This window comes from Loxodonta africana, chromosome Y (genome assembly GCF_030014295.1).
Source record: "Loxodonta africana isolate mLoxAfr1 chromosome Y, mLoxAfr1.hap2, whole genome shotgun sequence".
NCBI classification, from domain to species: domain Eukaryota; kingdom Metazoa; phylum Chordata; class Mammalia; order Proboscidea; family Elephantidae; genus Loxodonta; species Loxodonta africana.
The window spans coordinates 12,804,330-12,948,508 of NC_087370.1; the positions used below are offsets into that span (position 1 = coordinate 12,804,330).

General features: G+C 38.3%; 1 pseudogene; it reads right to left on the reverse strand.

Annotated features, from left to right (window-relative positions):
• Positions 1-33,508: 33,508 nt before the first annotated feature.
• On the reverse strand, positions 33,509-102,926 carry LOC135229044 (TGF-beta-activated kinase 1 and MAP3K7-binding protein 3-like; annotated as a pseudogene).
• Between the last annotated feature and the right edge of the window lie 41,253 nt (positions 102,927-144,179).

Consider the following 144,179-nt stretch of genomic DNA (forward strand, 5'->3'; position numbering starts at 1 on the left):
AACATGCCAGTTCCAATACTAGAGAGGACATCCAGAAAGATTAGTAAGGAAAGAGAGGACTTGATAACACCATAACTGATACGAGCTAATGCACCTAAATAGAAATTCTATCTAGCATGAGAATAATGCTCATTTTTCTTCAGTGCACATGGATCATTCTACAAGATACACCACAAACAAGTCATAAAACAAGTCTCAATATGTTTAGGAATATTGAACTTATACAAAGTATCTTCTCTGGCCAAAAGGAAATACCATTAGAAATAAATAGCAGATTAAAAACCAGAAAACAAACAAATCTGTGGAAATTAAACGTCACATCTTCAACAGCCAATGGGTCAAGAAAAAATCAAATGAGAAATCAAAATATATCTGGAGTTGAACAAAAATGAAAACACAACATACCAAATTTGGAGATGCAGTGAATGCTGCCCTGAAGGGAAAAATTAGAATAAATGCCTATATTGAAGAAAAAGATCTCAAATCAATAATCTAACTCTACAACCTGAAGAACTAGAAAAAGAGTAAACTAAGCCTAAAGCTATCAGAAAGAAACACCTGAGCAGAAATAAAATAGAAAAACAACACAATCAATAGAACCAGAAGTTGGTTCTTTGAAAAGATTGATAAAATTGACAAATCTTTAGCTAGACTGACAAAGAAAATTAGAGAATGATGTAAATAGCCAAAATAAGATATGAAAATGGAGATAAATCACAACTGATCCAAAAGAATGAAAAGAATTATAACAGAATACGTTACACTCACAAACTTGCTAACTTAGATGAAACGGACAAGTTCTTAGAAGCATATGACTTACCTAAACTGACTCAAAAGGAAGCAGAAAATCTCAACAGACCTGTAACAAGTCAAATGATTGAATCAATAATCAAAAACCTGCAACAACAACAAAAGTCCTGGACCACATGGCTTTACTGGGGAATTCTACCAAACATGTGCAGAACTGACATCAATCCTGTTCAAATCTCCAAAATGTTGAAGAGGTAAGAATGCTCCCTAATTCATTCTATGAAACCAGAATTACCCAGACAGAAATCACAAGAAAACTACAGACCAATATTCCTCATGAACATAAATGAAAAAATTCTCATCAAAATACTAGTGAACAGAATCCATGAGCATATTTAAAATTATCACACATCATGATCAAGTGGGATTTATTCCAGGAATGCAATTACATTAGAAAATCTATGTAATACTATATTAATAGAACAATGAATAAGTCACATCTAAATTAACACAGAAAAGCCATTTATAAAATCCAACACAATTTTCTAATAAAAACTCACAGGCTAGGAATAGAAAGGAAGTACCTCAAAATGACTAAAGTATTTGTGAGAAACCAACAGTCAACACTGTAGTCAATGGAGAAAGACTGGGAGCTCAATATTGTAGTAAATATTGTATTGGAAACCCTAGTCACAAGGCAATAAGAATAAAAGTTATCTAAATCAGAAAAGAAGAAGTAAAATTATTTCTATGCACAGAAAATATACTACTACATATAGAAAATGATATAATCCTATATATAGAAACTGACAACTATAAGAAAGCTTCTAAAGTTAAAAGAGGAAGCTTAGCAAGGTTGCTGAGTACAAGGTCAACAATCAGTGGGGTTTCTACCCATGAGCAACAGGAAATCTAAAGAAGAAATTATGAAAAAAACAACTTAAAATACCATCTAAGAGAATAAAACACATCGGAAAAAATTTAATAAGGAATATGGAAGACTTACCAAATAAAATTGTAACACATTACCAAAACAGATTAGTAAATGAATAGACCTTCCATGTTCATGGACTGGAAGACTTAATATCATTAAGATACCGGCACTTCCAAAAGTGCTCTATAGATTCGATGCAACTCCAGTAAAAATTTTAACCTTCTTTGTTGTTGTTATTAGGTGCCACTGAGTCAGTCCTGACTTATACTGACCCTATGTACAGTAGAACAAAACACTGCCACATCCTGTGGCATCCTCACAATTGTTATTATGTTTCAGCCCATTGCTGCAGTCACTGTGTGAATTGATCTTATGGAGGGTCTTCCTCTTTTTCACTGACCCTCTACTTCACCAAGCATGATGTCCTTTTCCAGGGACTGATTCCTTCATGATAACATTTCCAAAGTACGTGAGATGAAGTCTCGCCACCTTTGCTTCTAAGGAGCATTCTGGCTATACTTCTTCCTAGGCAGATTTGTTCATTCTTCCGGCAGTCCATGGTATACTCAGTATTCTTCGCTAACACCGTAATTCAAAGGAATCATTCTCCAGCTTTCACACGCATATGAGGCAACTAAAAATACCATGGCTTTGTTCAGGTACTCCTTAGTCATTAAAGTGGCATCTTTGCTTTTGTCATGACATTGCTTATTAGTCCTGTTGTGAGGATTTTTGTTGGATGTTAAGGTGTAATTCATATTTGATCTTTGATCTTCACCAATAAGTGCTTCAAGTTCTCTTTGCTTTCAGCAAGCAACGTTGTGTCATTTGCATAATGCAGGTTGATAATGAGTCTTCTACCAATCCTGATGCCACGTTCTTCTTCACATAGTCCAGTTTCTCAGATTATTTACTCAGCATACATACTAAAATTACTATAGTAAAAGGATACAACCCTGATGCACACTTTTGCTGATTTTAAATGATGCAGTATCCCCGTGTCCTGTTAGAACAACTTCCTCTTGGTCTGTGTACAGTTTCCATATGAGCACCATTACCTGTTCTAGAATTCCCATTCTTTGCAAGGGTATTCATAATTTGTTATCACCCATACACTCAATTGCCTTAGCATAGTCAATAAAACACCGTAAAAATTTTTCTGGTATTTTCTGCTTTCAGCCAAGGTCCATCTGATATCAGCAATGATATCCCTGGTTCCATGTCCTCTTCTGAATCTGGCTTGAATTTCTGGCAGTTCCCTGTTGATGTACTGCTGCAACTGCTTTTGAATTATCTTCAGCAAAACTTTGTGTGTGATATTAATGATATTGTTTGATAATGTCTGCATTCTGTTGGATCACCTTTCCTTGGAATGGGCGCAAATATGTACCTTCTCCAGTCAGTTGTCCAGGTAGATATCTTTTAAATTTCTTGGCATAGAAGGGTGAGCACTTCCAGTGCTGCATCCATTTGTTGAAACATCTCAGTTGGTATTCTGTCAATTCCTAGAACCTTGTTTTTCAGTGTGACTTGGATTTCTTTCTTCACTACCGTTGGTTCTAGATCATATGCTACCTTCTTTACAAATGGAAAAATCAATTCTCAATTTGTACGGAATGGAAGGAGGCCCACAGCTAAATTAATTTTGAAAGACAAAGAAGGGTCATTCACATTTCCTCATTTCAAAACATACTATACAGCCACAGTAATCAAAACAGTCTGATACTGGTATAATAATAGACACAAAGAACAAAAGAACAGAATTTAGACCCCAGAAATACAAGTATCCCTCATTTTTTGAAAGTTTGCTTTACATCACTTTGCTTTTACAAAAGACCTACTTTAGTACTTGTTTTCTCTAATTGAAAGAAATTCGAAGAGGAATTTCCCTTTTACAAAAAAAGCCAAAAAGTGGAAACAGCATTCAGCATTTGTTTTGCAGTGAGGTGCTGAAGAAGCAGTGGGGATGCAAAGCAGTGAGAGTGGGATGACCAAGCTCCTCCTCCGAGAACTCAGCATCACAGCGTCAGGCTGGTATACCTTTTAACTGTGTCTGTGGAGACACACTGTACATACATTATTCTACTTTATGTAGGCTGCATACTTATTATATCATCCCTGCTTTTACTACACAATATTTTAGGTTTTATGTTATTTGCTTTGAGTTGATAGGTTATTTTTTGGGTCTGGGAATGCTCAAAAAATTTTTTCCCACATAAGTTAATGCTAATTTTGTCTTTACTTTATGCAATTTTAGCTCATGAAAGATTTCGTAGCAATGCTCTACTTTTAGATAGAGAAGAAAACCTGTAAAACCACATATCTATGATCAATTGATTTTTGACAAGGGCACTAAGACTATTCATGGGGAAGGAAGACTTTCTTCAATAAATGGTGCTAAAAGAATTGGATTTCCACATGCAGAATGGATTGTTCCATGCCTCACACTATACACAAAAATCAATTTAAAATGGTTCAAGGACCTAAACATAAAATTAAAACCATAAAATTACTTAAAAAAAAAAAAGGTGCATGGCTTTGGGCCTAGTATTTTTTAATTTTTATTGTGCTTTAAGTGAAAGCTTACAAATTGTCAGTCTCTCAATTTCTATATACCTTGCTGTATACTCCTAGATGTTTCCCCCCTAATGAAACAGCACACTCCTTCTTTCCACCCTGTATTTCTGTGTCCATTCAGCCAGCTTCTGTCCCCCTCTGCCTTCTTATCTCCCCTCCAGACAGGAGCTGCCCACATAGTCTCATGTGTCTACTTGACCGAACAGGCTCACTCCTCTCCAGTATCACTTTCTATCTTATAGTTCAGTCCAGTCCCTATCTGAAGAGTTGGCTTTGGGGATGGTTTCTGTCTTGGGCTAACAGAAGGTCTGGGGACCATGACTTCAGGGTCCATCTAGTCTCAGTCAGGCCATTAAGTCTGGTCTTTTTACGAGAATTTGAAGTATGCATCTCACTGCTCTCCTGCTCCCTCAGGGATTCTCTGTTGTGTTCCCTGTCAGGAGAGTCATCAGTTGTAGCCAGGCACCATCTAGTTCTTCTGCTCTCAGGGTGATGTATTTTCTGATTTATGTGGCCCTTTCCGTCTCTTGGGCTCATGATTACCTTGTGTCTTTGGTGTTCTTCATTCTCCTTTGCTCCAGGTGGGTTGAGACCAATTGATGCATTTTAGGTGGCTGTTTACTAGCATTTAAGACCCCACCCACCACTCCCCAAAGTGTGATGCAGAATGTTTTCTTAATAGATTTTATTATGCCAATTGATCTAGGTGTCCCCTGAAACCATGGTCCCCAAACCTCTGTCCCTGCTATGCTGGCCTTCCAAGCGTTCAGTTTATTCAGGAAACTTTTTTGCTTTTGCTTTAGTCCAGTTGTACTGATCTCTACTGTATTGTCTGTTGTCTTTCCCTTCACCTAAAATAGTTCTTGTCTACTATCTTGTGAATACTCCTCCCTCCCTCCCCACTCTCATAACCATCAAAGAATATTACTTAAAAAAAAATTCAGTAACTGAAAAAATGTAATATACTGGCAAAGATGCATTATTTCCCTGGGGTTTGGCAAACTTAAAACCGTTGGAGAGAGATGCTGACGAAGAGTGAGCTACTTGTATCGGGTGGACACTTGAGACTGTATTGGCATCTCCTGTCTGGAGGGGAGATAGGAGGGTAGAGAGGGTTAGAAACTGACAAAACGGTCACAAAAGGAGAGACTGGAAGAAGGGAGCGGGCTGACTCATCAGGAGGAGAGTGAGAGTATGTAATAAGGTGTATATAAGTTTATATGTGAGAGACTGACTTGATCTGTAAACTTTCACTTACAGCACAATAAAAATTATAAATACATATATATACACACACACAGCAAAGCATACACCAATTCAACAGTTTCTACATGTACAGTTCAGTGGTGTTGTTACACCTTTTCAGCTGTGCCAGCATTCTCACCTTCCTTTTCTGCATCCCACCTTGGAGAGTGGCGTCTGGGGTCTTAAACGCTAGCAAGTAGCCATCTAAGATGCATCAATTGTTCTCAACCCACCCGGGTCAAAGGAGAATGAAGAACACCAAGGTCACACGATAACTATGAGCCCAAGAAACAGAAAGGGCCACATGAACCAGAGACTTACATCATCCTGAGACCAGAAGAACTAGATGGTGCCCGGCCACAACCGATGACTGCCCTGACAGGGAGCACAACAGAGAATCCCTGAGAGAGCAGGAGAATAGTGGGATGCAGACCCCAAATTCTCATAAAAAGACCATACTTAATGGTCTGACTGAGACTAGAGGAATCCTCGCAGTCATGGTCCCCAAACCTTCTTTTGGCCCAGGATAGGAACCATTCCCGAAGACAACTCATCAGACATGGAAGGGACTGGACAATGGGTTGGAGAGAGATGCTGATGAAGAGTGAGCTACTTGTTTCAGGTGGTCACTTGAGACTGTGTTGGCATCTCCTGTCTGGAGGGGAGATGGGAGGGTAGAGAAGGTTAGAAACTGTCAAAATAGTCACGAAAGGAGAGACTGGAAGGAGGGAGCGGGCTGACTCATTAGGGGGAGAGTAAATGGGAGTATGTAGTAAGGTGTGTATAAGCTTATATGTGACAGACTGACTTGATTTGTAAACTTTCACTTAAAGCACAATAACAATTATTTAAAAAAAAAAAGAAATGTGAAATGTGTTGTTCATTTTTTTTTTTCATTCCAGGACTTTGCATGTTTTGGAGCCCTGGCAGCTCCATGGTTAAGACTCTGCTGCTAACCCAAAGGGTGCCATTTTGAATCCACCAGCCACTCCCTGGAAACCATATGGAGCAGTTCTCGTCTATCCTATATGAGTCAGAATTTACTCGATGGCAACAGGCTTGCACGTTTCATTACACAGGAAAACCTGCAAAAGACAGAACCTGGGAAAGACAGAAACTGTCAGAGAAGGAACACTCAAATATTTTCCACTAAGATGAGCAAGAGAAAAGTGCTAAGTCTGCACCTCATTGTTAGGGTAGTCATAGCAGTCATCTTGTTCTTACTCCTGTTCTCAAGTGGGAGACTCTCCGTCGTCTCCATTCAGTGTTATGCTAGCTCTTGGTTTTTAATAAAAGTACCTTATTCATTCTCAAAAATTTCCCTTCTACGCATATACTGTGACAATTTTTATTAGGAAAGGGTGTTGAATCTTGTCAAATACCTTTTCTCCATCTATTGAGACGATCATGTAGCTCCGATACTTTGCTCTGTCATTGTGGTGTATTACAATGAAAAATTATACAATGTTGAATCATCACGTGTACCTGCAATAAATCCAAACTGTTCACGGTATGTAATTCTTTTAATATGTTTCTGTCTTCTGCTCACCAGTATTTTAATCAGAATTTTTTTTTTTTTTGTATATTCATGAGGGATACTGGTCTTTTTTTGTGTGTTGTTTTGTTGTTTCCTTGTCTGGCTTTGAAATCTGGGAAAGGTTTCCTTTATAGAATGACTTATGGAGTATTGCTATCTGTTCTATAGTTTAGAAGAGTTTGAGGAAGAAGGTGTTGCTTTTTTCTCTGAATATTTGGCAAAGTCCCCCAGTTAATTAATTTGGTCCCATGATTTCTTGTTGCTGGAAGGTTTTAGATTCAATCTCTTCTGAGTTTGTTGAGATTTTCTACCTCTTTTGTGTTACCTTATGTAGGTTATGTGTTTCTAGTAATCAACCCATTTTATTCATGTTTTAAATTTGTTGGAATACAGCTTTTTATGGTACTCTGTTGTCCTTTTTTATTTCTCTTATATCTGTTGTAATGTCTTCTGTTTCATTTCTTATTTTTGTTATTTGCATCCTCTGACTTTTGTCAGTTTAGCTAAAGATTTGCAACTTTACTGACCTTTTCAAAGAACCAACTTTTGGCTTTGTTGATTTTCTTTGTTGTTCCTCTGTTCTTCATTTATCTAATTTGATCTCTATTTACCTCAGTTGAAATGCTTTTTCATCTCTGTCAAAAATTATTAGTCTTGGGCGGAACCAAGGTGGCAGAATAGACAGACGCTTCTTATGAGCCCCCTTTACAACAAAGACCCCAAAAAAACAGTAAAACGAGTATATTTGTGACAAGCTGGGAGCCCTGAGCTTCAAAGGCAAGCTTAGAACACGAACCGAGGGGCAAGGGGAGGAAGAGACTGTTCAGAAGCGGAGAGAAGTTACCAGATCTGAATCGCGGGCAGCCCTCAGGCACCATTCCCAGAGCTGCAGCGGTGGCAGGCTGATACTTGGCGGTCGGCTGCAATTTCCTCAGGGAGAAGCAGCCAGCCACACAGCCTACTCATGGCTCCAGAACCTGAGGAGAACAGCACTCTCAGTAAAAGGTAAGTACTTATGTGTATTTTAATGCGCATCCCCCCAACCGCAAACCACCTTCAGTGGCCAAATTCCCTGGGCCTGAAACAGACACTGTTGAGCACCTACAGCCATCCTCCTGGGCTTGGGGAGGAAAAAATTTGCATTTGGGAGAAAAGATAATTTGCTAGCTCCACTAACCAGAAGAGCTCAGGATAGAAGTGGCTCCTGTCCAGGCATAAACCATCCTTGGACTTTGAGCACCTTTCCCTTCTGCATGGACCTGTGTGGGCCTATTTCAGGAGAATAGGCCCTTGTTGGCAGACTCCAACCATTTCAGCTATGCAGTGGAGAGGTGGGTGTTTGATGTTTGACATTGCTTTGCCTATTAAACAAGGTCCTCATGTACCCGCATCACAGGCCTAAGGACTGGTAGCTCCACTGAGGATACCCAGGCAACCAATGACAGGGGTCCAAAGAAAACTGGTACCTCCGAGTCCTTACAAACAAAAATTTGGGTACCCATGGTTCACCTGCAGAATCCACCCACCTGCACACTCTAGGAAACAGGGATGTGGTTTCCTCAGAGATACTCAGGGTAGGTTCTCAGCCCCTCCTGCCTTGTTCAGAGTGTGACCCTATGCTGCAATCAGACACCAGTATGTATGCCAATCACCCCTGCCCCTCTAAGATTGTAGGACAGAGTCTGTACCACATGCTTGATGATCAGCTACCTGGAAACCTGAGCTGAATTCATACACGAAAACTGAATGGACTCCTAGACTGATTTACCTGATAACAGCTCTAGCCAGCGGGGGACCAGACGTCAGAGCTCCAAAGGTGAAAATAATCAAGCTAGCTCACTCAAGTAACACATAGGGGTACACCAAAACAAAACAAAGCAAGAAGCTATGACACAGTAAGCAAGCATAAACTAATACAATGACTATAGATGGCTCAGAGACAACAGTCAATATCAAGTCACATAAAGAAACAGACCATGATCAACTCAACAGGCTCTCAAAACAAAGAATCCAGCAATCTTCTAGATAAAAGTGCATTCCTGGAATTCCCAGATGCAGAATACAAAAATTTAATATACAGAACCCTTCAAGACATCAGGAAGGAAATGAGGCAATACACAGAACAAGCCAAGGAACACACAGATAAAGCAACTGAAGAAATTAGAAAGATTAATCAGGAACATAATGAAAAATTTAATAAACTGGCAAAATCCTTAGACAGTCAGCAATCAGAAATTCAGAAGATTAACAATAAAATTACAGAAGTAGACAACTCGATACATAGTCAGGGGAGCAGAATTTAGCAAGTAGAAGCTAGAATTTTTGAACTCAAAGGTAAATCACTTGGCACTAATGTATTTAATGAAAAATCATATAAAAGGACTTTAAAAAATGAAGAAACCTTAAGAATCATGTGGGTCTCAATCAAGAGAATTAACCTACGAGTGACTGGAGTACCAGAACAGGGAGGGATAACAGAAAATACAGAGAGAACTGTTGAAGATTTCTTGTCAGAAAACTTCCCTGATATCGTGAAAGATGAGAAGATATCTATCCAAGAAGCTCATCGAACTCCACATAAGGTAGATCTGAAAAGAAAGTCATCAAGACATAATCAAACTTGCCAAAACCAAAGATAAGAGAGAATTATAAGAGCAGTGAGGGGTAAATGAAAAGTCACCTGCAAAGGAAAGTCAATAAGAATAAGCTTGGACTACTTGGCAGAAACCATGCAGGCAAGAAGGGAATGGGAAGACATATTTAAAAAACTGAAGGAAAAAAATTGACTTCCAAGAATCATATATCCAGCAAAACTGTCTCTTAAATATGAAGGTGAAATTAAGACGTTTCCAGATAAACACAAGTTGAGGGAATTTGTAAAAACCAAACACAAACTACAAGAAACACTAAAGGGAGTTCTTTGGTTAGAAAATCAATAATGTATCAACCCAAGACTAGAACACTGGGCAGAGCAACCAGAAGTTAACTCAGACAGGGAAATCCAAAAAAAAAAAAGAAACAAAGCAAGATTATTTTAAAAAAAAAAAGCTCAAAAGAGGGTAACAGCGATGTGATTATATAAAAGAAGAACATTACAATAATAAAGAGGGACTAAGAAATGTAATCATCATACCTTCCACGTGGAGACAAATATGGTGATACAATGAAATAAAAATTGGTTTTAAATTTAGAAAAATAGGGGTAAATAATAAGGTAACCAAAAAGGAGACAACTATTCTACTTGTCAAGATGAAATACAAGGAAAAAAATAGAGCCTCAGCAGAAACAAAATCGACAACAACAGTTTGGCAAACTGTAAAACCAAAAAACTCAGAACTCATCCTGTATTTCTTTCAAGTCTTCATACTCTATATACTTGTGCTCAAAAGGCTCTTTTCTTCTGAAGTTAAATTCTACCTTTTCAGGCTTACTGAAGGATAAACTCCAGAACAAATTCACTCTGAGCTGGAGATGAGACTGAGATTTATAGAAGGGAGCCTTTTAAATAGGTAATACAAAAAAAAAAAAAAACTTGTTGCCATCAAGTCGATTCTGACTCACAGTGGTCATATGAAGAAAAATCTGCTGAAGCTTTATGACTATTTTAGGTTAAGCAAATCTTAAACTTGAAATTAATAAACTGATTTCTGCATTATAATTTTTTTTTCATGACTATGACCTTTGTGAATCATTTGCCAAGAGGAAAACAAAACTGAGTTACTACAAGGTACGATAAGGCTCAGCTTGAATCAAGAGGATGTCCTTCTCTTACAATATGACTAAGAGCACCCCAAATTAACATAGGACCCCCGACATGTGATGGTGGCTCTTCTAAGGTCTGAGGCTAAAACGCCATTTTTGAATCAAAAGTAACTTCTGCATCAAAAATGCAGCTGTGATTTCTATAACTCTGCATAGCACCCTGATAAAGTTATGTGGTAAACAATTTTAGAGAACAATGTGATTTTGCTTAAAAGTTCTGCTTGCTTAAGAACACTGCCTTTTCAGGAAACTGAGTCCAAAACAATTATCAGAATAGAGTTTACTCAAGGTAAACCTTAGAATTACCCATGTCCTCCTGGTAGTCACATAAGGTGGATCTCGTCATTGTTTCAAGGCCAGATGTACCAACGTAATGATTACGTTGTAAGTTAAAAAAAATTAAAAATGTATGTAATCTACCAATCAGATGTACTCTAACCCAATTTGGTAACAATTATCTAAATGTCAGCCAATCACTGGATTTTTAAAATATTTTTATTCTAGAACAGTTTTAGACTCACAGAAAATTTTCCAACATAGTTCAGAATTCCCATACACCCCACAATGGCTTCCCTTATTAATAACATGTATGTATTATATATTTGTCAAAAGTAATGAACTGATATTGATACATTATGATTAACTAAAGTCCATACTTTATTCATATTTCTTTAGTTTTTACTTAATGTTCAGGAAGGGACAGGAAAACTGTAGGAATGGAAACAGAGAACCTGAGGTAGAGAAAGAGAGTGTTGACACATCACAGGTGTTGCCAACCAATGTCACAAAAAAATTTATGTATCAACTGTTTAATCAGAAACTAATTTGCCATGTAAACTTTCACCTAAATCACACACAAAAAACTACCCTCAAATCAAGAAAGACAAAAAGATATCCAAGAAGCTCAACAAACCCCACATAGAATAGAACCCAAAAGAAAATCACCAAGACATATCATAATCAAACTGTCCAAAGCCAAAGACGAAATAGAATTCAGAAGACAGCTTGGGAAAAAGAAAATGTTACCTACAAAGGGGAAACAATAAGACTAATTGCTGGTTTCTTGGCAAAAACCATATAGGCAAGAAAGCAATGGGATGAAGCACATAAAAGCCTGAAAGAAAAAAGACTGCCAACCAAGAACTATATATCCAGCAAAATAGTCTCTCAAATATAACAGTGAAACTGGGACATTTCCAGACAAACGGAAATTAAGGGAAATTTGTAAAAACCACACCAGACTTACAAGAAATGCCAAAAGGAGTCCTTCAGGTGGAGAACCAACAATGTCACACCACAACCTGAGATTAAGACACATAACAAGAGTACCAAGGTACCAACCCAGATAAAGAATTTTCAAAAATAAAGCTACTAGACTGAAAACAGAGCACCAGAGAGATCAACCCGTAAAAGATGATAACTGCAAAATAAAACCTAAAAAACAAACCTATTGTTGCTGAATCAATTATAACTCATAGTGGCCTCGTTGGACAGAAAAGAACTGTCGTACTGGATATCCAAGAACCGGCTGGTGGATTCGAACTGCCAACATCTTTGTTAGCAGCCAAGCTCTTAATCAGTGTGTCACCAGGGCTCTGCACAAAATAAAAGGGGAATAAATGGTGCAGTTTCAGAACTTCGTATGGAGAGGAAGTCAAAGCAATGTCAAGACACAAAAGGCTATTTTAAACTTAAGAAGATAAAAGTAAATTTCAGGGTAACCACAAAGAAAATTAATCAACCTAGTCATTAAAAAAAGAAGAAAATAATAAAGACTCAGTAAACACAAAATCAACAGCAGCGAAGGAAATTAAAGAAAATCTACAAATAAAACCTCAGCACACAAGAATACCCAAAAGAAATCACTAACACCATAAAAAAGCACTGAAAAATAACAGCAGTATATTCATTCCTATCAATAATTACACTGAACACAAATAGATTAAATGCACCAATCAAGAGACAAAGAGTAGCAAAATGGATTAAAAAAAAAGACCCACCAATATTCTGCATACAAGAGACAGGCACAAAGATAAAAGAGCTAAAGAACAAAGGATACAAAAATATATGAAGCAAACAGTAACCATAAAAGAACAGGAATAGCAATAAGAATCTCAGATAAAATAGATTTTAAGTCAAAAAGCACCATAAGAGACAAGAAGAGCATTAAATAATAATTAAAGGGTCAATTCACCATGAGCATATAACCATAATAAACCTTTATACATCCAATGACAGACCTCCAAAATACGTAAAACAAACTCTAACAGAACTGAAAAGAGAAATAGACAACTCCACAATAATAGTAGAATTTAACGCACCACTTTTGATGAAGGAAAGTACAACTGGAAAGAAACTCAGCAAAGATACAGAAGATCTAAGAAACACAATCAACTAACTTGATCTCACAGACATATACAGAATGCTCCACCCAACATCAGCACATGGATCATTCTCTGGAATAGATCATATGCTAGGCCACAAAGAAAGCCGTAATAAATTCAAGAACACTGAAATAATACAAAGCATCTTCTCTGATCACAGCACTTTAAAATTAGAAATCAGTAACAGGAAGAACAAGGAAAAAATCAAATACATGGAAATTGAAAAACACTGCGTTTAAAAACCATTGGGTAGTAAAAGAAATAAAAAATTAACTAAAAAAATTCCTAGAATCAAACGAGAATAAAACACAACATACCAAAATGTTTTGGACACAGCACAAGCAGTACTCTGAGGTTAATTTATAGCAATGAATACACAAAAAAGAGAACCACAACCAATACCTTAATCCTACAACTCCGATAAATAGAAAAAGAGTAGTAGAAGAAGCTCACAGTCACCAGAAGAAAAAGAACAATAAAGACTAGAGCAGAAATAAATGAAACTGAAAACAGAAACACAACAGAAAGAATCAACACGACTAGAAGTTAACTGTCTGAAAGGATCAATAACATTCAGAAACAACTAGCCAAACTGACAAAGGGAAAGAAGAAGATGCAAATAACCAAAAAGAAAAAAAAAAAAGAGAGAGAAATGAGATGGATAATTTACAACAGAACAAACAGAAGTCAAAAGGATCATAACAGAATACCATGAAGAACTGTACTCCAACAAATTTGAGTGGACAGAAACATACTACCTACCCAGACTCACACAAACTGACATAGAAAATCTGAACAGACCCAAAACAAAAGAAGAAATTAAAGAAGTCATAAGAAAACTCTCAACAAAATAAAGCCATGGCACAGATGGTTTCCCTGGGGAATTGTACCAAACATTCAGATGAAAGCAGACACAAGTTCTACTCAAACTCTTCCAGAACATAGAAGAAGATGGACAAATCCTGAATTCATTCTAGGAAGACAGCAGTACACTGGTACCAAAACCAGACAAAGACACTGCTAAAAAAGAAATTTATAGAACCATATCCCTTATGCATTTCACAAAAATTGTCAACAAAATCCTTGCCAATAGAATCCAACAGCATAGCAAAAACTCAATACATCATGACCAAGTGGAATTCATATCAGATATGCAAGGATGGATGCCAGAGGAGACTCTGAAACTTGAGGAACCTTTATACAGATTAAAGGCAGTTGTTCAGACAGAACTAGGGGATACTGGTTGATTTAAAGTCAGGAAAGGTGTGTGTCAGGGTTGTATTCTTTCATCATACCTATTCAATCTGTATGTTGAGCAAATAATCCGAGAAGCTGGACTATATGAAGAAGAACAGGGCACCAGGATTGGAGGAAGATTCATTAACAACCTGCTTTATGAAGATGACACAACCTTGCTTGCTGAAAGTGAAGAGGACTTGAAGCACTTACTAATGAAGATCAAAGACCACAGTCTTCAGTATGGATTGCACCTCAACATAAAGAAAACAAAAATCCTTACAACTGGAACATTGAGCAACATCATGATAAACTGGGAAAGACTGAAGTGGTCAAGGATTTCATTTTACTTGGATCCACAATCAACACCATGGAAGCCGCAGTCAAGAAATCAAAAGACGCATTGCACTGGGTAAATCTGCTGTAAAAGACCTCTTTAAAGTGTTGAAGAGCAAAGATGTCACCCTGAAGACTAAGGGGTGCCTGACCCAAGCCATGGTATTTTCAATTGCATCATATGCACGTTAAAGGTGGACAATGAATAAGGAAGACTGAAGAACTGACGCCTTTGAATTGTGGTGTTGGTGAAGAACATTGAATATACCACGGGGTGCGAAAAGAATGAACAAACCTGTCTTAGAAGAAGTACAACCAGAATGCTCCTTAGAAGCAAGGATGGTGAGACTGCGTCTTACATACTTTGGACATGTTGTCAGGAGGGATCTGTCCCTGGAGAAGGACATCATACCTGGCAAAGCACAGGGGGAGCGGAAAAGAGGAAGACCCTCAACGAGGTGGATTGACACAGTGGCTGCAACAATGAGCTCAAGCATAACAACGGTTGTAAGGATGGCTCAGGACCAGGCAGTGTTTCGTTCTGTTGTGCATAGGGTCACTGTGAGTTGGAACTGACTCGACGGCACCTACCAACAACAATGACATGCAAGTATGGTTCAAAGCAAGAAAATTTACCAGAGTAATCCACCACATAAATAAAACAAAGAACCAGAACTAGACGATTATACAGATTGATGCAGAAAAGACATTTGATAAAATTCAACACACATTCCTTTAAAAAATTTTCAGCAAAACAGGAATTGAAGGGAAACTCCTCAAATAATTAAAGGCATATATACAAAACAAACATCCAACATTCTCAACAGAGAGACTGAAATCATTCCCTATGAGAACAGGAACCAGACAAGAATGTCCTTTATCACCACTCTTATTCAGTATTGTACTGGAAGCTAGAGCAATAAAGCAAGAAAGGGAAAGATACAACACACAAATTGGTAAGGAAAAGTAAAACCATCCCTATTTGCAGACAGTATGGTCACACACATAAAATGCAGTCCTGATCCAAATACCAACAACATTCTTTAACAAGAGGGAAAAACTAATTACCAGATTTATATGGAAAGGAAGGAGGACTCAGAGAAGCAAAACATTACTGAAGGAGAACAAAGTAGGAGGCCTCACAATTCCCAACTACTATAAAGACACAGTTATCAAAACAGCCTGTGACAGGCATATGGATCAATGGAAAAGAATTGAGAACCCAGAAGTAAATACATGTATCTATTGACAGCTGACCTTTGGCAAAGGGTTGAAATCCACTATGTTCATGGAAGAGATACTCTAACAAATGGTGATTGCAAAGCTGGATATCCATTTGCGGAAAAAGGAAACAGGATCCTTACCTTACACCAGATGAAAAAGCTAACTCAGGATGTGCCGGGGGCCAGCCTCAGCAACGAACAGGGTCACCAGAGGTGGGGTAGAGTTCGGCGAAAAAGAATGAGAGGTAGTGTGTCTTATATTTTCATTCTGCAGAAAAAGAAGCCTCTGCTCTTTATTTTTTACATGGTCTTTTATATCATAAGCTTACAAGAGCATAACATCGCATGATCAACAAAGGGGCAGTATAACATCATTTCCCAGAGACATAATTTTCCAAGTGACACATAGTACAGTTCTGCATGCGCACACAAATACAATGAGTTTTTGTTTAGTTGATTTAAAGTAACAATTGACTTCATACTGCTTTACACTTATGCTTAATCTTGCAATACCTTCCACAGTTTTTATAACAATTAATCTTTTTGCAAAACCATTGCCACATAGGCTTTGTCCATCTTGCCCAGGGTGGCCAAGTTCTTGAAGTCCAGCCACTTTGGGTTACGTCATATTGTCCACGATTATGCCAAGGACAATTAGCCCAATCTCTATACCCAAAGACCAGTCAAGCGCAGCAGTGAGCGGGGTAGACGAGAAGGTTGACCTGTAATTGGCTGAGAAATTGGCTGAGAGAACTCACTGCCTTTTGTTTTTCCACTTTTATGGGATCATGTGTGGGTGGTGGTTTAATCACAAAAGGGCCTCGGTAAATATCAGGATTCCGCCATCCTGTTTTTGTTTTCCATAGTTGAGCTATTCGTTCTCCCCCTAAGACAACTTCATGTTGATCCTCAGGTAATACACGGGCTGTCCCTACCCGGGATTTTACCAGGGGATTATGAGTAGGACGCCCCCCCTTCCAAAGGTCCCTAAATCTATAATGGAATTTTATGCTTATACATTCTGCTACACACAGGCTGAAAATGAAACAGAAACAGAACACAGATGACAGAGATATTCCTGACTTTTCAGGAATTCTTCGATGTTTATACTAGGGGCAGTGGGTGCAGAGGGGCCGCCCTTGCAGCCTGGCTCCTCCTGACTTTTCAGGGATTCTTTGATGTTTATGCTGGGGGCAGTGGGTACAGAGGGGCCGCCCTTGCAGCCTGGCTCCCAGCATCTCCCCCTTTTTTATTTTTTAATTTCGCCAGATGAAGATCTGAAGCCACCTTTTGGATAGCTTGATTTAAGATTCGGAAGATGACTGGAAGAAAGAACAAAATCAAGAATAAACATAAAGAAATACCCGTGTTTAACAGAATGTTTTTAAGACTATGTTTTTGAATAAAGGAATTTAAGGAATCAATAAATTGTTTGGCTGTTTGAGAAGAGGAAAAATCTTTTTCTGCATTTGTAATATCTTGTATTTCCATATGTAATTTATCAATATTAAAACTCAAATTGGAATGATTCCATATGCCCTGGATATGATTTTTGATTTTTTCCCAATTATGTATGGTAGTATTTACAGGCATTGGAGTAACACAAATCCATTTGAAACTTACATGGCATCTCAAAGTAAGTCGCACTTTGAGATTAGTGATTTCTTGTCCTATATATAGAATTGCTTCTTCAAGGGCATTAACTTCTTGTTGTAATTTTCTATCAATGGCTTCTTGTGTGGCTAAGGCTAAAGTAATATTTTTACTTAAATTATTTACATAGTTTGCAGTATGAATCTGTTGTGTTAACGCCATAGCAGAAAGTGAAAGAGAAGTTGCTAAAGCTATGAGAGCGGAAATCCCCAGTATTAAAGCTGCTACAAACCGTTTGGCTCGAGATACAATAGCAGAAGCCTGTTTTAAGGCTTCTAGGCCTGAATCATCATACCAATCTTCTTGTAAATGTACAGGAATCATAATATATTTTGGTTGTTGTAAAATCATCATACTTTCGACAGGAATTGCACGGTTTATACAACTGGTCAGTATACAATTTTCACAAGAACTAACAATGTGTTTTCTTGTTTTCTATAACAATACTAGAGTGATTACTGCAGCTAATTAATAACACATATGAAGCAGGTACACAAGCTTGAATATCAAAACTCTCAATATTAAAAGGACGGGACAAAGTGACATTGCCGGCAGCAGTTGCCAGTCTCCACAAAGATGGATGTATGTTACCCGTGAAGGTAGAAAGAATAGGGGGAACCCATCCATTTATATGCCAACGATTAACTTTTTGTGGGAGAGGGACTAAGGCATCTTGCCAATTAAAACGATATCGAGCTGATTGTAAATATTGACGATAATCATCTTCAGGATTTAAAATACTACAATCAATAAGACGTGCAGACATTTCAGGCAGAGCATATACAAGTTGTGAATTATACATACAATTTCTCCAAATAGGAAATCCTTTTGAAGGGTCAATCATAGCCCAATCTTGATTGCTCTTAGAATCCTCAGGAGGCGACTTATCACAGGTAGGAAAAAGAGGAGTGTGTACTTTTGGGATACCTTTAAGAAAGTCAGTTTTTTCTGGAAGGATGAGGCGTAGAGCCCATAATAATCTGTAAGGCTGTTGGTTTTGATTTCCATTAGGTGAGTCAGTAATCATTGATTTGAAGCCAAAAGGAATACAGCCAGGGATAGTTTTTCGCAAATTTCTTAATTGAATACAAATAGGAGGATTATCTGACATACCAGAATAGGAATAATTAGAATTAAAGCCCTGAGGGTTCCAAAATATGGTTTCGCCCCCCAGTAATGCAGAATTATTAGTAAATACAGAGGGGGAAGGATCTTCCCAGGTGACGAGGTGAAATATAGGAGGTTTTGGGACATAAGCCCAATGTATATCAGCCGTAACAATGCATACCTGGCAGGAAATAATAGCGAGCATAGCCACAAAAAGAGTACCCGCATTTACAGGAATATGTTGATCCACGGTTAAGGTGTGAGCCAGATGAGTAAGTTTTTTGAGTTGGCCCCAAGTTGGGGGCTCAGCCGCAATGGTTCGATGGGTTCTTGAATAAGGAGTATATCTCCGGCTTCTCCACCGCACTTTGTCTCGAGATGAAGAGTTGTTGAGGTTTGTAGAGGGTTGCATAAAGTCAGTGAGAGGGGGTGGAGTAGAAGATGAAGAGGAGGAAGAACTAGAGACAGGCGAAGGAGGGGGTGTAGATGGAGCATTTTCAAGAGACAGATTTCTCAGAAGAGTCGTGAGAGGTGTTAGGTTTGTAAGCAGTGAGGGAGGAAGTATTGGAGGATTTTTAGTGGTTTTTGGGTCTTGCATGTCTGATGAGTCTGTCGGGTATCCACAAAGGGGAAGTTTTGTCCTGTGGGAAAACACAAGCATAGCCTCTTCCACAAGAGATTAATGGGTCAGTTCTTTTCCATTTTCCATAACAAGAAACTACCCCCGGTAAGCAGGTTTTTGCCAGCTGATACCAATCATAAGGAGTCATCCAGCTGGTTGACAGAATATCTATTAACGACAATGTGTATGGAGACAGGGGTCCATATTCTTTGCAGGCACTTTTAACCTCCTTGAGGAATTTATAAGAAAGAGGAGTCCATTTTGCATCCTCATCAAATTCCCCGCTATAATGTACTGGAAAGCACAAAGGGAGGGTAACGTCCCCCTCAGACAAGCCTTGTTTTAAGGCTGCTTTGATTTTTGATTTTCCTGCCAGAGAAGGAGGTGGGGGAGGTAAAGGTACTCTATTTCGAGGAGTAAAGGTCAATGATTTAACCTCATACTTTGGAGGCTGTGACTCAATTTGCAACTTTCGTAAAGGAAGAACAATATCCTCATCTTGATGATATCTAGCAGCCTCCTCCTCTAGATCGACTTGCTCCTCCGGGCTCAGAGTGTCATTCGTGATTGGATTAGATAGACCAACAAAGTGGGGGGCTGAAGGGGTAGACACTACAGAAGGATGTTTCTGAAGCAGAGGTGTTTCTTCCTCCTCTAAAGTGGGGTCAGAGTCAGGATTGTCTAGTACTTGGAATGCTTTAACAGAATCGGGAGTTGGGTCAAGAGTATCTCTGATAAGCATCCATAGTGCAAAAGCATCAACAGGCACCCCCTCAGGACCACATCTAGTATAATGTTTTTGTAGCTGTTCTCCCACAGCTTTCCATATGTCCAAATTAACCAAGCCTCCCTCTGGGAACCAGGGGCATTGTTCCTGAACAAAATGTAAAAACCGAGCTACTTGGCTTCTAGTCACTGCGGTTCCCCTTTTTTTGAGCATACACGTGATGATATAAATAAACAGTTTTCTTTCTGCAGAGGATGTTTGTCCCATAGTGTTTTTCTAGTATTCTCCTGCTTATACAGGGGTCTAACAACTTCTCATATGTTTTGCCTATCTTTCCTTTCCTATCCCCGTCCTCTCTAACGACGGGGTGGCTAAAGGGAGCTTTTCTCCTTTCTTATCTAGCTCTAGGCAACAGCCCTATCTACCCCGCGACGACAATGCTTACCTTCAGGTCCCTGTTCGGGCGCCAGTTGCCGGGGGCCAGCCTCAGCAATGAACAGGGTCACCAGAGGAGGGGTAGAGTTCGGCGAAAAAGAATGAGAGGTAGTGTGTCTTATATTTTCATTCTGCAGAAAAAGAAGCCTCTGCTCTTTATTTTTTACGTGGTCTTTTATATCATAAGCTTACAAAAGCATAACATCGCATGATCAACAAAGGGGCAGTATAACATCATTTCCCAGAGACATAATTTTCCAAGTGACACATAGTACAGTTCTGCATGCGCACACAAATACAATGAGTTTTTGTTTAGTTGATTTAGAGTAACAATTGACTTCATACTGCTTTACACTTATGCTTAATCTTGCAATACCTTCCACAGTTTTTATAACAATTAATCTTTTTGCAAAACCATTGCCACATAGGCTTTGTCCATCTTGCCCAGGGTGGCCAAGTTCTTGAAGTCCAGCCACTTTGGGTTACATTATATTGTCCACGATTATGCCAAGGACAATTAACCCAATCTCTATACCCAAAGACCAGTCAAGCGCAGCAGTGAGCGGGGTAGACGAGAAGGTTGACCTGTAATTGGCTGAGAAATTGGCTGAGAGAACTCACTGCCTTTTGTTTTTCCACTTTTATGGGATCATGTGTGGGTGGTGGTTTAATCACAAAAGGGCCTCGGTAAATATCAGGATTCCACCATCCTGTTTTTGTTTTCCATAGTTGAGCTATTCGTTCTCCCCCTAAGACAACTTCATGTTGATCCTCAGGTAATACACGGGCTGTCCCTACCCGGGATTTTACCAGGGGATTATGAGTAGGACGCCCCCCTTCCAAAGGTCCCTAAATCTATAATGGAATTTTATGCTTATACATTCTGCTACACACAGGCTGAAAATGAAACAGAAACAGAACACAGATGACAGAGATATTCCTGACTTTTCAGGAATTCTTCGATGTTTATACTAGGGGCAGTGGGTGCAGAGGGGCCGCCCTTGCAGCCTGGCTCCCAGCAAGGATGGACTAAAGATCTACATGTAAAACCAAAAACTATAAAGTTCATGGAAGAAAATATAGAGGCAAATCTAGGGGCCCTAATTTGTGGCATAAATAGACTATCAAGCATAACAAATCAAGCACAAACAGAAGATAGACAACTGGTGCCTCCTAAAATTTAAATACTTATGCACATCAAAAGACTTTACACCAAAAGAGTAAAAAGAATTTAAAGCCTGGGGGGGAAGAAAATTGGCAACAACATACCCAACAAAGGACTAATCTCTGAAATTTACAGAAAAATGTCAACACCTTAACAGCAAAAAGACAAACAATTCAATTAAAATGAGCAAAGGACATGAACAGACACTTTACCAGAGAAGACATGAGAGGGGCCAATGAATACATGGAGATGGTCATTACCATTAGCCATTAAATCCAAAAGCCAACCCTGCTGCGGCGATCGATCCTGACTCACAGCAACCCTAAAGGACAGAGTAGAACTGCCCCATAGGGTTTCCAAGGAGCTCCTGGTGGATTCAAACCCCTGACCTTTTGCTTAGCAGCCCTAAAACTTACCACTATACCACCAGGGCTTCCTTCATTAGCCATTAGCAAGATATAAATCAAACCTGCAATGATGTACCACCTGGCACTAATCATAAAAGCCTAAAACAACAAATCTTGGTGAGGGTGTGGGGAGATTGGAACTTTGTACACTACTGGTGGAAGTATAAAATGGTAAAACCATTTTGGAAAACATTACGGCACTTCCTTAAAAAGCTGGAAATAGAAATAGCATATGATCTAGCAATCCCACTCCTAGGAATATATCCTAGAGAAATAAGAGGCGTCGCATGAACAGACATATGCACACCCATGTTCACTGCAGCATTTTTCACAATAGCAAAAAGACGTAAACAACCTAAATGTTCCTCAGTGAATGAACGGATAAACAAACTGTGGTACACACACAGAGTGTTAAAGAATAACGATGAATCTGAGAAACATCTAACACAGATGAATCTGGAGGGCATTATGCTGAGTGAAATAAGTCAGTTACAAAAGGACGAATGTTGTATGAGACTACTATTATAAAAAGTCAAGAAAACTTTACACGCTGAAAGAAACGTTCTTTGATGGTTAAAAGGGTGGAAGGAGAAGAGAGGGAAAATCACTAGCTAGATAATAGAAACACATTAACTTTGGTGAAAGTCAATACACAATATGGGGGAAGTCAGCACAACATGACCAAGGCGAACGAAGACACAGAGAAGTACACAACAGTAATAGGCAAAAATAGTAAACACAATTACATTTACATCCTCAATAGCAGTAATAACAAGCAATAATTCATGAGTAGATATATAGGCAGATATGTAAGCTGAATAGGTATGGGAGCATGCTTATATAGGTTTGGGGGCAGAGGAATTTCTATATATATTTTACATTTTAACAAACTGATACAATGCTAGAGGCACTCACTTATCTATGCCAAAAATTTTGGAAGATATCTACCGGCAAACTAACAGGAAGAGACCCATATTTGTATCCATTCCAAAGAACCCAAAAAAAAAACCAAACCAAACCCACTGCCGTCAAGTCAATTCCAACTCATAGTGACCCTATAGGACACAGTAGAACTGAACCATAGTTTCCAAGGAGTGCCTGGTGGATTTGAACTGCCTACCTCTTGCTTAGCAGCCGTAGCACTTAACCACTACACCACCAGGGTTTCCATTCCAAAGAAAGGTGATCCAAAAACATGTGGAAATTATTGAACAATATCATCAGTATTACCCACCAAACCCAAACCCACCACCGTCGAGTCGATTCCGACTCATAGCGACCCCATAAGACAGAGTAGAACTGCCCCATAGAGTTTCCAAGGAGCGCCTGGAGGATGTGAACTGCCGACCTTTTGGTCAGCAGACGTAGCACTTAACCACTACACCACCAAGGTTTCCATTAGTATTACACACAAGTAAAATTTTGCTGATGATCATTGAAAAGCATTTGCAGCAGTACATCCACAGGGAGCTGCCAGAAATTCAAAGCAGATTCGGAAGAGGACGTGGAACAAGGGACATCACTGCCGATATCAGATGGATATTGCCTGAAAGCAGAGAATACCAGAAAGATGTTTACCTGTGTTTTACTGACTATGCAAAGGCATTCAGCTGTGTGGATCATAACAAATTATGGATAACGTTGCAGAGAATAGGGATTCCGGAACACTTAACTGTGCTCATGTTGAACTAGCAGATAGACCAAAAGGCAATTGTTCAAACAGAGCAAGAGGCTACTGCATGGTTTAAAATCAAGAAAGGTGTGTGTCAGGGTTGCCTCCTTCACCATGCTTATTCAATCTGTATGCTGAGAAAATAATCTGAGAAGCTGAGAAGAATGTGGCATCATTATTACTGTTAAGACTCATTTATAACCTGTGAAAAGCAGATGACACAAACTTCCTTGCTGAAAGCAAAGAGGAATTGAAGCACTTACTGATGAAAATCAGAAACCACAGTCTTCAGTATAGATTGTACCTCAACATAAAGGAAATAAAAATCCTCTCAACTGGACCAATAAGGAGCATCTTGATAAAAGGAGAAAAGAACGACATTGTCAAGGATTCATTTAACAATTAACCCCATGGAAGTAGCAAGATGTATTACATTGGGCATACTGGCTGCAAAAGACCTCTTAAAATGCTAAAAAGAAAAAGATGTCACTTTAACAACTAAGGTGCACCTGATCCAAGCCAAGTTTTAAATCACTTCACATGCATGGGAAAACTGAGCAATGAATAAGGAAGACTGGAGAATTGTTGCCTTTGAGCTATGGTGTTGGCACAGAACATTGACTGTACCACAGATGGCCAGAACAAGCAAATTTGTCTTGGAAGAAATTCAGCCAGACTACTCCTTGTAGGTGATGATGGCAAGGCTTTGTCTCACGTACTTTGGACATGTTATCAGGAGGGACCAGTCCCTGGACAAGGACATCAAGCTTGGTGAAATAGAGGTCAGCAAAAAAGAGGAAGACCCTCAACGAGATGGACCACCTCCGTGGCTGCAACAATGGGTTCAAGGATAAAAAATAGACTGAGGATGACACAGGCCTGGTAAGTGTTCTGTTCTGCTGTACATAGATAGGGTCACTATGAGTTGGAACCGGCTTGACAGCACCTAAAATCAACAGCATTTTTATATTCTGTAAATATATCCATGTATATAATAGAGTACACAATGAGGCAGTCATGAAAACTTCTAAGCCAACACCTCATGGACTGAAGCACTGGACTTGAGGGCTTAGGACCATAGCCAGGGGATATCTAGGTCAACTGGCATAACATGATCCTTAAAGACAATGTTCTACATCCTACGTTGGTGAGTAGTGACTGAGGTCCTACAAGCTTGTGAGCAGCCGTCTTCCCTTCTGGACCAAAGAAGAATGAAGAAAACCAAAAACTCAAGGAAACAATTAGTCCGAAGTGTTAATGGGCCACATGAACCACAACCTACTCTAGCCTGAGACCAGAAGAATTAGATGGTGCCTAGCTACCACAGCCCATTGATCTGATCAGGATTAGGAAAAAAAGTCCTGGATAGAGTCAGATAAAAATGTAGAACAAAATTCAAATTCATAAAAAATACCAGATTTACTGTTCTTTTAGAGACTGGTGGAACCCCTGAGACTATGGCCCTATGAACTCACTCTCAGCCAAAAAACAGACAGGCATAAAAAGGGGAAGTAACATCTGTGTACCTCAAAACAGTCAAGCAACAAGACCAAAAGGGCAGCATTTAACCAAAAGCATAGTTCAGAAGGTAGGAGGGACCAGAAAGCTGAGTTAATGGAAACAGAGAACCCAGAGAGGAAGGGGGAGAGTGCTGGCACGTTGAAGCGATTGCAATCAATGTCACAATACAAGCTCTGTATAAACTGTTGAATGAGAAACTAATTTGCTCTGCAAACTTTCATCTAAACCACAGTAAAATGTTCAAAGACAAAAAAAAAAAGAATTAACTCAATTGCTAATTCAAGACCTTGCTTAGAAATCTCTTTAGCCAAACTTCCAGTTCATTACTTATAAACTCTTTTTTCCATAAAATACTCAAATGCATTTAGCCAAGTTCTTTCTATTTTTTAACAATGACTTGCATTTCTGTCACTGCTCAACAAACATGTTCATCGTTTCTTTTCACACAAATTCATACATTTTCTAGCAGTATTCTGCTCGTGACAATATATAAAAGCTTTACCCACTTCTTTCTGAAGTACCACTGGAATTGCTTTTAATGACCATAATTTCCCAACAGTGTCTTCAAGACAATCTAGGCTTTTACTATCATGTTCCTGAAAAGTCATTCATCGGCCAATTCCAAAATTACTCACACTTATCTTAACATTTGTAAGACGAACAGTACATTCAAGTGCTGTTCTTAGTTTCCTAAGATTGCCATAAAAGAATACCACAAAAAGGGTGGCCTTAAAGAACAGAAATTTATTGTTTCACAGTTTGGGAAGCTAAAAGTCCAAATTCAGGAAATCAGCAAAGCTATGCTTTCTCTCTACAAGCTCCAGAACAAGATTTTTTCTTGTCTTTTTCAACTTCTATAGCCTAAGCATTTTTATGCATTGCTTAACTTTGAGACGTATCTTTATAGGACATCTTCCCCCTGACCAAGACTCTCCCTACCTCTATGTCTATTTTCTTTTCTTTTTATTAAACACCATTCAGAAGGGATTAGGATTAGGATCCACATTTCTCTTTGTTATGGGTTGAATTGTATCCCCCAAAGTGTGTGTTGTAAATCCTAAATACCTCTACCTGCAGATATAATCCCATTTGGTAATAGGATTTTGTTATATTAATGAAGGCAGTGTCCTAAGCCTATCACCTCTGAGATATAAAAGGAGCAGATTAGGTGGAGAAGCAATCCAAACCAAACTAAACTTGCTGCTGTTGAGTTAATTCTGACTCACAGGGACCCTACAAGGCAGACTAAAACTGCCCTATAGGGCTTCCCAGGGGCAGCTGGTGGATTTGAACTGGCAACCACTTGGTTAGCAGCCGTCTTTTTAACCACTGTGCAACCAGGGTCCTCAGCACAGAAGCAAGGAAGCACAAATAGGGGAAGACAGACGCCATGCCACGTGAAGATCACCAAGTAACTCGGGAAGAGAAGCCGAAACAAAAAGGATATTCCACCAGAGCTGACAGAAAGCCTTTCCCTAGAGCTAGTGCTTTGAACTTGTACTTCTAGCCACCTAAACTGAAAAAATAAACTTGTTTGTTAGAGCCACACACTTGTCATACTTCTGTTATAGCAGCAGTAAGAAACTAAGACACTGTGGCATGACCTAACTGATAATATTTTTTAAAAGAACCTCTATTTACAAACACATGGTTTAGGTTTTCATCATCTTTTGGGAAGGTGTAATTCAATCAATAACAGTCTTTTAAACACATAAATATTTGAAAAACCTTTTTCTGACTATTAATCTCTCCAAAATAAGCTACTGAAGATATTTTTAAAATATATGTAATTTATAACTATTCTTGATTCTAAAACAAAAATGCATATTTCATCAGAGAGAATTAGAGGTCTCTTTGCTTGATTTACATGTGTGCCATAATCTTCTCACACAAAATTAAAATATTTATGCCTCACGGAAAATAGAATATAAAGTCTCAAGAAAATATTCCTTTCATAATAAACAAGACTAGAAACAAATATTTACCCCTAAGACTAATTGGAGCCCTGGTGGCACAGTGGTTAAAAAGTTCAGCTGCTAACCAAAAGCTGGGCAGTTCGAATCCACCAACTGCTCCTTGGAAACCCTATGGGGCAGTTCTACTTCGTCCTATAGGATTACTATGAGTCAGAATAGACTCAATGGCAACAGGTTTGGTTTTGGGTTTTTAAGATTAATAACGTTCTAATGAATTTACCTTAATAGGCTAAATTTCCAAAAATATTAAAACTCCACAAATATTACAAAGTGGTAATTGATATTATCTATAATATTTCAGAATATAAGAGGTAATTGCTCAAATAAAAGATTAAGAACACAATTAGACATTTTTAAAATTCTAAATGTCTTTTCTACAAAATGTTTCAAAGACAAACAGAATGGTGGTTATTTTCCAAAAGAGAAAGACATGCCAAAGGCAAGGAAGAAAGTGTTTGTTTTTTTTTACGTTTTTAACTGTTTGAAGTCTAAAGTGTGTGAGGGTAGCTTTCATGATTCTTGGTTTGTTCTTAGGAAGGAATTCTTCTACTGATTATACTCTGCGCATGTGAAGTGCAATTTAAGATGCATCGAGTATTTTTTCTAACTATGGACAAAAATGCACTAACTAAAAAAAAAAAGAAAAAGAAGTTTTACAAGATATTGTATATATATATTTCTGTACTCCAGGAAAAGTTCAAGGAGTGTGGGGAAATATTGCTGAGAAGTGACAGAATCCAATGTTTTCTACTCCTTTTGTTATCATTTACTTAGATAGTTTTATCTTAAAACTAAGGGCCCTAGGTGGCACAGTTTGTGTGTGGCTGCTAACTTAAAGGTTGGTGGTTTGAGCCCCCTAGCAGTGCCATGGAAGAAAAGCCTGGCAATCTGCCTTCATTAAGATTGTGGCGAAGAAGACCCTTTGGAAGAGTTCCTTTCTATAACACAAGTGTTTGCTATAAGCCAGAATTAATTCAAAGGCTACTAGCAACAACAACCTAATATTATGCTCTCCAATATGGCAGTCATTAGGCATATGGCTCTGAGCACTGAAATGTGGCAACTTTGAACTGAGGTGTAATCTAAGAGTGAAATACACTGAATTTCTAAAACAATATAAAAAATGTAAAATATCTCAGTAGTGATTTCATGTTGAAAGTGTATTTTGAATATAGCTGATCGAATGAAATGTAGTGTTAAAATTAATTTTACCTGTTTCTTTTTGTTTTGTTTTTAATATGGCTACCAGAAAATTTAAAATAGCAATATGTGGTTCACATTATATTTCTGTTGGACAGTGCAGCCTTAGAATCTTGGTGCTGAGAGTAATTTCTGAAAGGAAAAAATAAAAATCTGCCTTTAGTTATAACTTTACAATGGTTGACAAAGGTTTGGGACATTCTGCATCAATTCCAGATGTACAAGTACAAACTAACTGCAGCTACTGCCTGGGTGTCATGGTATCCACCCTGTACTTGGGAGATCACACTAATTCATCAGGCTTTTCTTTCAATTGTACAGAAGTCCCAGGAGTCTGCATAAGAAGAAACGAACCCTATAAGAAGGTCTCAAAGTCACATAAGAGTGAACAGGCTCACAATGATTTCTCCTAGGGCCCATTTAGATTGTAAACTTTCCATTATTTCATGTAACCTTTGATTCCACTGTGAGGATAAATGTATTTTATGTTTGTGTCTAAGTTCATGAGGGATATAATAGATATGTTATTACTGTAATACAATTTATAATATAGATAATAGTAATTAGAAAAAAATGAGATAATGCAGCTTAACAACTTATTTTAGAGACAAAAAGTGACCAAAAAGAAAACACACACACATACAACATACACAAAACCACTTCTCAGTATCTTTTACTGGTATAGAGATTAGGGCAATAACAAAGAAAGCACAGGCTTGGATCCCTAAAAACACTTACTAAAAACCACTACAGCTGGGATCTATCTTTTCCTAGCAGCTATAGAAATCATAACTCCAAATTCATTTTCAATCATCCATAAAATACATATGAGCTCTTACTGTGTATTGAGCACGGAAATGTGCTCATGCTGAACCTGTACATAGACCAAGAGGCAGTCGTTTGAACAGAACAAGGAGATACTGCATGATTTGAAATCAGGACAGGTGTGCATCAGGGTATATTCTTTTATCATAATTATTCAATCTGTATGCTGAGCAAACAACCAGAAAACCTGGACAGAAAGACTTATTAACACCCTGTGATATGCAGATGACACAACCTTGCTTGGTGAAAGTGAAGAGGACTTGAAGCACTTACTGAAGATTCAAGATCACAACCTTTAATATGGATTATACCTCAACATAAAGAAAACAAACGTCCTCACAACTGGACCAGTAAGCAAACATCATTATAAAGGGAGAAAAGACTGAAGTTGTCAAGGATTTCATTTTACTTGAATCCACAATCAATACCCATAGAAGCAGCAAAAACACCATATTACACTGGGCAAAGCTGCTGGAAAAGACCAACAATACAACATAATAACAGCCGTGATATCAGATCATATTCACAGGTTCTGGGATTAGAGGAGAAAATCTTTGGGTTTCCATTATAGGAATAATGCCTATCATACCCTTCCTTCCTTCTTGCTAAAGAGATGGCACTAGAATGTACATAAGGGGAAAAAAAATCAATTACAGTGGGCAAAAAAAGGGAATGGAAAAATTAGAATATTAAGCAACCTACAAATTAGTTCAGAAATTATAAGGAATTAAAATTTGTAATCCACAGTCATTTAATACAGATATAAAGGAATTGTTTTTTCCCCAAATATTGTTAACTATTTCTGACCAATTAGTCCTCTGATCCCAGTTACAAATTTTTGATTCATTCCCTTAAAGTGGTATTACTACTTTTGACTCTCTCAACTAAAAATCAAAACAAGGGGATACTGATTGGTTTCAAGTCAGGAGAGGTGTGTGTCAGGGTTGTACCCTTTCACCATACCTATTCAATCTCTATGCTGAGCAAATAATCTGAGAAACTGGATTATATGAAAAATGGGGCATCAGGATTAGACGAAGACTCATTAACAACCTGTGTTATGCAGATGATACAACCTTGCTTGGACTTGAAGCACTTACTGATGAAGAGCAAAGACCACAGCTTTCAGTATGGATTGCACCTTAACATAAAGAAAACAAAAACCATCACAACTGGACCAATGAGCAACATCATGATAAACGGAGAAAAGATTGAAGTTGTCAAGAATTTCACTTTACTTGGACCCCCAGTCAATAGCCATGGAAGCAGCAGTCAAAAAGTCAAAATACACATTGCAATGGGAAATTCTGCTGCAAAGGACCTCTTTAAAGTGTTGAAAAGCAAAGATATCACCTTGAAGACTGACATGTGCCCGACCCAAGCCATACTATTTTCAAATTACATCCTATGTATGTGAAAGCTGGACAATGAATAAGGAAGAACAATGAAGAATTGATGCCTTTGAATTGTGGTGTTGACAAAGAATATGGACTATACCATGGACTGCCAGAAGACTGAACGAGTCTGTCTTGGAAGAAGTACAACCAGAATGCTCCTTAGAAGCCAGGATGGTGAGACTGCATCTTACATACATTGGACATGTTGTCAGGAGGGATCTGTCCCTGGAGAAGGACATCATGCTTGGTAAAGTTCAGGGTCAGTGGAAAAAAGGAAGACCCTCAATGAGATGGACTGACACAGTGGCTGCAACAATGGGCTCAAGCATAACAACTATCGTAAGGATGGCACAGGACAGGGCAGTGTTTCATTCTGTTGTGCACAGGGTTGCTATGAGTCAGAACTGACCCAATACTACCTAACAATAGAATGTTTCCATGACTGTGCTCCCTGTGTGCTCTATTATATATATGAATATACATGCACACATACAAATATGTAGAAATAGCCACAACCAAACCTATATACGCATTGGGTGTACCCTATAAATCTCTAACACCTGTTCAGCACACACATGAATCCACTTAGAAATTATTGTGTGTTATTACTGTTGCAGGATTGTATGAGCTATAGTCTTTACAGTTGTTGTCTTACATTCTTGCACAACTCTCAGCGTCTTCCTTCGCCTTGGTCATGTGCTGCTTTTCTCTTCTAAGCCATGTCTACTCTCTAGCTACTGATTTTCCTCTCTTCTTCCTCCACAACCCTGGTTACCATCAAAAAATGTTTCTGTGTGCAAACGTTTTCTTGACTGTTTATAATACTGGGCTCATATAATTGTCCTTTTGTGGTTGATTTATTTCAGTGACTATAGTGCCCTCCAAATTCATCCATGTTGTGAGATGTTTCATGGCTTCATCTTTATTCTTTAATGTTGCATAGCATTCCATCACATGTAGGTACCACAGTTTGTTTACCCATTTATCTGTTCCTAGGCACTTAGGTTGTTTCTATCTTTTTACTACTGTGAACAGTGCTGCATTTAACATGGGTGTGAATATGTGTATTCTTATCTAAGCTCTTATTTCTCTAGGATATATAACTAGGAGTGGGATTGCTAGATCATATGGTATTTCTATTTCTAGCTTTTTAATGAAGTGCCATAATGTTTTCCATAGTGGTTGTACCATTTTATATTCCCACAGTGTATAAGAGTTCCAATCTCCTCATAACCTTGCCAGTATTTCCTGTTTTCTGTTTTTTTGATCAAGTGCCAGTATCACCCAGAGGAGATGGTATTTCACTGAAGGTTTGATTTGCATCTCTCTAATGGCTACTGATCATGAGCATCTCTTCATGGGTTTTTTTAGCCACCTGACTGTCTTATTTAGTGGTCTGTTCATGTTCTTCACTCATTTTTTAATTGTGTTGTCTTTCTGTTATTGAGGTGTTTAAGTTTTCTATAAAGATTAGGCCCTTGTGGGCTATGTCATAGCCCAAAGTTTTTTCGCAGTGTAGGTTCTCCTTCTACTCTTTTGGTGAGCCTAAGTGTTAATATTTAGGAGGTCCCAGTTACCAAGTTTATCTTTGGCTGTTTGTGTATTTTAACACCTGGTATTTAGAAGACAGGAAAAGAAGGACAGCATAGGGAGTAAAGAAATGAGAAATAAAGAAAGAAAGGGAAAAAGAGAGAAAAGGAAGAATGGAAAGAAAGAAAGAAAAAGAGAAATGGCCCCAGGGATCCCACCTATGTGGCTGTGCAGATTGGGGAAGTGGCTCCAAAGCCCTGAAGTGCAGCACCGCTAGAAGGGGCTCCCAAGCCATGTAAGGAACAAGAAAATAAACAAACAAAACAAGCAAAATAAATAAATAAATAAAAGCCCCAGGGATCTCACCAGCATGCTGTCACCAGCTGTGGGAATCCTTCCCCAGTCGAGCAAGGCTTCACAGACTTTCAAGAAGCAAAGATGGGGCACGGAGCCAGGTGTTTGAGAGAAAGGGTGTCGAGGTGGCGAGCCGGACGGAAGAAACCAAAAAAAGAGGAAGAAGTGACAACAGCTCGGGGGGGCCTGCCGGTGCGAGCAGGGGCGAATTCAACTGGCCTGAGGCCAAAGCATTTGCCTTCTGCCAAGAGGCCGTGCCCGGTGGGAAGCAGAGGAGGCTGAAGGGGCAGCGGCAGATGACTGGACGTCATGAAAGCGTACATTGCTAGTTACCAGGAGCTCTGTCTCCTGCTGGGAACTTCATGAAACTGCTTTCCTGTACTCCCTGTTCACTGATCTCCGTGTGGATATTGCATTTCCTGGCCAGCTGAGCCCTGCAGCCAGCCAGGAAACTCAGAAGCTCGGAGGTAGAGCTGTGGAAGAGCATGGGGGTGGGAAAACGTGTATTGCTGGCTCCCGAGTGCTCTATGTCCTGCTAGGAGCTCCGTGAAGCTGTTTTCTCTTGCTTCTTGTCCACCAGTCGCCGACAGGAGTCCATGATGGTGGATCCATGTTGCGTTAGCTAATACGGGCTCCCCACATGTCTCTTCACTGTCTGTAGTCTGTCAGTTTTTTATTATATTTGATGCTTGGCTGAGTTCTTTCTCTCTTCATTTGACACTTCAGGTTCCAGGAATGACGTCTGCCTGTTTTAGTTTTTCAGGTCTTTTCTGTGGAGGAACAATGTGGTGCTTCTGTCTATGGTGCCATGTTGGCCTGAAGTGTGTATGATAAAGCTTTGTTTTGTTTTGTTTTAATGAACAAGTTAATGAAAGTCTCTAGGAAATATTTCCAAAGAATTTTCATACTTGTTACAGTTTACTACCATCTTTTTTAGATGATATGGCCAGGCTCTATGTTGTGGTAAAAACTGTTGACAGCTTCAGGATCAAAGTTGCATTAAAAAAAAAGGTGTATTGAATTTGGAATTCTTTGAAGTATATTAAATCTCTGAACTTGTAAACTTAATGTGTATTTCACATTCCACACCAGCTGAAGCTTTCCTAGCCAAAACCAACAATAAAAATGCTTTTCATCAAGTATGTATTGATAATTTAGGTAGTCTAAATATAAAGAAATGCCTGTATTCCTTCTCTTAATAGAAAATTATATTTTGGAAGCTCACTTTAAAAAGTTTGCCAGAGAGTGAGAAGTTAGTAGAATAAGCTATATGGGGAAATCTCATATAAACTCTTAACAGGAATTTAGAAATATGAAAGTAGCAAAAAGAACTCAGTGTACGGTTATGGCTCAATGCAGACCCAAACGTCAGCTCTTAGCTTATAAAACTTGAACAGCTGTTTCCTTTGTAGAGCATTTGGATAAGCTGTTATACCTCCAGATGATTTTCTGAAAACAGTGCATATATAGCTCTTGAAAGCCACAGCAGTATTTATTTGGAATTTTTCATTCTCTAAATGTTACATATGTATTTAAGTACTTAATTTATAGTTGGTGTTTTAATTTCTAGAGCTGATAAGGCTTACCACAAATATTTCAGTCAAACAATCTGGTTAGTTTGTTGTTTTGCAACAAACAAAACAAGAAATACATATATAACATGACATATAGATATATATAAAACCCATTGCCATCAAGTGAATTCCGACTCATAGCAACCCTGTAGGACAGAGCAGAACTGCCCCATAGGGTTTCTAAACAGCAGCTGGGGGATTTCAACTGCTGACCTTCTTGGTTAGTAGGCTGAGTTCTTAAATCCTACACCATCAGGGCTCAATTAAAAAAAAAAAAAAAAATGTATACATATAGAAACCCTGGTGGCGTAGTGGTAAGTGCTATGGCTGCTAACAAAAGGGTTGGCAGTTTGAAACTGCCAGGCACTCCTTGGGAACTCTATGGGGCGGTTCTACCCTGTCCTATAGGGTTGCTATGAATTAGAATCGACTCGACGGTACTGGCTTTGGTTTTGGTTTGTATACACACACGCACAAACACACATATATTCCCAATCATTTATATGTTGTTGTTAGGTGCCTTTGAGTCGGTTCTGACTTATAGCGACTCTATGCCCTACAGAATGAAACACTGCCTGGTCCTGAGCCATCCTTACAAAAGTTGCTATGCTTGAGCTTACTGTTGCAAGCACTGTGTCAATCAAAGGTGTTCGACTGTGTGGATCAAAACAAATTATGGATAACACTGCGAAGAATGGGAATTCCAGAAGACTTAATTGTGCTCATGAGGAACCTTTACATAGATCAAGAGGCAGTTGTTTGGACAGAACAAGGGGATACTGATTGGTTTAAAGTCGGGAAAGGTGTGCGTCAGGGTTGTTTTCTTTCACCATACCTATTCAGTCTGTATGCTGAGCAGATAATATGAGAAGCTGGACTATATGAAGAAGAACAGGGCATCAGGATTAGAGGAACACTCATTAAGCACCTGTGTTATGCAGATGACACAACCTTGCTTGCTGAAAGTGAAGAGGACTTGAAGCACTTACTAATGAAGATCAAAGACCACAGTCTTCAGTATGGATTCCACCTCAACATAATGAAAACAAAAATCCTCACAACTGGACCTTTGAGCAACATCGTGGTAAGTGGAGAAAAGATTGAAGTTGTCAAGGATTTCATTTTACTTGGATCCACAATCAACAGCCATGGAAGCTGCAGTCGAGAAATCAAAAGATGCAGTGCATTGGGTAAATCTGCTGCAAAGGACCTCTTCAAAGTGTTGAAGAGCAAAGATGTCACTTTGAAGACTAAGGTATGCCTGATCCAAGCCATGGTATTTTCAATCTCATCATATGCATATGGAACCTGGACAATGAATAAGGAAGAATGAAGAATTGACACCTTTGAATTGCGGTGTTGGCGGAGAATATTGAATATACCATGGACTGCCAAAAGGACGAACAAATCTGTCTTAGAAGAAGCACAGCCAGAAGGCTCCTTAAAGGCAAGGATGGCGAGACTGCGTCTTACATACTTTGGACATGTTGTCAGGAGGGATCAGTCCCTGGAGAAGGACATCATGCTTGGCAGAGTACAGGGTCAGCGGAAAAGAGGAAGACCCTGAACGAGGTTTGTATAAATTTCTGTATTAATTACCATAGTAATTGTTTGAACATTTAAAGTTCATAGACTAGACTTTTGAAAAAAGTGTAATTCTAGAAATAATGTGAGATAGTCTTGACTGTTTAATCTTAACTAAAAAATGGTAACTGAGTATATTACTACTTTAAAATACAGTAGAAGCTCTTTCAGATGCCATACTAGGCATAGTAATTGGTAGGCTAATAGAAAAAAAATGATTAAAACAAGAAATTATGAATTAATATATGACTTTTTAATGTATCAAAACATAAAATTATATCAATCTTTTAATGTTGAGCCAATACCTTTTCTTTGAGTATGTCTCTGCTACCTAGAAGAAACTTTGATTAAACCATGCCAGTGATCGTGCAATTTCCTGCTTTGATTCTTTACAGTGGGGGAAGGAAGAAACTAAAGACACTTATAAAGCAATCTTAGGGCAGAATATTTTCAGATTTTTTTTTTACTTTTAACTTTTCTCAGTTTTTTTCATCTGTACTAATTTATAGCACTTATATTCTGTTAATTTGCCTTTAAGTCTTTCCAAAGTATCGCAAGTCTTCTAAAGCATTCATCTTTAGTTTTCATGGAAACAGTACCTGCTTTGCATTCTAGAAAGTTTGTATAACATAACATTGAATTACTTAGTAATAACTGGTATGAAAAAGTTTGAGAACAAACACAACTGAAAATTCAACTATAAAAGAAATGTACGTAGACATGCCTAAATACAGAATAGTCTAAAAGACAAGAACTTAATATTAAAATTACCGAAATAAAACTTCATTGTGATCTCCCCATCTATCATCATGGGATAAAGGTCTCTTTACCAGAACTATGACTTTATGAAATAGCTCTCTTAAATTTGTAAAACCAAAATTACAACTTAAATACCACACTATTACTTATGATTTAGCAATCAAGGCTGTACCTCTAGACTGAAGGAGGTCAACTTCTTTTAGCTTACAGTTAACATTTATCTGGAGTTGTCTGTTTATGCTTCTCAATCTTGTCCTTTCCTCTGGCTAGTAAGAAAGGACCCAAAATAGCAATTGTGGGGAAGTCATTATCAAGCCCAAAATTTAAGAAATGTGTTTCATGTAAACATTCTGATTGGGTATTACCAAGAATGCTGTGTCAGTCCATAGGAGAGGATTTTTAAGAAGTCCTACAAATACAATTTTAAAGAAGAAATCAGGTAAACTGGGATCATCAAAATGGACACATATAAAGCTGTGGACTACAATGGTAGACTGTGTTCTGTCACAGAAAATGCTATTTCTTTAATCACACAGAACTGAGAATATTTTATTTTTTGTGTACTTATGGTAAGGGAAACAATAAAAACCAACCTTTAAACAGGCAATGCTTAGTTTTATCCAACTTGATGGAAACAATTACAACAGTGCAAATTTTAATGTCTGCTTACTATATGGCAGGCATGCTATATTTACCAAAAATTTTTTTGTTCTTTTCTCACTGCAATCATACAAGGTAGTTACCAATATGACCCCAAATTTATAGATGAGAAAACTGAGGCAAAAAAAGATTATTTTCCAAGGTCATAAAACTAGTAATTGGTAGAGCCAGAATTTATACAGAGATCTTCTATATATATTCTTTTCCGGTCTACTTTCTCTGGATAAAAAAAAGCAATTAATATAGCACATGTATTTGTTGTCCAACTTTGTTTTCTTCTGTCTTGATTTTTAGTCCGGCCTACCCAACAGAACTTTTAAGTGGACGGACAAGACACTGAAATTTGAGGTAACTTCTAAAATTCTCTCAAAAAATGTTTTTTATTTCCCTTGACAGTTGTAATTTCTTTCCTGTTTACATAAACAGTAAAAACTGAAGCCAAGGATTACAACCTACAGATATGAGTTTTGAAGCTTTCACTAGAGACCACTTTCATAAGACTGCTAGGGTTTAATGCAATTGGAAAGGAATATCAACTGTAAAATTTTTTTTAAAAAGTAAATACCTTTCATTATAATCCAAGTGCCAAAGCAAATATTTCAGTAAAAACTTAATATGCTTAGTAATAGTGAAAAAAAAAAAAAAGTATACCTTAGGTCACAATAATACAGAATTGTATTCTTCTAAGAGAGAATAGCAGAATAGCTGGGAACGCCCATTGAATTAGCAGATAAAAACTTTAAAATACTTGATATAATAGCAAAATGTAACAGTAGTTACAATACCATAAAATGCTACCAAAAAAAGTCAGTTATAAATCACTAGTAGCAATTACTCTTTTCTCATTCCTATGGGCAAACCATATTGACGTGTAAAAGGCAAGTCCCTCCTGTGTTATTGTTGGCTGTATAGACCTGTCTAATCTTTGGCTGAACGTAAAGCTCAAGAGTTGCTTCAGTACCAAGTTAAAAAGGTACCCAGGGGTTTCTCCGATCTCTGTCAGACCAGCAACCTGGCCTTTTTGTGTGTGTATGCGTGAATTTGAATTTCATTCTTCATTTTTTTCCTGCTCTGTCCAGGACCCTATATGGAGACTCCTGCCAGAGCAGTGATTGCATCTAGTTGTTCTGGGCTCAGTCTTGTAGAAATTGTGGTAGTTTTGGTCCATTAGTCCTTTGGACTAATCTTTCTTTTTCTTGTGTCTTTAGTTTTCTACATTATTCTTTGCTCCAGCTGGGGTGGGACCAGTAGAAGTATCTTAGATGTCTGCTTGCAGGCTTTTAAGACCCCAGTCACTACTCACAACAGTCAAATGTAGAATATTTTCTTTATAAACTATGTTATGCCAGTTCAGCTGGGTGATTCAAACTGTAATACTGTGTAAAAAGAAACCATACTTTTCCTTGTAGGATCATTTTAGGAAAGTCAAATATCTGAAGGAGTTGTTCAGTTCTACATAAGTTTGGGAGGGGGAAGAGGGGAAAGATGTTTCACTCATAATGAATAATGAAACTGAATAATGAAGTTCGGAACTAAGAAACTATTATAATACATTTTATACCTAGAAAGTATTGCATGTATACTTATGACTAAAAAAAAAGCTCTTGCCTACAGAGTAATTTCAAAACAGTGTGAACCACTAGAACTCATTAAGTTAAGAATTCATCTATAAAATTTCTATAACCCTTTTCTGATTAAACTGAGAAAAAAACTGTCTTTCAAAACCCAACCAAACCAAACCTGTTCCCTTGAGTTGATTCCTACTCATAATGACCCTACAGGACTGACTCACAGAGTTTCCAAGTAGTGTCTGGTGGATTCGAAGTGGCTACCCTTTAGTTATCAGCCACAGCTCTTAAGTATGCCACAGGGTTTCCTGTCTTTCAAAAGTCACTATCAATTATCAAAAGTATACTGTGCTTTCATGGAGAAGGAATTTCAAAGTTCACTGTGTATAATTTATAGTTCCTTGGATTTCTGTCTCTAGACTGAGAGTATTTCATATTGCTGCCAATCGGCTAAATAGCACTTTCGATTTGCTGTCTTACATTACATGCTTCTCTTTTCATGCATACATAACTTCATGTAGATCCATGTACAAACATACATATAAATTTTGACACAGAGGTCTCTAAGACACAGCATATTCTACAGCACTTAATATAATGCTTTGCAAATAGAATATCAAGATGAATGGTGATTAATATACATCTTGAATGATTATTTCACAGCTGCTCTGCAAGTGTTCGCAACCACAGATACAGCTGGTTACAAATAGTAATGCTGTAATTAGTTATATACTAATTATATAAATACATACTGCAGGATAAGAAATAAATGTTTGAAAACTTGAAGGCTGCACTATACATTTTGTAGAAAAAATCAATTCACCATTGGATAAAAAAGGGCACAGTAAAGACTACACAAGAGCAAGATAAAGCTAAGGATATCTACCATTTACTGACTACACAGCATTTACTTTATGTCAAGCACATAAATTATATTTTTATTTTGACACAAATATTATAACATGCTTGTTAAAATTCCATCCTATGCATAAGAAAACTCAAATGCAGAGAAGTTAGCGATAGCTAGTTAATGCCAGAGCTATTCTGACTCCAAAGCCTATGTGGGTGCTCTTTCTCCTCTGACATGCTGACTCAAACAAGACTCTATGAACTAATAAATTTGGGGGCTTTATTTCTTGATTAATTTTCTATATAAGTATACCTTTATGTGTGCTCCTATGGTTAAGTGCTCAACTACTAACCAAAAGTTGGTGTTTGAACCCATTCTAAGGTACCTCATTTATTCATAATTTATTATGATCCACACATTTGAATGCCTTTGTATAGTTAATAAAACAAGTAAACAAGATGGTGGTGTAAGCACCTGAATGCTCCTACCTTCCCACAACAATTACAGAAAACAAAACAAAATAGAATAAACAATGTTGTGGAACCAGTTAACTCAGACCTCTGGAAGCCAATGAAAGAGAAATAACATCTAACTGAATGCCAAAAAAAGAACAAGTTGAAAAGGCAGGAAAGTTTATCATATATGTGGTTCACCTCCCAACTTTTGTGGCAGTTAGGGCAGCTGCCATTGCTGGCTGCAAACTGCAAGCTATGAACTACATGGCCCTCTGGCTGAGGAATGTGGGGAATGAACTTAGCTTTTGTGGGCAGGTCGTTGTGTTTGAGTCTTCACATCTGTCGATGGGTGGCCAGAAGAACTGAGGAGACACAAGGTACTCACCGAATAGCCAATACCTACTCCCAGTGGATCTGAAGAAAAGTAGTTTGTATTATCTCCTGGTTTCCTGAATCAAATGGGAGCAATTTACCCTTAATGTCCCAAAAAATAGGCTTTCAGAGCTTAAAACCTGAGAAAGAGCTTTCAAAGGCTGAAATCTGAGAACAGTCTGCACTGGGAAAGTTCAAGAGTTATGATTTTAGAACTAATAAAACGAATTAAGATTTCATAAAGGTCTGGCTTTCCACCAGATTAACTACTATTTGGGAAAGAGCTCTTAGAATTATTTTGGGGCTGTGGAAGCAGATCAGACACTTAAACCAATCAATTTAGTCAATCCCTTACTGAAGGGATAAGCTGATGATCTCTCCTAGGTGGAACATGTGTACCAACCAGCTAGCATCTCCCATTCATCAACCCCACCAAGGAAGTGGGGAAACTGTCATATGTTCCAGAATATCTGGCTTGTGCCAGGCCAGTCAGTGGGAACTTATCCTCCAAGGTTCTGATTTTGCGAAGTTTGCAGAGAAGGCTTGGCCCAATAGTGCCCTGAAAGGTCCAAAAAAGTGTAAAAAGTATGATTTTAGCCTTTTGCGAATGCAGTGTCATTTGCTAGCAGAATTAAAGGGCCAGACTACAGCCAAAATCAAGTAATAACAGCAATATCTGCAGAGTGGGAAAATCAGATACTGTCTGTATTTTGCTCTTTGTTTTTCTCCCTGAGGTACAAGGATATATATCTTTTGAAACACTAGGAGGATAAGGGCTCTGAATAACAGTTCTTAATATTCATACACATTCATATCACAGCAGTGGCTGTGATAATGGGCTTACACATACCTACTATTCTGAGGATGGTACAGGACAGTCTCTTAAACAATAGTTAGAGAAGGATACTGAGCAGACAAACTATTATAGTCTTCAACAGTTAGGGAGACTATTAGAAAAATAATAAGGCACACAATTATAATTCATTAGGTAGGAGAGGATTATGAGTTCCATTGTTACCACAGTATAATACACAAATGTGACAGAAAATTACAAGGCATACAAAGAAGCAGAAAAGGAAGAGCCAACAGAAAGACCAATGTGAAGAGACAGAATTCAGCTCTATGGAAGCCCAGATAGGACAGAGGACTTTAAAACAACAACATTAAATATACTTAAATAATTGAAAGAATTCACAGGCAGAGAACTAAAGGAAATCAGGAAAGAAAGTAAGAATTTCAGTGAGGAGATAGAAGCTATAAAAAGAACCACACAGATACTGGAATTGAAGTTGACACCAACTGAATTAAAAAAAAAATACCTGGGAGGGATTTAAAAATAGATCAGGCCAGGCAGAATAAAAAATAAATGAGGTATAGGATGAGGCCATCAAAATTATTGTGTCAATAGAGAAAAGTGAAAAGGATAAAGGAAAATAAAGAAAGCCAAATGGAAGTGTGGGACACTGCCAAGAAAATCAACATATGTGTTACAGAAACCCCAGAAAGAGAAGACGGAAAGAATATTTGAAGAAATAATGGCAGAAAATTTTCCAAACCTTATGAAGGAGTTAAATCCACAAATCCAGAAAGATCAAGAACTCCAAACAGAATAAACTCAAAGAAATTTACAACATATAATCAAATTCTTGAAAACAAAAGATAAAGAGGCAATCCTAAAAACAGCAAAAAATGAGAGATTCAAGATATAAGGGATCCTCAATCAGACTAAGTGCTGCATTCTCCTCTGAAACTCTGGAAACTAGAAGGTAACTGAACCACATATAAAAAATAATGAGACCAAAAGAAAAAAGAACTGTCAACCAAGAATTTTCTATCAAGCAAAACAGTCCTTCAAAAATTAGGATAAAATTAAGACTTTTCTAGGTAAGCAAAAGCTGAGGAATTTACCACCAGACCTGCCTTGCAAGCAATGCTGAAAGGAGTTCTTCAGATGTAAAGGAAATGACACAAGACAACTTCTCAATGTTGGGGGGCAGGGAGAGACCTCCAAAAAAAATTATATCATGGGCAAATAAAAGGGCCACTCTTATGGTATTTTCAGTTAGTAACTTTAGTTAAACAATACTGAATATATCATCAACTGCCCGAAGACCAAACAAGTAAGTCTTAAAAGTATGGCTATAATGCTTCTTAGAAGTGAGGATGGTAAGGCTTCATCTTGCTTATACTGGGCGTATTATCAGAGGGATCAATCATTGGAGAAGGATATCATACATGGTAAAGTAGTGGGTAAGTGAAAAGAAAGGAAGATTCTTAATAAGATGGACTGACGCAGTGGCTGTGATAATGGGCTTACACATACCTACTATTCTGAGGATGGTACAGGACCAAGCAGCATTTTGATCTGTTATAAATAGAATTGTTATGAGTCAGAACTAACTAGATGACTCTTAAAAACTTTAGCTGTTACGTTCCTCAAGCTTTATAATGACAAGTGAACCAGAAATAAGCATAAATTTACAGACACATGATGTATAAAGATGTGATTGATAACAACAAAGAGATGGCAGGGAATAGAGAAGCAGTATAAGAATATATTACCAAAGTTAAATTGGTATCAAGTTAAACCACATTGCTGTAAGTTTAATGAGTTAAATGTAATTTTCATGTTAACAACAAAAAACATATCTAGAAAATATACACAGGAGGTAAGGAAATCAAAAGGGCTCAATAGAAAATAACAACTAAATATAAATCATAACAAAGTACAGGAAAAGAGGGACAAAGATGGTATGACCCACAAAAAACAATCAGCAAAATGACAGAAATAAATCCTTATTTACTGGTAATTATTGTAAATGTAAATATACTAAATGTCCCAAACACAAGACAAAGAACTGTAGAATGAATAGAAAAACACATTCAACAAGATGCAGCCTCTAAGAGACTCATCTTAGAAGCAGCATGTGAATAGATCCTGTTTTTCTAGAAACAGACTAAAAGTGAAAGAATGGAAAAGAAAAAAACCCATGCAAAGAGTAACCAAAACAGAGTAATCAAACCAACACATTGCTGTCAGACAAAATAGACTTTCAGTCAAAAGTCTCTTAGAAAAGACTAAGAAGTGGGCTTCTAAGAAGATGGCAGAATGAGAGGAGTAAGCATCCAACCTCCCCTACAAGAACACAGACCATCCAATAAAAATTCTTTACCAGACCCAGAAAAACCTGTGAAGATGAGCAGACGATGGCTAGAGATACTGGCAGAGGGTCCTAGTCAGGAAAAAGAATAATAAAAGGTATGAAAAAACTTCCTATGTGGTCTCTGCACGTTCCCATAGGGTACCACAAATCCATGGACCACACTGGCACTACTCCCCTTAGGACCTACAGATCCAGAGGGATTTGTACTCCAGTTCTGGTTATCCACTAGCCCCCAGAGACCACACAGTCTATTTGTGCACAGGATTACATTCTCTGGCAAGGACTGACAAAACAGATCTCCTTTCTGAACGATTTGAGGTCTTTCATCCGCTAGTCCCCCAACACCTCTTACACATTATGGCTGCAACTCCAGTCAGCCGGTGCCTTGACTTGAGGTGGGAGAAGGAACCAACTTGTGGAGGGAGACAAGAGGGCTCTCACACAGCAGGACAGGAGACTTTCAACTGGGAAGGCAGAACTCTTTAGAGCACCTTGTTTATAATTTGAGTGGACTGGACTCCATAAAAGGTCATAAAGGACAGCAAAGCAGTGATTTGCTTGATGTTGTCCCACAGTTCCATTAATTTGTGTTCAGTGTTCTTGAGCCGTCTACCTTGTTCTTCAGCCATTAAAATTTTGATTACATTATGTTCTAATTTGCTGATTCTTTCTTCTACTTGTTCAACTCTGTTACTCAAACCTTTCGTTGACTTTCTCATTTCAGTTATTGTCTCTTTCAGTTGCAGTATTTCTGTCTGTTTTCTTTTATGGAATCTGTCTCTTTATATTTTTAGTTTGTTTATTCATTGTTTTATTTCCTTTAGTTTTTTGTATATATTTTCCTTTAGTTCTTTGAGCTTGTTTAATACTGTTTTATTGTTTTCCCCTATTTTGTTAATTACTTGGGATTCCATAGATATATCTCTCCTTTCATCTTGTTCATTTGGGTGAGCCCTTTTCTCAGTATTCTTATTCTGTTTTGTTGAGCTCAGGACATTTGATTTTTGCTTGATGATAGCTTTTGCATTTTCCCTGTTATTGACAGCACTGTTATCTTGAAGAAACACTTAGGTGGTCAAAATCATCTAATTCCCACTCCCTCTACTCTAGATCAGGTTTTCAGAAATGAGAACTGTATGAAATTTTGTGTCCACTAAAGGTCACAGCTTACATTCCTTAGTGCTCACTCAAGTTCAACAAAAATTACAAGGGACAGGAGAAAATCATTCATTTAAGATAACATATGGAAGATGTTTTTGGAGGCCAGGTTAAGGAGAAAAAAGAGGACTTGCAAAGAACAATATTAAATATATTGAAAGAATCCAAAGAACACACAGAAAATGAACTAAGATAAGGAAACAAAATAAAATCCTAAATAAGGAGACAAAGATAAGAAAAATAACCAAATACAAGCAATGGCATTTGGGAATAAAAAAAATTTAATTAGAAAATGCAAGAGAGGGTTTCAACAATAGATTTGAGCAGACAGAGGACAGAATAAGTGGACTAGAGGACATTGTAACTGAACTTATTAAAGCTCAGTAGAAACAAGAGAAAAGAACAAAGCCTAATGAAACTATGGTACACAATCAAGAAATCCAACATTAGGATGATTGAAGTCCCAGAAGAAGAAGACAGAAAGAAAGCAATTGAAAGAATATTCCAAGATACGACAAAAATTTCCAGATCTAAATAGGGACTTGAATCTGCAAATACAAGAAGCTAGATGTATACTCCATGTGTAATGAATGTAAAGAGGTCTGCACAAAGACAAATTGAAATCAAATTCTTGAAAACCAAAGACAAGGAGAGACTTCTGAAAACAGCAAGAAAACAAAACAATAACAAAAAACCCCAACAGATTATAACATATAAAGGGTCTTCAATAAGATTAATTGCAAATTTATCATTAGAGACCCTGGAGGCTGGGAGTTAACAGAAAGATATATCTAAAGTACTGGAAGAAAAGAACTGTCGACCAAGAATTCTTTACCTAGCAAAATCTTCCTTCAAAGATGAGGGTAAAATCAAGATATTCCCAGATAAAAACTACTGAAATCTGTTACCAGATAGGCTTTGTAAGCATTACTGGTAGGAGGCTTTCAGATAGAAAGAAACTCTTACTAGGCAAATACTCAAAGCTGCATATTGCTATGGATAAATTAAGTGGTTAAAATCTATAAGCGCTGTAACAAAAACTGCATAAAAAATAAATACAAAATGGACCTAACAAACATAGGACCTAAAATGACACCTAGAGTCATAACAACAGAGATAGGAGAGGGAGGAGTAAAACAGTAATAATTTTTGTAAGTTAATGTTGTATGTTACTTGTTTGTGTGCTAAATGTTGGTATGAGGCTAAAATAAGATGCTGGAAATATAACTTGTTAAATGGAATTTTTATGGTAACGACTAAGAAAGTATACAGCGAAGGGAAGAAGGAACAATAAAAAAGACTCAACATAAAAAAAGCAACTAGGAGACTTCCAGCCAACATGGCACCATAGACAGAAGCACCACGCTGTCCCTCTACAGCAAAGACCCAAAAAAACGAAGTAAAACAGAGACAAATGTCATTCCTGGAACCTGAAGTGTCAAATGAAGAGACAAAGAACTCAGCCAAGCACTGAATGGAATAAGAAACTGATAGAGGACAGAGAGTAGAGATAACCTGTGAAGGGTCCCATACTAATGCAGCATGGATCCACCACCTTGGACTCCTGCTTGGAATTGGCAGAAAAGGAGCATGGGAAAGTAGCTTCACAAAACTCCCAGCAGGAGACGGAGTATCCAGTAGCCTGCAATACACGCTTTCCCACCCCCCATTCTCTCCATGCTACTCTACCTCTGAGCTTGCTGGCTGGCTCTGGTGGCTTGGCCAGCCAAGAAGTGCAACATCAGCGCTGCTAGGATTCACCCTACCCACATCGGAGATCGGTGGAGAGGGAGTATGGGAAAGCAGCTTCCCGAAGTTCCTGGCAGGAGACAGAGCACCTGATCACAAGCAATATACGCTTTCCTAACGCCTGCACTACTTCCTCCCCCCTTTTGCCTCCTCTGCTCCCTGCCAGCCACAGTCTTTTGGCTGGGAGGTAACTGCTTTAGCCTCAGGCTGCTTGGATTCACCCTGGCCACACTGGCTGGGCTTCTGAGCTGGTGTTGGTTCTTTTCATCTCTTTTGGTTTCTTCTGTGCCTCCTACCACCTCTCCTTCCTTTCTCTGGAACATCTGGCTCTGTGTGCCATGTTTGATTCTTCTTGAAAGGCTGTGAAGCCATGCTCTACTGGGGAACCATGTCCCCGGCCCGCAACATCATGCTGATGGGATCTCTGGGGCTTTTTTTTTCCTTGTTCTGTTTTGTTTGTTTTCTTTTTCTTTTCACAGCTTGGGAGCCCATTCTAGCTGCTGAACTGCATGGCTTAGGAGCCACTCCCCCAATCTGTGCAGCTGGTGAAGGTGGGATCCTTGGGGGCATTCTTTCTTTCTTTTCCTTTTTTGTCTCTTTTCCCCTTTCTGTCTTTCCTCGCTTCTCAGTTCTCATACTTATCTTCTTTTCCTGTCTCCTGAATACCTGGTGCTGTGTGACATCTATACCCCCTCTAGCCAGGCTATACCGTGCAGCCTGGGAGCCACTTCCGCGGTGTTAGCAGCCCCATTGGTGGGATTCCGGAACTCCTGGGGGCTTTTCTTTTCCAAAATGTTATCTAGTTTTTTTTTCTTTCTATTTACCTTTTTCTTTTCTTTTTGCTTTTCTCCATTTCTCAGTTTCTTTTCTCTTCACTCCAATGACAGTCTCCCTCAGCACTCTTTTTTTCTTTCTTTCTTTGCGTGTTTGTTTTTAGCTCCTGTTTCTCTTTCCTTTCTCTTTTCTTTCCCATACCCCTATTAGCTTCACACATCACAACCTACCCCCTATTTCCTGCCTATCTGCACCAGTGCTGAACATCACATACCCAAGCAGCACAGGCTCAGCCTACTGGAACCTGCCCAGCACTGATTTCTGGCCCACCCTGTCAGTCCTAGTACATGCCACAAACAACCCATCTCAGCCCCTCCCTTTCACCTGGACCTGCCCTGCTGCACCATAGCTCATTAATTGGCCCTGCCCATTGGACAAGAAGGTGAAAAGTGTTGTGGCTACAGATGAGGAAACAACAAAGAATGCACAGCCCGTCTGCTCAGACATAACCAAAGAAAACAACAAAGCAGGACAAAACAAACAAATCTACAATCAAGAATTGAAGACAATAACTACTGAATGTCCCAGAAGACAGCAGACTATATCAAAACATATATAAAAAAAATAGGACAGGATGGTTCCAGTAAGGGTCCAAAATAAAACACCAGGTGACTTTTCAGTAGAAGAAAAGGCACTGGAACTACCTGACAGGGAATCCAAATCTCTAATATTCAGAGCAATCCAGGAGTTGAAGCAAACAGCAGACAAAAATGAGGAAAAAATAGACAAATTTATTGAAAAGGCAGACAAATTCATGGAAAATACAGACAAAAAAATGGAACAATTCAGGAAAGTGATACAGGAACAAAATGCCAAAATAAACTCACAACTAGAAATCATGCAAAAACAACAATTAGAAATCCAAAAGATAAAGAACAAGATTTCAGAAATGGGCAGTGTCATAGAAGGGCTGAGGAGCAGGTTCGAAATGATGGAAGACAGAATCTGTGAAATTGAAGACAAACACTTAGATACAACTCTACTTGAGGAAAAATCAGAAAAAAGAACAAAGAAAAATGAAGAAACTAAGAATTATGTGGGGTACAATCAAAAGCAAAAATTTGCGAGTGATCGGAACTCCAGAAAAGGGAGAGAAATGGAAAACATAGAGAAGATCATTCAAGAATTGCTTACAGAGAACTTCCCTAATATCATGAATAATGAAAAGCTGACCATCCAAGAAGTTCAACAAACCCCATATAGGGTAGACCTCAAAAGAAAAACACCAAGGCATATCATAATCACACTTGCTAAAACCAAAGATAAAGAAAAAATCCTGTGAGCCGCTCAAGAAAAACCAAAAGTCACATACAGGGGAGGAACAATAAGACTAAGCTCTGATTATCAGGCAAAAACCATGCAGGCAAGAATGCAATGGGATGACATACATAAAACCTTGAAAGAAAAGAATTGCCAACCAAGAATAATATATTCTGCAAAACTTTCGTTCAGACATGATGGTGAAATTAGGACATTTCTAGATAAACAGAAACCAAGGGAATATGTAAAAACCAAACCAAACGTACAAGAATTATTAAAGACAGTCCTTCAGTCTGAGAACAAACAATATCAGACCACAGCCTGAATATAGGAGGCAAGATTGTACCAGCCAGATACCAACATAGGAAATGAACTCTCAAGGACTATCTAAAACCAAAACAATTGCAACAGGAACCAGAGAGGTTAATCTATAAATGACCACAATGTCAGAACAATAAAAGACAGAATACATGGTATAGGTCTAGAACTTTCTAGTGGAGAGAAACGCAAGGCGATACCAAGTAATAGTAGACTGGTTCAAACCTAGGAAGACAAGGGTGAATTTCAAGGTAACCACAAAGAAAGTTAACAACGGTACTAATCAAAATAAAGAAGGAAAACATAAAGTCTCGTTAAAACAAAATCTGCAAAAAGCAACTAAACGCAGTAAATAACGAAAGTATGGGAATTATAGGACAAAGAAGATACAAGACAAACCAAACACAATTAGTAGAATGAATGAAGTAGGTACTTAGTTTTTAATAATTACCTTGAATATAAATGATTTAAATTCTCCACTCAAAAGGCTGAGAATGCACCCACACACATCAGGGGCCTGAAAACTTGTGACTTACCCCATTCTACCTAGCCACCCATGACAGGGGTCTAAGAATAGGTGGTGCCTCCTAGTCCCTATAGCCAAGACATCGGCTGCCCAAAATCTGGCTGCAAAACCCAACCATCTATGTGCACTAGGGGACAAGGACACACCGTCCAACTAGGCACTCATGTACAGGCATCAGCCCCCAACCTTGCTCAGCACGTAATCCCCTACTGCAGCCAAATACCTGTGTCTGTTCCAATCATGCCTATGTAGTCTGCCCATCTAGGACTTTAGGTGAGAGCCTGCACCGCACACTCAATGACTGATGACCTGGACGCCTGAGCTGAATACCTGTAAAAAAGTAAAAGGACTCCTGGGTTCACACAACTAGTAGCAACTCCAGCCACCTGGTGACAGGATGTGAGAGCTTCAAAGGCACCAAAAACCAAAGTAGCTTACACCCCAACCTATCTGGGTGTATCAAAACAAGAAGCCAGGACATGGTAAGCAAACATTCAATAAATAAATGTAACAATTTATTGATGGCTCAGAGATAACAGCCAGTATCAAATCACATCAAGAGGCAGACAATGATGGCTCCAGCAAGTGACCAAAACGAAGGACCAGGAAACCTCCTGGAGGGAAATAAGATCTTGGAATTACTGGAGGTAGAAGTCAAAAGATTAATATACAGAACTCTTCAAGACATCAGGAAGGCCAAAACTCAACCAACCAAGGATCATACAAAGCAATAGAGGAATTTAGGAAAGTTATACAAAAGCAGAATGACAAATTTAACAGGCTGGTAGAAATCATAGAGACAGAAAATGGAAATCCAAAATATTAACAATAAAATTTTAGAATTAGGCAAATCAGTAGAAAGTTGCAGAATCAGAATTGAGGAAATGAAAATCAATATTAGTGAGACTGAAGATAAAACAGGAAAAATCTGATAGAAGAATTAAAAAAACAAACTCTAAGGATTATGTGGGATGCTATCAAGAGGAATACCTCACGAGAGACTGGAGTACCTGAACGGGGGGATAACAAGAAATATAGAGGGAATTGTTAAAGATTTGCTAGCAGAAAACTTCTCTGGTATCGTGAAAGATGAGAAGATAATCTGTCCAAGAAGCTCATCAAACCCCACACAGGGTAGATTCCAAAAGAAAGTTACAAAGACACATTATAATCAAACTTGCCAAAACCAAAGACAAAGAGAGAATTTTAAGAGCAGCTAGGGATAAACGAAAAGTCATCTACAAAAGGAAGTCAATAAGGCTAAGCTCTGACTACTCAGCAGAAACCTTGCAGGCAAGAAGGCCATAGGATGACATATATAAAACCTTGAAAGAAAAGAATCTCTAGCCAAGAATTATATATTTAGAAAAACTGTATCTCAAATATGAACACAAAATTAGGGCATATCCATAAAACAGAAGTTAAGGGAATTTGTAAAAACCAAACCAAAATTACAAGAAATACTAAAGGTAGTCCTCTGGCCAGAGAACTGATAAAATCAGAACTAACAATGCAAGACTAGAACACAGGACAGAACAATCAGATTCCAATCCAGATAGGGAAGTCACAAAAATAAGTCAATGCTAAAACACTGAAAATAAGGAAACAGATGTCAATATGTAAAAGGTGACAACATTAAAACAAAAAAGAGGGACTAAATAGTGCAGTCATAGGACTTTCTCATGGAGAGGAAGATAAGGTGATATCAAGAAATTAAAGATTGGTTTAAACTTAGAAAAATAGAAGTAAAGTTTAAAGTAAGCACAAAGGAAACTAAAAAAAGCACATCAAAAAAAAAAAACTCAGCAAATACAAAATCAGCAACAATGACAAAGGTGAAATTACATAAAGAAAAATGACTAAGCAAAGAAAATAGTGGAACAAAGAAACTGTGAACACACACAAAAAAGAAATAAATGAAAATGACAGCAGTAAACTTATACCTATCAATAATTAAACTAAATGTAAATGAACTAAATGTACCAATAAAGAGAGAGTGGCAGAATGGATCAAAAAAAAAAAAAAAAAGATCTGTCGATATGTTGCCTGCAAGAGACACACCTTAGACTCAAAGGCACAAACTAAAACTCAAAGCCTGGAAAAAAAAATATATCAAGCGAACAACAATCAAAAAAGAACAGCACTGGCAATATCAATCCCTGACAAGATAGACTTTAAACAAAATCCACCACAAAGGGTAAGGAAGGACACTATACAATGACTAAAGGATCAATATAGCAGGAGGACATAACAGTAATAAATGTTTATGAACCCAATGACAGGATATCAAAATATATAAAACAAACTCTAAGAGTATTGAATAGAGAAACACATACCTCCACAACAGTAGCATGAGACTTCAACACACCACTTTTTTTTTTTTAGTTTTTTTTTTTTTTATAATAACTTTTATTAAGCTTCAAGTGAACGTTTACAAATCCAATCAGTCTGTCACATATAAGTTTACATACATCTCACTCCCTACTCCCACTTACTCTCCCCGTCTTGAGTCAGCCCTTTCAGTCTCTCCTTTCTTGACAATTTTGCTGGCTTCCCTCTCTCTCTATCCTCCCATCCCCCCTCCAGACAAGAGTTGCCAACACAATCTCAAGTGTCCACCTGATATAATTAGCTCACTCTTCATCAGCATCTCTCTCCCACCTGCTAACCAGTCCCTTTCATTTCTGATGAGTTGTCTTCGGGGATGGTTCCTGTCCTGTGTCAACTGAAGGTCTGGGGAGCATGGCCGCCGGGATTCCTCCAGTCTCAGTCAGACCATTAAGTTTGGTCTTCTTATGAGAATTTGGGGTCTGCATCCCACTGATCTCCTGCTCCCTCAGGGGTCCTCTGCTGAGCTCCCTGTCAGGGCAGTCATCAATTGTGGCCAGGCACCAACTAGTTCTTCTGGTCTCAGGATGATGTAGGTCTCTGGTTCATGTGGCCCTTTCTGTCTCTTGGGCTCTTAGTTGTCATGTGGGCTTGGTGTTCTTCATTTTCCTTTGCTCCAGGTGGGTTGAGACCAATTGCTGCATCTTAGATGGCTGCTTGTTAGCATTTAAGACCCCAGACGCCACATTTCAAAGTGGGATGCAGAATGATTTCATAATAGAATTATTTTGCCAATTGACTTAGAAGTCCCCGCAAACCATGCTCCCCAGACCCCCGCGCTTGCTCCGCTGACCTTTGAAGCATTCATTTTATCCCGGAAACTTCTTTGCTTTTGGTCCAGTCCAATTGAGCTGACCTTCCATGTATTGAGTGTTGTCCTTCCCTTCACCTAAAGCAGTTCTTATCTACTAATTAATCGGTAAAAAACCCTCTCCCACCCTCCCCCCCTCCCCCCGTCGTAACCACAAAAGTATGTGTTCTTCTCAGTTTATACTATTTCTCAAGATCTTATAATAGTGGTCTTATACAATATTTGTCCTTTTGCCTCTGACTAATTTCGCTCAGCATAATGCCTTCCAGGTTCCTCCATGTTATAAAATGTTTCAGAGATTCGTCACTGTTCTTTATCGATGCGTAGTATTCCATTGTGTGAATATACCACAATTTATTTAACCATTCATCCGTTGATGGACACCTTGGTTGCTTCCAACTTTTTGCTATTGTAAACAGAGCTGCAATAAACATGGGTGTGCATATATCTGTTTGTATGAAGGCTCTTGTATCTCTAGGGTATATTCCTAGGAGTGGGATTTCTGGCTTGTATGGTAGTTCTATTTCTAACTGTTTAAGATAACGCCAGATAGATTTCCAAAGTGGTTGTACCATTTTACATTCCCACCAGCAGTGTATGAGAGTTCCAATCTCTCCGCAGCCTCTCCAACATTTATTATTTTGTGTTTTTTGGATTAATGCCAGCCTTGCTGGTGTGAGATGGAATCTCATCGTAGTTTTAATTTGCATTTCTCTAATGGCTAATGATCGAGAGCATTTTCTCATGTATCTGTTGGCTGCCTGAATATCTTCTTTAGAGAAATGTGTGTTCATATCCTTTGCCCACTTCTTGATTGGGTTGTTTGTCTTTTTGTGGTTGAGTTTTGACAGAATCATGTAGATTTTAGAGATCAGGCGCTGGTCGGAGATGTCATAGCTGAAAATTCTTTCCCAATCTGTAGGTGGTCTTTTTACTCTTTTGGTGAAGTCTTTAGATGAGCATAGGTGTTTGATTTTTAGGAGCTCCCAGTTATCGGGTTTCTCTTCATCATTTTTGGTAATGTTTTGTATTCTGTTTATACCTTGTATTAGGGCTCCTAGGGTTGTCCCTATTTTTTCTTCCATGATCTTTATCGTTTTAGTCTTTATGTTTAGGTCTTTGATCCACTTGGAGTTAGTTTTTGTGCATGGTGTGAGGTATGGGTCCTGTTTCATTTTTTTGCAAATGGATATCCAGTTATGCCAGCACCATTTGTTAAAAAGGCTGTCTTTTCCCCAGTTAATTGACACTGGTCCTTTGTCAAATATCAGCTGCTCATACGTGGATGGATCTATGTCTGGGTTCTCAATTCTGTTCCATTGATCTATGTGTCTGTTGTTGTACCAATACCAGGCTGTTTTGACTACTGTGGCTGTATAATAGGTTCTGAAGTCAGGTAAGGTGAGGCCTCCCACTTTCTTCTTCTTTTTCAGTAGTGCTTTGCTTATCCGGGGCTTCTTTCCCTTCCATATGAAATTGGTGATTTGTTTCTCTATCCCCTTAAAATATGACATTGGAATTTGGATCGGAAGTGCATTAAATGTATAGATGGCTTTTGGTAGAATAGACATTTTTACTATGTTAAGTCTTCCTATCCATGAGCAAGGTATGTTTTTCCACTTAAGTATGTCCTTTTGAATTTCTTGTAGTAGAGCTTTGTAGTTTTCTTTGTATAGGTCTTTTACATCCTTGGTAAGATTTATTCCTAAGCATCTTATCTTCTTGGGGGCTACTGTGAATGGTATTGATTTGGTTATTTCCTCTTAGGTGTTCTTTTTGTTGATGTAGAGGAATCCAAGTGATTTTTGTATGTTTATTTTATAACCTGAGACTCTGCCAAACTCTTCTATTCAGTTTCAGTAGTTTTCTGGAGGATTCCTTAGGGTTTTCTGTGTATATAATCATGTCATCTGCAAATAGTGATAACTTTACTTCTTCCTTGCCAATCCGGATACCTTTTATTTCTTTGTCTAGCCTGATTGCCCTGGCTAAGACTTCCAACACGATGTTGAATAAGAGTGGTGATAAAGGGCATCCTTGTCTGGTTCCCGTTCTCAAGGGAAATGCTTTCAGGTTCTCTCCATTTAGAGTGATATTGGCTGTTGGCTTTGCATAGATGCCCTTTATTATGTTGAGGAATTTTCCTTCAATTCCTATTTTGGTAAGAGTTTTTATCATGAATGGGTGTTGGACTTTGTCAAATGCCTTTTCTGCATCAATTGATAAGATCATGTGGTTTTTGTCTTTTGTTTTATTTATGTGATGGATTACATTAATGGTTTTTCTGATATTAAACCAGCCTTGCATACCTGGTATAAATCCCACTTGATCAGGGTGAATTATTTTTTTGATGTGTCGTTGGATTCTATTGGCTAGAATTTTGTTGAGGATTTTTGCATCAATGTTCATGAGGGATATAGGTCTATAATTTTCTTTTTTTGTAATGTCTTTACCTGGTTTTGGTATCAGGGAGATGGTGGCTTCATAGAATGAGTTGGGTAGTATTCCGTCATTTTCTATGCTTTGGAATACCTTTAGTAGTAGTGGTGTTAACTCTTCTCTGAAAATTTGGTAGAACTCTGCAGTGAAGCCGTCCGGGCCAGGACTTTTTTTTGTTGGGAGTTTTTTGATTACCGTTTCAATCTCTTTTTTTGTTATGGGTCTATTTAGTTGTTCTACTTCTGAATGTGTTAGTTTAGGTAGGTAGTGTTTTTCCAGGAATTCATCCATTTCTTCTAGGTTTTCAAATTTGTTAGAGTACAATTTTTCATAATAATCTGAAATGATTCTTTTAATTTCATTTGGTTCTGTTGTGATGTGGTCCTTCTCATTTCTTATTCGTGTTATTTGTTTCCTTTCCTGTATTTCTTTAGTCAGTCTAGCCAATGGTTTATCAATTTTGTTAATTTTTTCAAAGAACCAGCTTTTGGCTTTGTTAAGTCTTTCGATTGTTTTTCTGTTCTCTAATTCATTTAGTTCAGCTCTAATTTTTATTATTTGTTTTCTTCTGGTGCCTGATGGATTCTTTTGTTGCTCACTTTCTATTTGTTCAAGTTGTAGGGACAGTTCTCTGATTTTGGCTCTTTCTTCTTTTTGTATGTGTGCATTTATTGATATAAATTGGCCTCTGAGCACTGCTTTTGCTGTGTCCCAGAGGTTTTGATAGGAAGTATTTTCATTCTCGTTGCTTTCTATGAATTTCCTTATTCCCTCCTTAATGTCTTCTATAACCCAGTCTTTTTTCGGGAGGGTATTGTTCATTTTCCAAGTATTTGATTTCTTTTCCCTCGTTTTTCTGTTATTGATCTCTAGTTTTATTGCCTTGTGGTCTGAGAAGATTCTTTGTAATATTTCGATGTTTTGGACTCTGCAAAGGTTTGTTTTATGACCTAATATGTGGTCTATTCTAGAGAATGTTCCATGTGCGCTGGAAAAAAAAGTATATTTTGCAGCAGTTGGGTGGAGAGTTCTGTATAAGTCAATGAGGTCAAGTTGGTTGATTGTTGTAATTAGATCTTCCGTGTCTCTGTTGAGCTTCTTACTGGATGTTCTGTCCTTCTCCGAAAGTGGTGTGTTGAAGTCTCCTACTATAATTGTGGAGGTATCTATCTCGCTTTTCAGTTCTGTTAAAATTTGATTTATGTATCTTGCAGCCCTGTCATTGGGTGCGTAAATATTTAATATGGTTATGTCTTCCTGATCAATTGTCCCTTTTATCATTATATAGTGTCCTTCTTTATCCTTTGTGGTGGATTTAAGTCTAAAGTCTATTTTGTCAGAAATTAATATTGCTACTCCTCTTCTTTTTTGCTTATTGTTTGCTTGATATACTTTTTTCCATCCTTTGAGTTTTAGTTTGTTTGTGTCTCTAAGAACACACCACTTTTGATGAAGGACAGAACATCCAGAAAGAAGCTCAATAAAGACATGGAAGATCTAAATGACATAATAAACCAACTCGACCTCATAGACATATACAGAACACTTCACCCAACAGCAGCCAAATATACACTCTTTTCCAATGCACACGGAAGACTCTCCAGAAGAGACCACCTATTAGGCCATAAATAAAGCCTTTAACAGAATCCAAAACAGCAAAATATTACAAAACATCTTCACTGACCATAAAGCCATAAAAGTAGAAATCAATATAACAGAAACAGCAAGGAAAAAAAATCAAATACATGGAAGCTGAACAACACCTTGCTCAAAAACTGCTGGGTTATAGAAGAAATCAAGGAGGAATAAAGAAATTCCTAGAATCATAAATAATAAAAACCCATCCTAGCAGAACCGTTGGGACAAAGCAAAAGCAGTGCTCAGAAGTGATTTTTTAGCAATAAATGTACACATTCAAGAATAAAAAGCAGCCAATATCAAAACAACCCTAGTACTTGAAGAAATACAAAGAGATCAGCAAAAGAAGCCCTTGGGCACCAGAAGAAAGGAAATAATAAAAATTAGAGCAGAAATAAATTAAATAGAAAAAGAAAAAAAACTGAGTCAACAAGACTAAAAGCTGATTCTCTGAAAGGATCTATAAAAATGAATAAGCCATTGGCCAAATAGACAAAAGGAAAACAGGAGAGGAAACAAATAACCCAAATACAAAATGAGGTGGAAAATATTACAAGAGATGCAACTGAAATAAAAAGGATCATAACAGAATACTATGAAAAATCATATTCTAAGAAATTTGAAAACCTAGAGGAAATGGATGAATTTCAAGAAACACACTACCTACCTAAACGAACACAAAGTAGGAAAACTAAATAAACCTATATAAAAAAGAAGAGATTGAAAAGGTAACAAAACAAAACAAAATCCCCCCCCCCCCACCCAAAATGCTCTGGACTGATCGCGTCACTGAAGAGTTCTACCAAACTTTCAAAGAAGAGTTAACACCACTACTACTAAACGTATTTCAGAGCATAGAAAAGGATGGAACATTCCCGAACTCATTCTCAAAATGCCAGCATAACCCTGATACTAACGCCAGGTAAAGACACCATAAAAAAAGAAAATTACAGACCAATATCCCTCATGAACATTGACACAAAAATCTTCAACAAAATTCTGTTCATAGAATTCAACAACATATCCAAAAAAAAAAATTTACCATGACCAAATGGGATTCATACCAGGTATGCAGGGATGGTTCAACATTAGAAAAATAATCAATGTAATCCATCACATAAGTAAAACAAAAGAATCGCATGATCTTATCAATTGATGCAGAAAAGGCATTTGACAAAGTCAACACCCATTCGTGACAACAACTCTCAGCAAAATAGGAATTGAAGGGAAGTTCCTTGACATAAAAAAGGGCATTTACTCAAAACCAGCAGTCAACATCATACTAAATGGAAAGTCTGAAAGCATTCTCCTTGAGAATGGAAACCAGACATGGATGCCCTAATCACCACTCTTATTCAACCTTGTGCTGGAGGTCCTAGCCAGAGCAATAAGGCAAGGAAAAGGTCATCTAAATTGGTAAACAAGAAGTAAAAGAGTTAAAGTGTCCCTATTTGCAGGCAATATGATATTATATGCAGAAATCCCCCCAAAATCCACAAGAAAACTGCTGGAACTAATAAAGAATTTCAGCAAAGTATCAGAATACAAAATAAACATACAAAAATCATTTGGATTCCTCTACATCAACAAAGAACTTCAAAATGGAAATCTGCAAATCAATACATTTAAAATAGCCCCCAAGAAGATAAAATACATAGGAATGAACCTAACTAGAGATGTAAAAGATCTATACAAAGAAAACTACAAGACACTATTGCAAGAGGGCAAAAGAGACTGTCTTAGTCATGTAGTGCTGCTGTAACAGAAATAACACGTGGATGGCTGTAATAAATAGAAATCAACATAACAGAAACAGCAAGGAAAAAAATCAAATTTGTAGAAGCTAAACAACACCTTGTTCAAAAACTACTAGTTTATAGAATAAATTAAAGAGGAATAAAGAAATTTATAGAATCATACGAAAATGAAAACACATCCTGCCAGAGCCATTCAGACAAACCTGGTTTCCTCACAATAAAGTAGGCTAAAAGTCCAAATGCAGGGAATCAACTCCAGGGGAAGACTTTCCTGTCTGTCAGCTTTCTCACTGGTCTTCCCCCAGTCTAGGAGCTTCTCTGTGCAGAGACCCCGAGTCCAAAGGATGAGCTCTGCTCCCGGCACTGCTTTCTTGGTGGCATGAGGTCCCCCACTCTCTGCTTGCTTCCCTTTCCTTTTATCTCAATCACAAAATGGAGGACGACCATACAATACTGGGAATCATGGCCCAGCCAAACTGATACACACATGTTTTGGGGACATAATTCAATCCATGACAGAGACCTACATATGTGCTCGTGGACAGGAAGATTCAACATTATGAAAATGTTGATTCTACCCAAAGTGAATTACAGATAAAATGCAATCCTGATTAAAATTCCAATGACATTTTTTTAATGAGATGGAGACCAAATCACCAACTTCATATGAAAATGGAAGAGGTCCCGGACAAGTAAAGCATTACTGAAGAAGGAAAACAAAGTGGTAGGCCTCATATTAGTTGATTTTAGAAAATATAATATTGCCACGGCAATCAAAACAGACTCCTATTTGTGCAACAGATACATAAGACTGATGGAACACAATTGAGAATCCAGCCATAAATTCATCCACCTATGAGCAGCTGGTGGGATATACTCAAGGTCATATGAGTATGACCTTGAGTATATCCCACCTGAATTTAGAGAATACCTGAAGAAAAATTTGATGCATTGAACACTAGTGACTGAAGACCAGATGAGTTGTGGAATGACATCAAGGACATTATACATGAAGAAAGCAAGAGGTCATTGAAAAGACAAGAAAGAAAGAAAAGACCAAGATGGATGTCAGAGGAGACTCTGAAACTTGCTCTCGAACGTTGAGAAGCTAAAGCAAAAGGAAGAATTGATGAAGTAAAAGAACTGAATGGAGATTTCAAAGAGTGGCTTGAGGAGACAAACTAAAGTATTATAATGACATGTGCAAAGAGGTGGAGATGGAAAACCAAAATGGAGGAACATGCTTGGTTCTCAAGCTGAAAGAACTGAAGAAAAAAATCAAGCCTCGATTTGCAATAGTGAAGGATTCTATGGGGAAAATATTAAATGACGCAGGAAGCCTCAAAAGAAGATGGAAGGAATACACAGAGTCATTATACCAAAAAGAATTAGTGGATGTTGAACCATTTCAAGAGGCAGCATATGATCAGAAACTGAGGGTACTGAAGAAGAAGTCCAAGCTGCTCTGAAGGCATTGGTGAAAAACAAGGCTCCAGGAACTGATGGAATATCAATTGAGATGTTTCACCAAACAGATGCAGCACTGGAGGTGCTCACTCGTCTATGCCAAGAAATATGGAAGACTGCTTCCGAAGAGATCCATATTTATGCCTATTCCCAAGAAAGGTGATCCAACCGAATGTGGAAATTATAGAACAATATCATTAATATCACACGCAAGCTAAATTTTGCTAAAGATCATTCAAAAATGGCTGCAGCAGTATATCGACAGGGAACTGCCAGAAATTCTGGCCAGTTTCAGAAGAGGACATGGAACCAGGGATATCATTGCTGATGTCAGATGGATCCTGGCTGAAAGCAGAGAATACCAGAAGGATGTTTACCTGTGTTTTATTCACTATGGAAAGGCATTCAACTTTGTGGATCAAAACAAATTATGGATAACATTGCGAAGAATTGGAATTCCAGAACACTTAAGTGTGCCCATGAGGAACCTTTACATAGATCAAGAGGCAGTTGTTCAGACAGAACAAGGGGATACTGAGTGGTTTAAAGTCAGGAAAGGTGTGTGTTAGGGTTGTATTCTTTCAACATACCTATTCAATCTGTATGCTGAGCAAATAATCTGAGAAGCTGGACTAGATGAAGAAGAACAGCGCATTAGGATTGGAGGAAGACTTATTAACAACCTGCGTTATGCAGATGACACAACTTTGCTTGCTGAAAGTGAAGAGGACTTGAAGCACTTACTAATGAAGATCAAAGACCACAGCTTTCAGTATGGACTGCACCTCAACATAAAGAAAACAAAAACTATCACAACTGGACCAATGAGCAACATCATGATAAATGGAGAAAAGACTGAAGCTGTCAAAGATTTCATTTTACTTGGATCCACAATCAACAGCCATGGAAGCAGCAGTCAAGAAATAAAAAAATGTATTGCATTGGGTACATCTGCTGCAAAGGACTTCTTTAAAGTGTTGAGGAGCAAAGACGTCACCTTGAAGACTAAGGTGCGCCTGACCCAAGCCATGATATTTTCAATCACATCATATGCATATGAAAGCTGGACAATGAATAAGGAAGACCGAAGAGGAATTGACCCCTTTGAATTGTGGTGTTGGCAAAAAATATTGAATATACCATGGACTGCCAAAAGAATGAACAAGTCTGTCTTAGAAGAGGTACAGCCAGGATGCTCCTTAGAAGCAAGGATGGTGAGACTGAGTTTTTACATACTTTGGACATGTTGTCAGGAGGGATCAGTCCCTGGAGAAGAACATGATGCTTGGGAAAAGTACAGGGTCAGTGGAAAAGAGGAAGACCCTCAACGAGTTGGATTGACACAGTGGCTTCAAGAATGAGCTCAAGCATAACAACGATTGTAAGGATGGCTCAGGACCAGGCAGTGTTTTGTTCTGTTGGGCATAGGGTCGCTATGAGTCAGAACTGACTTGATGGCACCTAATAGCAACAACAACATGAGCAGCTGATATTTGACAAAGGCCCAAAGTCTTTTAAATGGGGAAAAGACAGTCTCTTTAATGAATGGTGCTCTTTAACTTATATACATCTGCAAAAAAATGAAACAAGACCCATACCTCACACCACATACAAAAACTAACCCAAAATGGATCAAAGGTCTAAATATAAGATCTGAGACAATAAACGTCATGGAAGAAAAAATAGGGACAATACTAGGAGCCCTAATACGTGGCATAAATAGAATACAAATCATAACTAACAATGCACAAACACCAGAAGAGAAACTAGATAATTGGGAGCTCCTAAAAATCAAAACACTTATGCTCATGAAAAGACTTCAACAAAAGAGGAAAAAGAGAATCTACACACAGGAAAACAATTTTTGGCTAAGATCAATCCAAGGACTCTAATCTCTAAAATCTACAAGATACCGCAACACCTCAACAACAAAAAGACAACTAACTCAATTAAAAAATGGGTAGATGATAGGAACAAATATTTCACCAATGAAGACATTCAGGCAGCTAAGAGATATAAGAGGAAGTATGATTACTAACCATTAGAAAAATGCAAATCAAAACTACAATGAGATACCATCTAACTCCGACAAGGCTGGCGCTAATGCAAAAACACAAAATAATTAATGTTGGAGAGACTAGAGAGACACTGGAACACCTATGCACTGCTGGTGGAATGTAAAGTGGTACAACCACTTTGGAAAGGGATTTGGTGCTTCCTTAAAAATCTATAAATAAAAGTTCCATACGATTCAGCAATCCCACTCCTAGGTTTGTATCCTAGAGGAATAACAGCCCTTACATGAACAGATACATGCACACCTGTGTTCACCGTAGCACTGTTCACAATAGGAAAAAGATGGAAAAAACCTAATTACCCATGAACAGACAAATGGATGACCAAATAACGGTACAAACACACAATGGACTACTACACAACCATAAAAAACAATGATGAATCTGGGAAACATCTTACAACACAGATGGATCTAGAAGGCATTATGCTGAGTGAAATTAGTTGCGAAAGGAGAATATCTATCACAGGAGACCACTGTTATGAGAACTCAAGAAAAGTTTAAAACACAGAAAAAAACATTTTTTGATGGCTACTAGGTGGGAGGGGAATTCACTCAGTAGATAGCAGACAAGAGTCATCTTAACTGAGGGGAAGGACAACACACCATGTGGAGAAGTCAGCACAACTGGACTAAACCAAATACTAACAAGCTTCCTGAACACAACCAAATACTCTGAGGGACAGAGTAATTGGGGCTGGGGTCTGAGGACCTCTGTGTCCTAACTTATTGTCTTTTTAGATGTTCTGTTTAGATGTTGTAATGTCCTAGTGTTCTATACATGTCCATTGGTTTATGGTATTGTTTAAGTCCTTGGTGATAGAAGCGATGCTGGAGAATGCATGACAATTTTGCAACACCAGCAACCTAGTCGCTGAAAATACCTTACTTCAGCAACACGAATGACAGCTATACACATGAACGTCACCAGATGGAATACACAGGAATGAAATTGAGTATATCTGTGGGAAGAGATGATGGAGAAGCTCAATATCATTATTCAGAACCAGGCCAGCAGTCGACTGTGAAACACACCATTATTGCTCATATGCAAGTTCAAGTTGAAGCTGAAGAAAATTAAAACAAGTTCGTAAGAGCCAAAGTACAACCTTGAGTATAGCCCTCCCAAATGTAAGACCATCTTAAGAGTAGTTATGACTCAGTGAACACTAATGACTGAAGACCAGATGAGTTGTGGAATGACATCAGGGACATTATACGTGAACACAGCACAAGGTCATCAGAAAAACAGTAAAGAAAAAAAGATCAAAATGGATGTTAGAAGAGACTCTGAAACTTGCTCTTGAAAGTGCAGTAACTAAAAGCAAATGGAGGAAATGATGAAGTAAAAGAGCTAAACAGAAGATTTCAAAGGGTGGCTTGGGAAAACAAAGAAAAGTGTAATGAAATGCGCAGACAATTAAAAAGGAAGAACACACTCAGCATTTCTCAAGCTGAAAGAACCGAAGAAAAAAATTCAAACCTCAAGTTGCAATATTGAAGGATTCTGTGGGGAAAATATTGAACAATGCAGGAAGCATCAAAAAAGGATGGAAGAAGTACAGTCACTATACCAAAAAGCGCAGGTCGACGTTCAGCCATTTCAGGAGGTAGCATAATGATCAAGAACCAATGGTACTGAAGGAAGATATCCAGGCTGCACTGAAGGTGCTGACAACAAGACTCCAGGCATTGATGGAATACTAATTGAAATGTTTCAACAAACAGCTTCAATGCTAGAAGTGCTCACTCATCTATGCAAAAAACAGCTGAAAGAAACTAAAGAAGGCCTAAACAGATAGGAAGACATTCCATGTTTGTGGATTGTTAAAATTTTTTGTCAGGAAAGGTGCTGGATTTTATCAGATGCCTTTTCTGTATTTATTGTGATGATCATGTACTTCTTTTCTTTTGTTCTATTTAATGTGGTATATTACATTCACTATTTTTCAAATGTTGAACCAACCTTGCATTCATGGAATAAATTCCACTTGATCATAATATATATAATCCTTTTAATACACTGCTGGATTCCATTTTCTAGTATTTTTGTTCAAAATTTCCTTTGTCCTTTTTTTGATTGGGTTATTTGACTTTTTGTAAAGTTGTAGAAGTTTCCAATACATTTTAAATATTGGACATTTTTCAGTGATATTGTTCCTGAAGATTTTTTCTCAGTCTTTAGTTTACCTTTTTACTCTTTTGATTGTGTCTAGATTTATATAAGTATTTAACTTTTGTGAGGTCCCAAAGATCTATTTTATCTTCCACTGCTTGTGAGTTTGTTGCTGGGTATGGTAATCTATTACTGAAAAAAAAAAATTAGGATCTATAGACTTGCCCCTATATTTTCTTTCAAGAACTTCATCATTTTGGTTCCACATTTAGGTCCTTGATACATTTTGAATTAGTTTTTTGTGTGAGGTATGGATCTTGCTTCATTTTTCTGTGCATGGAAATTCAGGTTTGCGAACATCACTGAAAGAGACTAAAAAAAGACATTCCATGCCATGGATTGGAAGACTTAATATAGTCAATGTCCATACCACCCAAAGTGATCTACAGATAGAATGCAATCCAATCAAAATTCCAACAGCTTTCTTTCAGATATGAAATAAAGAATCCTCAACTTTGTATGGAAAGACACGAGACTTCAAATAGCCAAAGCAATTCTGAAGAAAAAATAACAAAGTAGAAGGTCTCAAACTACCCACTTTAAAAATGTATTACACAGACAGCCTAGAATTAAATCCATACATCTCTGGTCAGCTAACATTAAATAAGGGTGCTAAATCCATTCAGTGGTGATGACCACGTCTTCAACAAATGGTGCTAGCCCCCCAGACACCCTTTCAGTTCAGTAGTGAAGTCACTCCTGAGATATACCCTTCAGCCAAAGAGTGGACAGGCCCATAAAACAAAACGAGACTAAAGGGGCACACCAGCCCTGAAGCAAGGACTGGAAGGCAAGAGGGAACAGGAAAGCTGGTGACAGGGAGCTCAAGCCTGAGAGGGGAGAGTGCTGACATGTTGTGGGGTTGTTAACCAATGTCATGAAACAATATGTGTACTATTTAATGAGAAACTAGTTTGTTCTGTAAACCTTCATCTAAAGTACAATAAATAAAATAACAACAACAACAAAAAAAAGGTCCTGGAAAAACTGATTTCCACAGAAAAATGGAACAAGATTCATACTTCACACCATACACAAAAACTAATTGAAAGTGGATCAAGGATTTAACTGTTAAATCTAAAACCAAATATAGGAACAAAAGTTTGAAATCCAATTTTATTCGATGACAGATTATCAAATCTATGATTGTACATGCAACAGAAAACAAAATAGGTGGCTGGGCTCTCATAAAAGTTAAATATGTTCATCAAAATAGTTTATCAAAAGAGTAAAGACCCAAATTACAGACTGGAGGATATCTTTAGGAACAGGATAACTGATAAAGGCCTAATATCAAAAATATCTAGAAAACTTCTACAACATAACAACAAAAAGACAAATAACCCAACCAGAAACTGGGCAAAGGACATGAATAAACACTTCACCAAAGAGGATATTCTAATGGCCAACAGACACATGAAAAGATGCTCAACATCATTAGCCATCAGATAAATGCAAATGAAAACCACAATGAGATACCACTTTAATCCTACTAGGACGGCCAAGATTTAAAAGAAAAAAAAAAAAGGAATATAACAGGTGTTGGAGGGGATGTGGAGAAATTGGGACACTAGTGGAACACTAATCGATTGTTGGTGGGAATGCAAAATGGTACAGCCATTGTGGAAAAGTCTGGCAGTTCCTCTTAAAAAACTAGAGTAGAATTGCCATGTGAACCAGCATAGGTATATGCCCTAGTGATCTAATGAAAGTGACATGAACAGACACATGGGCACTTCTGTTTATCTCAGCACAGTAGCAAAAAGATGGAAACCACATAGATGTCCATGCACTGATGAGTGGATAAGTAAAATATAGTATATACATACAATGGAATACTACTCAGCAATAAAAAAAAGACTTCCCGAAATATCCTAAAACATAGATGAACCTGGAGGACACTACGTTGAGCAAAATCAGTCTATCATGAAGAAACAAATATTATATGCTCTCATTTTTATGAACTGACACAATATACACAAACTGATTTTCACTAGGGATTATAAGGTATGAGGGGGAAGGGAGAGAAGGAGGGAGATTCACTCTCTACATAATGGATACTTGTTAGTTTTGGCGATGCAAAAGGTAAAACCAAATGAGGATGAAGCCTACATAGCTTGATGAATGTAAACGATATAACTAAAGAAAAAGTCACTGCTATGGCATAAAGGGAAGAACATCCTTGACATTTCTGAGCTGAAAGGACTGAAGAGAAATTCAAGCCTCAAGCTTCAATACTGAAGGAGTCTATGGGGAAAATATTAAATGATGCAGGAAGCATCAAAAAAAGTTGAAATGAATACAGAGTAACTGTACCAAAAAGAATTGGTCAGTGTTCATCCATTTCAGGAGGTAGCATACGACTGGAACCAGTGGTATTGAAGGAAGAACCCAAGCTGCACTGAAGGCATTGTTGAAAAACAGGCTCCAGGAATTGAAGGAATACCAATTGAGATGTTTCAACATACAGATGCAGGGCTGGAGTGTTCACTCATCTATGCCAAGAAATTTGGAAGACAGCTACCTGGCAAACTGACTGGAAGAGAGCCATATTTATGCCTAACCTGAGAAAGGTGATCCAATCAAATATGGAAATTATCAAATAATATCATTAATGTCACACACAAGTAAAATTTTGCTAAAGATCATTCAAAAGAGGTTGCAACAGTACATTGACAAGGAACTGCCAGAAATTCAAGCTGGATTCAGAAGGGGACGTGGAATCAGGGATATCATTGCTGATGTCAGATGGATCCTGGCTGAAAGCAGAGAATACCAGAAAGATGTTTACCTGTGTTTCATTGACTATGCAAAGGCATTTGACTGTGTGGATCACAACAAACTATGGATAACATTACAGAACACTTTAACTGTGTCCATGAGAAATCTGTACGTAGATCAAGAGGCAGTCATTCAAACAGAGCAAGGGGATACTGCATGGTTTAAAGTCAGGAAAGGTGTGTGTCAGTGTGGTATCCTTTCACCATACTTATTCAATCTGTATGCTAAAAAAATTATCTGAGAAGCCAGACTCTATGAAGATGAATGTGGCATCAGGATTGGAAGAAGACTCATTAACAACTATTGTTATGCAGATGACACAACCTTGCTTCATGAAAGTGAAGAGGACTTGAAGCAGTTCATGATGATCAAAGGCTACAACCTTCAGTATGAACTACATCTCAATACCAAGAAAAGAAAAATCCTCACAACTGAACCAATAAGCAACATCATGATAAACAGAAAAGACGGAAGTTGTCGAGGATTTTATTTTACTTGAATTCACAATCAACGCCTATGGAAGCTGCCTTCAAGAAATCAAGCTATGCATTGTATTGGGTAAATCTGCTGTGAGAGACCTATTTAAAGTGTTAAAAAGCAGATGATATCACCTAGAAGACTAAGGAGTGCCTGACACAACCCATGGTGTTTTCAGTTGCCTCATATGCATGCAAAAGCTGGATGATGAATACTGACAACTGAAGAATTGATGCCTTGGAATTTTGGTGTTGGCAAAGAATTATTGAATATACCATGGACCGCCAAAAGAATGAACAAGTCTGTCTTGGAAGAAGTACAACCAGAGTGTTCCTTAGAAGCAAGGATGATAAGACTAAATCTCACATATTTTGGACATGTTGCCAGAAGGGATCAGTCCCCAGAAAAGGACATCAGGCTTGGTAAAGTAGAGCATCAGTGAAAAAGAGGAAGACCCTCAATGAGATGGATTGACACAGTGGCTGCAACAGTGGGCTCAAGCATAACGATTGTAAGGATGGTGCAGGACTAGGCAGTGCTTCATTCTGTTGCTATGAGTCAGAACTGACTTGATTTCACCTAGTAATAACAACAACAATGGCATATAATTTTGAAATAAAAGCAAAAACAACCAAAAATACATGTGCAGGTATATGTGTATGTATGTAAGCATATATGTGTATAGTTACATACATATGTGTATATGCATATGCATATACATCTATGGAACTGTATACACATATATTCATATACATAATACAGCTTATAGGGGCACAGTAAAGGATACAACTTAGATACAACCAAACACTTTATGGGAGCAGATTCCTAGGTTTGAAGCATTAGGGTCCTAGTCTTATGAAACATCTCTGTCAACTGGCATAAAATAGTTCATAAACTTATGTTCTACATCCTAGTTCGGTGAGTAGTGGCTGGAGTCTTATAAGCTGGTGAATGATCATCTTGGTATCTACTTATCTGGAGATAACAGTAAGAAGGAACCCAAAGACTCAAAGAAGGAACTAGTCTACAGGACAAATACCATATACCAACCACAGCTTCATCTACTCTAAGAAGAACGAGATGCTGCCTGGCTACCAATACCAACCTTCAAATCAGGGCCACAATAGATGGACCCTGATAGAATGGGAGAAAAATGTAGAAGCTCAAAAAAAACAAACAGACCTACACAACCAGTAGACACTGTAAGACTTCTCAGACTATTGTCCTCAACTATCCCCTGAAACTATCCCCTGAAGTCGCGTTGTAGCCAAATAATAAATCAGCTCAAAAAATAATGAATATCACCTGTAAGTACAGTAGTCCTTTAAAAACTCATCTATGTGAGACCAAATGGTCAACAATCACTTTAAAATGAAGGTGAGAATGTAAGGGGACAGGGAAACTAGATTAATGCAAACAGAACAACCACAATGTAAAATGAGAACGTTCACACATTGTGAAAAATGTAACCAATGTCACTGAACAACTTGTGTTGGAATTGTTGAATGGGAACTTAAACCTTCCCAAAAACACAGTAAAATATTATTATTTTTTTAATGGGCAAGAGGTACAAATAGACATTTCAACAAAGAGGATATTCAAACGGCCAACAGACATATGCAAAGAGGCTCAACGTCTTTAGCCACTGGAGGGATGCAACTCAATACTACAGTAAGATACTATTTCACTCCTTCTAGGTTGGTTAGGAGGAAAAAAAAATTTTTCAAGGTCGTGGAACCCATATCCACTGCTGTTGAGAACATAAAATGGTACGGCCAGTGTCACAAACAGTGTGGCAGTTCCTCGAAAAATTAAAACTGGAACTACCATGTGACATAGAAATTCCACTCCTTTGCAGCTACCCAAAAGTCTTGAAAACAGGGACTCATGAAGATGCTGCAGCACATTTTACGATAGCCAACAGATGGAAACAACCTAAATGCCCATCACGAATGGATTAACACAATATGGCACATACGTGCAATGGAATACTATTCAGCCAGTAAGGGACATGAAATCTTGATACATGCTACAATATGGATAGAACCTGAAGGCATTATGCTGGGTGAACTAAGTCAGTCACAAAGGAAAAACACTGTATGACCTCTATTATACAGATAAAAGCAGGCAAATGTATTGAGACCAAAGTTTATTAGTGATTACCAGGAATGGGAGGGTAAGAGGAGGTTATGCTTATGGAGTACTGAGATTGAATTTACAATGGTTGAAAATTCACACGGATTAATGGGAGTGTTGCAGAGCCAAGTAATGTAATTGCTGTCATTAAGTTGTACACAGGTAAAAAGCTGAACTAGCCAAAGTTTTGTGGTAAATATATTTACAACAGTAAAGGAAAAAAAAAAAGGATAACTGCTGAGACTGCCTATGTACAACCAAACACCTCATGGGATTTGGTCCCTTGGTTTGGAGTTTTAGGATCATGATTCCATGGGACACCCCAGTTAATTGGCCTAATGGAAAGATCGGTGCTTCTGTTCTACCTCCTACTTCATTGAGGAGTATCTGGATTATTAAAAGCTTACAAGCAGCCATCCAAAGCACAGTTGGTCTCTATACACCTGAAGCTACAGAGGAAGAAAGAGAAGAACATGAGGAGAAAATGGAATGCGTGGCTAATTGCCTCCATGACCACCTGCCACATTTGTCATAAGACCAGAAGAACTAGATGGTACCCAGCTATCACTACTGAATATTTTTATCAAAGATTATACAGAACATCCTGATCAAAAGAAAATACAGAATTTTAAATTCTCATGGAATTTAAACTTTCTGGAGCCATGGAGGCTAGATGAACCCAGGGAACTATTGTCCTGAGATAACCTTTAAGCCTGAAACCATAAACCAAAAATATCCCCTGAAGTCTTCTTAAAACCAAACAGTAAGTCAGGAAACTAGTAAAGAATGTGTGCCTCGAGAATTGTGCCTTTTTAAGATCTATCTATATGGGACCAAACTTACAAAATTTGGGCAGGAGGCTCTGGTTAAAGGAAGAGGAACAATCAGAAAAGGGGGGCAAGAACGTAAAGTTGAAGAATATAACCAATATCACTGAATTGTACACATAGAAACTGTTGAACTGGCTTATGTTTTGCTGTGTACAATTTCAACAATTAAAAAAAAAAGGAAGGAAGAAAGGAACTTTAGGCTGCATGAAGGAAGATCTTAGGTAAAGGAAATTGCATAAGCAAAAATAAGGGTAAGTTTTAAGGTATTCTTGACAACTCTTATGGTTATGTCCTTCCTACTTTATAACAAAAAAAACATAAAAAATGAAGTATAAACATACTACTGGGCACGTGATGTATAAAGATGTAATTGAGATAACAACAATATAAATGGTAGGGCAAACCGTAGGGGTATAGAGTTGCTGAAGTCAAGTTGGTATCAATTTAACCCAGGTCATTATAAAAAGCAATATGAAATGTAATGTTATTCATGATAACCACAAAGAAAACATCTAAAAGAAAAAAAAAAAAAGCAAGTACAACAAAATGAATGGAGAAGGGAATCAAAATGGCTCAGTATAAAAAAATAGCAAATAAAAAATTTGCTAGCATTAGAGGTAATAACGGACAAGAAAGGAATAAGTCACACAAAAACAAGATGGCAGAACTAAGGACTATTTTACTGGCAATTACAATGATTGTAAATGGATTAAATGCTTCACTCAAAAGGCAGAGAGTGGCAGAATGGATAAAAATATGACCCAACCATGTGCCACCTACAATAGACACATTTTAAGCCCAAAGACGCAAATAAATTGAAAATGAAAGGATGGAAAAAGTAATAATGCAAGTAATAGTCAAAAGAGAATCAAGTGGTGTTCTTAATATCCGAAAAAATAAATTTCAAATCTAAATCTGTTATGAGACATTATATGATGATGAAAGGATTCACTCATCAAGAAAGGGATTATATATACACCTAATTAAAACAAAAACATTGCTATCAAGTTCATTCCAACTCATAGTAACAATGTTGGACAAAATAGAGCTGCCCCACAGGGCGTTCAAGGAGTGGCTGGTGGATTCAAACTGCTGACCTTTTGGTTAGCAGCTATAGCACTTAAACACTGCACTACCAGGGCTACACCTAATATAGAAACATGGAAAACTTACAGCAAAGACTAAAAGAATAGTAAGAGACTTCAATACATCATCCTCAAAAATGAACAGAACTTCTAGAGAGAAGATCAATAAAGAAGATCAATCAAGAGGCGGGGCCAAGATAGCGGAATACATAGACACTTCTGGCGAGCCTTCTTTACAACAAAGACCCCAAAAAACAAGTGAAAGGAGGATATTTATGACAAGCTAGGAGCCCTGAGCATCAAAGCCAAGCTTAGAAAATGAACTGAGGGGTGGAGGGAGAAAGAAATGGTTCAGAAGTGGAGAGGAGTTACCAGACCTGAATCATGGGAAGCCCTCAGGCACCATTCCCAGGAGCGGCAGGGAGGCCTGGTACTAGCATTTTCCTGCAGTTTCCTCAGGGAGAAGCAGCCAGCCACACAGCCTACTCACACCTCTGGAACCAGAGAAGAACGGCGCTCTCAGCAAAAATTAAGTACTTGCATATATTTTACCATGCCCGCCCTCACCTCCCCACTCCACCCCTCCCAAGCTGGCTTCAGTGGCTGACTTGCCTGAGCCTGTGATTGACCCTGTTGAGAGACTAGAACCATCCTCCTGGCCTTGGAGAAGGAATAAATTTGCAACTGGGGCAAAAGATAATATGTCAGCGCCACTGAATGGGGGAGCTCAGGACCGATGCGGCTCCTGTCCAGGCATAAATGATCCATAGACTTTCAGTACCTTTACCCTCTGCATGGACCTCTGTGGGCCTATTTCAGGAGAATACGCCTTTGTTAGCAGACTCCAGCCATTTCAGCTGTGAGGTGGAGAGGTGGGTGTTTGATCTTTGACATTGCTTTGCCTATTACACAGGGACCTCACCTACCCACATCAGGGGTCTAAGGACTGGTAGCTCCACTCAGGTCATCCAACCACCCATGAAAGGGGTCCAAGGGTAACTGGTACCTCCCAGTCGTTACAACCCAAAACATTGGGTGCCCATGGTTCATCTGCAGAACCCACCCACCAGTACACTCTAAGGAACAGTGACGCACTTTCCTCAGAGACGTGTGGGGGACATTCTCAGCCCCCTGCCTTGTTTAGAGTGTGACCCCCTGTTTTAACCAGATACCGGTACCTACCCAATCACCCCTGCCCCTCTAAGACTGTAGGACAGAGCCTGTACCACACACTTGAGGGTCAGCTAACTGGACACCTGAGGTGAATTCATACAAGAAAAGTGAAAGGACTCCTAGACTGATATACCTGATAATAGCTCTAGCCATCTGGGGATAGGACATCCGGGCTCCAAAAGTGAAAATAATCAAGATAGCTCACTCTGGCCACTCATTTGGGCATATCAAAACAAAATAAAGCAGTAAGCAACTACACAGTAAGCAAACATAAAATGAATACAATAACATATAGATGGCTCAGAGATAACAGTCAATATCAAGTCACAAAGAAACAGACCATGATTGCCTCAACAAGCTCTCGAAACTAAGCCAGGGATCTTCTAGATGAAAGTGTATTCCTGGAATTACCAGAGGTAGAATACAAAAGATTAATATACAGAACCCTTCAAGACATCAGGAAGGAAATGAGGCAATATGCAGAACAAGCCAAGGAACACACAGATAAAGCAATTGAAGAAGTTAGAAAGATTATTCAGCAACATAACTAAAAAATTCATAAGCTGGAAAAATCCACAGACAGCAATCAGAAATTCAGAAGATTAACAATAAAAGTACAGAAGTAGACAACTCAATAGTAAGTCAGTGGAGCAGAATTGAGCAAGTAGAAGGCAGAATCTGAACTTGAAGATAACGCATTTGGCACCAATATATTTGAAGAAAAATCAGATAAAAGAATTAAAAAAAAAAATGAAGAAACCTTAAGAATCATGTGGGACTCTATCAAGAAAAATAAGCTACAAGTGATTGGAGAACCAGAACAGGGAGGGGTAACAGAAAATACAGACAGAGTTGTTGGCAGAAAACTTCCCTGAAATCACGAAAGGAGGTATCTATCCAAGATGCTCATCAAACTCCACATAAGGTAGATGTAAAAAGCAAGTCACCAAGACATATTATAATCAAACTTGCCAAAACCAAAGATAAAGAGAGAATTTTAAGAGCAGCTAGGGATAAACAAAAAGTCACCTACAAAGGAGAGTCAATAAAAATAAGCTAAGACTACTCGGCAGAAACCATGAGGCAAGAAGGCAATGGGATGACTTATACAAAAATTGAAGGAAAAATATTGCCAACCAAGAATCATATATCCAGCAAAACTGTGTCTGAGATATGAAGGTGAAATTAGGACATTTCCAGATAAACAGAAGTTTAGGGAATTCATAAAAACCAAGCCAAAACTACAAGGAATATTAAAGGGAGTTCTTTGGCTAGAAAATCAATAATATCAGGTATCAACCCAAGACTAGAACACTGCGGAGAGCAATCAGAAGTCAACCCAGACAGGAAATTAAATAAATAAATAAAGATTTAAAAAAAAAAACGCTCAAAACAGGGTAATAGTGATGTTATTACGTAAAGGAAGACAATATTAAAACAATAAAGAGGGACTAAGAAATGTAGTCATGGATCTCCCATATGGAGAGGAAGATAAGGCGATACAAAGAAATAAAAGTTAGGCTTAAATTTACAAAAATAGATGTAAGTAATAAGGTAACCACAAAAGAGACAAACTATCCTACACATCAAAATAAAATATAAGAAAAAAATAGAGACTCATCAGAAAAAAAATCAACAATAACAAATACCAGGAAAGGACAATATATAAAGACAATATACTCAGCACATAAAATTAAGGAGGAAAAAGAAACTGTCAACACCACACAAAAACAGAAATCAAAATGATAGCACTAAATTCATACCTATCCATAATTATACTGAATGTAAATAGACTAAATGCACCAATAAAGAGACAGAGAGTGGCAGAATGGATTAAAAAACACGATCCGTCTACACGTGGCCTACAAGATACAAACCTCAGACTTAGAGACATAAACAAACTAAAAATCAAAGGATGGAAAAAAATATATCAAGCAAACAACAATCAAAAAAGAGCAGGAGTGGCAATATTAATTTCTGACAAAATAGACTTTAAAGTTAAATCCATCATAAAGGATAAGGAAGGACACTATATAATGATTAAAGGGACAATATACCGAGAAGATATAACCATACTAAATATTTATGCACCCAGTGACAGGGCTCCAAGATACATAAAACAAACTCAGCATTGAAAAGTGAGCTAGACAGCTCCACAATAATAATAGTCAACTTTAACACAGCACTTCCGGTGCAGGACAGGACATCCAGAAAGAAGCTCAATAAAGACGCTGAAGATATAAATGCCACAATAAACCAGCAGAACACTCCACCCAACAGCAACCAAGTATGCTTTCTTTTCTAGTGCACATGGAACACACATATTAGCGAATTTTATGAATTCCGTAAACTTCTGTTTATCTGGAAATGTCCTAATTTTCCAGGGCACATGGGACCACATATTAGGGCATAAAGCAAGCCTTAGCAGAATCCTTAGCAGGAAATATTACAAAGCATCTTCTCTGACCATAAGGTCATAAAAGTGGAAATCAATAACAGAAAAAGGGGGGAAAGGAAATTAAACACTTAAAACTGGATTATAGAAGACATTAAGGATGGGATAAAGAAATTCACAGAATCCAATGAGAATGAAAACAATTCCTATCAGGATCTTTGGGACACAGTGAAAGCGGTGCTCGGAGGTCAATTTATATCAATAAATGCACACATCCAAAAAGAAGAAAGGGCCAAAATCAAAGAATTATCCCTACAACTCGAACAAATAAAAAGAGAGAGAGAAAAAAAAAAGGAACACTCAGGCACCAGAAGAAAATAAGTAATAAAATTAGAGCAAAACTAAATGAAACAGAAAAACAATTGAAAGAATTAACAAGATCAAAAGCTAGTCCTTTGATAAATCAACAAAACTGATAAACCACTGGCCAAACTGACAAAAGAAAAACAGGACAGGAAGCAAATAACCCAAATAAGAGGTGAGATGGGTGATATTACAACAGACCAAACTGAAATTAAAAGAATCATATCAGATTACTGTGAAAAAATTTTATCAAGTTTGAAAATGTAGAAGAAATGGATGAATTCCTGGAAACACACTAGCTACCTAAACTAACACAAACAGAGGTAAACAACTGAATAGACCTGTAACAAAAAAAGAGATTGAAAATGTAATCAAAAAACTCCCAACAACAACAAAAAAGCCCTGGCCTGGACAGCTTCACTGCAGAACTCTACCAAACTTTCAGAGAAGAGTTAACACCACTACTACTGAAGGTATTTCAGGGCATAGAAAGAAATAGAATACTCCCAAACTCATTCTATGAAGCCACCATATCCTTGATATCAAAACTAGGTAAAGACATCCCCCAAAAGAAAATTACAGACCTATATCTCTCATGAGCTTAGTGCAAAAATCCTCAAAAAAAGCTGGTTAATAGAATTCAACAACATATCCAAAAAAAATTTCACCATGACCAAGTGGGATTTATACTAGGTATGCAGGGATGGTTCAGCATTAGAAAAACAATTAATGTAATCCATCACATAAATAGAAGACAAGAATCACATGATTTTATCAATTGATGCAAAAAGGCGTTTGATGAAGTTCAACACCCATTCATCATAAAAACTCTCAGCAAAATATAATAAAGGGCATTTCAACATCATCCTAAATGGAGACAGCCTGCAAGCATTCCCCTCGAGATCAGGAACCAGACAAGGATGCCCTTTATCACCACTCTTACTCAACATTGCGCTGGAGGTCCTAGCCAGAACAATTAGGCTAGATAAAGAATAAAGGCCATCCAGATTGGCAAGGATGCAGTAAAAGTATCTCTATTTGCAGAGACATTATCTTATACACAGAAAACCCTAAGGAATTCTCCAGAAAACTACTGAAACTAATAGAAGAGTTCAGCAGAGTATCAGGATACAAGATAAACATACAAAAATCAGTTGGATTCCTCTACACCAACAAAAAGAATATGGAAGAGGAAATGACCAACTCAATACTATTTACAGTAGCCCCCAAGAAGATAAAATACTTAGGAATAAATCTTACCAGAGATGTGAATGACTTATACAAAGAAAACTACAAAACACTTCTGTAAGAAACCAAAAGAGACCTATACAAGTGGCAAAATATACCTTGCTCATTATAGGAAGACTTAACATTATAAAAATGTCTATTCTTCCAAAAGTGATCTATAGATTTAATGCAATTCTGATCCAAATTCCATGGACATTCTTTAATGAGATGGAAAAACAAATCACCAACTTCACATGGAAGGAAAAGAGGCCCGGATAAGTAAAGTCCTACTGAAAAAGAAAAACAAAGTGAGAGGCTTTACTCTACCTGATTTTAGAACGTATTATACTGCCACAGTAGTGAAAACAGCCTGTTACTGGTACAACAACAGATACATAGACCGATGGAATAGAATTGAGAATCCAGAATAAATCCAACCACATACGAGCAGTTCATATTTGACAAAGGCCCAAAGTCAGTTAAATGGGGAAAAGACAGTCTTTTTAACAAATGGTGCTGGCATAACTGGATATCCATCTGCAAAAAAATGAAACAAGACCCATACCTCATTCCATGCACAAAAACGAACTCAAAATGGATCAAAGACCTAAATATAAAACCTAAAACGATAAAGATCATGGAAGAAAAAGTAGGGACAATGTTAGGAGCCCTAATACATGGCATAAACAGTACATAAAACATTACTGATAATGCACAAACACCAGAAGAGAAACTGGATGACTGGGAGCTCCTAAAAATCAAACACCTATGCTCATCCGAAGACTTCACCAAAAGAGTCAAAAGATTACCTACAGACTGGGAAAAAGTTTTTAGCTATGAAATTTCCGATCAATACCTGATCTCTAAAATCTACATAATACTGCAAAAACTCAACTACAAAAAACCCAATTAAAAAATGGGCAAAAGATATGAACAGACACTTCACTAAAGAAGACATTCAGGTAGTTAACAGATACATGAGGAAATGCTCATGATCTTTAGCCATTAGAGAAATGCAAATCAAAACTAAAATGAGATTTCATCTCACTCCAACCAGGCTGGCATTAATCCAAAAAATACAAAACAGTAGATGTTGGAGAGGCTGTGGAGAGACTGGAACACTTCTACACTGCTGGGAGAATGTAAAATGGTACAACCGCTTTGGAAATCAATTTGGCACTTTCTTAAAAAGCTAGAAAGAGAACTACCATAAGATCCAGCAATCCCACTCCTTGGAATATATCCTAGAGAAATGAGAGCCCTTACAGGAGCAGATACATGCATACCCATGTTCACTGCAGCACTGTTTACAATAGCAAAATGATGGAAGCAACCAAGGTGCCCATCGACGGATGAGTGGATAAATAAATTATGGTATAGTCACACAATGGAATACTGTGCATCAATAAAGAACAGTGATGAATCTGTGAAACGTTTCATAACATGGAGTTATCTGGAAAACATTATGCTGAGTGAAATTAGGCAGTTGCAAAAGGACAAATATTGTATAAGACCGGTATTATAAGAACTCGAGAAATAGTTTAACCAGAGAAGAAAAGATTCTTTAATGGTTACGACAGGGGAGGGAGGGAGGTGCCAGAGGGGTATCCACTAAATAGTAGGTAAGAACATTTTAGGTGAAGAGAAAGACAACACACAATATGGGCGAGGTCTGCAGAACTGGATTAAACCAAAAGCAAAGAAGTTCCCCGAATAAACTGAATGCTTTGAAGGACAGTGTAGCAGGGGCAGGGGTTTTGGAACCATAGTTTCAGGGGACATGTAAGTCAATTGGCATAATAAAACCTGTTAAGAAAACATTCTGCATCCCACTTTGGAGAGTGGCATCTGGGGTCTTAAACACTCGCCAGAAGGCATCTAAGACGCATCAATTGGTCTCAACCCACCTGGATCAAAGAAGGATGAAGAACACCAAGGATACAAGGTAATTATGAGCCCAAGAGAGAGAAAGGGCCACATAAACCAGAGACTACATCAGCCTGACACAAGACGAACTAGATGGTGCCTGGCTACAACCAATGACTGTCCTGACAGAGAGGACAACAGAGAACCCCTGAAGGAGCAGGAGAGCAGTGGGATGCAGACCCCAAATTCTTGAAAAAGACCAGACTTAATGGTCCGACTGAGACTAGAAGGACCCCAGTGGTCATGGCCTCCAGAGCTTCTGTTGGCCCAGAACAGAAACCATTCCCAAAGCCAACTCTTCAGACAGGAACTGGACTGGGCAATGGGTTTCAGAGGGATGTTGGTGAGGAGTGAACTTTTTGGATCAGGTGGACACTTGAGACTATGTTGGCATCTCCTGCCTGGAGGGGAGAAGAGAAGGTAGAAGGGGTTAGAGCTGGTGAAATGGAAACGAAAAGAGAGAATGGAGGGAGGGAGCAGCCTGTCTTATTAGAGAGCGAGCAATTGGGAGAATATAGCTTGGTATATATAAATTTCCGTGTGACAGACTGAGTTGATTTGCAAACTTTCACTTAAAGCACAATAAAAAATTAAAAAAAAAATCAATCAACAGAATACCTGAATGATACAATAAACCAAATACATACATATGTCATTACACCTCATAAGAGTACAATACACATTCTTTTCCAGTGCACATTAATTGTTTTCCAGGAAAGAGTGCCTATTAGGTCCCCAAAAAGCCTCAATAAATTTAAGGAATTTAAAATCATTATTTTCTCCAACCATAAGGTATGAAATTAGAAATTAATGATAATTAAAAAAGAAAAAACCACACAAACATAATTAAAGACACTAATAACCAGTAGGAAAACCTGGTGGTGTAGTCGTTAAGAGTTGGGCTGCTAACCAAGAGGTCAGCAGTTGGAATTCACTGGCAGCTCCTTGGAAACCCTATGGGGCAATTCTACTCTGTCCTATGGCGTCATTGTAAGGTGGAATCAACTTGACGTTAATGAGCTTGGTTTGGTTTTTATTTAAAAAAAAAAAAAAAAATTAAAAGTATTTACAGAAGAATGTAAAGAGAAACACAGCTTATCAAACTCTTATTAGCTGCAGTGAAAGCAGTGTTCAGTGGGAAATTTATTGGTGTAAACACCTATTTTAAAAAAGAAGAAAAACCAAAAATCAGTAGCTGTAAAACTTAAAAAATTAGAAAGGGCAAACAAACCCAAAGCAAAAGAAGGAGGGAGATAACAAAGATTCAGAGCAGAGATAAATGAAATAGAGGATTGAAAAAGAATACAAAAACCAATGAAGTGAAAGTTAGCTTTTTAAAGTAATCAATAAAATAGAAAAGTCTATACCTAAACTGACATAAAAAAGGAAAGATAATGCAAGCATCTAAAATTAAAAATGAAAATGGGGACATTAAAATAACCCTTAATGAATTAAAAATGATCATAAGAGAATACTATAAACAAATATATACCAACATATTAGATAACTTTGATGAAATGGAAAAATTCCTAGTAATAAACATACTTCTACACTAACTCAAAAAGCAACAGAAGACCTCTATAGACCCACAGAAAGTGAAGAGATCAAAGCAGTTATCAAAAACCTCCCAAAAGGACCAGTTGTCTTCACTAGAGAATGCTACCAAAATTTTACAGAAGTGATGCCAGTCTTCTTAAGCTTTACTAGAAAATAGAAGAGGAAGGAATTCTTCCTAACTCATTCTATGAACCCAGTATGAACCTGACACTAAAACCAAAGACACTACAAGAAAACCACAGACCTATCTCTCTTATGAATATACATGCAGAAATCTTCAACAAAGTATCAGCAAACTGAATCTGAAAGCATATTAAAAAGATCATGCGTCATGATCAAGTGGGGATTAAGGACGCAAGGGCAGTTCAGCATTAGAAAATCAATCAATCCAATACACCACATTATTAGAAGAAGGGATAAGAAATATACTGTCATCTTAATTGATGCAGGGAAAGCTTTTGACAAAATTCAACATTCTTTCAAAATAAGAGCTCTCAACAAGATAGGAACACATGGGAAATTCGTAAGTTTGATCAAAGACGAATGAAAAACAGGTAACATCATATTCAGTGGTGAAACTGAGAGCTTTTCTTTCAGATCAGGAACAAAACAAAGATGCCTCTTCTCACCATTGCTCTTCAATGTTATACTGGAAGTTCTGGCCAAAGCAATTGCGCAAGAGAAACAAAAGGCAACCATATTGGGAAGGAATAGGTAAAACTATACCTTTTCACAGATGACATGATCCAATACATGTTGTTGTTTTTAGTTGTCATCAAGTTGATTCTGACTCTTGATGACTCTAAGAATGCACAGTAGAACTGCTCCATCTGGGTTTTTTCCCCCTCCAACAGTTTCTACATGTACAATTTAGTGACATTGACTACATTCTTTGACTTGTGCAACCATTCTCACCCTCCTTTTCTAAGTTGTTCCTTCCTCATTAACATAAATCCACTGCCTCCTAAGGTTCTTATCTAACCTTTTGCGTTGCTATTGTCAATTTGATCCCATACAGACAGTTTTAAAAGAGCATAAAGTTCAAGGTAATATTGTATAAATTCACTTATATAAAAAGATAAGAAAAGACAAATGTGTAGAGACCAATATTTATTAGTAGCTACCAGGGTTGGGACGAAGGATGAAAAAGGAGGTTAATGGTGATGGAAAAATCAACTGATTAAGGGAAGGATTGCACAGATGATTATTGTAATTGGTGTCAGTAAGTTGAACACCTGTAAAAAGCTGAATTGGCAGAAGTTGTGTTACAGACATATTTACAATCACAAAAAAAAGTAGCTGCTGAGACTGCTTATGTACAGCCAAACACCTCATGGGATTTGATTCACTGGCTTGGAGGGTTAGGGTCATGTTTTCATGGGACATCCCAGTTAATTGGCCTAATATCATGTTTAGTGCTTCTATTCTACATCCTAGTTTGTTTTGTAGTGCCCGGGGTCTTAAAAGCTTGCAAGCTGCCGTGCAATGCACAACAATTCGTCTCCATTCACCTGGACCAAGACAGAAAGAGGGAGAAGTCACAACAATATGGAATATGTGATTAATTGCATCCATGAACAACTGCCTCCTTTGCCATCAGGCCAAAGAACTGGATAGTGCCTGGCTACCGTTCCTGAACATTTTGATAAAAGATTTCTTAAAAGAATCCCAATCAAAAGGAGAAAATGCAGGACAGAATTTCAAATTCTCATGGATTCTAGACTTCCTGGAGCCATGGAGCATGTATGAACCCCTGAAACTACTGTCCTTAGATAACCTTAAAATCTTAAACCAAAAATGTCTCCTGAAGTCTTATTAAAACCAAGCAAAAAATTTAGCTTAACTAGTAAAAAATGTCCACATGGTGTTTAAGGCTGTGACCTTCTGAAGCCGACCAACAGACCTGTCTCCTGAGGCATCTCTGGGTGGGTTCAACCACCAAACTTTAGGTTAGTAGTCAAGCATTTAGCTGTTTCAGCCACCAAAGAGCTCCTCTCCTATATAAGAAAACAACAAAAAATTCAGAAGATAGCTATTAGACCTAATAAACAAATTCAGCAAAGTGGCAGAATTGAAGGGTAATGCACAAATATCAGTTAGATTTTTATATATCAACAATTAACAATCTGAAAGGAAAATTAAGGAAAAATTTCCACTTGCCGTACCATCTAAAAGAATAAAACAACTGGAAATAAATTTAACCAAGGAAGTGAAAAAGCTGCTCCACAGAAAACTACAAAATATTTCTAAAAGAAATAAAAGATAGCCTAAAAAAATGGAAGGCTGTCTTAGTTATCTAGTGCTACTATAACAGAAATACTACAAGTAGATGGCTTTAACAAAGAGAAGTTTATTCTCTCACGGTAAAGTACGCTAAAAGTCCAAATTCATGGTGTCAGCTCCAGGGGAAGCCTTGCTCTCTCTGTCGCCTTCTCATCAATCTTCCCCTGGACTAGGAGCTTCTCTGCGCAGGAACTTGGGGTCCAAAGGAAGCGCTCTGCTCCCAGCACTGCTTTCTTGGTCGTAGGAGGTTCCCATCTGTCTCTGCTCACTTCTTTCTTTTATATCTCTAGAGATTGCCTCAAGACACAATCCAATACGGTAGATTGAGTCCTACCTCACTAACACAACTTCTGCCCATTCTCCCTCATTAACATCATAGAAGGAGGATTTATAATATATAGGAAGATCACACAATACTGGGAATCATAGTCCAGCCAAACTGATACACACATTTTTGGGGGGACATAATTCAATCCATGACAAAAGGCATTCCATGCTCATGGACCATGATACTTAAAATTGTCCAGATATCAATATTACCTAAGGAAATTAAAAAATTCCAACAATCCTTATCCATATTCCAAAAACCTTCTTCCCAGAAATTTAAAAGCCCATCCTCAAACTTATATCTAACTGCAAAGGGCTCCAAATAGCCAAAACTATCTTGAAAAAGGACACGGTAGGAGGGCTTACATTTCCTGTCTTCAAAACATACTATAAACCTATAGTAATCAAACAGTTTAGTACTGGTATCATGATAGACATACAGATCAATGGAACAGAATTGAGAGCTCAGACATAAGCAAGCACGTCTGTGGTCAGTTAATCACTGACAATAGTCTTAAATCCAATCAAACGGGAAACATTAGTCTCTTTATTAAATGGTGCTGAGACAATAAATTTCCATATGCAAAAGAATAAAATTAGATAGTTAGATCCTTACCTCATATACAAAAAATAATTTAAAATGCACCAAAGACATAATGTACAATCTAAAACTATAAAACTCTTAGAAGAAAACATAAGGGGAATTGTGGTGAAAAGAGTTCCTTATGTGGTCTTTTCCCTTGGTTCTGTGAAAAACGGAGGAAAAAAAAGCTTGAGATACTTTTACCCTTGGCCCTGAGGAGTTATCGTAGATGTCCTTGTTAAAGTTGCCCCAGTTCTGTGGAGAAACTTGCCACTTTTGCCTAGGCAAGAAGCCAGTCCCTGCCCATTCAGTTATTATGCAAATAGATTGACCCGCCTGCAACAGGATTGGTCAGTTATTATGTAAATAGTGGCCTGAAAATTCACCCAATAGGACTGAACTACTTGCCTATATAAGGAGTCAACTGCACAGAGAGGGTTAGAGGCAAGGAGGAGTGGAAAGGAGAGAAGAGAAGCAAGTGGCAAAAGAGAGAAGGCTGAACATCTTCAACAGAAGTCTTGCCAGTGGAACTAAAAATGTAGTATGGGTCAAGATACCAAAGGCCTGAGAGAGGCCAGTGTCATGCACAGCTGAGAGGGATGTGCATGGCCAAGAGGAGTTGTGCGTTGCCATGAAGGGGCCGAAAAGAGGCTTGTGTGAGGGGGTGTGCATGGCCAAGAAAAAGCTGAGCACTGTCTCAGAGTACAGAAGGGTGGAGTCTCCTTCACTTTAGGGGAGACTTCCAGACCTTGCCAGTGTGTTTCTAGATGCTGATCCTAAGTTTTAGCCTGCTACTTCCAAGTTGATCCTGATCCCAAGTTATAGCCTGTTACTTTTCTAATAAGCCATATAACTGTAAGTATAGTTCATGAGTTCTGTGAGGCATTGCAGCAAATTACTGAACCCAGCAGAGAGAGAGGAAGATTGCTGAGGAAAGAAAATAGTCGATGTCACAGATGTTTGTAGTCGTACAGCAGCTTGGAGAAGTTGGAATGGGGGCATGTTTAAGCTCTGCTTTTTAGGAAACCAGCTTTGTGCTGATTCTTACCGAAGAAGTAATGTTTAGTTGGTGTCAAAAGTGGAATTTGCTGTAACAACCTAGTCTCATTGAAATATGTGGTTTTGGGGAAAAGGAGATAAATGGGAGGAGAATGAGAAACCCTAGGCTTCTTGGTGGGATAAAAAACAGCTATGGTTTGAAATAGCTGTTATGTTGCAATCAATTATCTAAGGCAAAAGCTATTTATGGCAAATAAGAATGGTAGATTCAACTGAGGAATTGGCTCACTTAATACATAAGGAAATACAGAGTAATAAGGAAAGGGTGAGTTATACAATTCTTTGGTTGCAATTATTGGTAATAGCTGTGATGGCAGGGAAAGAAAATGCTGAGGTGAATTGTAGCACCAAACCCAGATCTGGTCTGGTTGGAACTTTGATTGCTAGTCTCAAGGCCAACCTGGAAAAGGAAAACCATAGTAAAATGACAAAAGATCACTCATCCACAAGAAAGTAGTAAAGAAGGGAGACAGATAAAACCAAGAGACAACTGAGACCGGGGGTATAATGTAAAGGAGTTGTTTCAGTTTGTAGATCAGTACTATTAGCTTCCTGAGGAAAAGTTACTAAAATGGATTGTGAGAGTGACTAATTTAGGAGCAGCGTGTTTAGTTTTGATAGTTGCAGAGTGTAAGAGTATGTTTTGGTTGATGCAAGATCCACAACTCAGTATGAAACAGTCTCAAAGATGATACAAGATCCAGTTACACATCAAGTTATCCTGGAGGGGACAGTCAGCCATGAGTACATAAAATCTGTGGTGAAGTTTGTTTACCCTGAGAAAGGTAACGGCCTCTCTTCCTTTATAAATACCAAATGGAACACTCCAAGGAAGCAGCTAATATGCTCCTTATCCCAGGCATGCTGGATTGGCTTTATGGGGGTCAGGATATCCATTTATTGAACTTTCTCCTTACACAGGTTATGGTAAATACAATGATCAAGGGGATCCCTGTGACATGGGCATCCCATGTAACCTTGCCACTGCAAGACAAATAAAAATCTGGGAAGGCTTGTCATATGTGTTTGTGCAGTTTTCCTCCTGGGTCTTACACACACACACACATGCACACACAAATGCAAAAGTGATTCATAAGAGAATGGGGAGAGGCAATGGGGAAATAACTCACACCAGCAGGGTGAAGATTTTAAAATGGTTACTAAAAAGTGGGACAAAAATAGCAGACGTTGATAAAGTTAAGACAAAAGTTCTAAGGTGGCACTACAGGTGGTTGGGTGTACCCATCAAAACTTCTGCTGGTCCCCCAATGTTAAAAGACCTAAACAGGCCCTTTCTATTCACCCTATTCAGGAGGAAATTAATGATGAGAACGCCTACCTGAGATCATCTGAAGCAGACACTCAGGTGGTCAATCAAGATAAGGATTAAGAAGAGGCCAGGGTCTTCTGGTCCAGCCTGTAACATGGGAACCAGGCCACACGCAGATGTGTGAGGGAAATGGTGTGTGGGTGGAGAAAAAACTTCATGGTGCTCCTTGACACGGGAGTCCAATGTACTTTAATGTCAATAAAATCTTGAAGGGGCCTAAGGTTAGACTGGGGGGATATGGGTATGCAGCATTTGATGGGGTTAAGGTGAATGTTTGGATGAGACTTGGAAGACTTAAATACACTCTATATGTATGGTTGCATCTCACTCACCTGAATGTATTTACTTGGATATTATGTCTTATTGGAAGTACTCCACCACTAGATATTGTGAAACTGAAAGTAAGTATGGCTTACCTTAGGCCAGTTTTGACTAGACATGCTAATGGGAACCATTAGAATTGCTTAAACCCACTCAGGCTATTAATTTGAAACAGCATTAAATACCCAGTGGATGAAGGGAGATTATTGCTTTGATTAAGGATATGCTACTGGCTGGAGTACTGGTACTAAGAGATACTCTGTATTACACCCTCTATGGCCCGTGAAAAAGGCAGATGGCTCATGAAGCTGTCAGTAGGCTGCTGAGGCCTAAATCACGTAGTGCTAACAGTGACCTCAGCTGTCCCAGACATGGTATCAATAGTGCATAAAAGACAGCAGGGCTAAAGGAGACAGTGACTCAGTTGCATATGCCTTTTTCTTTATCCGTCTCAAAAAAAAAAAAAACAGCCAGCTACACTTTGCTTTCATGCAGGAAGGATTCCAATTTACTTTAACTGTATTGCCACAGGGTTATTTGAATTCAACGGGTTACTGTCACAGTTTGGTTAGAAGGAACGTGGACTTGGTGCAGATCTTGATACTTTGTATTGATGATATATTAATATCAAACATCAAAGATAAGGCTAGAGTTGATTTAAACAATGGTGGCCCACATGACCAACAGAGGCTGCTCAGAAATTTCAGCAAAAATCTAGAGCCGCGCCCAAACTGTGAAATTCTTGGGAACAACTTGTGCAGAGGCCATCTGTGACATTATGCGGACAATCAAGCTTAAGTTCCTGTCACTACTTAGCCCCAAGACTAAGCATGAGGCCAAACACTTGGTTGGTTTATTCAGGTTTTGAAGAATGCATGTTCCGTATCTGGGACTACTGTTGGGTCCAATCCATAAAACCATTAAAAAATTAAAAAAAAACAAAACTGTTTTTCAATGGGATGAACAAGATTACCTCATTTGTAGAGGACTTTTTATGATACCAGTGGACAAACTGTTAATGATTGATTTGAGCTAAAATTGTAATATTTGTGGTAAAATATACAAGGAGGGAGAAATAACCCTCTGAATGTTATTATGTGAAAAGACCAAGGGCCAAGACTAGCAGGCGGTCTGTAAAGAAGTGAGTTCCTTCATATGGTCTTTTGCCTTGGTTCTGTGAGAAAGGGATAAAAACAAACAAAACAAAAACAGCTTGGGAGATTTTTCCCTGGACCCTGGGCCCTGAGGAGTTGTTATGGTTGCCCTTGTTACAGATGCCTCAAATTTTGGAGAAGCTTATTACTTTTGCTTAGGGAAGCAGCCAGCCCCTGCACACAGAAAACGTCAATTATTATGGAAATAGATACAGCCACTTGCAAAGGAACAGGAAGAGGACTGTTGTTGTTTTTGTGTAGGTGCTGGTGAGTCAGTTCTGACTCCTAGTGACTTTATTACAGGAGATGGAAACACTGCTCAGTCCTGCACCATCCTCACACTCATTACTATGTTTGAGCCCACTGTTGCAGCCACTGTGTCAATCCATCTCATTGAGGGTCTTTTTTTCAGTAGGCCTCTACCAAGCATGATGTCCTTTTCCAGGTAATTTGCTGCAAAGTCTCACAGAACTTATGAACTATACTTACAGTGATATCTCATATCACTCATAGTGATCCTATAGGGCAGAGTAGAACTGCCCCATAGAGTTTCCAAGGAGCACCTGGTAGATGCGAACTGCTGACCTTTTGGTTAGCAGCCATAGCACTTAACCACTATGCTGCTGTGAGTAGGAATTAACTCTATGGCAGCAGGTTTGGTTTTTTTTTTTTTGTTTGTTTGTTTCCAGTAATATGGTTATTAGGGAAGTACCAGTGGGATTGGTCATTTATTATGCAAACAGTGGCTTGAAAATCCTCCCAACAGGACTGAATCACTTACCTATATAATGAGCCAACACCACACACATGTTCAGAGGCACAGAGGAGAAGCAAGACAAGAAGAGAAAAGCAGGGGAGAGTAAGCTGAGCACCTTCAGACAGAAGGATTGCCAGTGGCACTAAAAGTGCTGTAACACAGGTCAAGCTTTGTAACACTGAAGATGGCTAGAGGCCTGAGAGAGAGCCCAAGCTTGTGCAAGAATGGGAGGGGGAGTGAACAGCCAAAAGTAGATGTGCACATTCGAGTGGAAATGGGAATTTGATGGTCAAAGGAGGCCTGTACTGAGGGGCCAAGGGAAGGCCTATTAAGGGAGCCACGAGGATGCTTGTCTTGAAACGGGTGCACACACTCAAGAGTGGATGTACGTGGTTGAGAGAACTGTCCTACACTAAAGGAAGGAGAAATGTGTTCTCACAAGTTTTCTAAACCTTGCCTTGATGCTGAATCTGAGTTGTAGCTTGTTACTTTCAAGTTGATCCTGTTCCTGTTTTTTCTAAGATGATCCTGTTCCCAAGTTATAGCATTTTACTTCCCTAATAAGCCATATTGCTAGAGGAACAGTTCATAAGTTCTGTGAGACACTGAAGAAGAATACCAAACTGAATACAGAGAAAGGGAAACAGGTGAGTGGAGGGAAAGTTACTGATGTCAGAGATGATGGAGTGGTACAACAGCTTGTAGAAGTTGGAAACCTGGGATATGTTTAACCTTACCTCATAGGAGGCAGCTTTGAACTAATTTTTATTAATGAAATAATACTTTCAGAATGCCTCAGAACCTAGCCTTAGCAACAAATTCTTAGGTATGACACTACATAAGCAAAGTAGATGAAATAGATAAGTGGAACACCATAAAAATTAAAAACTTGAGTACATCAGTGGATCTTATTAACTAAGTGAAGACACAACCTACACAGGGAGGTAAAGTTTGGAAACCATTTATCAGATATGTTTTAACATCCTTAATGAATAAAGTACTCTTACAACTTAAAAAGGAAAAGATAACAATCAAAAAATAGGCAAACGACCCGAATAGATACTTCACCAAAGAGGATATACAAACGGCCAACAAAACATGTGAAAGGATGCTCAACTCCATAGCCATCAGAGAAAGGCAAATCAAAACCACAGTGAGATACCACAGAACCCTCACTAGGATGGTTAAGATAAAAAACAAAACAAAAAACAACAAATGTTGGCAAGGATGTGGAGAAACTTAAACTCTCATCCATTGCTGGTGGAAATGCAAAATGGTACAGCCGCTGTGGAAAACTGACAGTTCCTCAAAAAGTTAAACATAGACCAAGCAATTCTACTCTTAGGTATATACCCTAGAGACTTGAAAGCAGCAACGCAACAGATATGTACACCAATATTTACTGCAGCACTATTAACAGCTAAAAGGTGGAAACAAGTCAAATACCCATCAATAGATGAATGGATAAATAAAATGGGGTATATACAAACAATGGACTATTACTTAGCCATAGAAATGAAGTCCTGATTTATGGTAATACATGTATGAATCTTGGAACTATTATGTTGAGTGAAGTAAGTTAATGACAAAAGTAAAATTTTTTATGACCTCACTTACATAAAGTACTCAGAATAGGCAAATTTATAAAAATCAAAGTTTAATTGTGCTTCTCAGGGGTGAAAGGAGTATGAAAAGGGGGAATCATTGTTCAGGAAGCACTGAGTTTCTGTATATGTTGATGAAAATTTTTACAGCAAATATTACTGATGGCCATATGATATGAATGATACAACTGGTGTCAATGACTTGTACATGTGAAAGATGCTGAATTAGCAAATGTGTTATCTTTATTTTTACAGTGAAAAATATATGAAAGATAGCCTTCTAATTTTAACAAGTGTAGGTTAATTCCTATTTATGGAATTTTATACCCTATAAAAATAATTATTGTTCTCTTGTGACCAAAAATCTTATCGAGCAGCAAAACATAAATACATAAAATGTCCATTTTCCTAGTTATAAAATTAACTGTAATATTTTTTTAAAAAGAGAGAAGAAAATATGGATATCATATAAAGATAAAATGATTAATTTATCGAGAAGACACATTAATTATACCTATATAGGCACCTAACACTGGAGCCCCTAACTACATAAAGCAAACACTGAAGAACTGAATGGAGAAATAGACAGGTCTCTGATAATAGCTGGAGATTTCAATATACCACTTTTGATAATGCACAGACCACCTGAAAAGAAAATGAATAAGGAAACAGAGGACTTAAACAACACTATAAAACAAATAAACCTAACAGACATACATAGAACACTCTAACCAATAACCAAACAATGCATATTTGTTTCCAGTTCCCACGGACCATTCTCTAGGATAGATCATATGTAGGTCACAAAAAAAATCTCAGGAAATTTCAAAGATGGAATCATACAAAATTTTTATTCTTGCCACAAAAGAATACAACTAGAAATTAATAGAAAACAGACAAATTCATGGAAATTAACCAACACACGGTTAAACAATATGTCAAGGAAGAAATCAAGACAGAAATAAATATTTGAGGTCAAATGAAGATAAAAATATATCATACCCAAAACTATGAGATACAGCGAAGCCAGTGCTCAGAGGAACATTTATAGTAATAAATGCCTATATTAAAGATAACAAAAGGTCTCAAGTCAACAGTATAAGTGTACAACCAAAGCAGCCAGAAAAGTAGTGAAAATTGAGCCTAACTCTACCAGGAAGAAGGAAATAAAAATGATTAAAGGAGAAATAAATGAAACAAGAGAATAGAAAAATAGTAGAGAGAATTAACAAAACCCAAAGTTGAGCCTTTTAAAAGATCAATGAAATTAACAAATGTATAGTTAGACTGACAAAGAAATAGAGAATATCACAATAATTAAAATAGGAAATGAAAGTAGAGAAATTACAACTGCCCAGAAAGAAAAAGAGATCATAACAGAATACTATGAACAATTGTAATGTCAACTAGATAACTTAGATACAAAGGACAAATTCCTAGAAACACAAATTCTGTGTAAACTGACTCAGGAAGAAATGGAAAATCTGAACATACACGTAACAAATGAAGAGACGATGAGTAATCAAAATCTCCAAACAAGAAAAAAATCCAGGACCAGATGGCTTCATTGGTGAATTCTACCAAATATTTAAAGGATCCTGCTCAACTTTCCCAAAAAGTAGAGGAAGAAACTTTGCCGAACTCATTCTGTGAAGGCAATATTATCATAATACTAAAGCCAGGCAAAGGTACCACAAGAAAACTACAGATCAAGATCCTTTATGTATAAACCCAAAACCAAACCTGTTGCCTTCAAGTAGATTCTAACCCATGGTGACCCCAGGCGTTACAGAGTAGAACGAAGCTCTGTAGGATTTTCTTGACTGTCATCTTCATGGGAGCAGATTACCCAGGACCTTTTTCTGCAGCACTGCTGGCTAAGTTCCAAACGCCAATCTTTCAGTTAAAAGTTGAGTACAGACATTTTGTGACACTTAGGGACTTCCCCCTACAAATAAAGACAAAAAAATCCTCAACAAAATACTGGCACATTTAATCCAGCAGCATATTAAAAGGATAAGACACCATGACCTAATGGGATTTATTCAAGGAATGTGAGGATGTTTCAACACTAGAAAATCAATCAATGTAATACACCACATCAACAGAACAAAGGAAAAGAACCACATAATCATCTCAATTGATATAAAAAAGCATCTAAAAAAATCCAACACGCTTTCTTGATAAAAACTCGCAAGAACAAAAGGGAAGTTCCTCAACATGACTAATGGCATTTAAGAAAAACCAACAGCCAAAATTATACTCAACAGAGAAAGAGAGGTTTCTCCCTGAAATTGGGAACAAGACAAAGATGCCTACTCTCACCACTACTATTAAATACTGTATTGAAAATCCTGACCAGAGCAGTAAAGCAAGAAAAAGAAATATAAGGTATCCAAATCAGAAAAAAATATACAGTCATCTCTTTTAACAGATGACACTATCCTATATTTATTTTCAAGTAGCTCTGTATAGCCAAGGCAATCTTGAAAAGGAACAACAAAACATGTAATACATACTTCACAATTTCAAAAAATATATACCATAAAACTACCATTATAAAAACAGTCTGGTATTAATAGATACTTACATCAATGAAATAGAGTTCAGAATCCAGAAATAAACTCATAGATATACAGTCAATTGATTTTTTAAAAAATATTTTATGGGAAGGATAGCCTTTTTAACAAATGGTGCTGGGGCAACTGGATATCTATATGCAAAAGAATAAAGGTGGATTCATACCTTACACCATACATGAAAATTAACTCAAAGTGGATCAAGGACTTTACAGTAAGAACTAAAACCATAAAACTGCTAAAAGAAAATATAGGGGTACGGTTTTAGTAATTAGTTTTTAACAATGGATTCTCAGACAAATAGCACAAAAAAATACAAAGTAGATACGCTGAACTTCATCAAATTCAAAAACTTTTGCTCCATAAGGGACTGTAATGACAAACTGAAAAGACAACCTATAGAAAGGAAGAAAATTTCTGGAAACCATATATTGGATAAGAGTTTAATATCCACAATTTGTAAAGAATTCTTACAAATTAAGAAGAAAAAGACAATCGACCCATTTAAAAAAAGAAAAGGGCTAAGAATATGAACACATATTTCATCAAAAAAAAAAAAAACTACAAATGGCCAAGAAGCACATGAAAAGATGCTTAACATCATTAGCCATTAAAAAATGCAAATCAAAACCAGAGTGAGACACATCTTCACCCCCATCGAGATGGCTAAGGTAAAACAAACAACAAAAATAAATAAATAAATAAATAAAACAAATATTGGGAATGATATAGAGATTTTGGAACACTTATCCACTACCAGTGAGAAGGCACAATGGCACAACTGTGGAAACAGGCAGTTCCTCAAAAAATTAAACATAGAACTACCATATGACCCAGGAGCTCCACTCTTAGGTTTATATCCAAGAGATCTGAAAACAGCAATGCGTAAAGATGTAAATCAAAGTACACTGCACCAGTATTCACCATTGCCAAAAGGTAGAAAAAACCCAGATGTCCAGCAACAGATGGATCAATTAAAAAAACTAAAAGATGGCTTATACATACAATGGGAATACTACAAGCCATAAAGAGAAACAAAGCCTGGATGCGAGTTACAGCATAGATGAAACCTGAAAACATGATGAGTGAAGTCAATCATAAAAGGACACATATTTTATGATATCATTTATATAAAATATCTAGATACACAAATGTATACAGATCAAAGTTTATTACTAGTGCTTACCAGGTGGAAGGGAGGGGAACAAGGGGAGTGAATATTTAGGAAGCATTAAGTTTCTGTTCATCATGATAAAAATCTGGCAACACCTCTTGGTGATAGTTATATAACATAGCTAAAGTAACTGATGTCACTGTTCGCACAAAAAATGTTTTAAAGAGAGAGAGAGAAGGATTGAAGGCAACAGCCATTCATCCATTGTTTTTAATCACCATTCTAGGGGCAAATCTTAAAAGACAAACAAATGACCTGGGGAGCTAATTTCCTCACATTTTAATCAACATATCCTAACAGATTACTTACCTTTAGAATTGCAGTGTTGCAGGTGACCCTTCTGAGTCATCTCTGCATCAGATCATGCTCCATATGGTTAACTTCAGCATTCAACTGTCCTAGCTCCTCTTTCTCAAGTTTCAATTGCATTGTTAACCTCTCCATCCTTGCTCACTGATGTTAACAGCAAGGTTACAGCATTACAGATAAAGTCATTACAGAAAATAATATTGAACAAGTGACTTTGAAATTTCAGTAAACATCACTAATGTATAAAATACTCATATTTGGTTGACTTTTATTCCTGCTATAATTTAGCTCTTATAATTAAATGACATCATTTATACATCTGCCCTGTTCTGTTGTCTTTAGTTTCCCTAGAATTCTCTTTACACTTGTGTCTATTTTAAACAGGCTCAATTCTAGGCACATTGAATTACAGTAGAAATTATTTTTCTTCTTAAATAGTGAAATAATAAATTCTCAGTTATCCTGAAAGAATCTGAATACACTTTTAAAATATATCTCCTCCTTTATATTTAGTTAGGTCTACTGTTAACTAATCTAACAATGATCTTCGTTATTAATTCCACATCTTAAAATATATAATAGTTATAAATACTATTACTCCCTCAGGTCATCCTCTTTAGAAAAGATACAAAATCTTTCACTTTGATCAATGACTCCCTCTAAGAACTTATCTTCCCCTACCCCTGCAGTCTACTTTTGACAATATACTTTTTACTTGTCTGAATTTTCTTCTCATTTTCATGCTGGTGCTTTCACAATAAAAAGGTAGATGCCTCTGTACATAGGTAATATAGGTACATAGGTAAAAAATATAGATGACTCTGACGAACTAATTGTATTACTAATAGCAATTCTGTTGGCCAACATTTAATAAACACTGAACACTTAATTATAACTAAACTGTTAATATAAATTATTTTATTTTGTATAGGAGGCTGCCACCTCACTATAAAATTTCGTTTAATAGTGAACATTTATGTTGTGTGTAAGCATAGTCATCTGATGCAGAACAAGAATTCCTCTGGGGCTTGTGGCTTTCCTTTCCTCCCACAGGGCCTGGTGTTACTAAAATTGGCAGAATAGATTCTGGTGCTGTAGAGTACTCTTCGTTTCCCTAAATTTAAGAGATTTTCAGTTGTTCCATGTCCTACTGTAATTTTTAAAACTGTAGATGGGTTTGGTATCATTGCAGATGGTGGTAGAGCAGATGAAAGTCCAGGTGGCTGTGTATACATAATGTGCATGGTATTAACATGACATAATGGTTTTGGTTGACTAGACAGCCCTCTTGGACAGCTTGAAAGTGCCATAGTGGTTGTGTACAGTGAGTACTGATCCTGTGGGGTTTGTTGACCCCTGATGGGTGAAGGACTCCTACTATTTGCTGTCCCAGATATTTGAGGGTGGTCAACTGTGATTTCTATCTTCTTCATGGAAACTTTGGGTGAGCTAGATGCCGTGTATGGAAGATAAACTACTGAATGGCTTCTCTGTTTCTGATAGCTAGGAGGCCCTTTTCGATATAAATGGATTAGACTAGCTGAAGGACTAGGTAGCATAAAGATGTGGGAACTCTGGTGATGCAACAGGGAAGGTTACATTTAATGCTGTGCAGAGCTAAAGGGTGAAAAACATTGAGAAGCTATTGAGTGATAAGCTGATTGAGGAATATGCTGTTGTTTGGGAGAATTCTGAGAAGGTTGATAGTTCTACTGATATGCATAAACAGGTAAAGGATGGTAACTAAAACAAGGCTCTGGGCCATGGGGTAAGGGCTGCTGAGGCGTACTTTGAGGTATTTGTCTTCCTCTTGAATGTAGAGATGTCTGTGTAATATAAAAAGAAGCAGGAGACAAACAGGTATTACTTGGAATTTGTGGAAGATTTTGTAAACCTCTTGATAAAATCTGTCTAGGTGGGAGTTTTGGGATACTGTTGCAGTAATTGGATTTGTTCCAGACTGAGCTATTTGCATGCAGGAAGGACATGGTGGCGGTGGAGAATGTCCTTGCATAGCAGATAAATTCATTCCTGTTTGCATAAAATATGGCTGTGGATGAGGAGTAGCAGCACTTCTATACTGTTCATTCATAAAAAATAAACTGCAGTTAGGAGTAATAGTCACAATAGCTGGAGCTGAGTGTGGTTCCTGAACTAAATTTATCAGCTGTTTACCTGCTGTATGTCCTGGATTAACATATTCAGCACTTGAACTATTCAGCAGTGTCTTACCACTATTAAGTTGAGCTCTATCTTCTGGGTAAAACTACTAGGAGAATGGATACCCAAGTTAATATGTAAAAGATGATTTGTATTCATTGCACCGTCACTTGAACTATGGTATTCCCTATATATGTATTTGTCACTCTCCTGGGAAACAGCTTGGCAACAGGCATCAAGATTGCTGTTATTTGGGAAAGAAAAATGGCAAACATACCATTGGCAAAATTCAAGTGTCCTAAGAGTGAAATTTACACTTTGCTTGAGTAATGGAAACTCAATCCTTACAAACACAGTATAGAGTTTGTGTAACAAAAAAAAAAAAAGGTTCAAAGTCACTCATTATAAAAGCTCACATAATCAGTATTTTCACTACTACTACAGAAACGTACAAACATCTGAGTACCTACTAATGAACACTGTGACTCAGCTACAAGTTTTCTGACTAAATGTATATTGTTGCCTTTCAACAAATGAGAATGTTGGACTAATCTTGGATTCAGTATACTGGTTGCATTACATATGTATAAGTAATATTCATCATTAATATATAATAGACATGAAAATTACCACACTTTAAACGTAGAAAAATAGGGATGAATAACAAGGTAACCACAAAGGAGACTAACAATCCTAGTCATCAAAATAAAACACAAGAAAAGCGTAAAGTCACAACAACAACAAAAATCAACAGAAATGGAAACAGGAAAAGACAATATATAAAGAAAAGCTAAGTGGAAAAAAAGAAAATGTGAAACCACTTTTGTGAAACCACAAAAGGAGAAAATAATTAAAATGAAATTTCTAGTCAAAACAGGCAATATCCAAAAGCAACATTCACATGGACTTTTTAATACCTTTCACTCCTAAATGGACTTGTGTGGGCCCCTTTCAATATCTTAGGCCCTCCTTGGCAGTGTAACAGTATATGTGCGTGAGGTCTGACTTGAACTATTTCAGCTGTGTTGTAGACAGGCGGGTTTTTGATGCTTGACACTGCTCTGATTATTAAGCGGGGTCCTCACCTACCCACATCAGGGGACTGAGGACTGGTGGCTCCACCCACACCACCTAGCCACCCCCTACAGGGTCCAAGAATAAATAATGCCAAAAGAACTAGGTGCCTATGGTCCAGCTGCAGAGCTTGCCCACATGTGCACTCTAAGGAACAGGGAGGTGCTTTCCTCACAGACACTTGAGGGATGGTTGTCAACCCCTGCCTTGCTCAAAGCCTGACTGCAGGCTACAGCTAGATACCTGTGCCTACGCCAATTGCCCCTGCTCCTTTAAGACTGTAGGTGAGAGCCTGCACCACACACTTAGTGACTGACTACCTGGACACCTAAGCTGAATCCACATAAGAAAAGTGAATGGACTCCTGGGTCATATACCTGGTGACAACCGTAGCCATCTGGTGATAGCATATTAGAGCTTCAAAGGCACCAACAATCAAACTAGCTCACTCAAGCAGCCTATGTGGGCATATCAAAACAAAATAAAGCAAGAAGCTAGGACACAGTAAGTAAACATAAAATAAATAAATATAATAACTTATTGATGGCCTGGAGACAAGAGTCAGTCTTAAATCACACAAAGAGGCAGACAGTGATTGGTTCAACAAGCTCCCAAAACAAAGAATCAGGGAATCTTCTGAATGAAGAGATATCCCTAGATTTACCAGAGGAGACTACAAAAGATTAATATACAGAACTCTCCAAGAGATCAGGTGGGAATTAGGCAAAAAGCAGAACAAGTCAAGGAAAACACAGATAAAGCAGTGGAAGAAATTAAGAAGGTTATTCAAGAGCATAATGAAAAATTTAATAAGCTGCAAGAATCCACAGAGACAATAATCACAAATTCAGAAAATTAACAATAAAACTTAAGAATTAGGCCACTCAGCAGAAAGTCAGAGGGGCAGAATTGAGGAAATGGAAGTCAGCATTAGTGATATTGAAGATGAAACACTTGGCACCAATATACTCAAAGAAAAATTAGACAAAAGAATTTTAAAAAATGGGACTCTATGAAGAGAAATAACCTACCACTGATTGGAGTACCAGAATGGGGAGGATAACAGAAAATGCAGACAGAATTGTTAAAGATTTGTTGGCAGAAAGCTTCCCTGATATCATGAAAGATGAGAAGATATATATCGAAGACGTTAACCTAACCCCATACAAGGTAGATCCCAAAAGAAAATCATCAACACATATTATAATCAAACGTACCAAAACCAAAGATAAAGAGTTTTAAGAGCGGCTAGGGGTAAATGAAAAGTCACCTACAAAGGAGGGTCAATAAGAATAAGCTTGGACTACTCAGCTGAAACCATGCAGGAAATGGGATGACATATGAAGCAGTGAAGGAAAGAAACTTCCGGCCAAGAATCATATACCAGCAAATCTGTCTCTCAAACAGGAAGGCAAAATTAGAACATAACCAGATAAACAGGAACTTAGGGAATTTGCAAAAACCAAACCAAATCTACAAGAAATGCTAAAGGGAGTCCTCTGGTTAGAAAATCAGGAACATCAGATAACAACCCAAGACTAGAACACATGACAGAACAACCAGACATCAACTCAGACAGGGAAATTGCAAAAATAAATCAAGATAAAAAAAAATGCTCAAAACAGACAAACAACGATGACATTACGTAAAAGATTAATTTAATAAATAGGTACTAAAAAATGTAGCCACAGATCTTTCATAAGGAGAGCAACTCAAGGCAATATACAGAGATACAAGTTTGGTTTCAACGTAGAAAAATAGGAGCGAATAGTAAGGTAACCACAAAGGAAACTAACAATCCTACTCATCAAAATAAAATACAAGAAAAGCATAAAAGCTCAACAAAAACAAAATCAACAGCAATGAGAAAAAGGAAAAGACCATATATAAAGAAAAACTAAGTGACAAAAAGAAACTGTCAGGAACATACAAAAAAAGACATCAAAATGACAGCACTAAACTCATACTGATCAATAATTATCTGAATATAAATGGACTAAATGTGCTAAAAAAGAGACAGAGTTGCTGAATGGTTAAAAAACCAGATCTAACTATATGCTATCTATAAGAGACACACCTTAGACTTAAAGACACAAACTAAAACTCAAATGATGGAAAAAACATACCAAGGAAATGACAATCAAAAGAGGGCAGGAGTAGGGATATTAATTTCTGGAAAAAACAGGCTTTAAAGTTAAATTCACAAGAAAGGATAAGGAAGGTCACTACATAATGATTAAAGGGACAATACACCGGGAGGATATAACCATATTAAATACTTATGCAGACAGCTCCAAAATAATAGTAGGAGATTTCAACACACCACTTTCAGTGAAGGACACACATCCAGAAAGAAGCCCAGTTAAGACACTGAAGGTATAAATGCCACAATCAACCAACTTGACCTCACAGACATACAGAACACTCCATGGAACAGCAGACAAGTATACCTCCCAACGCACATGGAACATTCTCTAGAATAGACAACATATTAGGTCATAAAGTAAGCCTTAACCAAATTCAAAACATTGAAATATTACAAAGCATCTTCTCTGAACATAAAACGAAAAACCAATCCCAGTGCTGTCGAGTCAATTCCAACTCATAGCAACCCTACAGGACAGAGTAGTACTGCCCCATAGAGTTTCTAAGGAGCACCTGGAGGATTCAAACTGCTGACTCTCTGGTTAGCAGCCATAGCACTTAACCACTACGTCACCAGGGTTTCCTTCTCTGAATATAAAGCCAGAAAAATAGATATCAATAATAGAAAAAGCAGGGAAAAAAATCAAACACATGGAAACTGAATGACACCTTGCTCAAAAATGATCAGGTTATAGAAGAAATTATGGCAGAATAAAGAAATTTATAGAATCCAATGAGAATGAAAACACTTCCTATCAGAAACTTTGGGACACAGCTAAAGCAGTGCTCAGAGGTCAACTTATATCAATAAATGCACACATCCAGAAGGAAGGAAGGGGCAAACTCAAAGAATTGTCCCTACAACTTGAACAAATAGAGAGCAACGAAAGAAACCCTCAGGCACCAAAAGAATGAAAATAATAAAAATTGAAGCAGGATTAAATGAAATAGAGAACAGAAAAACAACTGAAAGAGCTAACAAGACCAAAGCTGGTTCTTTGAAAAGATTAACAAAATTGATAAACCACTGGCCAAACTGACAAAAGAAAAACAGGAGAGGAAACAAGTAACCCAACTAAGAAATGAGATGGGTGCTATTATAACAGACCCAACTGAAATTAAAAGAATCATATCAGATACTATGAAAAACTGCACTCTAACAAATCTGAAAACCTAGAAGTGGACAAATCTCTAGAAACATACTACCTACCTAAACTAACAAAAAAGAGGTAGAACAACTAAATAAACCCATAATAAAAGAAGACACTGAAAAGGTAATTAAAACACTCCGAACAAAAAATTGCCCTGGCCCTGATGGGTTCATTATAAGATTCTACAAAACTTTCAGAGAAGAGTTAGCACCACTAATACTAAATATCTTTCAGAGCACACAAAATGATGGAACACTCCCAAACTCTTTCTATGAAGGCAGCATTGTCTTGATACCAGCTGCAGGTAAAGACACCACAGAAGAAAATTACAGACCTATATCCCTCATGAACTTACATAGAAAATTCCTCAACAAAATTCTAGCCAATAAAATTCAATAACATATAAAAAAAATAATTCACCATGACCAAGTGGGATTCATACCAGGTATACAGGGATGGTTCAAAATTAGAAAAACAATCGATGTAATCCATCATATAAATAAAACAAAAGACAAGAAACAAACGATCTCATCAGTTGACGCAGAAAAGGCATTCGACAAAGTCCAACACCCATTGATGATAAAAACTCTCAGCAAAATAGGAATAGAAGGGAAATGCCTCAGTATAACAAAAGGAATTTATACAAAGCCAACAACCAACATCATCCTAGATGGAGACTCTGAAAGAATTCCACTTAAGAATGGGAACTTGAGAAGAATGCCCTTTATCACCACTCTTATTCAACATTGTGCTGGAGGTCCTAGCCAGAGAAATTAGTCAAGATGAAGAAATAAAGGGCATCCAGACTGGTAAGGAAAAAGTAAAAGTACCTCTATTTGCAAGTAACATGATCTTACACACAGAAAACTGTAAAGAATCCTCAAGAAAACTACTGAAATTAATAGAAAAGTATTACAATACGAGATAAACATGCGGAAATCAGTTGGATTCCTCTACTCCGACAATGAGAATGTCGTAGAGGAAATCACCAAATTAATACCATTTATAATAGCCCCTCAAAAAGATAAGATACTTAGGAATAAATCTAACGAGATATGTTAAAGACCTATACAAAGATCGATAATTACAGGGCACTACTGCAAGAAGCCAAAAATGACCTACATAAGTAAAAAACATACTTGCTCAAGGATAGGAAGACCCAACATTGTAAAAATGTCGATTCTACCCAAAGCGATCTATAGATACAATGCAATCCCAATCAAAATACCAATGACATTTTTTAATGAGATGGAGAAACAAATCACCAACTTCATATGAAAGGGAAAGAGGCCCCAGATTAGTAAAGCATTATTGAAAAAGAAGAACAAAGTGAGAGTCTTTGCACTCCCTGATTTCAGAACCTATTATACCGCGAAAGTAGTCAAAACAGCCTGGTACTGATGCAACAACAGATACACAGACCAATGGAACAGAATTGAGAATCAAGACAAAGATCCAAAGTCTATTAAATAAGGAAAAGACAGTCTCTTTAACAATCGGTGCTGGATAACTGGATATCCTACTGCAAAAAAATGAAAACAAGACCCATATTGCACACCACACACAAAAACTAACTCAAAGTGTATCAAAGACCTAAATATAAAATAAAAAATGGTAAAGATCATAGAAGAAAAAATAGAGACAATGTCATGAGCCCTAATACATGGCACAAACACTATACAAAACATTACTAAAAATGTCCAAACACCAGAAGACAAACTAGGTAACTGGGAGCTCCTAAAAATCAAACACTTATGCTCATCCAAAGACTTCACCAAAAGAGTAAAAATACAACCTACAGACTGGGAAAAAGTTTTGGCTACAACAAATCTGATCATTGATCTCTACAATGTTCATGGTACCGCAAAAACTCAACAACAACAAATCTGTCGTGGGAGAAGTATGCCCAGAATGCTCCTTAGAAGCAAGGATACTTTGGACATGTTGTCAGGAGGCATCAGTCCGTGGAGAAGGACATCATGCTTGGCAAAGTAGGGGGTAAGAGAAAAAGACGAAGACTGTTAATGAGATGGGCTGTCACAGAGGCTGCAACAATGGGCTTAAGCATAACAAAAATTGTGAGGAGGAGATAGGACCTGGCAGCGTTTGGTTCTGTTGTGAATAGCGTCTCTCTGAGTCAGAAGTGACCTGACAGTACCTAACAATATTGACTGCATATATGAGGCAGATCACACACGCAGGCTTAGAAGTACTGGTTCAAATTTCTTAATAAAGATCTCAATGAAGGGACTTTTAAGTCTGTTTCTCCGTTGCCCATTTACTGGGCACAGGTGAACTAATTCAATGATGACAGTGAAACAAAGAAAATGTTAATACATTGAATAAAGTAAGCTTTAAACTTAAATGTATGTATTATGGAGGACTTACATAGACCAAAAAAAAAAAAAAGGCAGTGGAATAGCTACAGATTTTCTTAAAATAAGGCTCAAAATTACAGCTTAGGATGTTATAACAACATATTTGAGATTCAAAATCTAACTCTAAGAATTCAGGGACTGATAGTATAATCCCCCCCGCCCAAAAAAAAAATTCAAAAAGTAAAATATGAGAGAAATACTTTGTTTTTCCACATGCTTTCACCCTTTTCTCTGTTTTTCACACAAGAAACTTAACTAATCATTACCAACACAAATCCAACTATAAGGAGAAAGATAATTCAATATTACTATAATTAGTAAGTAATCTACCTGTAACATGCACTGAGATGTCACACCCTCGGGAATTTCAGGGAAACATTGTCAGAGCTCCTGGAGAATCTGAACATCAATTTACGGACTTCTTTGTGTCATGTCAGAGCAAACAGTGATCAAGTTTCTTTTAGGGAATGGATGATAACAGATCTCCAATGGTAATGATCTACCAACACCTGAGTCATTTTCTACTAGAAGAAATCAAAGAATAATTAAATTTAATAATATACTTTCACTTTATTTAAATAATTGCCTTAAATATATTAAAAGTGAGAAACGTGAAATTAATATATCCAATGTCAGAGTTGAAAACCGACCACCTCAACTTTGTTGTTGTGTGCCATTAATTCCAACTCATAGTGACCATATAAGAAGAGTTGGACTCCCCCAAAGAGTTTCCTATGCTATAATCTTTATGGGGACAGATTGCCATGTTTTATCTACAACATAGTTGCTGGTAGGACTTCAGACCTCTTGGTTAGCAGCCAACCACTTACCCATTGTGCCAACAAGGCTTCTTCAACCTCAACTTAGCCAGAGACTTTTCTGAGAGCTTTAAAGACAAAAAACAACCACCTTCACATCCATTTTACTGCTAATAGGAGGAGGAGGTGAATAAACCCAAAACCAAACCCACTGCTGTCGAGTCGATTCCAACTCATAGTGACCCTATAGGACAGAGTAGAACTGCCCCATAGCGTTTCCAAGGAGCACCTGGCAGATTCGAACAGCCGAACTTTTGGTTAGCAGGAGTAGCACTTAACCACTATGCCACCAGGGTTTCCGAGGAGATGAATGGGAAAGAGTGAAAAAAACAAAACAAAACAAAGCAAACTCATTGCTGTCGTGTTCCTTCTGACTCACAGGGACCCTACAGGACAGAGTAGAACCGCCCATAGAGTTTCCAAGGAGCGTGTAAATTCAAACTGCTGACCTTTTGGTGAGCAGCCATATCTCTTAACCAGTACACCACCAGGGTTTCCAGGAAACAGTAAGAAGATTCAAAATATAAAACATTATTATTTGGCAACTATTTTTTAGCCCCAGGGGTAACTATTTATACACAATCATTCATGTTTTCCTAAAAGCCATCCCCTTACTTTTCTTAAACCAAGTAATCATTTTAGTGTCTGAAATGGCAAATTCTCCACAAAACAATAGCTTAATCACAAACTGCACTTGTCCTTGCTTGCCTTGAATTCCCTTGGTTCTCCAAGGCCTTTAAAAGGCTTAAATATGAAATATGATGAGAGAAGGTTTATATGATACAGCTGAGAAAATGAAAACGTACAATCTTTTATTTTTAAAGATGATGCTGGTGACTTACTCACAGCTACCTAACTAGGTTCTTGCCTAGACTTGGTATCAATAGTATAGGCACTAAATTAGAGCAGGACTGGGTTTAAAGGCTGAGTAGAGAAAACCGATTTCCCATCTCACTTGCTGTGTCAAGTTAACCACCCATGTAAATAAAGCAACCAGAGAAGAAATATTATCACATTATTAATCAACTGGAAATACCAGGAGTCAATTAACCAGTCCACTCCTTAATCTGTATTTTCCATTTTTAAAGGGGAGAAATGTGCAGCGTGGATCATACAATCTCACTCATTAGACAGTTATTTTAAATAAGTATATCAGTTTTATTTTAATAATAAGAAGCAAATATCTGCATCTTTAGAGGATGCATGGAAACTACAATTGTAAGATACACATCCGAACTACACACAAAAGGGAGGCTCATCTCATACCAAATCTACTCCATGTAAATAGTTCTTGAAACTTTAAATCATGATATTGCTTTTAACAATGTAGAGAACCAAAAATGGAATCATTTTAAAGAAAAATGGCGAATTACTTTTGCTGGTTCATAATTAAGTAGATAATTAAAAAAAAATATGATCTCAAATTTGACTTTCATTAGGAGGAAGGAATTTCATTTTGTATGCATTATGTTGGCTTTTATTGGGTGTCTCACTCTCTTTTCCCACCAGCCAAGCAAAGGTCCTCAGTTACATTCGTTCTGTATCTACAGGGTAGCCAGAAAGCTCCTAGGCATAACCACAGGTGTAAACCTTAAAACAACTGTTACAGACGGCTTTAATACTTCCAAGCATAAACATGAAAGATGTAAAAAAATGGAAGATAGATAAGAAAGAAGAGAGAAAATATTGAATGTGGGAGAAGACGTAATTTCTGATTTGTCTGTGTACAGGTTTTATAGCCATCCTACATTACTCTGCTCCCTGAAATTCACTCCTTAGTCCCTTTAATCTGGCTCACATCTCTGTTCCATGGACATAATCACTCCATTTTTCTGTTGCTCTACCTAGTTGCTATCCCTTTGGACCTCCACAGCATGTGATGCTGCTGACCACACCTCCCTTTTTACAAAGTTCCTTCTTTTTTTCAGTCTCTGTTCTATTACAGTAGCCTGGTTTCTTCTATCTCTCTTGTCACTAGTCTTTAATGTTGGCATTTTCCTGGATTTCTTCCTAGACTGCCTCCTCTTCTCATTCTATACCCTCTTTTCCTGTGATCCCATCCACTACACCAAGGTTTCAATAACTTTTAAAGATGATAATTCTCAAATTTGTAACTTAAGCATCAGACTCTCTATAAGACTCCAGACACATACAGCCCACTACACAGCACCGCCTGGATATACCCAAAGATATTAGTGAATATTTCCCAAAAGGAACTCATCTCTTCATCACAGCTCTTCCCAAAAGCTCTGTTTTCTCCATGAATATTACCTCTATTCAATCCATTAACAAAGCTAAAAACCAGAATGTCAATGCTGATGTCTCACTCGTGTACAACCAACTAGGCTGAATGCAAAGTTAGGCAAGTTATAGTTGTAATCCTGGTTCTGACATGCACTAGTCTCTAGAAAAGGTCCCAACCTCAAAGTTTAGATGCTTCGTTAATAAAATGGACATAATGAAAAGTTTTCAGTAAAATTTAAATGCCAAGCAGTAATAAGAAAGCATTTGTTACTATTATTCAGGTCACATGAGTATTTTTCTTATCGACATTATACAATAACATCGTTATGGTCTTTCTGTCTCTAGTCTTGTCTTTTACCTTATCAGACCAAGTATTTGTTTTCTAAGATGCAAAGCTGATCATGTTCCCTCCATTCTCTGCATTCCAAGCAAACAGCATTGTGTATATTCCTATGCACGAATGTGCCATGCTCCCTCCTCTCAGAGCATCAGCCTATGATCATTCATCTGCCAAAGATACTTTCGTGTATTCCCAATCCCTCTCTCTGCTTCTTCAAATTGTGCTTATTCAGTATATGCTGTTTTTGGTAGCACAGCCTATAAACACTTCCATTGACATACCCTCTCTGTGATGATTAAGATTGTGTGTCAACTTGGCTGGGCCATGATTCTCAGTGTTTATATGTGATCACTCCCATGACTGAAATCTGCTGTGAGTAGCCAATCAGTTGAAAGGGATTTTCCCTGGGAGTGTAGCCTGCCAATCTTGGGTTCACCAGCCACCGTAGTTACATGAATTGAGAAAAGCCTCTATCTTGATACATGGACTTGGGACATTTTGGCCTATACAATCGTGTGAGGCATTTCCTTGACATAAATCTCTCTATATACATATTTATACACTTTATTGGTTTTGCTTCTCTAGAGAACCCCGCCTAAGACACCCTGCTGCCATGTCTCTAATCCTCAACCTACACTGAACTTCACTATGCTGCCATAGCAGGCTGTGCAACACATTGTAACAGTTAACATGCTATACCAAAACCATTTTGGACCTAAAGTTCTTTCACATAAAATTGTAGCTTAACATGGGATATTACTGTTGTGCTACGGGAAGTACTCAAGGAAACAGGAACCAGTTTGAAGAGACTCCCACGAGGCAAATCTGTGACAAAACAATTAAAGACAGAAAATAAGTAATAAATTGTAAGCGTTAAGAAAACAAGTATACATCCATGAGGCCATAGCAATGACAGATGGATGGGTGGATGGATGGATGGACAGACAGATGGATGAAGGTGGGCCCTTGCCTAGAGTAAAATTCGACTGATATATGTGCAGACTGGTTTAGTCTGCAGTCTACGGTGAAATTTTGATGAGGAGTATATTTGCATGATGCTAAAAATGTCTCCCCTGAAACTGCTATTACTGATCAAAATTAACACCACCGAAATGGAAAGAAATGAGACAGTATGTGCCTCTAGATTCCATACCATGAGGAAGGCATATCAACTATGTATCATTCCAGACAGGAATGCATAACCTGAACCTAATCATAAGAAAACATATGCCAATCCCAAAATGAGGGACATTCTTTATTTTTATTTTTTAAAGTAGGGGGGAAGATTGTATTCCTCAAAAATAGGCATGACAGTATATGCAATATCTAATCTTAGATTAGATCCTACATTGGAGGAAAAAACAATATTATAAAAGTTGATAACTGTATGTGACTATGTTAGGAAATAAGAATTCTACTGTTACAAAATTTACAATAAGGCACTTAGGGGTAAAAGTCAAATACGTATACAACTTAATCAAATAGCTTAATATAGGAGGCGGGGCCAAGATGGCACAGTAGTTGGACACTTCCTGTGGTCCCTCTTACAACAAAGACTTGAAAAAACGAGTGAATCAATTATATATTACAATCTAGGAGCCGCGAATATCAAAGTTGAGGAATCGGACTGAGCACCAGGGGGTGGGAGGGATGGTTCAGATGCAGCAAGGAGTTGCCAGTTCTGACCCAGCACCCCACAGACTAAATGGGTTGGCACGTGTGTGGTGAGGAAAGCAGGATGCTTGGGACACATTTCCACATGAGGAGAGACCAAGTGGCAGTCTATTTAAGCCTCTGCAACCAGTGAACAGTGGCGCTCAATTGTCAAAGGAAAAGTACAAGCTCGTATCTATCAATAATTACACTGAATGTAAGTGGACTAAATGCACCAATAAAGAGATAGAGAGTGGCAGAATGGATTGAAAAAACATGATCTGTCTATATGCTGCCTATAAGAGACACACCTTAGACTTAAAGATACAAACTGAAACTCAAAGGATGGAAAAAAAATATATCAAGTGAACAACAATCAAAAAACAGCAGGAGTAGCAATATTAATCCCTGATAAAGCACCTTTAAAGTAAAATAATATATACAGTATTAGTAGTCAATACCAGTCAATATTAGTAGAAGACTTCAACATAATACTTTTGGTGAAAGACAGAACATCCAGAAAGAAGCTCAATAAAGACACGGAAGATATAAATGCCAGTATCAACCAACTTGACCTCATAGAAATATACAGAACACTCCATCCAACGACAGCCAAGAATATTTTCTTTTCCAATGCACGTGGACCATTCCCCCCAAACAGACCACATTTTAGGTCACAAAGAAAGCCTTAATGGAATCCAACACCTAGAAATATTACAAAGCATCTATCTCACCAAAAAGCTTTAAAAGTAGAAATCAATATGGACAATGCAAGGAAAAAAGATCAAACACATAGAAACTGAACAACACCTTGCTCAAAAACTACTGGGTTATAGAAGAAATTAAGGATGGAATAAAGAAACTCACAGAGTCAAAACACACCCTATGGACAGGAACCATTCCTGAAGCCAACTCTTCAGACATGGATTGGACTGGACAATGGGTTGGAGAGGGATGCTGGTGAGGAGTGAGTTTCTTGGATCAGGTGGACACTTGAGACTATGTTGGCATCTCCTGCCTGGAGGGGAGATCAGAGGGTGGAGGGGGTTAGAAGCTGGTAAAATGGACATGAAAAGAGAGAATGGAGGGAGACAGCGGGCTTTCTCATTAGGGGTAGAGTAATTGGGGTGTGTAGCAAGGTGTATGTTGGTTTTTGTGTGAGACTGACTTGATTTGTAAACTTTCACTTAAAGCGCAATAAAAATTATTAACAAACAAACAAACAAACACACCCTACCAAAACCTTTGGGACACAGCAAAGACAGTGCTCAGAGGTCAATTTATAGCAATAAATGCCAACATCCAAAAACAAGAACAGGCCAAAATCTAAACATTAACCCTACAACTCAATCTAATAGAGAGCATGAAAAGAAGCTCATGGGCACCAGGAAGAAAGGAAAAAATGAAAATTAGACCAGAATTAAACAAAATAGAGAACATGAACATGACTGAAAAAGTTAACAAGACTAAAAAAAAAATGGTTCTTTGAAAAGATCTACAAAATCAATAAACCACTGGCCAAACTAACAAAACGAAAACAGGAGAGGAAGCAAATAATCCAAATAAGAAATGAGATGGGTGCTATGACAACAAACACAACCAAAATTAAAAGAATCGTAACAGAATATTATGCAAAACTACTCTAACACATTTGAAAACCTAGAGGATATGGTCAAATTTCTAGAAACACACTACCGATCTAAACTAACACAGACGTAACACAAAAGAAGAAACTGTGAAAAGGTAATTTGAAAACTCCCAACAAAACAACCCTTGGTCCTGATGGCTTCACTGGAGAATTCTACCAAATTTTCAGAGAAGAGTTAACACAACTACTACTAAAGATATTTCAGAGCATAGAAAAAGATGGCATACTCCCAAACTCATTCTATGAAGCCACCATATCCTGATACCAAATCCAGGAAAAGACACCACAAAAAAGGAAAATTACAGACCTGTATCTGTCATGAACTGAGACGCAAAAATCCTCAAAAAATTCTAGCCAATAGAATTCAACAACATATCAAAAAAATAATTCACCACGACAAAGTGGGATTCATACCAGGTATGCAGGTGTGGTTCAACATTAGAAAATCAGCCAATGTAATCTGTCGCATAAGTAAAAGTCAAGACCCACATGATCTTATCAATTAATGCAGAAAAGACATTTGACAAAGTTCAACACTCATTCGTGATAAAAACTCTCAGCAAAATAGGAATGGAAGGGAAATTTCTCAGTATAATAAAGGGCACTTATGCAAAGCCAACAGCCAATATCTTCCTAAATGAAGAGAGTCTGAAAGCATTTCCCCTGCGATCGGGAACCAGACAAGGATGCCCTTTATCAGCACTCTTATTCAACATTGTGCTGGAGATTCTAGCCATAGCAATTGGGCTAGAAGAAATAAAGGGCATCCAAATTGGTAAGGAAGAAATAAAAGTGTATCTATTTGCAGATGACATGATCTTATGCACCCAAAACCCCAAAGAATCCACAAGAAAGCTACTGGAACTAATAGAAGATTTCAGCAAACTATTAGGATACAAGATAAACATACAAAAATCAGCTGGATTCCTCTACACCAACAAAGAGAACGTTGAAGAGGAAACCACCAAATCAATACTATTTACAATAGTCCCCAGGATGATAAAATACTTAGGAATAAGTCTAACTAGAGATGTAAAAGACCAACACAAAGAAACCTACAAGACGCTACTGCAAGAAACAAAAATAACCTAAGAAGTGGAAAAACATACCTTGCTCTTGGATAAGAAGACTCAACATTGTGAAAATGTCATCTATTCAAAGTGATTTACAGATACAAGGCAATCCAGATGCACATTCCAATGGCATTTTTTAATGAGATGGAGAAACAAATCACCAACTTTATATGGAAACGGAACAAGCCCCAGATGAGTAAAGCATTACTGAAGAAGAAGAACAAAGTGGGAGGCCTCACACAACCTGATTTTAGAACCTATTATACCACCACAGTAGTCAAAATAGTCTGGTACTGATACAACAGACACACAGAACAATGCACCAGAATTGAGAATCCAGACGTAAGTTTATACGCCTATGAGCAGCTGGGAAACGCTTGTGGTATAGTGGTTAAGTGCTATACCTGCTAACAAAAAAGTCCACAGTTCAAATCCACCAGGTGCTCCTTGGAACTCTATGAGGCAGCTCTTCTTTGTCCTATAGGGTCACTATGAGTCAAAATCAACTGGACAGCAATTTTTTTTTCTTGGTTTATGAGCAGCTGATATTTGACAAAGGCCAGAATTCTGTTAAATGGTAGTGGTTAAGTGCTATACCTGCTAACAAAAAGGTCCACAGTTCAAACACACCAGGTGCTCTTTGGAAACTCTATGAGGCAGCTCTACTTTGTCCTATAGGGTCACTACAAGTCGAAATCAACCCGACAGCAATGGCTTCTTTTTTTTTGTTGGTTTATGAGCAGCTGATATTTGACAAAGGCCAGAATTCTGTTAAATGGGGGAAAGACAGTCTCTTTAACAGATGGTGCTGGCATAACTGGATATCCATCTGTAAAAAAATGAAACAAGACCCATACCTCACACCATGCACAAAAACTAACTCAAAATGGATCAAAGACCTAAATATAAAATCTAAAACTATAAACATCATGGAAGAAAAAATAGGGACAATGTGAGGAGCCCTAATACATGGCACAAACAGAAAGCAAAACATTACTTACAATGCACAAACACCAGAAGAGAAACTAGATAACTGGGAGCTCCTAAAATCAAACACTTATACTCATCAAAAGACTTCACCCAATGAGTAAAAAGACAACTTATAGACTGGGAAAAACTTTTGGCTACGACAGATCTGATCAGTGTCTGATCTCTAAAATCTACATGATACTGCAAAATCTCAACAACAAAAAGACAAATAGCCCAATTTAAAAAGTGGGCAAAGGATATGAACAGACACTTAGGCAAAAAAGATGTTCAGGTGGCTAACAGATACTAGAGGAAATGCTCATGGTCATTAGGCATTAGAGAAATGCAAATCAAAACTACAATGAGACACGATCTCCCCAGCAAGGCTAGCACTAACCCAGAAAACACAAAATAATAAATGCTGGATATGTTGTGGAGAGACTGGAACACTTATACACTGATGGTGGTAATGTAACTTGGTACAATCACTTTGGAAATTGATTTGGCGCTTTCTTAAAAAACCTAGAAATAGAAATACCATACGATCCAGCAGTCCCACTCCTTGGAATACATCCTAGAGAAATAAGAGCCATCACATGAATAGACATATGCACACCCATGTTCACTGCAGCACTGTTCACAATAGCAGAAAGATGAAAACAACCTAGGTGCCAATCAACAGATGAACGGATAAAAAAATTGTGGTATTTTCACACAATGGAATACTATGCAACAATAAACAATGATGAATTCACAAAACACAACATGGATGAACCTGGAAGGCATTATGCTGAGTAAAATCAGTCACAAAAGGACAAATATTGTATGAGAACACTATCATAAGAACTCAAGAAAAGATTTAAACACATAAGAAAAAATTACAAGGGTAGGAAAGGAGAGAGAAGGGTATTCACTAACCAGATACTAGACAAGAATTATCATAAGTGAAGGGAAGGACAACACACAATAGAGGGGAAGTCAGCACAACTGTACTAAACCAAAAGCTGACAAGTTTCCTGAATACAACCAAACACTTCAAGGGAGAGAGTAGCACAGGCAGGGGCCTGGGGACCGTGGTTTTGGGGAACATGTAGATGAATTGGCATAACAGTTCATTAAGAAAATGTTCTGCAGCCCACTTTGGTTACGTGGGATCTGGGGTCTTAAAAGCTTGTGCTCAGCCATTTAAGATGCATCAATTGGTCCCAACCCACCTGGAGCAAAGGAGAATGAAAAATACCAAAGACACAAGGAAAATATTAGCCCAAGAGACAGAAAGGGCCACATAAATCAGAGACTACATCAGCTTGAGACCAGAGGAACTTTATGGTGTCTGGCTACCACCAATGACTGCCCTGACAAGAAATACAACAGAGAATCCCAGAAAGAGCAGGAGAAAAGTGGGGTGCTGAACTCAAATTCTAGTAAAAAGACCAGACTTAATGGTCTGAGTCAGACTGGAGGAACCCTGGAAGACTTGGGCCCCAGACTCTGTGTTAACCAGTAACTAAAACCATTCCCGGTGCCAACTCTACAAAGATTAGACTGGATTATAAGACACACAGTTGACACTCGTGAAGAGTGTGCTTCTTAGCTCAAGGAGATACAGGAGACTAAATGGGCAGCTCCTGTCTAGAAATGATATGAGAAGGCAGAAGGGACAGGAGCTGTTTGAATGGACATGGGAAATTCGGGGTGGAAAGGAGGAGCGTGTTGTCACATTGTAGAGAGAGCAACTGGGGTCACAACAAGGTGCTTGTGATTTTTTGTATGAGAAACTGACTTGAGCATAAATCAGTTTGTCGTACTGTGGTGGCTTGAGTGTTACTGTAAAGCTGGAAGCTATGGTAATGGTATTTCAAAAATCAGCAGGGTCACATATGATGCACAGGTTTCAGTAGAGCTTCCAGACTAAGACAGACAAGAAAGAAGGACCCGCTGGTCTATTTCTGAAAAACTGGTCAGTGAAAACCGTATGAATAGCAGCAGAACATTGTCTGATATGGTGCCAGAAGATGAGTTCCTTAGGTTGTGAGGCACTCAAAAAACAACTGGGGAAGTCCTGCCTCTTCAAAGCCGAGTCATCCTTCATGATGTGAATGGAATCAAGCTTTCAGGACCTTCATTTTCAGAAGTGGCACAATTCAAAATGAGAAGAAACAGCTGCAAACATCCATTAATAATCAGAATATGGAATGTAAAAAAGTATGAGTCTTAGAAAATTGGGGTCACCAAAAATGAACGGGAATAGATATAGATCGATATCATGAGCGTTACAGAGCTGTAAATGACTGTCATTGGCCATTCTAAATCAGATATTCATATTGTCTACTATGCCAGAAATGAAAATTGAAGAATATGGTATCACATTCAACATTAAAAGAACACACCAAGATCTAACCTGAAATACAATGCTTTAAGTGACAGGATAATATCCATGTGCCTACGAGGAAAACCAGTTAACACAACTATTACTCAAATTTATACACTAACCACTATGCCCAAAGAAGAGGAAATTGAAGATTTTTACCAACTTCTCCAGTCTGAAATTAATCAAACATGCAGTTGAGTCACATTGATAATTACTGGTGACTGGAGTGTAAATGTTGGAAACAAAGAATGATTGGAAGTTGGAAAACATGGCATTGTGATAGAAACGACAACACAGATTGCATGACAGAATTCAGCAAGATGAATGACTTCATTGTAAATACCTTTTTTTCAACAACGTAAACAGCGACTATACCCATGGACATCTCCAGCTGGGATACACAGGAATCAAATTGACTACTTCTGTGGAAAAAGACGATGGAGAAGCTCAATATCATCAGTCAAAACAAGGCCAGGGAATAAATGCAGAACTGACTATCAAGTGCTCATACGCAAGTTCATGGTGAAGTTGAAGAAAATTAGAACAAGCCATGAGAGCTGAAGTATCACCTTGAGTATGTCTCATCTGAATTTAGAGGCCATCTCAGTATAGACAGATTTGACACACTGAACACGAACGATTCAAGAGCAGATGAGTTGTGGAATAACATTAAGGACATCATACATGAAGAAAGCAAGAGGTCATTAAAAAGACAGGAAAGAAAGACCAAAATGGACGTCAGAAGAGACTCTGAACTTTGCTCTTGAACATCAAGCAGTTAAAAAAAAAAAGAAGAAGACATAATGAAGTAAAGGGCTGAGCAGGAAATTTCAAAGGCAGCTCAAGAAGAAAATGTAAAGTACTATAATGAAATGTGCACAGATGTGGAGATAGAAAACCAAAAACGAAGAACACGCTCGGCATTTCTCAAGCTGAAAGAACTGAAGAGAAAATTCAAACCTCAAGTTAAAATATTGAAGAAACCACACAGGAAGTATCAAAAGAAGACAAAAAGAATACACAAACTCACTGTACCAAAAAGAACTGGCCAACGTTCAACTATTTCAGGAGGTAGCATATGATCAAGAACTGATGTTACTGAAGGAAGAGGTCCAAACTGCACCAAATGGAAGAGATTCATATTTGTACCAATTCTGAAGAAAGTGATCCAACAGAATGTGGAAATTATTGAGCAATATCATTAATAACACACACAAGAAAAATTTTGCTGAAGACCATTCAAAAGCAGTTGCAGTAATACATTGACATGGAACTTCCAGAAATTCAAGCTGGATTCAGAAAACAATGTGGAACAAGGGATATCACTGCTGATATCAGATGGATCCTGGGTGAAGTAAAGAATATCAGAAAGATGTTTACCTGTGCTTTATTGATGATGCAAAGGTATTCGACTGTGTGGATCATAACAAATTATGGATAACATTGCAAAGAATGGGAATTCCAGAACACTTAGTTGTGCTCATGAGGTATAAGACCAAGAGGCTATATGGCCAAGAGTCATTCAAACATGACAAGGGGATATTGTGTGGCTTAAAATCAGGAACAGTGTGTATCAGGGTTGCATCCTTTCACCATACTTATTCACTCTTATACTGAGCAAATAATCTGAGAAACTGGACTACATAAAGAAGAACATGGCATCAGGATTGGAGGAACACCCATTAACAACCTGCTTTAAGCAGATGACACAACCTTGCTTGCTGAAAGTGAAGAGGACTTGAAGCACTTACTGACAAGGATCAAAGACCACAGCCTTCAGTATGGATTACACCTCAACATAGAGAAAAAAAAAATCTTTACAACTGGACCAATAAGCAAAAGTGGGTGTTTCGAACCCACTCAGTGGCTCCGCAGGAGAAAGATATGGCAGTGTGCTCCCATAAAGATTACCACCCAGGCAGCCCTATGGGCAGTTCTACTGTGTCACATGGAGTTGCCATGAGTCAATACCAACTTCACAGTATGTGATGACAACAATGACGAGTGCTGAGTCTCTGGGTGGCGCACACAGATAAGCACTCAGCTACTAAAAGAAGGTTGGCAGTTTGATTGCACCCAGAGGTACCTGTGAAGAAAGACCTGGCAATCTACTTCCAAAAGATCACAGCCATTGAAAATCCTATGGAGTTGTCATGGATTGAATTATGCTCCCCCCAAAATGTGTGTGTCACCTTGGTTAGGCCATGATTCCCAGTATGGTGTGGTTGTCCTCCATTTTGTGACTGCAATTTTATGTTAAGAGGATTAGGGTGGGATTGTTACACCACCCTTACTCAGGTCACCTCCTTGATCCAATGTAAAGGGAGTTTCCCTGGGGTGTGGCCTGCACCACCTTTTATCGCTTAAGAGATAAGAGGAAAAAGAAGCAAGCAGAGAGTTGGGGACCCCATACTCAAAGAAAGCAGGGCAAGGAGCAGAGGGCATCCTTTCGATCTGAGGTCCCTGCACTGAGATGCTCCCAGACCAAGGGAAGATGGATGAGAAGGACTTTCCTCTAGAGCCGACAGTGACAGATAGCCTTCCCCTGGAGCTGATGCTCTGAGTTTCGACTTTTAACCTACTTTACTGTGAGGAAATAAATCTCTCTTTGTTAAAGGTTTCCACTTGAGGTATTTCTATTATAGCAGCGCTAGATGACTAAGACAGGAGTGCATTCTACTCTTAAACACATGGGGTTGCCATAAGTTGGCAAGGACTCAATAGCAACTGGTAAATCTTCTCTATATAGCTTATCTATAATGCCTGTGTCAGATATATGTATCTAAAGTATCTTCTGTAAGTCTGTTGCTTTCTTTTTCCCTCTTAGTAGAGTCATTTGATGAACAAAACTTCTGAATTTTATTGAACATCCAATTTTCAATATTTTCTTTTATAGCTACTATTTTTGTGTTCTGTTTAAGAATGTTCCCACAAAACTGAGAATTAACTAAATGTCCATCACTAGTAGAATGATATCAATAGAAAAATATACCATGCTCATGGATAGGTAGACTCAACAGTGTGATAATGTCAATTCTACCCAAAGAAATTTACAAACACGATGAAATCCTGTTCTAAATACCAAATGCATTCTTTAACGAGATGGAGAGTTAGCTAATCTTTATGAAGTTAATTAATCATTAACTTTATATAGAAAGGAAAGAGGCTCCGGATAAGTAGAAAACTGCTGAAGAAAAAGAATAAAGTAGGATGACTTGCACTACCTGACCTCAGAAATTTCTCTCCAGCTATGGAAGTCAAAGTAGCCTGGTACTGGTACAACTACAGGCACGTTCACCAATAAAACAGAATAGAGATCCCAGATACAAACTAGTCTACCAAATGTCACTGTATCTTCAACAAAGGCCCGAAGTCCATCAAAAACGGAAAAGACAGTCTTTTTTAACAATGGGCTGGCAAAACTGGATGTTCATCTGTAAAAAAAAAAAAAAAAGAAAGAAAGAAACAAGAACTATAGCTCACACCATACACAAAAATTAATTCAAATGGATCAAAGACCTAAACGTAAAACCAGAAAATATAAAGACCATGAAAGAAAAAAAGAGAGCTAGAGACCCTAATGTATGTATACCATACAAACCATAACTAACAATACACAAAGACCAGAAGATAAGATAGATAACTGAGATCTTCTAAAAATTAAATAATTATGCTCATCAGAAGACTTTCTCAAGAGTAAAAAGACAACCTACAGACTGGGAAAAAAGTTTTGGCTATGACAAATCTGACAAAGGCCTAATGTCTAAAATCTACAGGGAAATCCAACACCTCTACAACAAAAAGACAAATAATCCGATTAAAAAATGGGCAAAAGATATGAACAGACACTTCAACAAAAAAGACATTCAAAATGCTAACAGATACATGAAGAAATGTTGATGATGACTAGCCATTAGAGAAATGGAAATTAAAACCACAACAAGATTCCATCTCAGCCCAACATTACAGGCACAAATCATAGAAACAGAAAATAACAAATGTTGGCGAACCTGCAGATTCCCACTGCTGGTGGGAATGCAAAATGGTACAACCATATTGGAAAGTAATATGGTGCTTCCTTAAAAAGCTAGAAATAGAAATACCATATGATCCCACAATGCTACTCCTAAGAATATATCCTAGGGAAATAAGAGCTGTCACACTAATAGAAATAAGACTCATCACATGAATAGACATATGTACACCCACGTTCATTGCAGCATTGTTCACAATGGCAAAAAGGTGGAAACAACCTAGGTGCCCAAGAACAGTTGAATAGATAAACTATGGTACATACACATTATGGAATACTATGCAACAATAGAGAACACTGATAAATCTGTGAAGCATCTCACAGCGTGGATGAATCTGGAGGGTATTGTGAAGCGAAAAAACTCAATCATGAAAGGAAAAATATTGCAGGAGATCACTACCATAAAAACTTTATGAAAACGTTTACACACAAAAAACAATCTTTGATGGTTACAAAGGTGGGGAAAGAAGGGAAAGGAAAAACCCTAAATAGACGATAAGTATAACTTTGGTGACAGGTAAGACAGTACACAATACTGGGGAAGCCAGCACAACTTGTACAAGACAAGGTCATGGAAACTCCCTGGACACATCCAAACTTTCAAGGGACAGAATTGCTGGGCCGGGGACTGTGGGAACCATGGTTTCAGGGAACATCTAGCTCAAATGACACAACATAGTTTGTTAAGAAAGCGTTCTACAGTCTACCTCGGTCAGTAGCACCTAGGGTCTTAAAAGCTTGTGAGTAGCCATTTAAGATATTCCACTGGCCTCACCCTGTCTGGAGCAAGGGAGAAAGAAGAAAACCAAAGACACAAGGGAAAGATTAGTCCAAAGGACTAGTGGACCACAAGTACCACAGCCTCTACCAGACTGAATCCAGTACAACTAGATAGTGCCCAGCTACTGCCACTGACTGCTTTGACAGGGGTCACAATAGAAGATCCTGGAGAGAGCTGGTGAAAACTATAAAACAAGAGTCTAACTCAGACGCACACAAAAACACCAGACATTGATCAGAGACTGGAGAAATCCTGAGAATATGGTCCCTAGACACCCTTTTAACTCAGTACTGAAGTCGCTACTGAGGTTCACTGTTCAACCAAAGATGAGACAGATGGATAAAACAAAATGAGACTAAATGGGAACACCAGCCCAGGGGCAAGGACAAGCATGCAGGAGAAGACAGGGAGGCTGGTAATGGGGAACCCAAGGTCGAGAAGGGAAGTTTTTAGCATGTCATGGGATGGCAATCAATGTCAGAAAACAATATGTGTATTAATTGTTTAATGAGAAACTTATTTGCTCTGTAAACCTTCATCTAAAGTACAATTTAAAAAAAAAAGAAAAAAAAATCCAGAAGGACATGCATGTGACCAGGGTAGATGAGAGCTCAGAAAATATCTTAAAAGGCACTAACCCCTCTCCTCTAGCTGATCTTAAGACTGTGTGAGCAAGAAGTAAAATCTAGGTCAGAGGTGACAGAAGGTGTTCCTGTACAAACACACAAAGCCCTTCTATAAAGACTGTGAGCTTTTTGAGTTGCAGTTATTTGAAAAAATGTTTGTCCAATCTCTACCTGACAGGCTAGCAGAACAGAGACTTTAGTGGCAACAATGACAGGGAATACAGTCTTTCCAGAATTATCACCAAATTAATGGTGATAACTACAATGAGAAGCCATCACAATACGCCCTGACAGGGGGAAGAATCTAATTACCACAGCTGTTACATTTTTACTTCACAATGTCCAGTTTTCAACAACAGCAAAATTACTAGGAATGTGAAGAAACAAGAAAGTGTGACAAATAAACAGGAAAAAAGCAAATGAAAGCAGTGTCCTGAGAAAGCCAAAAAATGGACAAAGACTTTAAGTCAGCTACTTTCAGTGTATTTAAAGAACTACAAAAAAAAAAAAAAAAAAAAATCCAAGTCCAAATACATAAAACAAAGAAAATGATGCTCACCAAATAGAGAACACCAGTGAAAAGATAGTCTTAGTTATCTAGTGCTGCTGTAACAGAAATACCACAAGTGGATAGTTTAACAAAGAGAAATTTATTATCTTACTTTAGGAGGCCAGAAATCCTAATTCAGGGCACCAGCTCCAGGTAAAGGCATTCTTTCTACGCCAGTTCTAGGGAAAGTCCTTGTCACCAATCTTCTCCTGGTCTAGGAGCATCTCAGCTCAAGGAACCCTGGTCCAAAGGGCACACTTCACTCCTGGGTCTTCTTGCTTGGAAGTAACGAGGTTCCTTTCTTCTCTGCTTGATTCTCTCTTTTGTATCACAAAAGATACAAACTAATTCTGTAGATTGAGTCATGCCTCATTAACATCATAGAGGTTAAGACTTATAATACATAGGCTAACTACATGTGATTACAAAATGGTAGACAACCACACAATACGGGGCACAGTGCTGGGAATCATGGCCTAGCCAAGCTGACACACAGTTTTAGGAGTGTCAATCCATAACAGATAGGAATTATAAAAAGGGAACAAACAGAAATGATAAAGTTGAAAATCACAGTATCTGAAATAAAGGCTTCATGAGAAAAACCCATCAGCAGATTTAATTAAGAAAACAGAAGGGGAAAAAAAAAAGACTAAAGAGCAAACTTGAAGATATATTTATTGACTATTCCAGCCAACATGGTGTTAAAGACAGAAGTACCACGCCATCCCTCCACAGCAAAGACATGAAAAACTAAGTAAAACAGAGACAAACTTCAATCCTGGAAACCAAAGTGTCAAACAAAGACATAAAGAACTCAGCCAAGCACCAGATGGAATAAGAAACTGACAGAGAACAGAGAGCGTGCAGAGATACGTGCAGAGGTCCCCTCTAAACCGATGGAACATGGATTCACCATTTTGACCTCCTGTTGTAGACAGGCAGACAGAGAGTACAGGCAAGTAGCTTCACAGAGCTCTCAGCAGGAGACTGAAGACTCCTAACCAGTGATACACGTTTTCCCCCCACGCCTCATCTTTCTCCCCACTGAGGAAAAATCAGAAAAAAGAACAAAGAAAAATGAAGAAACCATGAGAATTATGTGGGATACAATCAAAAGCAACAATTTATGAGTGATTGGAGATCCAGAACAGGGAGAGAAAATGAAGAATTGCTGATAGAAAACCTCCCTAATATCGTGAAAGATGAAAAGCTGACTATCCAAGAAGGTCAATGAAACCCAGAGAAGACAGACCCCAAGAGAAAATCACCAAGGCATATCATAATCACACTCACAAAAACAAAAGACAAAGAAAGAATTCTGAGAACAACTCCAGAAAAACGAAAAGTCACATACCTATGAGAAACAACAAGACTAAACTCTGATTATTCAGCAGAAACCATGCAGGCAAGAAGGCAATGGAATGACATACATAAAACCTTGAAAGAAAAAAACTGCCAACCGAGGATAGTATATCTTGCAACACTCTTGTTCAAATATGATGGTGAAATTAAGACGTTTCCAGATAAACAGAAATTAAGGAAATGATAAAAAACCAAGCCAAACTTATAAAAATTATTAAATGGAGTCCTTCAGTCTGAAAACAAATAACATCAGACCACAGCCTGAATCTATGGTGTGATATTCTACCAGCCAGACACCAACCTAGGAAATGAACTCTCAAGGACTATCCAAAACCAAAGGAATTACAACAGGGAACAAAAGAGTTTAATCTGTGAATGACAACAACATCAGAACAATAAAAGAGGGAATACATGGTATAGGTATACAACTTTCTAATGGGGAAGAAGTCAAGTATTATACCAAATAGTAACAGACTGATTCAAACCTAGGCAAAAAAGGGTAAATTTCACCATAGCCACAAAGAAAGTTAACAATCCTACTCATCAAAATATAGAAGAAAAGCATAAAGTTTTGGTAAAAACAAGAGAAACGACAAAGAAATTCACAAGCAAAAGAAATTCAACACAGGAGAGTAAGAGGAACAAAGAAAACGTCAGCACCACAAAAAAAAAAAAAGAAAAAACTACAAATGACAGCAATAAACACACCCATCAATAGTTACATGGAATGTAAATGACCTAAATGACCCATAGAGACACAGAGTGACAGAATGGATAAACAACAACAACAAAAACAGGATCCATCAATATGCTGTCTCCAAGAGACACATCTTAAAAACAAAGATGTAAATTTATTAAAAATCAAAGGATGGGGGAAAAAATATTAAGCAAATGGCTACCAAAAAAGAGCAGGGTGGCAATACTAATCTCAGATAATATACATTTTAAAACATAATCCACCATAAAAGATAAAGGCCACTATGTAATGATTAAAGGGATGATCCATCATGAAGACATAACCATAATAAACATCTATGCATGGCTCCAAAATATATAAAACAATGTCTAACAGGACTGAAAATAGAAATTGACAGTTCCACAATAATAGTAGGATACTTCAACATAGCACCCTCAGTAAAGGACGGAACATCTAGAAACAAACTCAACAAAGATACAGAAGAGCTAAAAGTCACAATCAGTCAACTTGACCTCATAGACATATATAGAACATTACACCCAACAGCTACAAAGTACACATTTTTTTCGAACAAGCATGGAATGTTCTCCAGAATAGAGCACGCCTTAGGCCACAGGGTAACCCTCAACAAAATCTAAAACACTGAATAATACAAAGTATCTTCTCTGATCACAACATCATCAAGGTAGAAATTAACAACAGGAAGAGCAAGGAAAATATCAATTACACGGAAACTGAATAACACCCTGCTTAAAAAACACTGGGTAATACAAGAAATCAGAGCTGGAATCAGCAATGCAATAAGGTAGTGAAATAAAGATATACATATTTGGAAGAAAATATAAAACTGTCTTTATTAGTATGTGACTTAATTATCTATACAGAAAGTGTCCATGTAGAACTAAAAAAAAAAGGAAAATAATAAGTGACTTTAGCAAGGTTGCAGGATACATGTTTAACATACAAAAGTCAATTTTCTTTCCTATATACCAATAATGAACAATTAGAATTTGAAATTAATCCAGTGTAATTAAATTAGCACCAAAAAAAGTAATAGATATAAATGTAATAATTTATGTTCAGATTCTATACATAGAAAACAACACTCTAATAAAAGAAATCAAATAAGATCTAATAGATAAATGTAGAGATGATGCATGTTTATGCACAAAAACAATATTATCAAGATGTTTATTCTTCCCAATCTGATCTATATATTTAATGCAATCCAATTAAAATTCCAGCAAGTTACCTTGCGGATATCAACAAACGGAACATTACATGCAAAGGCAAAAGGCCAGGAATAGCCTACCCAAATGAAGAAAAACAAAGTCAGAGGTGTAACACTACGTGATTTGAAGACTTACTATAGAGCTACATTAGTCAAGAAAGTGTGGTATTGAAAAAGTAATTTACAAATGGATCAACAGATAAAAAGAGAGCCAAGAAACAGACCCCCACCAATATAACCAACAAATCTTTGACAGAGGTACAAAGGCAGTTCAACGGAGAAAGGGTAATCTTTTCAACAACCAGTGCTGGAACAACTGGACACCTACATGCAAAAAAAAAAAAAAGAAAGAAACTAATTTAGACACACACCTTATATCTTTTGCAAGTATTAGCCCAAACCATATCATAGATCTAAGTGTAAGATGCAGAACCATATAATTTCTTGAAGATAAAATAGGAGAAAATCTAAGTGCCTTGGATTTGGCAATGTGTATTTAGATACAACATCACAAGCACAATCTATAAAAGAAAAAAAATTGATAAGTAGGACTTCATTATTATCAGAAATTTCTGCTCTGTGAAAGAGAATGAAAAAACAGGTCACAGACTCAAAACATATCTCAAAACACCTCTATCCAAAGTATGCAAAGAGCTCTTAAAACTTAACATTAAGAAAACAAAAACATATTTTAAAACTGCCAAAATTTCTGAACTAACACATCAGTGAAAAGACATATAGATAGCAAATAAGCATACGAAAATATGCTCACTTGTTTCCATCAGGTAGCTTTCAACTCATAACAACCCTGTAGGACAGAGTAGAATGGTCCTGTAGAGTTTCCAAGGCTATGATTTTTACAGTAGTAGACTGCCGTATCTTTCTCCAGCAGAGTGGCTAGTGGGTTCAAATTGCCAGCATTTCATTAGCAGCCAAGTGCTAGATCACTGTGCCACCATGGTTTCTTATGTCATTAGTAAATTTCAAATTAAAGTCAGAAACAATTAACACCACACACCTACTAGATGGTTAAATACAAAGAATTTATAGGTCCTAATGCTCTGGTCAGGGTATGGAGCAGAGGAACAAGCATTCATTACTGGTGTCAGCACAAACTACTACTTAAAAAGACAATTCGGTAATTTCTAACAAAGCTAAATATAATGATCTAACAATCATACTACTAAGTATCAAATAAGTCAAAAATTTATATTCACATAAATCCTGTAAATTAATGTGTATAACAGCAAAAAACTGGGGGGCTGGGGGGTGGGAACAGTGTCAAAAAACAAGACATCTTTCAATACGTGAATGGATAAATTACCTGTGTTACATTCATTCAATGAGAGATTACTGTCAGTAAAAAGAAAAGGGCATCAAACTGTATGAAAAATGGAGGAACTTTATATGCATACTTCTAACTGCATGAAGCCAGTGTGAAATGTCTGCCTATCGTGAAAATCTGTTACAAAACACAAAAAAGGTCAAAATATACTGTTAAAAATGACAACTCGTCAAGAAGATACAATTATAAACATAAAATACTCATTGACATCAAGTTGATTCTGACTCTAGGAACCTTATAAGACGGAGTAGAACTGTCCCATAGGGTTTCCAAGGAGCAGTTTGTGGATTTGAACTGCTGACCTTTTAGTTAGCAGCTGAGCTGTCAACCACTGAGTCACCCAGGGCTTTGAGAAATACAGACACCTACTTTCAGAGCCCTAAAAAATGTAAACCAAATCTGACAAATTTGTGAGAAGAAACTGACAGTTCTACAATAATAGTTGTAAACTTCAATACAGGTATGTGTCACTTGACATTCACAACGCCATAAAATAGGGTGTTGTGTAATTTGGACATTGTGTGAACACCTGGGTTCATGGCGCAGTAGCTGCTATGGGGCATGTGCCCCAGGCAGTTCCCACCGTGAACGTCCCAGGTGAGTTTTTTGCTAGGTCCTGTATGGCACACAACACTGCAGTCCCATGAATGTGATGTTGGCGAGGCTCCAGGCACAGGCCTGGACAGCAGGGGAACGGTCCCCATGACCTGGTGACCCTGCCGCAACTGGACCTCCACAATGCCTGCTGACCTTGGGCATTCAGGAGCAGGTGGTCCCTATGCCACCTCTTCCCATTAGCAAAGGTGTCTTTTCCCATAGGTGGGGGCAGTGGGTTGGGCTTACTGCCAAGGGAGGATGTGGGAAGGTGTTAAAAATAAAGGTATATTTAAACTGCTGGGCAGCCAAACTGTTACCTTAAAGCAAAAACAAAGCCAGGGAAAAAGAGAGAAATCAAAAAGCACTCTGGGCCAGGGTAGCCTCATGCATACCAATGGTTTGTGTTATTTAAGGCTGGACAAGATTTATGACTCAGTACCCAGCCACTGTAAACAAAGCACAAAACAGCAAACACTTGCTCCTAATGGCATTTTGCAGTGATGCAACATGAAAAGAGGGTCCAAACAGTGTAGAAGGTGAGACCTGGCCACAAAAATTTGCTCACTGACATTTTCTCTTCAGACCAGCCTGGTTGGATGTGGCATTTGAAGAAAGAAGGTATGGGTCAACAATGAACCCACACTTTCTCCTCCAAACTGCTGACACAACTCTCACAGCCATAACACGACATGACACAACTAATCCAGCTGCAGGGAAGGTCAGCTTGCCCATCAGAACCTGGTTGGGGAGGGGACAGTGTGGGCCAAGTGGCCCTGAGGGTGCCTGGGCCAGGGCTGGGCACCTAGGGCACGTACCTCTATATCAGCACACTTTGGGAAAACACAGGGACTAGACCCACCAAGCTGTGAAAGCCGAGAGGGGCTGGGGTTGGAGTTTGAGCTCGGGCCTCCATTGCCATAGACTAGGTAGCTTCCAGGTCGTGTGCAGCAGACAGACAGAAGTGGGGCTCCAACCTCAAGACAAGGACCTATCGTCCTAACACTGAGACACCTGGCCTTCCTGGCCAACAGATATACGTGCAGTCAGATGTTACCGAATTGGATGTTCAGCAACACGTACCCGTATGACACTTCAATAAAATTAGAACAATGAAACAGAAGACGAGTAGGGAAATAAAGATATTAAACAACATATACACCAAGTAGGAGTCCCTGGGTATTGCAGATGGTTAAGTGCTTAACTACCATCTAAAAGGTTGGCAATTTGAGCCCATTCAGTACCTCAGGAGACAGACCTGGTGATCTGCTTCTGAAAATTCACTGCCTTGAAATCATGTGGTCACCATGAGTCAGAGTCAACTTGATAGCAGCTAACACCAATGACAAATTTACCAACTAGGTCTAATACGCAAATGTAAAGAACAGCACCTAACAACCACATAATACATATTTTTCACGTGAGCACACGGATCATTTTCCAATAGAGGCCACATATATGTCATAAAACAAGTCCAATAAATTTAAAAACAATTAAGTGATACAATGGAATGTACTAGGCCACTGTGTCCATTGTTGTTAGGCGCCGTCGGTTCCGACTGACGGCGACCCCACGCGCAACAGAATGAAACACTGCCCGGTCCTGAGCCATCCCTACAATCATTGTTATGCTTGAGCTTGTTGTTGCAGCCACTGTGTCAATCCACCTGCGTGAGGGTCTCCCTCTTCTCCACCGATCCTGTACTCTACCAAGCATGATGTCCTTCTCCAGAGACTGATCCCTCCTGACAACATGTCCAAAGTATGCAAGACAGTCTTGCCATCCTTCCTTCTAAGGAGCATTCTGGTTCTACTTCTTCTAACACAGATTTATTCATTCTTTTGGCAGTCCATGGTATATTTAATATTCTTCGCCAACACCACAACTCAAAGGCGTCAGTTCTTCTTTGGTCTTCTTTATTCATTGTCCAGCTTTCACATGCATATGATGCAGCCATGTGCACCTTAGTCTTCAGGGTGACATCTTTGCTCTTCAACACTTTGAAGACGTCCTTTGCAGCAGATTTACCCAATGCAATGTGTCTTTTGATTTCTTGGCTGCTGCTTCCTTGGCTGTTGATTGTGGATCCAAGTAAAATGAAATCCTTGACAACTTCAGTCTTTTCTCTGTTTATCATGCTTTTGCTCATTGGTTCAGTGATGAGGATTTTTCTTTTCTTTATGTTAAGGTGCAGCCCATACTGAAGCCTGTGGTCTTTGATCTTCATTGATAAGTGCTTCAAGTACTCTTCACTTTCAGGAAGCAAAGTTGTGTCATCTGCATAATGCAGGTTGTTAATGTGTCTTCCTCCAATCCTGATGCCCCGTTCTTCTTCATATAGTCCAGCTTCTTGGATTATTTGCTTAGTATACAGATTGAATAGGTATGGTGAAAGAATACAACCCTAAAGCACACCTTTCCTGGCTTTAAACCAACCAGTATCCCCTTGTTCTGTCTGAACAACTGCCTCTTGATCTATGTAGAGGTTCCTCAGGAGCACAATTAAGTGTTCTGGGATTCTCACTCTTTGCAATGTTATCCATAATTTGTTATGATCCACACAGTCGAATGCTTTTGCATAGTCAGTAAAATAACTTCTGGTCTTCTCTGCTTTCAGTCAGGTTTCATCTGACATCAGCAATGATATCCCTGGTTCCATGTCCAGTTCCGAAACGGGCCTGAATTTCTGCTTGTTCCCTGTCAATATACTGCCACAGCCATTTTTGAATGATCTGTAGCAAGATTTTGCTTGCGTGTGATATTAATGATATTGTTCTATCACTTCCACATTCAGTTGGATCACCTTTCTTGGGAATAGGCATAAATAGGGATCTTTTCCAGTCAGCTGGCCAGGAAGCTGTCTTCCATATTTCTTGGCATAGACAAGTGAGCACCTCCAGTGCTGCATCTGTTTGGTGAAACATCTCAATTGATATTCCATCAATTCCTGGAGCCTTGTTTTTTGCCAATGTCTTCAGGCCAGCTTGGACTTCTTCCTTCAGTACCATCAGTTCCTGATCATATGTCACCTCTTGAAATGGTTGAACATCAACTAATTCTTTTTGGTATAATGACTCTGTGTATTCCTTTCATCTTCTGTTGATGCTTCCTGCATTGTTTAATATTCTTCTGAGAGAATCCTTCAATATTGCAGCTCAAGGCTTGAATTTTCTCTTCAGTTCTTTCAGCTTGAGAAATGCCAGTTGTGTTCTTCTCTTTTGGTTTTCTATCTCTAGGTCTTTGCACATTTCATTACAATACTTTTTGTCTTCTCAAGCCATGCTTTGAAATCTTCTGTCTTAGGCTGGGTTCTCTAGAGAAGCAAAACCAGTAAAACATATAAATATATATATAGAGAGAGATTTATATCAAGGAAAGAGCTCATGCTATTGTAAAGGGTATAACACCCCAAGTCTGTTTATCAGGATAGAAGCTTCTCTCAATTCATGTAGCTGAAGGGGCTGGCGAACCCAAGATTGACAGATCAGACAGCAGGGCTCCCACTCTTACGGTGTGAAGATCATAAATCCCAAGATCTGCAGATAAGCTGATAGCTCAGGTCCCAAGAGCTGGAGGTCAGACGAACAGGAGGCAGCTACAGGATTCAGAGTGAGCAAAAAAGCCAGAACATCTGCTTATATTTGGATGTAGGCCGTACCCCCAAGAAAAATTCCTTTCAACTGATTGGCTACTCACAGCAGGTTCAATCATGGGAGCGATCACATATAAACGCTGAGAATCATGGCCCAGCCAAGTGAACACACATTCTTAAGCATCACAGTCCACCCCTTGTCAACTTGGCACATGTACACATCTCCCTACTCCATATATAATCTCTGAATAAGACAATCTTAAAGTTATACTTGTGCCTAACATGATACAACTAACACGGGTACAACTGAAAATGCACTAGCCCTGTTTACATCTTATATTTTATAAGTGAAGAAAACAAAAATATTGAATGCACACATACAAAGCAGAAATACTTACAACAATTACAGTCCTCATTTCTGCAACTGATCACACAGCCATAACTGGTATTTAGAACTACCTTGTTCCATCACCTATTCCATATTCTTTCCTCTCAGCAAGCATCTCAGCTGGTTGTATTTCTTTGCCTGGTGGGGTGACCCAGACCTTCAATCCTGAAGGGTCTGGGTCATTAGCAGTCATGCTGGAATTGTGTTGCTGTAGTTTTCCATTGACTTTAATCACAGGGCATGGTAGTACTAAGAGACATCCTGCCCTAAAAGATCTCCTGCATTCCAGACATACACTTCTTTACCTCCATTATGTAATATCAATCTGATTTCCTCTTGGTATTGGGATCAATCACACCAGCCAGTATGGTAACTCCCTTCCTTGAATGTTGATCCAGAGGCATAAGGAGACCAAAGTGGCCATGTGGCATTCTTAGCTTCCAGTTCAGTGGAATCAGTGATGTGTCTCTAGGTGGGAGCATTCCTCCCTTTAGAACTAAGACCTCTAGAGCTCCAGAGCATAAGGTTGTGGGGACAGGAACCAAAAATCTTGCAAGTGGGTCACTAAAGGTAATAGTGAGTGGTGCCACTCCTATTTCCACCCTTTGATTCCTGGACCTGTGAATCCTGGCTATGGGAGAAACAGCAGCATATACTGGACACTGGTCTAGAGCATATATGGCCTCCTGGAGAACAGTGCCCCAACCCTGCAAGGTATTGCCACCTATCTGGCACTGTAATTGTGTCTTTAGAAAGCCATTCCTTCGTTCTATCAAGCCAGCTGCTTCAGAATAATGAAGAACATGGTAAGACCAGTGAATTCCATGAGCATGGGCCCGCTGCCACACTTCATTTGCTGTGAAGTGAGTCCCTTGATCTGAGGCAATGCTGTATGGGATACTATGATGGTGGATAAGGCATTCTGTTAAGTCCATGGATGGTTGTTTGGGCAGAAGGCAAATCCATATCCAGAGTACATGTCTATTCCACTAAAGAAAAAATGCTGCCCTTTCTGGGATGGAAGTGATCCAATGTAATCCACTTGCCACCAGGATGCTGACTGATCACCTCAAGGGACGGTGCCATATCGGGTACTCAGTGTTGGTCTGTGCTTCTGGCAGATTGGGCATTCAGCAGTGGCCATGGCCACGTCAGCCTTGGTGAGTGGAAGTCTATGTTGCTGAGCCCATGCATAATGTCCACCCCTGCCACCATGGCCACTTTGTTCATGAGCCCATTGAGCATTGACAGGACTAGCTGTAAAAAGAATATGAATTTTTTTCACAGAACGTGTCATCCTATTCACTCGATTGTGAAAATCCTCCTCTGTTGAGGTCACCCTTTGGTGAACACTCACATGAGACACAAATGTCTTCACTTCTTTAGCCCATTCAGAGAGGTCTATCCATATGCCTCTTCCCCCATAAATCCTTGTCTCTTGTTTTCCAATCATATTCTTCCCATGTCCCTGAACATCCAGCCAAACCACTGGCCACAGTTAATGAATCAGCATACAATCGCATATCAGGCCATTTCTCCTTCCAAGTAAGGTGAACAACCAGGTGCACTGCTTAAAGTTCTGCCCATTGAGAGGATTTTCCTTCACCACTGTGCTTCAGGGAGGTCCCAGAAAGGTGCTGTAGTGCTGCTTCTGTCCACTTTCAAGTGGTGCCTGCATATCGTGCAGAACCATCCATAAAGCTGACATAGGTTTTCTCTTCTTCAGTCAACTGATAATAAGGAACTCCTCATGAGGCCATAGATGCAGACCGGGAGATGGAAGGTAATGTGACAGGAGTGGAGACCATGGGCATTTGAGCCACTTCCTCATACAACTTACTTGTGCCTTCAGGTATGCTCGGGCCCAATTTAATATATACTTCTTTCATTTAAAGATGGAGTGCTGCTGTACATGTCCAATTTTATGACTCTATGGGTCAGACAACACCCTGTTCATGATGGGCAGTTCAGGCTGCATGGTGACTTGGTGACCCATGGGTAAGCATTCAGTCTCTACTAAGGCGCAATAACAAGCCAAAAGCTGGTTCTAAAAAGGAGAGTAGTTATCTGCAGAGGATGGCTCGGCTTTGGTCCAAAATCCTAAGGGTCTGGGTTGTGATTCACCAATAGCGGCCTGCTAAAGACTCCAAACAGCGTTATCTGCCATTGACACTTCCAAGCACCATGGGATCAGCTGGATCTTATGGCCTGAGTGGCAGTGCGGCTTGCACAGCAGCCTGAACCTGTTGCAGAGCCTTCTCTTCTTCTGGGCCCCACTGAAAACTGGCAGATTTTTGAGTCACTTGCACAAATGAGGAATATTTGTTGCAATAACTACCTTAATTTTTTGTTAACAGTTAGAGGTTCCATCATAGCTTTATCACTTTTCCTTTGCATTCCAAGAGAAAAAAAAATCATTAGCATGACACTAAGAGGCAGTAAATGGTACTCCCTTCTGAAAAGTATCTTCCAAATATAGCTGTAAAATGTATGATAAGAGTGTAAGTAGGATGACAACACTTCATGGCTTTCCCAGGGCAGGCCCATTTCGTGTGAGAAGTATCTTAGAATACCTGCCGTATTGCAGCCAAACACTAAGAGAAAAATCATCCTGACTGGCCCCTTTCCCTCTATAGTTTAAGCAGGATTGAGTAAGGAATTGATTTTCCACCACATCCTCACCCTACAGTATAAGACAGTGTGCTTTGTTTCCCCTACTTGGTAGTGTCCCAGGCTAAGAAAACTTATTTCCAAACATCTGTTTAGCAATGGCAGGCAGGACTCTGATTCTCTTGTGGTATAAAGTGGCTAAAAGTAGAGCTGATTTCATATTCTCTGCCTGGTAGAATCAGGCAGTAGAGATCTAGTTCCCCCAATTAGATAGTGTTAAAGTGACTAAAGGCACAGCTTACCTTCCATTCTCCAATGAGCTGAGGCCTACAATGTGCTGATGCTCCCACAAGGGTATTGCCAGCAAGATCTGGGTACAGGTGGTCTCCTCTTCTATCTTGAAGCAGCAATACTTAGTAAGGCCATGTAAGGAGGAAAATGTTATCCATTTGAAAGGGCAGGGAACTGGGGGAAAATGAAAAGATAAATTTCTACCTCCTACCCTGCATTAAGACTGAACAAGTAAGTGCTAGAAAGAACCCTACTTTCCCCTACTCTTGGTGCTAGTAAGACCCAGCAGGGCACTGAACCTCCACAACAACTCTGTAGCAGAGATTGAACAGTCTGAACTCTGTTGCCCATCATCACCCCCATGTCATTGGAGCCTAGTGGGTAGCTGAGCCTCCAACTTCGCTCATCATTGCATCAAATAGGCAAAATGAAATTGTGAGAAGAGGGCCTAGTTGGCACTGTACTTTTCTTTCTACTGACTTTTCTTCTGGTGTCAATGGGTCCTAGTAAGGACCTGATCATATACAGTCCTTCAAATTTGAGGAGATGAATCAGTGCAAGGCAGTGGCCCATTTTTCCACAAAGGTGCCAATGGGGGCAAAAGGGAAGCTGAATTCCACTCCAACCATCTACAAGGATATGATACGCGCCAGTGCCTTAGGGTCCAGTAGACCCAAAGATCCAGGTAGTGTCAGAGGCGCTCAGAGAGAAGCTGAACATATACACTCAACTGACCCTCCATGAAAGGATTGCCTATAAAAATGAGAAGGATTAAATAGGATTCAGAGCATTATAATATTCAAAATGTGTAGGATACAATAGAAAATAATGTCACATATCCTAGAAAATCACAATATAATTGAGAAAATACAATGAAAAATACTGTCAATGGATGCTGTTGTGAGTTTAATAATGTTCTTAAAAAAAAAAAAAAGATGTTGAAATCCTAACCACTGGAACCTCAAAATGTGACCTTATTTGATACTGGAGTCACTGCAGATGTAATTAGTTAACATGAGGTCACAGTGGAGTAGAAAATCTGCTGCCGTTGATTTGACTCATAGCAACCCTATAGGATGGAGAAGATCTGCCCCATAGGGTTTCCAAGGAGCCGCTGGTGGATTTGAATTGGCAAACTTTTGGTTAGCAGCTGCACCTCTCAACCACTATGCCACCCAGGTTTCCTACTGCAGTAGGGTGGGCCCTAATTTCTTTATGACTGGTGTTGTGAAAACAGAGAAAAACTCCATATGAGGACACAGAGACAGACTGGATTTATGCCACCACAAACTAAAGAGCACCTCTAACCACTATAAGCCAGAAGGGCCTTCAGAGAGAACGTGGCCCTGCTGACACAGTGATTTCAGATTTCTAACCTCCAGGACTGTGAGAGAATAAATGTATGTTGTTTTATGCCACACGTTTTATGACATTTGTTATGCTAGCTTCAGGAAACTAATACAGGTGCCAACACTGAGCTAAGCCAAATGTTGGAGTTACCTGACAAGGATAAGCTGTTATATAAATACTCAATAGTTATAAATCACTTGAAACAAATGAAAAAACATAAAAATCTAAGTTAAAAAAAAAAAAGAAGTTATACAAAAAGATCCAAAACTGAAAACACTTTAACTGAAAACAAAAGAGTGGCTGAAAAGTAGAGTGAAGAAGACAGAAGGACAAGCCAGTGAGCTTGAAGACATTTCTCAGGTTTATCCAATCTGAACACAAATAAAAAGAGGCTGAAAAAAAGTAAGAAGAATCTCAGACCTGTGGATTACAATAAAAAACCCTCTATTAAAGTCCCAGAAAAGGAGAGTGGGACTGAACAATTATTGAAGAAATAATGGCTCGAAACTTCACAAATTTGGTGAAGACATAAACTTGCTAAATCAACAAATCAAGCAAACCCAAAACAGGATAAGCCCAAAGAAATGAACACCAAACATTTAATAATTAAACTGCTGAAATCTGAAGGAAAAAAAACCTTGAAGGCAGCCAGAGACAAACAACAAATGACTGATAAAGAAACATCAATTTGAATGTGAGTGGATTTCTCATTTGAAAGCAGGGAAGTTAGAAAGGAAGAGCTAAAATGCTGAAATAAGAGATAATTCGTGAAAATACTCATCAACAGAATTAGATGGTGCCCAGCTACGACCGATGACTGCCAAGACAGGGAGCAAAACAGAGAATCCCTGAAGAAGCAGGAGAGCAGTGGGATGCAGACCCCAAATTCTAGTAAAAAGACTACACTTAATGGTCTGACTGAGACCATAGCAACCCTGGAAGTCATAGTCCCCAGGCCTTCCGTTAGCCCAAGACAGGAACCATTCTTGAAGCCAACTCTTCAGAGATTGGACGGGACTACAAGACAGAAAATGATACTGGTGAGGTGTGGGCTTCTTGGATCAAGTAGAACATGAGACTATCTGGGCAGCTCTGGTCCAGAGGGAAGATATGAAGGCCAAGGGGGACAGAGCTGGCTGAATGGACATGGAAACACAGGGTGGAAAGGAATGTGCTGTCTCACTGAGGGAGAGCAACTAGAAGAATATAGCAAGATATATATAAGGTTTTGTACAAGAGACTGATTTGATTGGTAAACTTAAAGCACAATAAAAAATTAAAACAAAAACTCATAAAAAATTAAGGGGAAGAAAAACCAATTCTCAAGCTTACATGGAATGACAAGATGCCCTAAATAGCTAAAGGAGAAAGAAGGAGGACTCATACTCTGATTCTAAAAAATACTATATAGCTACAGTTCTCAAAACAGCTTGGAACTGTTGTTAAGAATAGACACACAGTCCAAAGGAAAAGACATGAGAGTCCAGAAATAAACACACACATCTATGGTCAATTGATTTTTTTTTTCCTTAAGATTATTCTTTTTTTTAATGTGCTTTAGGTGAAAGAGGAAACCCTGGTGGCATATGGGCTAAGTTCTATGGCTGCTAACCAAAAGGTCAGAGGTTCAATCCACCAAGTGCTCCTTGGAAATTCTATGGGGCAGTTCTACTCTGACCTATAGGGTTGCTATGAGTCAGAATTGATTCGACGGCAATGGGTTTTTTAATGGGTTTTTAGGTGAAAGTTTACAAAACAAAGTAGTTTCTCATTAAGCAATTAATACACATTATTTTATGAGACTGGTTGTCAACCCCATGATGTGTCAACACTCTCCCCTTCTTAACCTTGTGTTCCCCATTTCTATTCCTCCAGCTTTCCTATAACTTCCTGCCTTCTTGTCCTTATCCCTAGGCTTGTGTGTGCACATTCAGTCTTATAAACATGGTTGTGTGTTACTGTTCTACAGGCTCTTCTAATCTTTGGGTGAAGGATGAACCTCAGGTGTGACTTCAGTGCTGAGTTAAAAGGGTGTTCTGGGGCCATACTCTTGGGGTGTCTCCAGTCTCTATCAGACCAATAACTCTGGTCTTTTCTTGAGTTTAAATTTTATTCTACATTTTTATCTGGCTCAGTCCTGGACCCTCTTTGTGATGCCTGTCAAAACATTCGGTGGTGACAGCCAGGCACCATCTAGTTACGCTGGATTCAGTCTGGTGGAGGCTGTGGTTCATGTGGTCCATTAGTCCTTTGAACTAATCCTTGTCTTGTTCTTCATTCTCCCTTGCTCCAGATGGGGTGGAACCAACAGGCATATCTCAGGTAGCCATTCACAAGCTTTTAAGATCACAGATGTTACTCACCAAAGTAGAATGTAGAACATATTCTTTACAAACTATGTTACACCAATTGATCTATATGTCCCCCCAAGACCGTGGTCCCCAGCTCTCAGCCAGTAATGCATTCCCTCAGGGAGTTTAGATGTGTCTATGAAGCTTCTATGACCTTGCTTTGGTCAAGTTGTGCGGACTTCCCCGGTATCGTGTACAGTCTTATCCTTCACCAACTTTACAAATTTTCTATTGATGTCTAGTTAACTAATGTCTAGCTAATGTTTTTCACTCCCTAGTAACCATCAAAGACTCTGCGTGTAAACCTTTTTGTGAGTTTTTGTATTAGCGGTCTTAAACAGTGGGTGTCCCATTGTGATTGACTTATTTCATTCAGCATAAGGCTCTCCAGTTCACCCATGTTATGGGATGCTTCACAGATTCATCATTGTTCTTTATTGTTTGTAGTATTCCATTGTGTGTATGTTTCATAATTTGTTTATCTATTCATCCGCTGAGGATTACTGAGGTCATTTCCATCTTTTTGCCATTGTGAATAATGCTGCAGTTAACACGAGTGTGCATAAGTCTATTCATGTGACAGTTGTTTCTCTAGGGTATATTCCTAGATTTGGGACTGATGGGTGATATGGTATTTCTGTTTCTAATGTTTTAAGAAAACACCATTATCATTTTCCAAAATGATGAAGTGTCTGTTCATATCCTTTGCCCATTTTTTAACTAGATTATTAGTCTTTTTGTTACAGAGGTGTTGGATTTTCCTATACATTTTAAGATTAGACCTCTGTCAGATATGTCAAAATTAGGACATTTCAAAATAAACAGAAATTAAGGGTATGTGTAACAGCAAAACCAAATTTACAAGAATTATTAAAGGTCAGCTGATTTTTGACAAGGGTGCTAAGTCCATTCAATGGGGAAAGAAGACTCTTTTCAATAAATGGCTCTTGGAAAATTGTATTTCCACACGCAGGAGAATGATTCTGGATCCATGCCTCACATCATACACAAACACTTTTAAAAAATGGATTAATGATCTAAATGTGAACAATATGTGAACAATAAAGCCATAAAATTATTAGAAGAAAATATTGGGTCATGGTTTTTGGGCCTAGATATTAAAGTTGGAATATCTGACTTAGTTACAAAAGCACAAAGCACAAAGCCAAGATGAATGGGACCTCATAAAAATTATTCTTTGTCCATCAAAAGCCTTTATGAAAAAGAAAGACAACCTACATATTGGAAGTGTATTTCTGGAAACCATATACCCAATAAGAATCTAATATTATATATATAATATATAATGTTTGAAAACTGCTTTTCAAACAGAGGCCCCTCCTTCCTTCTGCCCCTGCTAACCAGTAATAAACTTTGATCTCTACCTGCTTGCCTATTTTAGACATTTTCTCTAAGTGGGATCATACAATGTGTTCTTTTGTGATTAACTTATTTCACTCAGCATAATGCCCTCCAGATATTTCACCAAAAGGGTATTTAAATGGCCAACAAACACTTGAAAGTATTCTTATTGTCTTTAGCACTCAGAGTGATGTCAATCAAAACCACAATGAGATACCACTTCAATCCTACTAGGACAGCTAACATTTAAAAGAAAAATAACAAATTTTGATAAAGATACAGAGAAATTGGAAACTACCCATTATTGAAGGGAATGCAAAATAGAACAGCCATTGTGGAAAAGTGTGGTGGTTCCCCAAAAAACTAAAAATAGGACCACCATATGTTCCAGTAATTCCACTCCTATGTACTCCAAAGTTCACTGAAACACGGTTCACAATACCCAAAATGTGGGAACAACGTAAATGTCCATTGCCAGATGAATGGCTATGCAAACTGTGGTACATACATAACTTTGAAATATTACTCAGCCACAAGGAGAAATGAAGTCTAGATATGTGATACAATATGGATGAACCTTGAAAACATCATGTTGAGTGAAGAAAGTCAATCACAAAAGGGCACATATTGCATGATTCCACTTACATGAAATATTTAGAATAGGCAGGCATATACAGATCAAGGTTTATTACTCATCAGAAGGGGCAGGCAAAAGAGGAGGAACCATTGTTTGGAAATCAGTTTTTGCTGATGGTGATAGGTAATTTGGCATCAATTGAGAGTAATGTTTACAAAAAATGATTAATGTAACTGATGCCACAAAGCTGTACACCTGAGAAAGTAAATGCTGTACTTACAAAAAAAGGCAAAGAATGCCTGCTGAGACTGCTTATGTATATAACCCAACATCTCATGGGATTTCTTTTCCTGGTTTAGAGACTGGCTGCGATGTACCATGGTTACATTCAGTGGAGAAAGAAGAGTCTCTTCAAGAGTCCCCTAGTTTCATGGGACATCCCAGTCAGCCAGACAAGTATTTTTAGTGTTTCTCTCCTAATTTGTCGTACAGTGCCTAAGTCTTAAAAGCCTGACAGCAGCCATGCAAGGTACAACAATCTGTCTCAGTAGCGGATTAGACAGACACAGGAATTGGAGGGCTGGAATGCATGTCTGGTTGCCTCCATAAACAGTGGCCTCCCTTGCCATGAGACCGTAAAGAACTGAATGGTGCCCAGCTATCATTACAAATATTAACATCATAGAAGCTGATAAAAAGTTGATAAAAAGTTGTACAGAAGAATCTTGACCAAAAAGGGGGATGTATGGAACAAAATGTATAATTCTTGAAGAACGGATGACTTCACAAAATTATTGCCCTGAGGTAATCATTCAACCAAATAGCACTTTTGCTTAATTGGTAAACAATGTATACCTTGAGCATTGTGCTCTTTTAAAGAATTATCTGTATGGGATCAAATTAACAATAGCAACTGGAAGGGCTGGATGCAAAGCTCAGTGGGATAGTGAGTTTATGTTAATGTTTTTTGAATAATTTTGAAAAGGATACTAAGAATGGTTGTACAACTTGAAAAATGTAATTAATGTAACTGAATTGTACATGTAGAAATTGTTGAATTGGTGTATGATTTGCTTACTAATTTTTCACAAAAATAAAAAAATTCATAAATCAATGTAATAGCAAAAAAAAGAGGAGAGGATTCTAGGAAGCTGGTACATGAGCAAATCTAGGTTTTAACCCTAATGTGCACCAAGATATGCAACAAGAAAAACTGGACTCCCCTCTGAAAATTTGAATCGGTAGGCAGAGTGCAGCAGAGGGGAACTGCTGACAGACATAAGTCAACAAGTTAATGATGAGTTGTACATAATAGGAACATTTATTTTCTTAGTGCTCTTGTCCCTTGTCCCCCGCAGTGGCTCTTGCTGTGAACTAGGAAGTGGTCCTTGCAGAGCACTCTACACCCCTAGCCAAAACACTGCCTTCCTGTGAAAAGAAAAGGCTACATAGCCCAACTTTGACATAAAAAAAGCTGATCTCCCTGGGACCTGATCATGGTCTTCTTGCCTCTCCTGAGGACTGCCAAATACTGTGAACTACAGAAGCAAGTTTCTACAATTATGCCTCTTCCCATAGCTAACACGCTATCTGTAAACAAGAAAAGGCCCAAGCTAAGACTTTGAAATCAACAAGGCAGGTCTCCTTGGAGTCAATTCGTTTGTGTCCACCTGTTACCAATTATGTCCCCTCAAAATTGTCAACTAGGCCGGGTCATGATTCCCAGTATTGAGTGATTGTCCACCATTTTGTCATTTGTGTGATTTCCTGTGTTGTAAATCCTACTTCTATGATGTTAACGAGGCAGGATTGTTGTTGTTGCTGTTCTTAGGTGCCATCTAGTCGGTTCTAACTCTTAGTGACCCTATGCACAACAAAACACTGCCCAGTCCTGAGCCATCCTTACAATCATTGTTATGCTTGAGTTCATTGTTGCAGCCACTGTATCAATCTACCTCGTTGAGGGTCTTCCTCTTTTCCACTGATCCTGTACTCTGCCAAGCATGATATCCTTTTCCAGGGCCTGATGCCTCCTGACAACAAGTCCAAAATATGCAAGACGGGGTCTCGCCATCCTTGCCTCTCGAGTATTCTGGCTGTACTCCTTCTAAGACACATTTGTTCATTCTTTTGGCAGTCCATGATATCTTCAACATTCTTCACCAACACCACAATTCAAAGCCATCAACTCTTCTTCAGTCTTCCTTATTCACTGCCCAGCTTTCACATGCATATGATGTGATTGAAAATACCATGGTTTGGGTCAGGTGCATCTTAGTCTTCAGGGTGACGTCTTTGCTCTTCAACACTTTAAACAGGTCCTTTGCAGCAGATTTACCCAATGCAATGTGTCTTTTGATTTCTTGACTGCTGCTTCCATGGCTGTTGATTGTGGACCCAAGTAAAACGAAATACTTGACAACTTCAGTCTTTTCTCCGTTTATCATGATGTTGCTCATTGGTCCAGTTGTGAGGATTTTTGTTTTCTTTATGTTGAGGTGCAATCCATACTGAAGGCTGTGGTCTTTGATCTTCATTAGTAAGTGTTTCAAGTCCTCTTCACTTTCAGCAAGCAAGGTTGTGTCATCTGCCTAACACAGGTTGTTAACAAGTCTTCATATAGTCCAGCTTCTTGGATTATTTGCTCAGCATATAGGTATGATGAAAGAATACAACCCTGATGCACACCTTTGCTGACTTTAAGCCAATCAGTATTATCATTTCCACATTCAGTTGGATCACCTTTCTTGGGAATAGGCATAAATATGGATCTCTTCCAGTCAGTTGGCCAGGAAGCTGTCTTCCATATTTCTTGGCAGAGACAAGTGAGTACGTCCAGCACTGCATCTATTTGGTGAAATATCTCAATTGATATTCCGTTAACTCCTGGAGCCTTGTTTTTCGCCAATGCCTTCAGAGCAGCTAGAACTTCTTCCTTTAGTACCATTGGTTCCTAATCATATGCTAACTCTTGAGATGGTTTAACATCGATTATTTCTTTTTGATATAATGGCTCTGTGTATTCCTTCCATCTTCTTTTCATGCTTCCTGCATCGTTTAATATTTTCCCGATGGAATCTTTCACTATTGCAACTCAAGGCTTGAATTTTTTTTTCAGTTCTTTCAGCTTGGGAAATACTGAGAGTTTTCTTCCCTTTTGGTTTTCCATCTCCAGGTGTTTGCACATATCATTATAATACTTTACTGTGTTTTCTCGAGACACCCTTTGAAATCTTCACTTCTTTTACTTCATCAATTGTTACCTTTGCTTTAGCTGCTCGACATTCGAGAGCAAGTTCCAGAGTCTCCTCTGACATCCATCTTGGTCTTTTCTTTCTTTCCTGTCTTTTCAACAACCTCTTGCCTTCTTCATGGATGATGTCCTTGATGTCACCCCACAACTCATCTGGTCTTCAGTCACAAGCATTTAATGTGTCAAATCTATTCTTGAGATGTTTTCTAAATTCAGGTGGGATATACTCAAGGTCATGTTTTGGCTCTCATGGAGTTGCTCTCATTTTCTTCAGTTTCAGCTTGAATCTGCATATGAGCAATTGATGGTCTGTTCCACAGGTGGCCCCTGGCCTTGTTCTGACTGAAGATTATTGAGCTTTTCCATCGTCTCTTTCCACAGATGTAGTCAATTTGAATTCTGTGAGCTCCATCTGGCGAGGTCCATGTGTATAGTCACCGTTTATGTTGGTGAAAGAAGGTATTTGCAATGAAGAAGTCATTGGTCTTGCAAAATTCTGTCAGTGGATCTCCGGCATTGTTTCTATCACCAAGGCCATATTTTCCAATGACTGATCCTTCTTCTTTGTTTTTTACTTTTGCATTCCAATTGGCAGTAATCGTCAATGCATCTTGATTGTATGTTTGATCAATTTGAGACTGCAGCAGCTGATAAAAAATCTTCTATTTCTTCATCTTTGGCCTTAGTGGTTTGTGCATATATTTGAATAATAGTTGTATTAACTGGTCTTCCTTGTAGGCTTATGGATATTATCCTATCACTGACAGCACTGTACCTCAGGATAGATCTTGGTATGGTCTTTTTGATAATGAATGCAACACCATTTCTCTTTAAGTTATCATTCCCAGCATGGTAGACTATATGCATGTCCCATTCAAAATGGCCAAAACCAGTCCATTTCAGCTCACTAATGCCTAGGATAACAATGTTTACGCATTCCATTTCATCTGTGACAATTTCCAATTTTCCTAGATTCATACTTCACACATTCCAGGTTCCGATTATTAATGGATGTTTGCAGCTGTTTCTTCTCATTTTGAGTCATGCCACATCAGCAAATGACGGTCCGGAAAGCTTTACTCCATCCATGTCATTAAAGTCGACTCTATTTTGAGAAGGCAGGTCTTCCCCAGTCGTCTTTTGAGTTCCTTCCAACCTGGGGGGCTATATCAGACAATGTTCCGCTGCTATTCCTAAGCTTTTAACTGGCTAATGCTTTTCAGAAGTAAACTACTGGGTACTCCTTCCTAGTCTGTCTTAATCTGGAAGCTCAGCTGAAACCTGTTCTCCATGGGCGACCCTGCTCGTATCTGAATACCGGTGGCATAGCTTCCAGCATCACAGCAACACGCAAGCCCCCACAGTATGATAAACTGACAGACACGTGCGGGATGCAGGATAAGAGGCAGTTATATTAATCAGGCAAGACTCAATGTACAAGATTAGGTTGTATCTTGAACCAATCTCTTTTAAGATACAAAAGAAGTAGAGAGGCAGGGGAATCTCCTACCACCAAGAATGATGAAACAAGAGGAAAATGTGTCCTCTGGATCTGGGCTCCCTGCACTGAGAAGCTCCTAGGCCAGGTGAAGATTGACAAGGACTTTCCTCCAGAGAAACCAGAGAGAAAGCCTTTCCCTGGAGGTGGCACCTTGAATTTGGACTTCTAGTCTCCTAATTGTGAGAGAATATTTCTGTGTTAAAGCCACCCACTTATGGTATTTCGGTTATAGCAGCACTAGATAACTAAGACATCGCACTTCCTACCCAAGTGCCATAAACTGTAAGCTGCAGAACTACAGAAGAAGAGTGTAGATGACTCTGTTCTAGCCAGCACATTCCCCACCTGTGTAAAGGAAAAGGTCCCAATTGTCTGCTCTGAAATCAACAAGAAAAATTGCCCTGAAGGTATAATAGGGTTGTTCCTGCACCTCCACTTAGGACTGTTTGCAGTGAAATACAGAAGCTCATACCTGCAACAGAATCTGGTCCCAAGCCAACACACTGCCTGCATATGCAAATGGAAGCCCCTCTTCCCCCAGCACTGGCTCTGAAGGAAACAAGACATATCTCCCTGAGGACAGGTCCATTCTGGAGTGCCTGCCCCTCCTCTTCTGGGCATGGCAGAAAGCCTGTTGTCACTGCTTGCTCTGATCACTACTTCAGAAATAACTGGATCCCAGCATTGGAGGGAAGGAAGCCTCCAGTGAGACCAGAGGGCAACACCCAGCCCTGCAGAAGGTTCATTAGGTATGCACAGACTGACTGAAAATGTCATTTTTATAAAAAAGCAGGAAAGGGATCTGTGATCAAGTAAAGAAGACCATCCCATGATGAACATATCAATTAGTGTGTAATTCTCCAGTTCTGTCTGACTTCATCCTCTGGGTGAACGTTGATTATTACATGCTCTTCGTTGAGTTTGGAAGACAATGAAACTGCAGTCTAAAATTTTCAGATCCTAGTGAAAAACCAAGAGGGAAAGGAAACTGTCACACAGAGAGGGAGTGGGAGCAGTAAGCAAGGTCTGACAGCTCTTTCTACCTACGAGTTTCCTGCAGAAAATTGTTGTTGTTAGGTGCCGTTGAGTCAGTTCCGACTCACAGTGACCCTATGCACAACAGAACAAAACACTGCCTATTCCTGAGCCATCCTTACAATCGTTGTTATGCTTGAGCCCATTGTTGCAGTCACTGTGTCAATCCACCTTGTTGAGGGTCTTCCTCTTTTCCGCTGACCCTGTACTCTGCCAAGCATGATGTCCTTTTCCAGGGACTGATCCCTCCTGACAACATGTTCAAAGTATGTAAGATGCAGTCTTGCCATCCTCGCTTCTAAGGAGCATTCCAGTTGTACTTCTTCCAAGACAGACTTGTTTGTTCTTTTAGCAGTCCATTGTATATTCAATATTCTTTGCCAACACCACGATTCAAAGGCATCAATTCTTCTTTGGTCTTCCTTATTCATTGTCCAGCTTTCTACTCCTGAAAAGCATTACCAGTGAAAACCTTATGAACAGCGGCAGAACATTGTCTGATATAGTGCTGGAGGATGAGCCCCCAGGTTGGAAGGCACTCAGAGGATGACTGGATAGAGCTGCCTCCTCAAAGTAGAGTCGGCTTTAATGACATGGGTGGAGTAAAGCTTTCAGGACCTTCATTCGCTGATGTGGGATGACTCAAAATGAGAAGAAACAGCTGCAAACATCCATTAATAATCGGAACCTGGAATGTATGAAGTATGAATCTAGGAAAATTGGAAATTGTCACAAATGAAATGGAATGCATAAACATTGTTATCCTAGGCATTAGTGAGCTGAAATGGACCGGTATTGGCCATCCTGAATCAGACAATCATATAGTCTACAATGCTGGGAATGACACCTTGAAGAGGAATGGTGTTGCATGCATCATCAAAAATAATGTTTCAAGATCTAACCTGAGGTACAATGCTGTCAGTGATAGGGTAATATCCATAAGCCTACATGGAAGACCAGTTAATACCACTATGATTCAAATTTACGCACCAACCAGTAGGGCCAAATATAAAGAAGTAGTAGATTCTTATCAGCTACTG